At 42.2% G+C, this 144,179-nt stretch overlaps 2 protein-coding genes across 5 annotated transcripts; one reads left to right on the top strand and one right to left on the bottom strand.

Moving 5' to 3' along the window:
* The first annotated feature begins 4,052 nt into the window (after positions 1 to 4,052).
* On the top strand, positions 4,053 to 9,277 carry LOC121434978. The gene is given in 2 exon segments (XM_041633984.1): positions 4,053 to 7,761; positions 8,917 to 9,277. Coding segments are annotated over 2 exon segments (4,050 nt in total). The 3' UTR covers positions 9,258 to 9,277.
* A 17,849-nt stretch (positions 9,278 to 27,126) lies between these two features.
* On the bottom strand, positions 27,127 to 128,730 carry LOC121435128 (inversin-like). 4 transcript variants are annotated; one of them, XM_041634220.1, is made up of 26 exons: positions 128,249 to 128,730; positions 123,732 to 124,535; positions 122,558 to 122,717; positions 121,224 to 121,366; positions 115,268 to 115,476; positions 73,331 to 73,448; positions 72,442 to 72,615; positions 70,997 to 71,103; positions 69,348 to 69,437; positions 67,535 to 67,596; positions 64,970 to 65,006; positions 62,671 to 62,732; positions 57,730 to 57,763; positions 55,763 to 55,824; positions 53,370 to 53,406; positions 50,721 to 50,782; positions 48,576 to 48,609; positions 46,614 to 46,675; positions 44,221 to 44,257; positions 41,572 to 41,633; positions 39,419 to 39,452; positions 36,593 to 36,625; positions 35,793 to 35,936; positions 29,461 to 29,698; positions 29,045 to 29,276; positions 27,127 to 28,442 (listed from the first exon to the last, which is right to left on the bottom strand). In XM_041634220.1, the coding sequence occupies exons 5-23, from the start codon at positions 115,429 to 115,431 to the stop codon at positions 35,903 to 35,905; spliced, it is 1,305 nt and encodes a 434-aa protein (XP_041490154.1). In that variant the 5' UTR covers positions 115,432 to 115,476; positions 121,224 to 121,366; positions 122,558 to 122,717; positions 123,732 to 124,535; positions 128,249 to 128,730; the 3' UTR covers positions 27,127 to 28,442; positions 29,045 to 29,276; positions 29,461 to 29,698; positions 35,793 to 35,902. The 4 variants fall into 4 exon arrangements, with proteins under 4 accessions (XP_041490154.1, XP_041490152.1, XP_041490155.1 ...); XM_041634218.1 differs by having other exon boundaries at positions 121,224 to 122,717; XM_041634221.1 differs by lacking the exon at positions 121,224 to 121,366.
* Between the last annotated feature and the right edge of the window lie 15,449 nt (positions 128,731 to 144,179).

The following is a 144,179-nucleotide window of genomic DNA, read 5'->3' as shown; positions in this document are numbered from 1 at the left end:
GCCCCGGAAAGACTCAACCTCTCTGACCTGGCAGGTCCTGGTGAGGACATATGTGGAAGAGTGGGCACAGTTTCCCCAGGCTGGCAGGCCCAGAGGAGGTCAGTCATGAGAGAAGAAGGCACAGACCAGCCATGGACTAGGAGGCAGAGCTTCCCCGGCCTGACAGCCGAGGGCCTGTACTGTCCTGGGGAGACCATCTGTGGAAGAGGGAGGAATAGCTTCCCCAACATGTTTTCCTACGGATTCTCTGGCTAGCTGGTAGCCAGCTGACAAAGTGGAAACAGGTTCCCATGCCTGGATCCAGAAGAGTCTTTCTGGACCTGAGGATGCCAGCCATGGAAGGTAGGGGCACAACATCCCTGGTCTGGTTTCTTTTGGCTTGACTGGCCCAGGTAGGGTGACCTGTGGAAGAAGGGGCTCAGATTCACAGGCCTGTCTCACCAGGGTCTGTAAAGCTCTGCAGATCCCAGCATTTTTAGAGGGGGGTCACAGGTTCCCTGTCTGACTTTGCAGAGGAAAGCCATGGTAGAGAGGGGCACAGGTTCCCTGCTATGGCTCCCCAGTTCCTGTGTTTCTCGCAGAGGCCAGTCATGAGTTAGAGGTTGCAGATTCATATGTTCTGGGTCCACAGGACATGTTGGCCCTGTGGAAGCCAGTCATGGTAAATGGGGCACAGGTTCCCCTGCCTGGTTCTCAAGGGTCTGTCTGGCAATCTGGAGAACAACTGTGGAAAAGGGGTTCTAGGTCCTATGGACTGGAATCCAGGGCATGCGGGCCATGAGAGGCCAGCTTTGGAATGGGGAGCAGTTTTCACAACTTGGCTCCCCAGAGCATGGCCTGACCCATAGATACCATCCTTTGAAGTGGGGGACACATCTTACATGGCCTCACAAGCCCAGGGCAGAGACTTCAGGAGTGGAAGGTAGGGTTGCTGTATATCAGTCTGAGTCCATCATGGCCTGCTGTTGAGAAACCAGCTGGGGAAAATAAGAGGGATAGCTTCCATGGCCTGGCACCGCAGTACATTGCCAGCCCTGGAGAGACCACCATAGCATCCCTAGTCTGGCTCCCCAGAGATTGTTTTGTACTGCGGGGGCCAGCCGTCAAAGAGGAAGTACAGCTTCTCTGGCTGGCAGGAAATAGAGATGCGCTCTGAGGAAGACAGGTGACATATTCCCCAGATTCACAGACCAGGGGAGGGTAGCTGTGGAAAGGGAGGTACAGGCCATTCATGGAAGAGGGAGCACAATTACCTTGGCATGGCTCCCCATGGACTCTATGGTCCTGCATAGCCCAGCCATGGATGAAGAAGCACAGATTCCCCAGGGTGGTTCACCAGAGCATAGAGAGTCTTGGGAAGGCCTGCCAGGGAATAGGGGCTTCAGTTTCCCCAGTCTGGCTCCTGAGAGCATTGCTGGCCTTGGGGTGTCCAGACATGAAAGAGGGGGGCACAGTTTTTCTGGCCTGGTTTCTTTAAGTTTGCTGATGTTGGGAGTCCAGTCATGGAAGAGGGGATAGAGGTCAGCCATGAAAGAGAGGGCACAGATTCCATGTTCTGGTTCCCAGGACCTTACTGAACTTGTGAAGAACAGCCATCTAAGAGGAGACACAACTTCTCCGACCAGACCAGACCAGACCAGACCAGACCAGACCATTGGGAGACACTCTGTGGAAGAGATAGCACAGACCCCCAAGTATACAGCCTCTAGGCAAGCCAGTTATGAACGAGGAGGTACAGGCCAGCCACGGAGGAGGGATCAAAGCTTTCATAGCTTGGCACCAGAGAGCATGATCGACCAATTAGAGGATAGCATTGAAATCATGAGTTCCTTACCCAGCTTGGCTCCCCAAGGCATGTGCAGTCCTGCACAGACCAGCCATGAAAGATACAGGTGTAGCTTCCCCAGGAGGCTCACTTGAACTGGACATGCCCACAGGAGGTCATCAGTAGAAGAGAGAGCACACCTTGGCATGGCACACCAGGTCCTGGCATGTACGGTGGAGGATTGCTGGGGAAGAGGGTGGCAAAGCTTCCCAGCATGGCGCCACAGGTAGTATCTGGTTCTGCAGTGGGAGTCATGGACATGGGGTCACAGACTCCCCTCCAGAGTCTTTGTAAGCTGCAGTGGTCAGATGTGGAAGATGGGGGCACATATTCCCCCATCTTGCTCCACAGTGCCAGTTTGGCCATGCACAGGCAAGTCACAAATGGCAGGGGTGCAGTGTCCTTGCCTGGCTCTCCAAGGCATGTCCATCCCTGGAGAGCCCAGCCTTGGGAAAGGGGAGTTCAGTGGACCCAGCCTGCCTTTCCAGGGCATGTCTGGCCCTGAAGAGTCCATGCATGGAAGAAGGGTTGCAATGCCCATAGCCTGACTTGAGCTGACATGTCATGACCTGGTGAGGCCAGCTGAAAAAGACAGCAGGTGTATTTTCCACAGACTGGAAGTTTTGAGAAGGCTAGTCATGGAAGAGGAGTTACAGCTTCCGTGTCCTGGCTCCTCAGGCCATGGCAAAGCCCTGGGTGGTCAGCCATGGAGGAGTGTGTGTATCTTTCCTGTCCTGGCCCCTAGGACCTGTCCTGTCCTGGAGAGGCCAGCAGTGAGAGAGGAGGGCACAGCTTCCCTGGCCTGGCAGTTCTTGGAGAGCCAGTTAAGGGAAGGTATGGAAGAATGGGCACAGCTTTCCTGGGCCAACAGGCCCTGTGGAGGCCAGGTGTGAACTCGGGGCACAGGCCATACTTGGAAGAGGAGACACAGCTACCCATCCTGGCAGCCCAGTCAGATCAGTCCTCAGGAGTCCAGCCATTGAAGAAAAGCTCACATCTTTCCCAGTGAAAGACCCCCACTCACTAAGCAGCAGTAACGCCATTTTGCAAGGCTTAAACTTTGCAGCAACGCAAGTAATTAGAGCAGGGAAGTTCGACTTGAGAATGAGGGCGGAGAAGCCAGGCAAGATATCCGCGGTCAGCCGGTCAGCCATCTGGCCTCAAGCGATAAGGAACCCGCAGCTGGCCTGCTCTAATGAGAACATCCCGGTTGCTTAGGGAAACAGGATGCCTATAGTCAGTATACGTGCCCAATTTAGAATATCAGTAATTCACAGAAGAGACAACTCCCCCTATGAAAGATCCCAGCTTATCTGCTGTAACGTCATTTCACAAAGCTTTTGACGTACGACTGTAAGTGCAGAGTAAGGTCAGGGTCCCTGGCTGCAAAACAGGATCTTTATATCCATAGATTAGGACAGGACATCAATTAACAGGATGTCTGTTCCCATACATCTGTGCTGGGAAAGGAAAAACCCCCTGTGCCCCTTGCCCCATTCCAACTGACCACTAACGACGCATTTGCTTCTGTAATCTGCTTCTGCTGCCCTCTTTCCTATAAAAAGACCTTCCCCCAGTCTGCAGGCGCGCTTGTCTCCCGAAAGACTAAGCCGCCCCAGGTACCTGTGTACTCAATAAAAGCCTCTTGCTGTTTGCATCCGGAGAGTGGTCTCGCTGTTCCTTGGGAGGGTCTCCCCAGTCTGAAAGACTGCCTACCACGGGGGTCTTTCATTTGGAGGTCCCACCGAGATCTGGAGACTCCTGTCCAGGGATCACCGACCCACCACCGGGAGGTAAGCTGGCCAGCGATTGTTTCCCCTGAATATCAGTGTTTCAGTGTATCCGTGTTTCGGTGTTCTGTGTTTGCGCTTGCGACTGACTCTGTACTAGTTGGCTGACTAGATCTGTATCGGGCGGACGCGGAGGAGCCGACGGGCTCGCACTCCCGACCGCAGCCCTGGGAGACGTCTCAGAGGCATCTGGGGCTGGATGTGGTGCCTGGCCCATCGGTAACTCTGTGAATCCTTACCGAATAGGATTGTTTGGGGCGCCCCCACAGTCCGAAGGGTATGTGATTCTTCTGGGAGACGAGGAATCCGGATCCTCAGAGTCTCCGTCTGAAGTTTTGCTTTCGGTCTTACGCCGAAGCCGCGCTGCGCGATTTTGTGTTGGTCTAAGTTGTATTTTGTGTGTTTGTCTGATTGTTACTGTCACCGCGGTTGAGAGAATGGGCCAATCTGTAACCACCCCTTTAAGCCTCACTTTGCAGCACTGGCGAGATGTCCAAGACATTGCAAATAACCAGTCACTGGACATTCGGAAGAGACGTTGGGTAACTTTCTGCTCCTCAGAATGGCCCACATTCAATGTGGGCTGGCCTCGGGATGGAACTTTTGACATCAATGTTATCCTACAGGTTAAGGCTAAAGTGATGGATCCTGGCCCTCACGGGCATCCAGACCAGGTCGCATATATTGTGGTTTGGGAAGCAATGGTTTATGACCCACCGCCTTGGGTCAAGCCCTTCATCGCCCCAAATCCCCCTACCCTCACTTTCTCTGCACCCACTCTACCCCCTCCACTCCTTCCCACCCCTACGGGACCCCCGCCCCGCTCCTCCCTCTACCCAGCCCTCACCAAGTCCTCAGGATCCCCTATCCCCAAAGTTTTGCCTCCAGAGGACGACTTGCTAATGGACCTCCTCACGGAGGATCCTCCCCCGTACCAGGAGCCAGCCCCGCAGTCTCCGAATGAGGCTGACCCCACTGAGAGAGAAACGCCTGCCTCTCCTGATCCTTCGCCGATGGCCGCGCGCCTGAGGGGACGGAGGGACCAGCCGCATGCAGCAGATACAACCTCCTCACAGGCATTCCCTCTCCGCACGGGAATGAACGGCCAATTGCAGTACTGGCCATTTTCCTCCTCGGACCTTTATAACTGGAAAAATAATAACCCTCCTTTCTCTGAGGACCCCTCTAGGCTGACCGCATTGATTGAATCTATCTTGATCACCCATCAGCCTACATGGGACGACTGCCAGCAGCTGTTGCAGACCCTGCTGACTTCGGAGGAACGGCAGAGGGTCCTCCTGGAAGCCCGGAAGGAAGTCCGGGGACCTGATGGCCGCTCCACCCAATTGCCTAATGAAATAGATTCTGCCTTTCCCCTTGAACGCCCCTCTTGGGATTTCACCACGGTGGAAGGTAGGAATCACCTAGTTCTCTATCGCCAGTTGCTCATAGCGGGTCTCCACAGGGCGGCTCGACGCCCAACGAATTTGGCTCAGGTAAAGCAGGTTATACAGGGGTCAGAGGAAACTCCCTCTGCGTTCCTTGAGAGGCTTAAAGAGGCTTACCGCAGGTATACTCCTTATGACCCCGACGACCCCGGACAGGAGACCAATATCTCCATGTCTTTCATTTGGCAGTCAGCCCCAGATATCAGGCGCAAACTGGAGCGCCTAGAAAACCTCAGGGAAAGTTCACTCCGGGATCTGTTAAAGGAGGCAGAAAAGATTTTCAATAAAAGGGAGACGCAGGAGGAGAGAGAGGACCACCTCAGGAGAGAAGCAGAGGAGAGAGAGGACCGCTTCAGAAAAGAAGCTGAGGAAAAGGAAAAAGAGAGGGATCGCAAGAGACATAAAGAAATGACTAAGCTTTTGGCCACCGTAGTGTCAGGGCAAAGGCAGGATAGACAGGGAGGAGACAAGGAAAGGCAACCCCTTGACAAGGACCAATGTGCCTACTGCAAGGAAAAGGGACATTGGGCAAGAGATTGCCCCAAGAAACGGAGAGGGCCCAGGAGATTCGGGCCACCCCGGACCTCCCTCCTGACCCTGGACGACTAGGGGGGTCAGGGCCAGGAGCCCCCCCCTGAGCCCAGGATAACCTTAGATGTTGGGGGGCAACCCGTCACCTTCCTGGTCGACACAGGAGCTCAACACTCGGTGCTAACCAGGGACCCCGGACCCCTGAGTGACAAGTCTGCCTGGGTCCAAGGGGCCACTGGTGGAAAACGATACCGATGGACCACGGATCGCAAGGTTCACCTAGCAACCGGTAAGGTGACTCATTCTTTCCTCCACGTGCCCGACTGTCCATATCCGCTCCTAGGAAGGGACTTGCTCACAAAATTAAAAGCTCAAATTTTCTTCAAGGAAACCGGAGCACAGGTAGTTGGCCCTCAGGGACAACCCTTACATGTGCTGACTCTCAGCCTAGAAGATGAATATAGGCTGCATGAAAAAGATAGTACCACTGCAGCCCCCACTGAGGCTTATTGGCTGGACCGCTTTCCCCAGGCATGGGCAGAAACCGGGGGAATGGGGCTGGCCAGACAGCAGCCCCCTCTAATGGTAAGCCTCAAGACAACTGCTACTCCTGTCTCGATTAAACAGTACCCCATGTCTCACGAGGCAAGGGAAGGAATAAGGCCTCACATCAAAAGGCTTCTTGACCAGGGAATATTAGTCCCCTGCCGGTCCCCTTGGAATACCCCCTTGCTGCCCGTGAGAAAGCCAGGAACTGGGGACTATAGACCTGTACAGGATCTAAGAGAGGTCAATAAACGGGTGGAAGACATACACCCGACAGTTCCTAACCCCTACAATCTGTTAAGTGGACTGTCACCCTCATATACTTGGTATACCGTCCTGGACCTCAAGGATGCATTCTTCTGTCTGAGACTGCACCCCAAAAGTCAGCCTATATTTGCTTTTGAATGGAAGGATCCTAAATTGGGGATTTCGGGACAGCTGACCTGGACCAGGTTGCCTCAGGGTTTCAAAAATAGCCCCACCCTGTTCGATGAGGCCCTACACCAAGACTTAGCGGATTTCAGGGTGAGGCATCCTGGCCTGATGCTGTTGCAATACGTTGATGACCTCTTGCTAGCTGCTACCTCGGCTCAGGACTGTAAAAAAGGAACTGAGGCATTACTACAAGCTTTGGGGAACCTAGGGTACCGAGCTTCTGCCAAGAAGGCCCAAATATGCCAACGGCAGGTCACCTACCTAGGGTACCAAATCAAAGAAGGACAGAGGTGGCTAACGGAGGCCAGGAAAGACACAGTTATGAAAATCCCTACACCCCGGACACCCCGCCAGCTGAGAGAGTTTCTAGGGACAGCGGGATTCTGCCGGCTTTGGATCCCCGGATTCGCGGAACTGGCAGCCCCTTTGTACCCACTGACTAAGCAGGGGGTGATGTACTCATGGGGATCGGATCAGGATGAGGCTTTCCAGAAAATCAAACGGGCTCTACTCACAGCCCCAGCCTTAGGCCTCCCTGACCTGACTAAGCCTTTTGATTTGTTTGTTGACGAGAAGCAAGGATATGCAAAAGGGGTCTTGACCCAGAGGTTGGGGCCCTGGCGGCGGCCAATAGCCTACCTATCCAAGAAGTTGGACCCCGTGGCCACAGGATGGCCCCCATGCCTCAGAATGGTAGCAGCAGTGGCAGTCCTCACCAAGGACGCTGGCAAACTGACTATGGGCCAACCTTTGACCATCCTGGCCCCACACGCAATTGAGACTCTAATCAGACAACCCCCAGATCGCTGGCTCTCCAATGCCCGCATGACCCATTATCAGGCCATGCTCCTGGACTCGGACCGAATCCATTTCGGACCAGTGGTGGCGCTCAATCCTGCAACCCTGCTACCACTCCCAGAGGAGGGGGAGACGGAACAACACGACTGTCTCGAGATCCTGGCGGAAATGCACGGGACCAGACCGGACCTGACGGATCAACCCCTCCGGGATGCGGATGTCACCTGGTACACTGATGGCAGCAGCTTTCTGCGGGAAGGTGAGCGAAAGGCGGGTGCAGCGGTAACCACGGAGACCGAAGTGATCTGGGCACAGTCTCTGCCTGCAGGGACTTCTGCGCAGCGAGCAGAGCTTGTCGCCTTGACACAAGCTTTGAGGATGGCAGAAGGTAAGAAGCTCAATGTCTACACTGACAGCCGATATGCTTTTGCCACTGCTCATGTTCATGGGGAAATATACCGAAGAAGAGGGCTACTGACTTCAGAAGGAAAGGAAATTAAAAATAAAACAGAGATCTTAGCCTTGTTAAAAGCTTTATTTCTGCCTCGAAAACTGAGCATTATACATTGCCCAGGACACCAGAAAGGAGACAGCCCTGAGGCTCGAGGAAACCGGCTGGCTGATGAAGCCGCTAAACAGGTGGCCCTGCAGGCTCCGCTAGCCATACTGCCCATGCACCAGGATAGGAGAGACCCCCTCGAATATGATGAGGAGGATCTGAAGCTCCTGGCAGACATGGGAGCGGAGCAGGACCAGAGAACGGGCGAATGGACATGGAAGGGAAAAACAGTGATGCCGATGGCATACACCTATAAGATGCTTGATTACTTACATAAACTGACCCATCTAAGCCCCCGAAAGATGAAAACATTGTTAGATCGGCAGGAGACTTTTTGCTATTTACTGGGGCGAGACAGCATCATCCAAAAGGTTGTGGACAAATGTAGAGCATGTACACAGGTAAATGCAGGAAAAGCCAAGGTGGGACAGGGGGTGCGAATTCGCGGTCATCGACCAGGAGTACAATGGGAAATTGACTTTACCGAAGTAAAACCAGGCATGTATGGATACCGGTACTTATTGGTATTTGTGGACACCTTTTCGGGATGGGTGGAAGCCTTCCCGACCAAGCATGAGACCGCAAAGATTGTGACCAAAAAGCTACTGGAAGAAATCTTCCCCAGGTATGGCATGCCCCAAATGTTGGGCACTGATAATGGGCCCGCCTTCGTCTCCCAGGTAAGTCAGTTGGTGGCCAAGCTATTGGGGATTGATTGGAAATTACATTGTGCATACAGACCCCAGAGCTCAGGACAGGTAGAAAGAATGAACAGAACTATTAAGGAGACTTTGACCAAATTAACGCTTGCAACTGGCTCTAGAGACTGGGTACTCCTACTACCCTTGGCTCTATACAGGGCCAGAAACACTCCAGGATCCCATGGACTTACTCCCTTTGAAATACTATACGGGGCGCCCCCGCCCTTCATTAATTTCTTTGATTCCAATATTTCAGACTTTGCTAATAGTCCTTCTCTGCAAGCTCATTTGCAGGCACTCCAAATCGTGCAACGTGAGGTCTGGAAACCACTTGCTGCAGCCTACCAGGAGCAATTGGACAGACCAGTGGTGCCTCATAACTACCAGATTGGCGACACCGTGTGGGTCCGCAGGCATCAGGTTAAGAATCTGGAACCCCGCTGGAAGGGACCCTATACCGTGCTACTGACCACCCCGACCGCGCTGAAAGTTGACGGCATCGCAGCCTGGGTCCACGCGTCGCACGTCAAAGCAGCCAGCCCTCCTGACGAAACCACAACCGGGGCATCATGGAGGATCCACCGCACACAGAACCCTCTAAAGATAAGACTCTCCCGTACCTAGTCTTGATGATGCTCATAACCCCCCCCCCCCCCCCCCCCCCCCCCCCCCGCGCCCTGGGAGAACACTCAGTCTCGCCCCACATTGTGGGAAAGAGCACCTGGACCCTCATAGTAGCCGGTACAGATGTGATTCTCAATGTTACAACCATGAAGGGACCCAAGAATCTAGGATGCCCACCCGAAATGAAAGCCAATCTAGTCACCTTGTTCCAGGCAGTGGGAGGGCTGGTTCCCGGTAACAATGCTGATTGGTATGCCTGTCCGGGGACCCGGAGCCATAAACGATGCTCACATAGCACGGCCAACCAATATTATTGTAACGCTTGGGGCTGCGAAACCTCCTCCTGGGGATCCCTGGCTAGCTCTTGGGGAACCCCCCAGGGAAATGATCCCCTACACATAGAATACTGGGATAAGACCCCTTACCCCTCCGGCCCAAACATTCGCCTGACCTTTTCAAAATGTAAGGACCAGGCCCCTGCCCTAACAGGATCATGGGGGATCCGGAGATACGACCCCACCGGTCCAGACCATGGAGCTATAATCACTCTCACTTATGGCTTCACCCCGGATTCTCCATCCTCGTCCCTGGGCCCCAACACAGTCCTGGGCGACCAACAGGCTCCATCCCCTCCCAAACCTCCCCCAGCGCCAGCCCAACCCCCTTCAGGAAACGCCACCCCGGCACTCTCCTCAACTTCTTCAGCGGGGGGCTCGTTCCCGTCAGTGCCCGCTCCGGCGGTATCCGGAACTGGGGACAGGTTGGTCGGCCTTATACAGGGGGCATATCAAGCCTTAAACCTGACTAACCCTAACCGGACTCAAGAATGCTGGCTCTGCCTACTACCTAGGCCCCCCTATTATGAAGGGTTGGCACTCATGGGGAATTTTACCAATCAGACCTCCCCACCAGCCCAGTGCTCCGATATACCACGGCACAAGCTGACGCTATCGGAGGTGTCAGGAGAGGGCCTTTGTATAGGAAAAGTCCCACCCTCACATTCACTTCTCTGCAACACCACATTAGCCCTGCCCCAGGGCACTTATTACCTAACACCTCCCAATGGCACTTACTGGGCCTGTAGCACGGGACTGACCCCCTGTGTGTCTTCCTCAGTCTTAAACATATCCTCTGATTATTGTGTGTTAATTGAGTTATGGCCAAAAATAACTTACCATGAACCAGAATATGTGTATACTCAGTTTGAAGGAAGACCTAGATTCAGGAGAGAGCCAGTGTCCCTCACCCTAGCCCTCCTGCTTGGGGGATTGACTGTTGGAGGCATCACGGCAGGGATAGGGACCGGAGCAACAGCCCTTGCCGCCACCCAGCAGTTTAGGCAACTACAGGCAGCCATGCACACTGACATAAAAGCCTTGGAGGAATCGGTCAGTGCATTGGAAAAGTCCTTAACCTCACTGTCTGAGGTAGTCCTACAAAACAGGCGGGGACTAGACGTACTGTTCCTGCAGGAAGGAGGACTTTGTGCAGCCCTAAAGGAAGAATGCTGCTTTTATGCAGACCACACAGGATTAGTCAGAGACAACATGGCAAAGCTGAGGGAAAGACTTAAGCAGAGACAGCAGCTCTTTGAATCTGACCAAGGCTGGTTTGAGGGACTGTTCAACAGATCGCCCTGGTTCACCACCCTGATTTCCTCCATTATGGGACCCCTAATCATACTACTATTGATTCTGCTTTTCGGACCATGCATTCTCAACCGGCTAGTACAATTTATGAAGGACAGGCTGTCTGTCATCCAGGCTTTGGTCCTGACACAACAGTACCACCAACTTAGACAATTTGATCCCGAGAATAGGGATACCGCAGCTGAGTAAATAAAGGATTTTATTCAGGAAAAAAAAAAGGGGGGAATGAAAGACCCCCACTCACTAAGCAGCAGTAACGCCATTTTGCAAGGCTTAAACTTTGCAGCAACGCAAGTAATTAGAGCAGGGAAGTTCGACTTGAGAATGAGGGCGGAGAAGCCAGGCAAGATATCCGCGGTCAGCCGGTCAGCCATCTGGCCTCAAGCGATAAGGAACCCGCAGCTGGCCTGCTCTAATGAGAACATCCCGGTTGCTTAGGGAAACAGGATGCCTATAGTCAGTATACGTGCCCAATTTAGAATATCAGTAATTCACAGAAGAGACAACTCCCCCTATGAAAGATCCCAGCTTATCTGCTGTAACGTCATTTCACAAAGCTTTTGACGTACGACTGTAAGTGCAGAGTAAGGTCAGGGTCCCTGGCTGCAAAACAGGATCTTTATATCCATAGATTAGGACAGGACATCAATTAACAGGATGTCTGTTCCCATACATCTGTGCTGGGAAAGGAAAAACCCCCTGTGCCCCTTGCCCCATTCCAACTGACCACTAACGACGCATTTGCTTCTGTAATCTGCTTCTGCTGCCCTCTTTCCTATAAAAAGACCTTCCCCCAGTCTGCAGGCGCGCTTGTCTCCCGAAAGACTAAGCCGCCCCAGGTACCTGTGTACTCAATAAAAGCCTCTTGCTGTTTGCATCCGGAGAGTGGTCTCGCTGTTCCTTGGGAGGGTCTCCCCAGTCTGAAAGACTGCCTACCACGGGGGTCTTTCACCCAGTTTGTCTCCCCAGGGCCTCTCTCACCCTGTGGTAGTCAGTCATTGAAGAACAGGGTGGAGCATCTATGCCATGACCTGGCATTCCATGGTCTTATCCAGCCCTGCTGAGGCTAGCTCTCAAAGAGGGAGGCACAGCGTCCTCAACATGGATCCAAAGGGTCTGTCAAAACCTGCATTGCCTAGCTGTGGAGGAGGGGCAGCAGCTTCTCAAACTCTATTCTCCAGGACATGGAAGACCTTGGTGCTAGCTAGTCATGGAAGACTGGGGTGCAACTTCCACAACATGCCTCCCCAGAGACTGTCCTGCAGGGGCCAGCCATGGAAGAAGGGAGCACACAGGAATTTTGCTTGCTCCACAGGAATTTTGGGTACTTTGGAGGCCAGCATGGAAGAACTGGTGCAGTGTTTCTGGTCTGGCTCTCCAGGGCAATTGAAGGCATATGGATGTTAACTATGGAAATGGGGAGCACATTGCAGAAGTCCCAGTTTCCCAGAGCCTGTCTGCTCCAACATTGGCCAGTCATTGAGGACCTGGGCACAGTTCCCTAACTTGTCTAACCAGGACACAGCAGGCCCCGGAAAGACTAGCTGGGAAAGAGTTGTGTACAATTTCCCTGACCTGGCTTCCCTTTGCATGACTGGACCTGGGGAGGCCATCTCTGGAAGAAAAGAGCTCAGCATCCACAGCCTGGCTCCCCAGTGCATGACCAGCTGTGAGGAGGTCAGCTAGGAAATAATGGGGTGCAGCTTACCAAGCCTGACACCTCAGGGCATGACCAACGTTGGGGAGGCCAACCCTGGTTGAGGAGCACACATTGTACATGACATGACATCCAAGGAAAGGCATGACCAGGTGAGGCCACCCTTGATGAGGGGGGAGCAGAATTCTTGATCAGTCTCCCCAATGGTTGTTCTGCTGTGCCCTGGGGAAGCCATTCATGGAGAAAGGGGCTCAGCTTCTAGGGATTGTCCTGTTCACGAGAGGATAACTGTTGAGAGGGGCAAACTTCCTGAAAAGACTCTCCATGGAAGAGGGTGTGCAAATTCTCCAGGCTTACAGGCCCTAGAGAGGCCTTTCATAGAAGACATGGTACTGGCCAGCCATGGGGGTACAGCTCTCACATTCTGACAACCCAGGGCATGACCATCCCAGAAGATGTCGTGCATGAGAAGACTCAGTTTCCCTGCCCTGGACCCCAGGGCCTGTCCTGTCCTGTGGAAGCAGCTGTGGATGAGGTGATGCAGCTTCCCAGGCATAGATCCCTAGGAATTGTCTGGCTCTAGGGAGGCCAGCGTGGAAAGGGAATGAACAGCATTTCCAGCCTGGATTCCCAGGGCATGTATGGCTCTGTGAAGACCATCCATAGAAAAGGGTGGCACATCTGCCCTGTTGCTGGCTTCCCAGAGCCTGAGCTGTCCTAAGAAAGTCATTCAAGGAAGATGGGTGTGCATCTTCCATGCCTATTATGCAGGGAGTTGTCAGGCCAGGGGAGGCCAGCTGTGAAATAGAGGACCGAGCTTCCCAGCCTAGACCCCAGGGCATAACCAGACCCTGGGGAGTGCAGTAGGCACAGTGTAGCATCCCTGCCCTGTCCTCTCATGGCAGGGCCAATCCAGGGAAAGCCAGCTGTGGAAGAGGGTCCCAGTTTTAATGTCATGTCGCTTCAGGGCATGGCAGGTTTCGGTGAGGTCTACTGTGGAACAGGCAGGTACACTTTCTCTGAAAAGGGTCCTTAGGGTCTCTCTGGTCTTGGGAAAACAAAGCATGGAAAGGAGGGAACAATTACTAGAGCCCGGCTACCCAGGGCTTGGCCAACCCTGAGGAGCAAAGCCATGAAAGAGGAGGGCAACTTCCATGGCTTGTCAATTCCTGGGGAAGATAGATATGGAGGAGTGGGTTTAGATTCCCTGAGCTGGTAGACTCAGTGGAGGCTAGTTGTGGAAGAGGGGAAAGAGGCCAACCATTTTGAGGGGGCACAAATTCCATGGCCTGGCACCCTAGGACCTATCCTGTCCTGGGGTGACGAATCAGGGTGGATCAGAGTACACCATCCCCAGAATGGGTCCACGGGGCCTGGCCAGCCATGTAGAGGTCAGCTGAGGAAAATGTGGGCACAACAAACCATGTCTGGCTCCCAAGGACGTTTCAGATCCTGTGGATGCTTGTCTTGGAAGAGGGGGTGAAACTTCCCCAGCCTAGAAACTCAGGACCTGTTCTTTCCTGGGTGGCTTGCGTGGTAACGGGTGGTACAGTTTCCCCAGGATGACTAACCAGGGACTGTCCAGACCTGCGGTAGCTAGCCATGAAAGATTGGGGAGCATCTTCCACTGCCTGGTTCTACATTTCTGTCTGATCCTGCAGAAGCCAGCTAAGAAAAAGTGGGCACAGGTTCCCTGGCCTGTCTTCAACAGATCTGTACAGCCCTGGAAAGGGAGCCTTGGAAGAGGTGGGCATAGCTTAGATGGCCTGTCACCCAATTACTCAGATGGCCCTGGTGAGGCCGGAAATGGAGGAGGGGCAAACAGCTTGCTTGAACTGGCCTCCCAGGGACTGTCCTGACAGGAGGAGGCCAACTGCAGTGAGGGTACAAAGCTTCCATGGACTGGCTCCTGAGGGCCTGTCCAGTCCAGTGTATGGATCAGTCCAAAAGAGGGGCACAGTTTTCCCTCTCTGGATACCCAGAAAATGACAGGATTTTCACAATCCAGCCATGGAAGAGGGGGTACTGGTTTCATGACCTTGTTCTCAAGGGCATGACCAACCCTGGGAAGCCAGTTTTTTTTTTAAATTTATTTATTTATTAAGGATTTCTGCCTCGTCCCCACAACCGCTTCCCATTTCCCTCCCCCTCCCCCGATCAAGTCCCCCTCCCTCATCTGCTCGAAGAGCAATCAGGGTTCCCTGACCTGTGGGAAGCCCAAGGACTGCCCACCTCTATCCAGGTCTCGTAAGGTGAGCATCCAAACTGCCTAGGCTCCCACAAAGCCAGTACGTGCAGTAGGATCAAAAACCCACTGCAATTGTTCTTGAATTCTCAGTATTCCTCATTGTCCGCTATGTTCAGCTAGTCCGGATTTATCCCATGCTTTTTCAGACCTAGGCCAGCTGGCCTTGGTGAGATCCCAATAGAACATCCCCATTGTCTTAGTGTGTGGGTGCACCCCTCGTGGTCCTGAGTTCCTTGCTCGTGCTCTCTCTCCTTCTGCTCCTGATTTGGACCTTGAGATTTCTGTCCGGTGCTCCCGTGTGGGTCTCTGTCTCTGTCTCCTTTCATCGCCTGATGAAGGTTAATATTCCTGAGGATGCCTATGTGTTTGTCTTTGGATTCACCTTATTTAGCTTCTCTAGGAACATGAATTATAAGCTCAATGTCCTTTATTTATGGCTAGAAACCAAATATGAGTGAGTATATCGCATGTTCCTCTTTTTGGGTCTGGCTTACCTCACTCAGGATAGTGTTTTCTATTTCCATCCATTTGTATGCAAAATTCAAGAAGTCCTTGTTTTTTACTGCTGAGTAATACTCTAATATGTATATATTCCATACTTTCTTCATCCATTCTTCCGTTGAAGGGCATCTAGGTTGTTTCCAGGTTCTGGCTATTACAAACAATGCTGCCATGAACATAGTTGAGCATATACTTTTGTTGTATGATAGGGCCTCTCTTGGGTATATTCCCAAGAGTGGTATTGCTGGATCCAGGGGTAGGTTGATCCCGAATTTCCTGAGAAACCGAAACACTGCTTTCCAGAGTGGTTGCACAAGTTTGCATTCCCACCAGCAATGGGTGAGTGTACCCCTTTCTCCACAACCTCTCCAGCAAAGGCTATCGTTGGTGTTTTTTATTTTAGCCATTCTGACAGGTGTCAGGTGGTATCTTAAAATTGTCTTGATTTGCATTTCCCTGATCGCTAAGGAAGTTGAGCATGACCTTAAGTGTCTTTTGGCCATTTGAAGTTCTTCTGTTGAGAATTCTCTGTTCAGATCAGTGCCCCATTTTATAATTGGGTTGATTAGCCTTTTACGGTCTAGTTTCTTGAGTTCTTTATATATTTTGAAGATCAAACCTTTGTCAGTTGCAGGGTTGTTGAAGATCTTCTCCCAGTCAGTGGGTTGTCTTTTTGTCTTAGTGACAGTGTCCTTTGCTTTACAGAAGCTTCTCAGCCTCAGGAAGTCCCATTTATTCAATGATGCCCTTAGTGTCTGTGCTGCTGGGGTTATACATAGGAAGTGGTCTCCTGTGCCCATGTGCTGTAGAGTACTTCCCACTTTCACTTCTATCAGGTTCAGTGTGTTCGGACTGATATTGAGGTCTTTAATCCATTTGGATTTGAGGTTTGTGCATGGTGATAGATATGGATCTATTTTCATTCTTCTACAGATTGACATCCAGTTTTGCCAGCACCATTTGTTGAAGATGCTCTCTTTTTTCCATTGTATACTTTTAGCTCCTTTATCGAAGATCAGGTGTTCATAGGTTTGTGGGTTAATGTCAGGGTCTTCTATTCGATTCCATTGGTCGACTTCTCTGTTTTTATGCCAATACCAAGCTGTTTTCAATACTGTAGCTCTGTATTAGAGTTTGAAGTCAGGGATGGTAATGCCTCCAGACAATCCTTTATTGTATAAGATTGTTTTGGCTATCCTGGGTTTTTTGTTTTTCCATATAAAGTTGATTATTGTCTTCTCCAGATCTGTGAAGAATTTTGATGGGGATTGCATTGAATCTATAGATTGCTTTTGGTAGAATTGCCATTTTTACTATGTTGATCCTCCCAATCCAAGAGCAAGGGAGGTCTTTCCATTTTCTGGTGTCTTCTTCAATTTCTTTCGGGAAGCCAGTTTTGTAAGAACTTATTTGGTACTTGTTGGTCTCTCCAGGGCTGCAGAGGCCAGCTGTGGAAAAAGCAGTTTCAGCTATCCATCAAGGATCCCCAGGGACTTTCTGGCCCTGAGGATGTCAGTCCTGGCATATGGACAGAGTTTACCGGTCATGGAATCCCACTGCCTCGCCTGTAATGTGGAGCCCAGCCTTTAAGAGGGTGGAGAAGATTCACCAGCCTGGCTCCCCAAGGAGTGTCTGTCCCTGAAGTGACAAGCTGTGGAAGATAGGGTCACAGCTGCCCCAGTATGACTCTGAAGGACCTGTAAGGTCCTGTATTAGTCAGCCATGAAAGAGGGGAACACAGCACCCCTAGTCTGACTCTCTAGGGCCTGTCCGGCCTGCAAAGACCAACATTGGAAAATGAGGGTGATGCTTTCCCAACCTGGTTCCCTAGGACATTGCAGGCCCTGGTGAGGCCTGCTGGGAAAGAGGGTGTGGTGCACTTTCCCTGGTCTGGCAGGCTCTTGGGAAGCCAGTCATGAAAGAGGGGACACAGCTTCCACAGTCTGACTCCCCAGGCCATGGCTAGACACTATATGGCCAGTTGTGGATGAGTGGGCACAGATTCCTCAGTCTAGAACCTGAGGGCCAGTACTGGGGATGCAAGTCGTGGAGAGAGCGTGAAGGTTCTCAAACATGGAAGGCCCTGAGGAGGCTAGACAGAGAAGACTGGTATGCTGGCAGACTTGTGGAGGCCAGCTGTGTAAGAGGAGGCAAATACATAGCTTATCTGACCTGGACCCCAGAACATCACCTGTCATGTGGGGGCCAGCTGTGGAAGAATGGGGTGCAGCTTCTCCACACTTACTCCGCAGTAATTGGCATGCCCAGGATAGGTGAGATGGAAAATAGGGGGCGACAGCTTACCTGGTCTGTCACCCCAGGACATTTCAGGCACTAGGGAGGCCAGTCATGGAAGAGAGGTGCACAGGTTCCCCAGCCTGGATGCCCAGGTCATTGCTGGGCCTGGGAAGACCAGACTTAGAAGAGAAGACAGCAACTTCCCTGGCCTGCCTTTCCAGAACATTGCTGGCCCTTGTGAGGTCAGCCATTGCAAAGGGGTCACAGTTTCGCTGGCCTGGATGACATTCGCTGGCCATGGAAGAGGGACCACTAGTTTCCCCAGATGGCAGGCCCTGAGGAGGCCATCCATGGAAGTGAGGCACAGCTTCCATATCCTGGCACACCAGGGCATGGCCAGCCCAGAGGAGTCCAGCTGTGGAGGAGCATGTGCAGCTTCCCTGGAGTGGCTCCCCAGGGTCAGCCCAGTCCTCAGGAGATCACAGCTGAGGAAGCAGCAAGTTCAGATGTCTATCAAGTCTCCCAAGGGCCTGTCTAGCTCAGTGTAGGCCCACTATCAAACAGGGTAGCACAACATCACCTGTCTGGCTTCCCAAGGACTGTTGGGACCTACCTAGACCAGATAAGGAAGAGGAGGGTGCAGCATTCCCTGCCTTGTTCCCTAGGACATGGCAGGATCTGAGGAGGCCAGTTACAAAAGACGGGAGCACACCTTCCCCAGCTGGAAGATAAACGGGAGGTTAGTAATGGAAGAGGGTACACAGGCCAGATATGGAAATGTGTCACCAGCTTCTCTGGCCTAGCTCCCCAGGGCATAGCCAGCCCTAGGGAGTCCAGTCATGGTTTGGGGTGGTCAGTATATCCAGCCAGGTTCCCCAGAGACCATAAGGTCCAGGGGAGTCCATCCATTAAGGAGGGGGCACAGCTTCCCTGGCCTGGAAGACCCTGGAGAGGCTATCCTTGGAAGATGTGGATGGCACAGATCTCACAGCCTGGCTCGCCAGGACCTGTCTGTTCCTAAACAGGTCAGCCATGGGAGAGGGGAACAGTTCCCCTGGGCTGGATACCCAGGGCATGGCCAAGTTTGGGGATTCCTGCCATGGAAGAGGAGAAGCAGCTTGCTCATTCAGACTCCACAGGGCATGGACTGTCCTGTTGATGGCATCCTTGGAAAAGCGGGTGGCAGTTTCACCAGCCAGGCTAACCAGGACCTTTTCTGTTCTGATGAGGACAGCCATGGAAGACTGGGGCTCGTCTTTTCTGTCTTTTGGCCCGAGAACTGTCCTGTTCAAGAAAGGCCGGCCTTGAAGAGGAAACACAGCTTTCCTTACTTCTCAGACCCTGTAGAGCCTCTCCGTGGAAGAAAGGCTTCAAATTCCTTGGGCTTGAAGGTCCTAGAGAGAGCATTTATGGAAGGAGGGTACAGGCCAGCCAAGAAATGGGGGCACAGCTTGCAAATTCTGGCACTCTAGACAAAGACTGGCCAAGGGGAGGCCAGTTGTGGATGAGAGGCAGCAGCTAACCTATCCTGTCAGCTCAGGGCCTGGCCTGGTTTGTGAAGGGCTGTTGTGGAGAACAGGGACGCAGCTTCCCTGAACTCCCTAGAGCCTGTTTGTCCCTGTATAAGAGAGACACAGTATCCATGACCTTGATTTCTAGTTCCTGTCCAGCCCTGAGGAGGTCAGCCATGGAAATGGGGGTGCAACTTCCTTGGACTTCCACCCCTGTCTGAACCTGCAGAAGCCAGGAATAGGGGAGTGCCACATCCCAGGTCTGGCTCCCCAGGGCCTGTATGGCCCTCTAGAGGCCACTTGTCGAACAGGCAAACAAATCTACTTTTTCCTGGGTCATCAGGGCCTGTGTAAAAATATGAAGGCAAAATGAGGAAGAGTGGATGCAGGCTTGCAGGGACTTTCTGTGCCTTGGAAGACACACGTGGAATACAGGGATGCATCTTCCCTAGCTCTTCAGGATCTCTATAGTCCAGGTGATGCCAGCCGTGGTGAGGGGGCTTCAGCCTCACAGGTCTGTTTCCCCAGGGCCTGTCTATTCCCTCTCATCTTCTTCTCTATCCTGCTACACTCTCCTGTGACCCCCATGCTCCCAATGTACTAGGGGATCTTTTCTTTTTCTTCATCCTATTTAGATCCATGTTTGTTTGTCTTAGGGACATCTTTGTTGTTTAGATTCTCTGGGATTGCGGATTGTAGGCTGGTTTTTCTTTGCTTCATGTTTAAAAGCCACTTATGAGTACATTTTAAAACAAAAGATTTAGGTAAGTGTAGTAAAGGTATCTTTTTTTTGCTGGAAAAATTAAGGAAATATCCTCTATTTTTCAATTTGATCTATTGATCTGATGGAATTGCAGTAAATAATAACAATCATATTAACAGAACACTAACCTTTCAAAAGGGAGGGGCTGTACTACATCTCACTCTTTATGTGTCAAGTGTTTTGCCTTGCCAGTTTACAAAATAACCTTGGTCATGCTGCTTTCCAAATAAGTTCAAAAGTTTCAAAAAACAAACAGCATTAAAAATAACAAAACCCTCCAAAACCAATTTTATAAAATAAAATCAGACCCAAAAAGAAAAAGAAAATAAGCAAACAAAAACTCCACCAAACTGTAACCAAATTAAAGCATAAACACACAAAATGTGGAGTCCATTATGTGTTGGTCAGTTATTCTTGAAAGTGAGGCCTGTCCTGGATGGGTATCCAGTGTCACGCTATAAAAGAAAAGTGATTATCCTTGTCTGAGCTAGCATAACTGACAATTCTTTTGTTAACTTTTATCACAGTGTCTGAAGTGTTCATTCATTGAATAATTCATTCATTTTTCTAAAAAAATAACAAAATAAAATGTAAAATAAATCAAAAACTATCGCATCCGAGTTGGGCAAGACAAACCAACAGTAGGAAGAGAGTCCAAGAGAGGGCGTAGGAATCAGAGATCCACTCAGTTACACACTCAGCAATCCCATAAAATCATTAAACTGGAGCCATAAGGTAAACTCTGCAGACCTGGTGCAGGCAGACCCTGCAGACCATGTCCATGCTGCTTTAGTCTCTATGAGTTCATAAGAGCTTTGCTCCTGTTGACTCTGAGGGCCATCTTCTCTTGGTGTCCTCCATACTGTCAGGCTCTTACACTATTTGTCACCTCCTATTTTATGGAGTTCCCTGACCCCCAAGGACATGAATTTTATGGGTACATCCCCTTTATGGAAAAGTGGTTCAAAGTCTCTCACTGTCTGTACAATGTCTGGCTGTGGGTCAGTGTATTTGCTCTTATGTGCTTCAGAGGGAAGTTTCTCAGATAATATCAGAACAAGACACTGATCTATAAGTTCATTAAAAATATCATTAGAAATAATTTTATTAATGTATTGTTGTTAAACCTGAATTATTATAACTGTGTTATAAACTGCAATATGAAAATGTATTGTTTATACATTTTATTAATGTATTTTCAGACCACCATTATTTCATTTTTCAATAGATCTTTGGGCTATTGGTTTAGGGAGGGAAAAATGATCAAAATACATTTAAATTAAAAATTTTAAAATAATATAAAATATAAAAAGTAAAATCTGTGTCTATCTGATTTTGTATGTGTGTGTGTGTGAACATGTGTGTGTGTGTAAGCTCAACCTGCTGCTACAAGACAAAACAAGAAGTATATATTGCTACACACCACTGTTTCCTCGGGTCAGAATAACTGGAAAAGCTAGAACTAAAGCTTTTAACCTGGAAATGGTTCATTCAGGGAAGGAAACTGAGACAGGGTGGTAAAATATTCCACTTGACTGAAGAACTTGTAGTCATAGTGATCTCCCCACTGGAGGTGGAACTAAGGAAGAGCTCTAAACTGCTAAAGGCTCTTGCAGACCCCTTTCCTGCTCAGATCCACAAAATCCCTGATTAATTAATGGTTCTCCCTCCATGACAAGTGACGTGGTCTTCAAAGAACTTCTTTCTCCCGCTGTTGGTCTGAGGTGAGGCCTTAGCTGCTCCACTGCAGAAGCTATGTAGTCAGAGAACGCCATGGACAGCTGGTCCATGAGCTTCTTGCCTGATGGGGATAGGTCTGTGGGTGTGGGAAATGTGAAGGGGTGAGTGAGGGGTCAGAGGAACTTTGCACGCAGAGACAATGCTTGAGCCACATTTCTGGAGTCAGACCAGCTCTGTGGAGATGGTGTCAGAGCAGATGGGAGTCCTTTTACTGTATTTTAATGAAACAATTTTCTTAAATAATCAGACATTCCTCTCTTATATGAAGTGATCATGCAGTACAGTTTATTCTTTTCAGTTTCTTTACATAAATATAAATGCTTTATACAGTGTGGTTGTTCTGTCACCCTTTCTTTTGTGCCTATCTATGCATGTATTACTATTCAATCTCTATTCTTCCATTTTGCATAATATAATACCTTATGTGATGATAATAGTATAAATCTCCTATTGTAATGTCTATGCTTCTAATTTTCTAGTGGATTCTGCTTTTGTATTAATGACATTGGGAACATATTAGGCATTTTCTGGAAGAGAGATTGTTCAACAGTTCTAATAAGTCTGAGCAAAGTTAATGCATTCTTAGTGACAAAACAGATGGCTAGGAGATCAAGTTCTGAATCACTTGATTTGATATTGATACATTTTATATCTAATGGAGTCATATACATATGTAGTTTGGAAATTTATCTAGTGTACCTGCACCATTAGTGCTATAGGCATGAGCCCATTGCAGTGCATGCACCATGAGAGGTGGGATACATGTTTCAGCCTACCAGAGAATCTACAATATGAGTCTAGAAAACACTCATCAGCTTCTCACAGTGTTTGCACTCTGAGTGCTGGGTTACTTGTTGGTGGTCACCCAGAACCCTCCAAAGGAGGTCTGGGATATAGGTGTCAGCATCTATAGTACAATAACAATGAGTCCTGGGTTACATCAGCATGTCCTTCCCACACGAGTGCTTCTGAGATACAGTCATTAGCCTTCCACATTATATGCACAATCAAATATGTGTGACAGCCATGAGCCCACCACAGTATATGCACCATGAGAGGTGAGATACATATCTCCCACAGTATGTACCATGAGAGCTGGGTTACAGCTATGTGCCCATAGCAGTACATATACCATGAATGCTGGGTAATAAAGAATCCCATCCAAAAGTACATACACTATCAGTTCTGGGTTATAGCTGTAAGCCTACCATTGTATATGCACAATGGATGCCAGGTTATTGGCATGGTCCACCCACAGTGCATGCAGCTTGAGTTTGGAGTTCATTATGGCACAGTGCATTCACAATGAGAACATGGTTGAGGACACAAGTCCACTACACTATGTTCCATAAGAATGCTGGACTGATGGTTTGAGCCTCATACAGTAGATCACGAGTGCTGCAATACAGCTGTCCAGTTCCCATTGTAAATGCACAGTTAATGCTGAGTGTTAGCCATAAGAGCACTCCAGTACATGCTGGGATATATGTATGACCCTGTCACAGTACACCACCATGTGTGGTTGGAAACATATCAGCCCTCCATAGTACATGCACACTGAGTGTCAGGATACAACCATGAGCCCACGATAGTGCTTGCACCATGAAGGCGTGGATATAGGCATGAGACTCTTGCTGTATACACATGACTTGTGCTCAGTTACTGGTTTGAGTCTCACACATAACATTCACAATGAGTGCTGGATTTTAAGCATGTGTTTCCCTTTAATGTGCTGGGATCATGGTTGTATCTAGAACTCATGGCTCATGTCCTGCTGGAAGCTCTTACTTAAAACCAAGAATTCATTGTTCATGAATTATTGTGGGCTTATGGATGGAAACCAGCACTGAATGTGAATGTACTGTGGGAGACTTAGATGAGTCTCACAGAACTCATGGTGCATGTGCTGGGGGAGGATCATGCCTAAACTCCAGCAATAATGTGAATGTACTGAGCGAGACTGAAGAACTAATGGTTTATGTGTGGATGGAGACTCACATAGCTAACCTATCACTCATGGGGCAGGTACGTCAGAAGTTCATGTCTATATCCCACCACTCACTGTGAATGCACTGCCCCAAATGCAAACCAGTAGCCCAGCACTTCCACTGCATGCACTGCAGGAGGCCGACACAAGTGCAGCAGCACTCATGGTGCATATCCTGTGTGAGACTGACACTTGTACCAGCAAGCATGGCGCGTGCACTGCAAGGTGCGTGCAACAGTCTGAAAGAACCAGCTTCCAGGCTGCTGACAGCACTGAAGGAAAGTCCACAGTGTAGCACAAACTGACACTTCTTTATCTGAGGGCTTAGGAAATGTACACTCAGACCTATTCTGAGGGATTCCTTCTTTATTCTCTCACGGTGCTTTCATGATGCCCCTTTGTTACCCTCCCTGCTTTCTCCATCTCTCATTCTAACTCTGTCTTTACTCTTGATGTTTCCCTCCTGATTCTCTCACGCATGATGTTATTATTCTTCTAGCCCATTTTAACTCCTTCTCCCATGGTTTTCCTCTGATGCTCCAAAGTTTCTTTGTTCTTCACAGCTTAGATATCAAAAAAAAAATAATTCAAGCAATATAGCATCTTATTTGGCAAAAAAATATCTGATGTCAGGATAAGCTCTGGAGCACCCTATACATTCTTTGTATTAAGGCATGGCAATGTTGCTTGGTCATTAAAATGGGTCCTTGGCTTGCTTCATGCCATGCTGTGGTCCTAGATCCTTTGTGGTTAGGATTATCCTAGGTCAAATGAGATGAGGGTGTGGCTCAAATGCCCTTGAATTTAAGCTTGCCCCAGATGCCTTGGTAATTAGGGATCTGCCACGCTGCCAATGATGTCCCTGGTTCTTTGTATGGACTGAATGTTTCTGTGTCCCTTCCGTTTTACAACATGTGGTTCCAAGCTTTGAATTCTCAGATTAATGTTTTTAATTTAGAGTACCTGTTAAAGCCAGAAAGCATGATATGGACCCTTAGAGGAGAACAGGCCTGGAGGGAAGTGGGATGACAGAAGAAATGACTCCCAGTGGAAGTGCTTTTATTTCCTTACTGCCATGCTGATGCAGTATTGGTGACTCTGAGTTAATCACTGATGTGGTGAATCCACACAATAGGCCCTCTGTTGTTGTTTTGTTAAAATTACATGGCATCAAGCTGCCTTCTACGTACTCTCCCTGACACCTATACATTTGAGCAACTGTGATCCCTAATGAGAGAGGCTTCTTTAGGAAGTGGGCTCTGCTGACTGCACAGACTCACACCTGGCCAAAGTTTAGAGAATACATAACTGTGCAGTTCTCAGACCTCAGCAGGACATCTGAACCACAACACGCTGCAAGGCTCAGGGATCACTTTGGAAGAGAGAGGCAGAGGTTGAAGATTGTTCCTGTGAAATGGTGTCCAGGACACAATGATAATCATACACAGGAAGGGGCTCATAAGGCCCCACCCTCAGTGAGGGACTTTGCTCACTTAACATGTGCTGGTGATGGAATGTCATAAAAAGTAAAGAGGGAATGCAGGTAAGCAGCCACAGTTTAAATCTATGGATGTTAAGGCCAATAGAGTAGCTCGGGTGGTGTTTTTACTCATGTGAGAGCAGCGTGAGTATGGAAACCTCAACATGACTGGTTTGTGCCTTGTAAAATCCACTAAAATTCATTGAACTCCAGTTTCCAAAACTGGAATTGCAGGTCCAGATACCCAGAAATGGGCTTAACCTGGACATTTGGAGGATTTCTAGAGCATAGATAAATCCAACATTCCTTAAAAACTTGTGAAGCTACTTCCTCTTCTCAAAGGGGTCATTTCTCTTCTCACTGGCAGTAGGAAAAGTTGACTATCTGTGGTCATTATCTATTACTATAACAAGGTACAGACTAGCCTCCAGGTCCTTCAGTAGCACCAGTACCCACTGGACATGTCAGAGTCCATGCTCGTGTTCTAGGTCTTCTACCCTGCTCCCTACCCTAAACTCCCTCTAGTTCAGAAGCATCCCTCTCCCAGCTTCTCATTCTCTTTCTAAACCTATCTCTCTGTCTCCCCCTGTCTCTATATTCCTCTCCCTCTCTCTGTGTGTCTCCTCTTCTGTCTCTCTCCATCTGCCTCTCTGCTCTGCTTCTGCTTCTATCATAGGCAGGTGCAGTTGACTATGTTCAGCCAACATCTATTTCTGCTCTGAGTGATTTGATATGCCGCTGTCTGTTCCATCTCTGATAGCTATAATAGAAGCTTTCTCCTTAAACATGTCACCAAGAGGTCATGCCATCAGCTTGTACAATACAAGGAAACAGTTTAAAATATTTTCACAGTACATTTTAATGAAAAGCTACTAAAAACTTATATACAAAATTCAATATATACTGTATCAATTTTCAGAGAAATATTTAACATTATAATTTCTAAATTTTTTCTGAGAGTAAGTACAGATTTTATTTACTATTATTATTAAAATTTTTCACCTCCTCCCATTTTCTTCCCCCTCCTCTCATTCCCCCTCCTCCTCCCTCTCCAGTCCAAAGAGCAGTCAGGGTTCCCTGCCCTGTGGGAAGTCCAAGGTCCTCCCTCCTCCATCCAGGTCTAGGAAGGTGAGCATCCAAACTGACTAGGTTCCCACAAAGCCAGTACATGCACTAGAATCAAAACCCAGTGCCATTGTTCTTGGCTTCTCAGTCAGCCCTCCTTGTCAGTCAAGATCAGAGAGTCCGGTTTGATCACATGCTCCATCAGTCCCAGTCCAGCTGGACTTGGTGAGTTCCTATTAGATCAGTCCACTGTCACAGTAGGTGGGTGTACCCCTCGGGGTCCTGACTTCCTTGTTTATGTTCTCTCTCCTCAGCGGTAAAAAACAATGACATCTTGAATTTTGCATGCAAATGGATGGAAATAGAACACACTATCCTGAGTGAGGTAATCCAGACCCAAAAAGATGAATATGGTATGTACTCACTCATTAGTGGATTCTAGCCATAAATAAAGGACATTGAACCTATACTTCGTGATCCTAGAGAAGCTAAATAGGAAGGTGAACCCAAAGAAAAACATATAGTTATCCTCCTGGATATTGGAAGTAGACAAGATAGCCAGGCAAAAATTGGGAACTTGGGGGTTGGGTGAGGTGGAGAGGGGGAGAGAGAAGTGATAAGGGAAGGATGGGGAGAGCTTGGGGGAATGGGATGGTGGGGATGGAGGAAGAGTGGATATGGGAGCAGGGAAGTACATATCTTAATTAAGGGAGCCATTTTAGAGTTGGCAAGAGACTGGAATCTAGAGAGGTTCCCAGTTGTCCAAGGAGATGTCCCCAGCTTGTTCCTTGAGCAGTTGAAGAGAGGGCACTTGAACTGTTCCTATCTTATAGCCACACTGATAAATATCTTGCATATCACCATAGAACCTTCATCTGGCAATGGATGGAGATAGAGACAGAGACCCACATTGGAGCCTGGACTGAGTTCCCAAGGTCCAAATGAGGAAAATTTCTAAATTTTATAAAATATTTCTGACAGATTGTCACTTGAAAGCCAATGTAATAACATCATAATAACATCATTTTTAAAGGTGTCTTATATCTTTAATCTTTCAAAATAATGTACAACATGTTAATAGTTTTTTTAGAATACCAAAAAGGAGGTGGACTAAGAAGGAACTAGAATATATATATATATATATATATATATATATATATATATGTATGTGTGGGAACCAGAAATACATTATAATTTATTTTTTATATATTTTACAGTATTCTTTCATCCCCTGCAGTACATTCCACATGCTTCCTCAAAAACACAGTTTTAAAATCATGCATTCTGAAAATATTGAGCTCATTTAAAAGACCAGGTATTTTAATTATATAGACATATGCCATGTTGATTTTTATATTCTAGCCCTAGCTGGGCCTCTTAGCCTCAACAATTCTCAGTGGAATTTTTCATTCCTGAATGTTGAAGGGTGCCAAGGAACCCATACATATCTATATTTGTATTCATAAAGATGTGGCAAACTCGGCATCTAATATTTGTCATCTTTTGTTACAAATGAGCAACTCTTCTCATTTTCTGGAAATCTCATGAAATTCATTCTAGGCAGAAATTGATTTCAATATTTTATCAGATGGCAGAATAATGAATTTATTGACCTCTTGGAAATACTTTTGACCCTTTGCTCCTTTCAACTCTCTATTACAGCTCCTTAATCTTCTTAGAATTCCGCACAACTAGGAGACCTCTGATCAAGGACTAAGAGAGAAAGTCCAAGTAGCAAAATATTTTTGTTTATCTTTCAGAATTTATCAGTATGTTCCACCAGATAAAGTCAAATTCCTATTGAATTGTGTATCCCCTTAAGTTGTGTCCTCTCTCTGGGGATGCATGTACAGTACATGTTTAAATAGGTGAATGAAAGTTTAGCAAGCTTTACATGTTCTGAAAGCATAATAAGGTCTGTAGAATCAGATAAGATTTAATGTTTTAATGCCTGGCCAGTAATTCAAGGAACAAAACACTATATGTAATTTATCCACAAAAGTGGTGAAAGATGGATGTTATGTCTCCCTCCCTATATTAATAACTCACTTAGTCCAACTGATAATGTCCACATGCAGTTGGCTGTGGGGGATCCTACTGGAAGTCATACTCCTTAAGATAAATGATACAAAAATGGGATGAGGACAAGTTAGGGGATGGGATGGAGGCAGAGGACAGGGATGGGAAAGATATGAGCAACATGGGTGATCTGAATTACATACATTAAAATGTCAAAGAGTAAACTGAAAATATTCTTCAAACAATAAAATGAAAGAAAACCTCAAAAAATATTTCTGACAGATTGTCATTGTTGACAGGAGCTCCTCATATGTTGTTCAGCAGAAACTAAAAAGAAAAGCAAGAATTATCAGTAGTATCAAGAACATCATTGGCAGCATCGTCAAGATAAGAAGTAACAGAGGCATCACCCGTAGAATCCTATGTAGTGTCATGTCACAATGAGTATCATTGTATTTGAGAATGGTAAGAATGTGGAGTCTTGTTTCATTGGTTTTATTCTCAGAGGTTGTTTCTTTTGGGGTGTTTGTTTCCAAAATAATGCTGTCCACATAAGTCACAGTGTATGGACACAGAAAAATAACAACTAATATCTAACAGTTACATTTCCCTGCTTAGCCATTCAGAAAATACAAGTTTCACATTAAGAGTGAAAATCATTTCCTCATTCCAGCATGGGAGGCAACTGTGTGCTTACCAACTTTACTTGATCAGTTTGGTTGGACTAAACTGATTTTGTTAATTTTATGTGATGCATTTTCAATATGACTAGAAAAGATAAATCATTTTTCTAGTTTTAGATAATATCTAAAGAGTCCTATACAAAGTATGAAATTTATTTATCATCATGCATATTAGAGCCAAAGAGAATTGGATTTCTCGCACAGAAATATTTATCTATTTTAAGCCATTAATGTGGTCTAACTTACCTTGTTAAGCTCCTTGTCACTTTAACTGTGCAGGATTTCTAAAATAGATTCCATTCCCACATCAAAGCCACCAACTGCAGCAACCACACTGGCGATGTTAGGAGGAGCAAGGATGTGGTTGCTGCCCAAATTAAAAAAAACTTGGAGTGAGTATTTCCTGCATAGCTGGTGCACTCAGCGGGACTTGAAGCAAGAACCCGCATACAAGCATTCTGAGGGTCCAACGTGTCACCTGGGATACAAACAAGAGCAGATTCCTGGTCAGTAGTGAAGCTAAGACACCGTGTTATCTTCTATGCAGGTATCAAGAACAGGGTCAGAACGTTGCACAGGGTCCATGGTGTCACGACTGTGGCTACCAGGAGCAAGCTCAGGGACAGCATGTGTTCTCCCCCTTGCATGCCCAGTATAAGTACCTAGAGAAGGTGTGTGATCCACGCTGGTGTTGTTAACAGTAGTTTCCTCGGATGACTGACGATTGTCACCTGTTTCACTAACGCTGGTGTTGTTAACAGTAGTTTCCTCGGATGACTGACGATTGTCACCTGTTTCACTAACATGAGAAGTTGATGTGGCATCGGCATGGGCAGGAGGCTGGGGCATGATGTCATGCATATTGGATGGAGGAAGGAAACCTCCCTTCTTTGTTTCAACCTTTAAGGAAATTTTGAGATGTTAGATTTCATTGAAAACTTCACTTATTTTTGTTCATTTTAGAGCTTATCTGTTAATGTCAGGGTCTTGATTTAGAGTCCCCAAATGTTTGTTTTCTCAGGCTAATTTTATCATTATAATCGCTGGTATCCTGAAACTTTTGCTTCCATTCTGGTTTAGTCAAAGGCCCAGAGTTTGAGAATCTTAAAAGGGGACCTGCTCAGCTTTATGCCTTCTTTTCTTCTATTCTTTGCTACCTCTCTATAATGGAAAGATAAGAAAAAAAAAAGACACAATGTGTCCTCTCCTGTCTTTATGACAAGGATTTTACATTCCATCCAGATTAAGAGAATGTGACAATCGGGGGCTTTGGAAACAAAAAGAACCTCGCTCTTCTGCACCACACTACTGCTTTCCCCATGGCTTTCACAATTGCCCATTAGGTTCCCGGGATAACAGAATAGTGAGGGTGACTTTTGAAATGAAAGAATAAAGTGTGCCACTTCCCACAGCAGATGGAAACTATGGAGCTGAAGGAAGGGTTCTGGGAGATGCCATCCAAACTCTTACTCCTTAGCTATGACTGTTTTTATATACGGCTGATGAATGCGATGGCCTGTTCCAGCATCTCTGTGCTGGCTTGAATGAGAACAGACTCATGGGCTCGTATATTTGAATGTTGGTTTCCAGGCAGTGGAACTATTTGGGGGGAAGGATAGGTGGTGTGGCCTTGTTGGAGGAGTTGTGTGGTCTTGGGTTTCAGAAGACTGGTGCCATTTCTAGTGAGCTCTTGGTTCCTTGTATAGATTTAAATGTAACTCTCAGCTGCTGCTAAAGCACCATGCCTGCCGGCCTGAATCATGATGGTGATAAAATTGTATGTATCCCATTGGAACCATGTGCCACACTCTGTATAAACCCTTCCTTCTAGATGTTGCTTGGGGCATGGTGTTTTATTACAGCAATAGAAAATAATCTAACCATCATCCAATGACATGGACAGAGCCTGAAGGATGCATTTGAAGGGATGAAGGGGTATTTCGCAGTGGATTATGCCAAAAGAGTTGAGACAATTCCATAATGTTTTCTTAGATCGGTTACAAAGAACACCACCTTATTTAATCAGATACATTTTGGAAGTGCCAGTTTTGAAAATGCATTTGATGCTGTTTGTCAGAAGGGGAGCCTCCCCAACTTTTATTCCAATTACCAATAATGATGCTAGCCCTTAATCATTCATGACATCTCAGGGAGACTCCTAACTTAGCAGTCTATGTTTACCTTTCTGTACCAGGTTGGAGGAGGATTTGTGCTACTTCTGTGAAAACTCAAACGTTCCAGAGCTTACCCAACATGATCAAACAATGTAACGTGGAGATGGTAAACTAAATAGCTTGAGAAGCATTGTTTGTAAAGGAAAACAGATGAGGAAGTACACATACTACATGTGTGTCCAAACTGCTCAAGGGCATCATGTGAAAATGTTCAGTTCATTGGTTTCCTTGAGAATGATGAGCATGAACACATCAAAGTTCGAGATTTGAAAGCCTTAGACACATTTTCACACGCCATATGTTTCACTCATTGCTTCATCATTAACTAAAATGCTTAAGCCAGTTATATAAAGGAAATGAAAGGGCCACATGGTACAAGTATGGTTTTCCAGGACACATGTCACATGGAAATTAGAAACACTGAAGATGACTGAGAGACCCTGAAAATATTTTCCTTATATGTTAGTTACACAACAGGAATGCCAATGAATATATAGACACCATTTATTATCTGAATAATCAATATTGTATCATCCTGAAAAATACTGTTGGAGTGTGTGTTTGCTTGTGTGCTTGAATTAATATGCCTGTTTGTGCTATGCTAGTGCGTGTGTGTATACGTACATGCATGCATGCATGCATGCATGTGTGTGTGTGTGTGTGAAGGGCAGAGGATAACTTTCAGGAGGCGGCTCTCTGCTTTCACTGGGTGAGACAGGGTCTCTCAATGTTTCTGTGCCTCTGTGTGTTCCAGTCTGGCTGCTGTGTAGGTTTCAGAGCTGTTCTACTCTCTCAGCCTCCAATCAGGATTTAGGAGTGTTGAGATTACGTATGTGAGACACTTGTTGTTTGTTGTGTTCTCTGGGATGAACTCAGATCAATAGGATTGCAATGTAAGGGCTCTGAACTGCTGGCATATGTGTGTGTGTGTCTCTGTGTGTGTTCTAGCTTTTCAATGAAAAGAAGTGTGTGTGTGTGTGTGTGTGTGTGTGTGAGAGAGAGAGAGAGAGAGAGAGAGAGAGAGAGAGAGGAGAAAAAACAGAGATAGAGGTAGAGATTGGTTTTTATCAGTTCAGAATGAAGATGGAGAAAAACTCATTGTGATGTGAGCTTTTTCTTTCTCCTAAGCTAAGCATCATCTTTGTGCCTTTGAAGCCTGTGTCATTTATCAGCGTGTCTGACTGTAGCTCTTCATGAAGACTTCTGCTTAGTATTCTGTTAGCATGGGGAACTAACATTATCTAGATCAGGTGGTGATTTCATACTCGTTACACTGCAATCACCAGGCAATGGGTTCTGGAAAACTCGTGTGTTAATATGGTTTTATGCAAATCTAATGTCGTAAAAGTGATATCTGTTTTTATTTCAGTCACATCTTTGAAGCATAGAAACAACTGCCCTTTCACTTTATTTGACTCAAGAATATGCTAAGATCTCATTTCTGTTAGTGATATTGTGGTTTGTATATTGTGGTTTGTATTCTAATCCTTTGCATATCCAAGATGTTGGTCCCTTCATGCCAAGGGGAACACTCCATGGTTGCCACACTCATCACATTACCATTTACTTTCTGTATCAACCTAAAATTTCGACATTAGTCTAAATTAATCATGTCAATTTATATGCTAATGATTTTCACTGAAATCTTGGAAGATGTCTGGCAACTGAATGTCTGTTTATTAAAATCACTTGAGATCTGTCTCCCTGCTAAGACCTCCCTTGACCAATGACTCACTTTGAGCATACATAATAGCTAATATTAATTTAGAAACCAAGTTGGATTAGGCTTAAAAGAAAGAGCATTTGAGTTTGGTTCTGACAATGTTAAAATTACAGTTACTAATGGTTTTATTAATTAAGTGTAATAATTATGTCAAGTCTGCCCCTGTCTCTCCTAATGCTGAATTTAGATGGTTCAAGGTAACTAGCTAGTTGTTAGCCATTTGTAATGGAAACTGGCAATTGGTTAAGTAGGGGATACAAACAGAGCGAGCTCTGCTGCTTGCTTTATACCTTCTGAAGGTTTAAAACACAAAAGAAAATTGTCCATTTCCTTTACATTTTCCACTTTTTTCGAATACATATTTTTGAAATATGACCTGATAATTCTCTGGATTTCCTCAGTGTCTGATGTTATGTCCCCCTTTTCATTTCTGATTTTGTTAATTTGGATTTTGTCTCTCTTTCTTTTGATTAGTTTGAATAAGGGTTTGTCTATCTTGCTGATTTTCTCAAAAACCCATCTCTTTGTCCCATTGACTCTTTGTTTCATTTACTTTGTTTCTATTTTATTGATTTTAGTCCTCAAATTGATAATTTCCTGGTATCTACTCCTCCTGGGTGAGACTCCTTTTTGTTCTAGAGCTTTCAGGTGTGCTGTTAAGATGCTAGTGTGAGATTTCTCCAGGTTCTTTATGTAGGCACTGAGTGCTGTGAACTTTCCTGTTAGTACTGCTTTCAAAGTATCCCAAAGAATTGGGTATGTCATGCATTCATTTCCATTAAATTCTAGGAAGACTTCCTTTATTTTTCCTTGATCCAGGGGTAATTCTGTTGAAAACTGTTCAGTTTCCATCAGTATGTGGGAGTTTTGCCATTAGTGTTGCTGAATTCTAACTTTATCCCATAGGTGATCCAATAAGACACGGGGTCATTTCCACTTTCTTTATCTGTTGAGATTTGCTTGTGATCAAATATGAGGTTGATTATAGAAAAAAACCCTGCAGAAACAGCTGACCCAAGGTTGTGGGAGCTCACTGGCTCCTGACTGACAACTAGGGAACTGGCACAGGACCAAGCTAGGCCCTCTGAATATGGGTGACAGTCATATGGTTTGGTCAGTTTTGTTAGTCCACTGGCAGTGGGTCCAGGATTTATTTACCCCTAGTGTGTGAACTGGCTGTTTGGAATCCATTCCCAATGGAGGGATACTTTGCTCAGCCTAGATACAGGGAGGATGGCCTTAGTCCTGCCTCAAGGGATATGACAGACTTTGTTGACTCCCCGTGGGAGACCTCATCCTCTATGAGGAATGAATGGGGAGTGGGGGAGTGGGGAGTGGGGCGGTGGGCAGTTGGGAGAGCAGGCGGAAGGGAGGGGGAGGGAACTGGAATTGGTATGTAAAATAAAAAAAAAGATCTCTTAAAGAATAAAAGAAAAAGTAAAATAAATAAATAAAAAACAAAAAAGGCTATTACTTTTATAGTTGCTGTGACAAAATATCTGACAGAGATTATTTAATCAAGGGAGGAAGGCTCAGGGCTACAGGGAACTAGTTTGCCTTCCCTGCTCTAACTGACTGACTTTCCCTGCAGCAGTTGAAGTAGGGAAAGCAAACAGGGAAGCTTTGTCTGTGGCAATGGTCTATTGCTTCTCACATGCTGGTAGACAGGGAAGAAGACAAATCTGAACTGATTCCAGAAGTAGTGATAACCATTAAGACGCACCACAGACAGCCTTCTGCTAACCAGACCATATCCCATCCCAAAGGTTAACCAATCTCCTAAAAGGTAACAGTGTATTCAAACACATGATATCCCTTCTCTCTGTGTCACTCTTTTTCTCTTGTTTGGTGGTGGTGGTGCTGGTGGTGGTGGTGGTGTGTGTGAGTGCTACAAAATTTCAGTCCAAGTGTAAATCAGAGAGCCAGTGTGATGGCTAAATGGATGAAGGCACTTGCCAGCATGACTGATAACTTGAAAATGATACCTGAGCCTAAAATGAGAAAACTTACCCCTATATACATTATCCTTTGACCTCCACACTTCTGCTTGGTGCACTTGTTCCTTGCCTCCCCCATCCTTCAAATAAATAGAGACCAGGGTGTCCTTGGACTGACAGAGAACAGCCAGCCTCTGCTTCGTGATTACAGGGATTAAAGGTCTGCACCAACATGCCCAGCCTCCTATTGCTCTTTGTGCTGCCTCTGTGTTCTCTGGACTTCAATGTGTCAAAGTGGCCTAGGGCTAGGAAGTTAGCAAACATCCTGAGACTGACTACTCATTTCCACTGATCATCTACTCTATTTGTGTATCAAACGTATTCATTCTGGGGACTGGAAAGATGGCTAGGTAGTTTATGACACTTGTTCCTCTTGCAGAGACCTGGACTAGATTCCAGCACCCACACATATGCTGACAACCATCTGGAACACCAATTCCAGGAGATCGAATGCTGTCTTGGGTGTCTGTGGGCAGCACACACACAAGGTGAATGGAGAGAATGCATGCAAAATATTTATACACATAAAATAAATCAGTTTAAAACATTGTATGTATGTTATGTGCACTCATGTTGACAGTTATGACTCCAGGAGTCTTTATTTTTTATTCTCTATATTTCATGAATCCTCCACAACTGTGATAAAAGTTACTCACTTTCTGATTTTTGTTTCCATAGTCTAATTTGCTATCACTTAAACCTTAGAACAGGGATTCTCAACCTGTGAACCCATTTGGGGATTATAGGACCTTTTTACAGAGATCATCTAAGGCCTTCTGGAAACATAGATATCGACATTATGATTCATCACATTAGCAAAATTACAGTTATGAAGGAGCAGCAAAAATCATTTTACTGTTAGGATCACCACATGAGAAAATGTGTTAAATGTTCACAGTATAAGGAATATTGAGAACTACTGTCTTAGAAGGGGACAGACTAGCATGGGTATTCATAGGAATGAGAGTATGATGGAGGTGAAAGATATGTTCAAGGCTTTGTCTTCTCTGACATGATTTGCAACTATACAGACATAGAAACATAAAGTCAACATTCTTCTCACATGCAAATATGTTACTTATTAAATTAATAGGAATTACCATCAAGCATGATTTCTTTCTAGAGAATTCAGGCAGTGCCTCTCCCAGACTATTTAGGTCCATTACTAATTTGCTAAGACCTTCTTGGTCCCGCTTCTTCATTGCAGCGATCATCTTGGAATACAAAATTTGTTTCTGTATGATCTGCAATGAAAAGACAGAGGATCAATTTTCCTAGTTTGATTAGGAAATGAACTCTTGATTTGGGGTGCACAATATCAAAGCTACTTTATTCCTTACTAGCTAGATTGAGAAAATCATGAACTAAGAAATTTGGCCTTTCCCTGTGATTCAGACTAAACTGAACTCACTATATTTTAAAATTTCTGAATGTTATATGAGATGATTATTAATTTTAATAGCCCCCCTTTCATCAGTGTTTCTCTTCTATGTTTGGGAGGCAAAATTCATATTATTTTTCACTTATAAATAAACTCTCACTAGTGTCCTCCATATCATAGGATCTGTGAAACTGCTTTATAGAAACCCATTTTTCTGCTGAGTCTCATTCAAAAGTCATTAATATTCAACTTCTGAGTCACACAACCCTTACTCTAAGGCTCCAGGTTACAAACAGGATTCCTAACCTCCAGCAGCTCACAGTGATGAGGTCATTTTACTATGAACACATAAATGCTAAGCATAACACTAAAATATTTTAAATAGGTTAACATGATACAAAGAATCAGAGTGTATATTATTGTCAAATACAGAGCAAATATCCAGAAACCAAAGTGCTACTATATGGTAATTGAATCTTCACATCTACAACTGCTGGTTAATTGGGGAAAAATACTTACTCTGTACCTGGAGGAAGAGTTGTCAATATCCTCCTAGTGGAATCAAATAGAAAACACACTGTAATCTCTTCATAATGAAAACTCGGTTGAACAGATTACAAATAGCTAAATTTCTTGCTAATGTAAATACAGAAGAAAAGAGACAAACAGAGGAGATGCTCTTATCTGTGATCCTGAAATAGGAATATCCAAAGGAAGAGAAAACCTACCTGCCATTATGCTGAGAGAAAAGGCATTTGGGTGATGCCTGGACCACTACAATAACTGGACCCTTTAAAATGTATTCAGATGTATTACCAGAGTTGTTTTTATAATCAGTCTAATGTGTATCTATTTCTGCAAACCATCCTTGATCAAGCACCAGGCACCATTGATGTGGGAGTGTCATATATCAATTTGTTGATTTCATTGGTTAAGCAATAAAGAAACTGCTTGGCCCTGATAGGTTAAAACATAGGTGGGAGGAGTAAACAGAACAGAATGCTGGGAGGAAGAGGAAGTGAGCTCAGAGACGCCATGCTCCTCTCGCCCGGCCAGTCGCATGCGATGAAGCTCCTACCCAGGATGGACGTAGGCTAGAATCTCCCTGGTAACCCTCCTTGTGGGCTACACAGATTATAAGAAGTGGGCTAGTCCAGGTGCGAGAGTTAGCCGAGAAGAAGCTAGATATAATGGGTCAAGCAGTGTTTAAAAGAATACAATTGTGTGTTGTTATTTCGGGGCATAAGCTAGCCAGGTGGCTAGGGTGCAGGGGATGCAGCCCTGCCGCTCGTATTACTACACACCTTCTAATATATGAGAACTGCACTCAATCTTCCACTCCCTGTGGTTCCAGTTCATTCTCTTATTGGGCCACAGCTATCTGCAAGGACTTACTGCTCACTGGAATTTATAGAAAGGATGGTTCACTGATACCAAACACTTTTCTCTGACCAAATTTCCATATAAAACTGTGATAGGTAGACTAAAGCTGCATTTTAACAAAATTCATAAGGAAACAAATTTCACAAAGGAGAATTTTATCTTAGTAGTGTTGGTGGCCTTGTCCTCTGTTGTAACATGAGGGTTTTCAGAGAGCCTTTAGAATAAAAACATGCAGTGAGGGGTGAGTTTGGTCCTTAGAGCATCTCTCTTGAGAAATTTGTTATCTGTGCACTAAGTGACATTTTTGCATTTATGTAATTCAATGTTGACCCCCGTTTTAAAAAGTTTTTGCTTTGGCAGTTTCAACTTGTCTCAATCTATGTAACATTCACTAAAGACTCACTCATAGTTCTATTTAAAAATGAAAATTGAAAAAGCCAGTGGTTTGGGAGATGGCTCAGTCAATAAGAATGTTTGCTGCCAACACAGATCAACCTGAGTTTGAATCCTCAGCATCCACATAAAAAACTGGGCATGGACACATGCACATGTAACCCAGTACTGTGGGTGGAAGAGAGGCTACCATTTGGGCTTGTTGGCTGCCAGACCAGCTCCAGGGTCAGTCAGAGATCTTATGTCAAGTGGATAAGTTAGTGAATGATGCAAGACACCAATATCCTCCTCTTTCCTTCATGTCTGCACAGAGAAATATGCAAAGCATGCAACAGGCACAGGCACATGCACACATGCAACACACACACACACACACACACACACACACACACACACACACACATCCAATCACATAAGAAGGGGAAATGGCGAGTTTTGCACATACTTGTTATGATGCTTGCAGTAACTGATTGTTTTGCGCACTTAATGCTCCTATTTCATTTGTTCCCCTAAACCTAAAACACCATAGCCTATTTTTTTGTTAAAAAAAATTAGGCATTTCATGTCATAGCACTCTCTCCCAAGGAGTTGCTGTGGAAAAACATGAAATGTACTCTATGTCTAAGCATTAAGTTGCCATCAGTCTCAAGAGTCACCATATTTTGGGGCCTTGAAGCAATGTTTTGATAGTATGTCCACATGCATATGTTGGAACTCTTTATACTCAAGGGTATTTCTGAGTCATTTTATAGGACACTGGAGAGCAACATTGTCCCCTCAGCTTTGCTTCATCTGAACTACAGCTAAAAGTTCCAAATTTCAGGGTTTCTGATTGGCAAACTCTGGAACAAACACTTTCTTTTTCTAACTTCCTTGGGATTCACCACAGAGGTGGAACTCATTAAGACGGAAATAAACCTGCTGAACAGAAGCATGTCTATAAGGCCATTCTGAGGTGATTTTCTCAGCAAAGTCTGGGAGAGTTTTGCCCACACTCTTCCCAGCAGACAACTTGCCCCAAACATACTAGTAAACAGGATTAATAGCCTGAAAACTAATATTTTTACATATATGTACATGGCATGTTATGTAAGTATGTGTGATTTCACATACATACGTGCCAGTGTGTAGGTGTGGTGATTGGAGTACAGACTTGGGTGTTGACCCTCACCCTCAGTTATATGGGTGAATCTCATTCATGAATGCAAGCCCCAGGTTAGCAATCCAGGCAAGACATCCAGAAAATGTGAGGGGATGCTCTGTCTCCACCTGCAGTCTCACCAAAGCTTGCCAGGATTTTAGAAGTGCACAAGACCAACAGGCCTCATGTGGACCCTAAGCATCCATCTCCCATTCTCCCATTTACACAGCCAGCACTTTATCTGCTGAATCACCACCACAGACAGGGAGTCCTAACAGCATTGCACGCTGTATCTAAGGCATAATTCAGCTTTCATTAGCAAATAATCAAGAAGCTAAAATTGTCTTACACAGAGGAAAACATGGTGCCAGCTTCTAAACTTTATATTCTCTACATACTCATTGTATTTAAAAGCTAGACATTCTTACCCGAGTGAGATCTGGTCTTGATTTCTTCCATTATCTACAGAGTAGAAAGGCAAAATATGTTATAAGCAACTGTAGAAAAAAGAGCATTGAATGCCAAGGCCAATGCTTCGTTACTACATATACTTTGAATATGTGTAGCCTTTAAGGTGGATACTGATATATAGACAATAAATACAAGGATAACTCAATTTACATTTCTTTGTATGTTTAAAATACAGAAACAATTTTACCAAAAGTCAATACTAACAATAAATTGGTGTACAAAACACCTATGATCATGAGCATTATCAAACAGAGAAACTGACATCTTAACCAGAATCAATATCACAAGCTGAAGTGTTACAGTAGTAGCACAGTGTTGCTGCTGCTGGATTTGTCTCTGGACTAGTGGTGTTAGGAGAATTGCAAGTGAGCATACTCATCTTGCATGGAAGTGAAAAGAGCCTCTCTGAAGATTAAGTTGAATTTATTTCGTTGAAGATGAAAATTCCAGACACAAGGAAGCTAAGTCTACGAGGACTGCTCCTTGCAGCATAGCAAAACTTAAGACACACAGGTAGACCAAGGGCAAAGAATTTCCAGATGCCAGGGTGGCAAAGCTACACAGAGAGAGAGGGCATTGTGTGTACTCTCCTCAAGTGCTTCTGAGGAGGCTGCAGAAGCCCCTCAGTTCCAGCTTCTGGTCCCTTGCTAATGGGCAGTGCAAAGAAGCTCAGCACTAGCTGCTATCACCTCCCATGGTAAGAGCTATGGGAAAGCCCCCTGCAGTAGCTATGCACCCTGAACTGTATTTCTAGGGTGAGAAGGATGGAAGAAACGTGGGGACCAAGCAGCAATTCCATGGGAGTAGTACCTCACAGGAAACGTTTGTGTCTACACATACACAGCTTCAGTGAGCAGCTTTTACTGCATGCTAACAGCCCGCCCTCTACAAAGGAATAAAGCAAATATTTGCTTATTTCATTCACAGTATGGGAACTGCAGTATAACCTCCTTGGCATTGCCTATGGCTCAGGCAGAGCATTAGTCCCACAACAAATGAACTGCCAGTGAGGCTTGGCATGTGGGAGACCTCCATCAACCATCGTCACCACAAAGGAAATTTAGTGTGGAAATAATGTAAACAACAGTCACCCACATTACAATAATGCTGACTCTTTTCAATAAAGTCTTTCAGATTCCTCTACACTCCACGGACTCCTATTCACTTGATGCTGTGCTCTCAATAGGCAAGGTAGGTGTGAAAGACACTGTGGTGACGGCTGAGAGCCCAAATTCTGTAGTGTTCCTCCCACTCTTAGAATCTTATCCAGACTCAGTGGACCAGTCAGTGCTGTCCCCTGCAGAATGATACTCTTTTCTCAGCCTTCCTCCTACTGTGGCAAATTGTTCTGGAAATTATGTCTATCAGCATATAAACCAAGTATCACCATATCTTACACTAATAAAACCAAAGAAAAAGGTGCTGGCGGTATAGCCATTAGGGCGAGCGCTAGTCTAGAGTGCTTAGAATGGCAATGTTCAATCCGCAGCACTGCCTACAGGACTCAAAGTCCATATTTTAAAAAGTTGACCAAGCCTATTATTTCTTATGCCAAGACATAGTCAGATTAAATAGCAGATAATTAAAGATAAACATAAAACCATATGTGAATTTCCTAATATGTCTAAGTAGAGAAATTACAGAAAGGAACAAAACCCATAAAAATGTAGTTAATTTAGTTCTCAAAATCCTTAATGAAAGTAATTGAATACTGTATTTCTGTTTTTTACATGATCACCTTTTATTGACACTAATATATGCAGCATAAATATATTTATTATAAAAATGAAAGAAAAATTCAAAATTGCTGTCACATAACTCTAGAGGACACATACTGTGGACTAGTTAGAGGTCCTTATATTTATACAAAGATACTGTGTGCATCAGAGGCTCATGTTAAATAAACAAACATGGTTCAGATAATATAGTTTGATACTGAATTTTCTCAGAAAATCATTTCTTAAGTAATTTTGAATGTGAAGAACATTAGGAGGCAAATTTTAAAAAATGAAATTACGTTTATATCTTATTTACTTTGTTCCTTTTTTGAATGAATTAAGTTGCTATTGAAACTAGAGAAGTAGCAGCAAGTATTCATGATTACTCTTACCTCCACTGATCTGAAGAGACTTCTTAAGTATTGATTTCAGCTCTCCAGATGGTCGTACGCCGCTGTGGCATATTTTAAAAAGTAATATTTTAATATTCATACAAGAACATTTACCGAATGCTTTGATTATTTGTTGTTTGATTTCCTAACATACATTAGAGATTTACAGTCAAGCAAAAACTTGTCCTTCAGTTGATTAGGTTTGGTGACACTTTTTAAAGCTTTTCCCATGTGAAAGAAAGGAAAGAATTTAGTTCACAGAAATTAGTCCACCAAAAGCATAGAAACACACAAGGGAGAGAGAGGGAGAGAGACAGAGATAGATAGAGAGATAGAGAGAGAAAGAGAGACAGAGAGACAGAGAGAGAGATAAAGAGAGAGAGAGAACACCAAAGACACTAGTTTTGGGGGTGGAGTGGAATGGGGATAAGGGGAGATGGGGAGAGAACAGTGAGAAGGGGAGGATTGGGAAAACTTGGGGAAACGGGATGATTGGGATAACGGAAGGCTGGATAGGGGAGCAGGGAAGCACATATCTTAGTTAAGGGAGCCACCTTAGAACTGGCAAGAGACTTGAATCTAGAGTGGCTCCCAGGTGCCCAAGGCGATGTCCCCAGTTAGTTCCTTGGGCAGCTGAGGATAGAGAATCTGAAATGACCCTATCCTATAGCCATACTGATGAATATCTTGCATATCACCATAGAACCTTCATCTGGCGATGGATGGAAATAGAGACAGAGATCCACACTGGAGCACCGGACTGAGCTCCCAAGGTCCCAATGAGGAGCAGAAGGAGGGAGAACATGAGCAAGGAAGTCAGGACCACGAGGGGTGCTCCCACCCACTGAGACAGGGGCTGATCTATTAAGAGCTCACCAAGGCCAGCTGGACTGTGACTGAAAAAGCATGGGATAAAACCGGACTCTCTGAACATGGCGAACAATGAGGGCTGATGAGAAGCCAAGGACAATGGCATGGGGTTTTGATCCTACTTCATGTTCTGGCTTTGTGGGAGCCTAGCCAGTTTGGATGTTGACCTTCCTAGACCTGGACGGAGGGGGGGGAGGACCTTGGACTTCCCACAGGGCAGGGAACCCTGACTGCTCTTTGGACTGGAGAGGGAGGGGGAGAAGAGTGGGGGAAGGAGGAGAGGAGTGGGAGGAGGGGGAGGGAAATGGGAGGCTGGGAGGAGGCAGAAACTTTTTTTTTCTCAAAAAAAATTTAAAAAAAAAGACACTAGTTTTTCTCCAGCACATTTTTTAATGCTGTAGTAACTGATAGTCACTCTTGTGCTCAATGTAATTAGTACCCCGATTCCACTTGTCATGTCATCATCTGCTCCTAGAGCATCACAGAACCCCTCTCTCTCAGGTTACTTTGTGGGCTCTCAATGCACGTGATGCTATCTCTCACAAGGTTCTTTGTGGACCATAGAATAGATTCCTGCTTCTGCTTGCACTCTGACGAGATACCATGGCCTAGGATATGCTCAAGCTGCCCCTTAGTAGTCCATTCATGAGTGAATCTTGAAACCACAATCTATGCCAAATGAGCATTGCTATTAATTTAACGAGATAAAAATATGAACAAACAGCAATATAAACTCAGTGGATAATTTCAGGTTATTAGCTTGAGACAGTTTAGAATTCCTAGTAGAAAGGAACATGGTTTTTAAGAGGTGTGTCTTTGAACAGTTGTAGCTACTGTAAATTATGAATCTGCGCTTTGGACATTAACTGTGATGCATTTTGGACCTTTTAACTTGGAGTGATTTATTAATAAATCATTAGTAATAAGCAATTTACTAATGTGTATCGAATGTTTTATGATACATGTTCCCACAAATGATAACACAATTGTCCTCTATTATGAAAGTAATCAATTAAGATGAGCACAGAACTAGCTCGACATACCACCTTTAATTTTCTGCCAAATCAGTGTCTGAGATAGCAGATCACTGACAGAAAGGGCCTCTAGTCTATGTTCATGTCCTACTGATGGGGAAGACAAAGCCCCTTTTATAGACACATAAAGAGTAACCATGTCACAGTTTGGCTCTCTACATCCAGATAATCTACTGAGATCCAGAGACTTCATTACTGTAGAAAACAGCTCACAGGAACGGACAAGTGATGGATGGAGCACTGTGGTAGGAGGAAGGCATGGGATCTTCCACCATCTATAAAAGGGTCCTACGCAGAACAAAAGGGCCTCTGCACGTGGAGATGGTGTCAAAGGAAGAAAATAATTTGTTGGCTTCTTGTAATACTGTGTGATAATGCAGAGAGATCCCAAATCCTGTCAGCTCTCAGAAAGACAAATGCGATGAAGATCTAGTTCACTAGCTGAGTTCAGAAAAAAATTGAAAAGGCAAGGAGTGTCAGATGGACATAGTGAGTGTGGTTATCATCAGTAGGCTCATTTTCCAAAACGCAGAATTGGTACAGGGGAAATGATGGTTGAGTATACACTTCATGTCCATGATCTAAAAACAACAGTATTTCTGGCTAAAATACATTGATAATACTATGGGGATTGTAAGACAAAGCAAAAATTGAGTGTAAAAATCAGTATCTATCTGAGAATACAACTAATAATTGGCTTGTTATCTTGGAATTTCCTTAGGATTACTTTATTCTTAGACCTTACCTGCAAAAAGGCTTCTTATCAGTATTGTAATGTATTTCTAAAAAAAAAAAATCAAAATGAATTTGTTACAATGCTAGAGAAATAGAACATATAAAATGATTAGATACATAGTATCCATTTTTGAGACTAATCTAGACTATTCTAGAGTAAATACTCTTTTGTAGGAAATTTTTTCATGTAGAATTAATCTATTTTGTTTATTTCAAATCAAACAAGACTTAAACTTATCAAGCATAATACCTAAAAACAAACACTCACCCTGTGATTCCCAAGACAGCCAGAACTACATAACAATAAAACTGTGTCTCACAAACATAAAAATAAAACTGTGTCTTCTGCTAGCACTCTGACAAAATTGAAAATGGAAAAAAAATCCATAGGCCTATACACATTTTTGTTCTTCACGGAAACGAAGAACCTTGTTGAACCTTTTAGTAAAAATTGTTCATTTTGTCAGGCAAATTCCTAACACTGGGACTATATGTATGGCTTCTGTCTTTTGTATCAGGATGAAACCTGGCAGAAAGAAAGAGAAGAGGGACAAAGACTTTTACATAACAGCTCAAGGGAGGGCAGGCATGAAGCTTCCTCTCCTCATCCCCTTTGGGGAAAGAATATCCTTAGTTCCATCTGTGTTCCCAGACTTATATGCAGCTTAAAGGATGCTCATGATAGCAGGCATCATCTCCCCTGAAATGAATTACTGGAAAGATCTCTCCCTTGGGAGTAATAACCCCAAGCTCGACCTCAAGTGCAAGAGCATCAGAGAAGCAGCTGTGAGACTGGAGCAGCAAATTCCATGGGCTTCCTTCTGACATAGGATCATTGTACAAGTTCACATGTGTAAACAATAAACTCACTCAATCCTTCACTGTTCACTTGCAGTTTGCTTTTAGAAATGAAACATTGGAGGCTGGCAGTGGTGGCTCACACCTTTAATCCCAGTGCTTGGAAACAGAGGCAGGAGGCTCTATGGGAGTTCAAGGCAAGCTTGCGTAGAGAATACATTAAAGGGCAGGCTCTAATCTACACACAGAAAAACCTTATCTCTAAAAAACTAAAATAAACATTAACTAACCAAAAAAGAAATGAAATGTTTATTTATTTTTTGTGTTGTTTAAAGTCAAGGAAACTTAGTGTGTCTTTTTAGCATTCCCACATGTCGCAGGACAGCCATTTGAGCCACCAACTAGTGGACTGGGATTGCGGCTCAGTAGGAAAGCCTATGCTTATTATGCAGGAGGCGTCAGTCAGTTCTCACCACCACAAATGCCATGAACAGCAAACTTCATAATACAGTGACACAAAGCTGTGTCCATTACAATAATATTGACTCTCTTCATCTTACCTCTTGAGGAAAGAGAGTTTTGGATGCACTACCTAGTGTGGTTGCCGCTGGCAACTTAGGTATAAAAGACACTGTGATGATGACAGTTACTGAGAGTAAATACTACGTGGTGTTCCTGCCACTGCCACAAAGTCTCTCCAGACTCAATGGAGAAGCAGATAATTCTTTGAAATACAGAATGATGTCATTTTCTTCACTTTGCTTTTTCTTTCAGTTTTTATTCTTGAATCATGCTATGCAGCATGGAAATGATATACACCCTTACCATGTTCTATTTAACTAAAACAGAAGGCAGAGATTATGGGTAGGGTGCTTGCCTAGAATGCTCCCAAAGCCTTATGTTCAACCTCTAGCACTTCAGAGAAAAGAAAGAGAAAGAAAGAAAGGAAGAAAGAAAGAAGAGAGGGAGGGAGGGATTTAGGGATGGGTGGAGGAAACAAGGGGAGGCAGGGACCAAGAAAAAGGAAGAAGGAAAAGAAAGAAAAGGAAAACATATAAGGATTGGTAAGTCTCCCTAAAATCAATGCATTCACTATAAAAGAAACACTTCCACCCTAAAGTAGGAGATTTCTAAAGAAAACAATTATACAGTATGCCAAAACTTTCCAAACTGAGAACTTTCACAGACATTTAAGAACTCAGATGATTTAATTACATCATAAGGTAGGAAATTAGTTAATGAAAATAATTGATTAAGGTTTTTTGTGACATAATTTCATTTTAGTGGCAGTGAGATGTGTTAGCGATATGCAGTACAAAATACAAGGCATTTGTCATAAACTCAAGGAGAATCTGTATTTCTGACAATCCTATTTGCTGCAATGTGACTATGGAGGACATGTGCTGTGTAAAGATGTTTTCTCATTTATTCAATGGCTGTACAGATATCAGCATTAAGGTGAAATAAGCAATGTTTTGACAAAAATACTTCACAATTGAAAGTGCTTGATTTATACTTGTTATCCTTAACTCTTTTTTGGGATCTAAAATCTTTACTCTTCCTTATTTTCTTCAGGGAAGGTAGGACAGATGGAGTAATTCTTACCATCGTTGAAGGTGACACACTTTTCCTTTCTCTGCTCCGGCTCTCTTGTTATTGTTCCTTCACTGTGACATATGTTGAAAGTGATCATCATTTAACTATCCATATAAAAACACTTAGCATGTTTCTCAATTCTTTATTTTTGAGTCCCTAACACATCTTACATTACATATTTACAAAAACATTTTTTGAAACAGGATCTCATTATGTATTTCAGCTAACTTTTAATACACTATATGTTTCATGTTTGTCTTGAAATCAAAGAGATCTATGCCTCCTGCCTCCCACATTCTGGGATTAAAGGCATGGGATAGAAGCCCAGCCAAATAATTCTGAATTCATTCTTCAACAGTTGGTGATGATTAATGACTGCTCTCCTTTCCACCTTTCCTCATGGAGAAAAACACAGAAAATTTAGCTTTTGATTGAAACACACACACGCACGCACACACACACACACACACACACACACACGCACACACACACATCCAAGCACACAAGACAGGGGAATGGCGGTTTTGCCACATACTTTGTTCTGATGGTAGCAGTAACTGATTGTTTTGTGCTCTAAGTACTTAATGCTCCTATTTCATTTCTTCCCCTAAACCTACAGCACCTTGTCCTGTTTTCTGTCAAGAAACTCTTTAGGCATTACATTTAGTCACTCACTCTCTCCCAAGAAATTGCTTTGGGAGCAACATCTTGATCTAAACATCAAACATCTAAAAATCTAAACATCTAAACATCAAGCTGCCAACAATATCAGAATTCACCATATTTTGGTGATTTGAAGCTGCTTTATTGGAAGTCTGTGCACAAGTACATGATGAAATTCTTTTTTTTTTCTTCCTTTTAATCCTTTTTTTTTTTTTTTTGGTTTATTGAGACAGAGTTTCTCTGTAGTTTTGAAGCCTGTCCTGGAACTGCTTCTTGTAAACCAGGCTTGCCTTGAACTCACAGATCCGCCTGCCTCTACTTTCCTGAGTGCTAGGATTAAAAGCATGCACCCAAACCACCTGGATCTATGATGATCCTCTTTATATTCAACGGCCATTACTTCCTGCACAAGTCTTGAGTATTTACAGGGCACTGCAGAGCAATACAGTACCCTCAGCTCTACTCCATCTGAACTACAGCTAAGAGCTCCAAATTTCAGGGCTTCTGGTTGGTAAGCTCTGGACCAACCAGTTTGTTTTTCTAACTTCATCTACCTTGTGATTCACCATAGTTGGGGAACTCATTAAGGGAGCTATTAACCTGTAGGACAGAAGCATGTCTATAAGGCCATTCTGAGGTGATCTTTAGCAAAGCCTTGGAGAGTTTTGAACCTTGCCATATTTTTCACACTCTTCCCACAGACAACTCAGCCAAACAAATTAGTGAAAAAGATTAATGACTTGAAAATGGATCCTTTTACATATATGTGCAAAATATGGTATATACTGTGTATTTCTATGTATGTGTGATTTAAGGTACATACATGCCAGTGTGTAGGTGCGGTGATTGGAATATAGACTTGGGAGTTGACCCTAACCTTAAACATTAGTTTACTAGCTGGGTCTCTCACTCATGAATGCAAACCTCAGGCAAGCAATCCAGAAAATGTCAGGGATGCTCTGTCTCCACCTGCAATCTAACCATAAGCTCACCAGAATTTTAAAAGTGCACAAGACCAACAGGCCTCATACAGACCCTGGGAATCTATCTCCCATTTTCCCATATACACAGCCAGCACTTTATCCGCTGAATCACCTCCACAGACAGGGAGTCCTATAGCATTTCATGCTGTATCAGAGGAATAATCAGTTATTTAAAACTATATGCTTCTCCATAGATAAATATTCAGCTTTGATTAGCACTAATCAAGAAGCTGAAACTGGCTTACACAGAAAAAAACATGATGACAGCTTCTGAACTTTATATTCTCTACATACTCAATGTATTTTAAAATCCAGACATTCTTACCTGAGTGAGATCTGATCGTTTGGTCTTCGACTAGCTATAAAGTAGAAAAACAAAATATGTTATAATCAATTGTAAAATATAAGAGCATTAAATGCCAAGGCCAATATTTTTTACTACATTTATTTGTCCCCAAATGAGGCTAAAATTTAAAGTGAATATTGATTTATAGACAACAAATATATGGATAACAATTAATTGAGACTTCTTTGTATGTTTCAAATGAGACAAATTTATCAAAAGTTACTACTTATAATAAATTGGTGTACAAAACACCTATGATCTTAAGCACTATAAGACATCTTAACTAGAATCAGTATCACAAGCTGAAGTGTTACAGTAGTAGCACAGTGTTGCTGCTGATGATTTTGTCTCTGGACTAGTGGTGGTAGGAGAATTGTAAGTGAGCATACTCATCTTGCATGGAAGTGAAAAGAGCCTCTCTGAAGATTAAGTTGAATTTATTTCGTTGAAGATGAAAATTCCAGACACAAGGAAGCTAAGTCTACGAGGACTGCTCCTTGCAGCATAGCAAAACTTAAGACACACAGGTAGACCAAGGGCAAAGAATTTCCAGATGCCAGGGTGGCAAAGCTACACAGAGAGAGAGGGCATTGTGTGTACTCTCCTCAAGTGCTTCTGAGGAGGCTGCAGAAGCCCCTCAGTTCCAGCTTCTGGTCCCTTGCTAATGGGCAGTGCAAAGAAGCTCAGCACTAGCTGCTATCACCTCCCATGGTAAGAGCTATGGGAAAGCCCCCTGCAGTAGCTATGCACCCTGAACTGTATTTCTAGGGTGAGAAGGATGGAAGAAACGTGGGGACCAAGCAGCAATTCCATGGGAGTAGTACCTCACAGGAAACGTTTGTGTCTACACATACACAGCTTCAGTGAGCAGCTTTTACTGCATGCTAACAGCCCGCCCTCTACAAAGGAATAAAGCAAATATTTGCTTATTTCATTCACAGTATGGGAACTGCAGTATAACCTCCTTGGCATTGCCTATGGCTCAGGCAGAGCATTAGTCCCACAACAAATGAACTGCCAGTGAGGCTTGGCATGTGGGAGACCTCCATCAACCATCGTCACCACAAAGGAAATTTAGTGTGGAAATAATGTAAACAACAGTCACCCACATTACAATAATGCTGACTCTTTTCAATAAAGTCTTTCAGATTCCTCTACACTCCACGGACTCCTATTCACTTGATGCTGTGCTCTCAATAGGCAAGGTAGGTGTGAAAGACACTGTGGTGACGGCTGAGAGCCCAAATTCTGTAGTGTTCCTCCCACTCTTAGAATCTTATCCAGACTCAGTGGACCAGTCAGTGCTGTCCCCTGCAGAATGATGCTCTTTTCTCAGCCTTCCTCCTACTGTGGCAAATTGTTCTGGAAATTATGTCTATCAGCATATAAACCAAGTATCACCATATCTTACACTAATAAAACCAAAGAAAAAGGTGCTGGCGGTATAGCCATTAGGGCGAGCGCTAGTCTAGAGTGCTTAGAATGGCAATGTTCAATCCGCAGCACTGCCTACAGGACTCAAAGTCCATATTTTAAAAAGTTGACCAAGCCTATTATTTCTTATGCCAAGAAATAGTCAGATTAAATAGCAGATAATTAAAGATAAACATAAAACCATATGTGAATTTCCTAATATGTCTAAGTAGAGAAATTACAGGAAGGAACAAAACCCATAAAAATGTAGTTAATTTAGTTCTCAAAATCCTTAATGAAAGTAATTGAATACTGTATTTCTGTTTTTTACATGATCACCTTTTATTGACACTAATATATGCAGCATAAATATATTTATTATAAAAATGAAAGAAAAATTCAAAATTGCTGTCACATAACTCTAGAGGACACATACTGTGGACTAGTTAGAGGTCCTTATATTTATACAAAGATACTGTGTGCATCAGAGGCTCATGTTAAATAAACAAACATGGTTCAGATAATATAGTTTGATACTGAATTTTCTCAGAAAATCATTTCTTAAGTAATTTTGAATGTGAAGAACATTAGGAGGCAAATTTTAAAAAATGAAATTACGTTTATATCTTATTTACTTTGTTCCTTTTTTGAATGAATTAAGTTGCTATTGAAACTAGAGAAGTAGCAGCAAGTATTCATGATTACTCTTACCTCCACTGATCTGAAGAGACTTCTTAAGTATTGATTTCAGCTCTCCAGATGGTCGTACGCCGCTGTGGCATATTTTAAAAAGTAATATTTTAATATTCATACAAGAACATTTACCGAATGCTTTGATTATTTGTTGTTTGATTTCCTAACATACATTAGAGATTTACAGTCAAGCAAAAACTTGTCCTTCAGTTGATTAGGTTTGGTGACACTTTTTAAAGCTTTTCCCATGTGAAAGAAAGGAAAGAATTTAGTTCACAGAAATTAGTCCACCAAAAGCATAGAAACACACAAGGGAGAGAGAGGGAGAGAGACAGAGATAGATAGAGAGATAGAGAGAGAAAGAGAGACAGAGAGACAGAGAGAGAGATAAAGAGAGAGAGAGAACACCAAAGACACTAGTTTTGGGGGTGGAGTGGAATGGGGATAAGGGGAGATGGGGAGAGAACAGTGAGAAGGGGAGGATTGGGAAAACTTGGGGAAACGGGATGATTGGGATAACGGAAGGCTGGATAGGGGAGCAGGGAAGCACATATCTTAGTTAAGGGAGCCACCTTAGAACTGGCAAGAGACTTGAATCTAGAGTGGCTCCCAGGTGCCCAAGGCGATGTCCCCAGTTAGTTCCTTGGGCAGCTGAGGATAGAGAATCTGAAATGACCCTATCCTATAGCCATACTGATGAATATCTTGCATATCACCATAGAACCTTCATCTGGCGATGGATGGAAATAGAGACAGAGATCCACACTGGAGCACCGGACTGAGCTCCCAAGGTCCCAATGAGGAGCAGAAGGAGGGAGAACATGAGCAAGGAAGTCAGGACCACGAGGGGTGCTCCCACCCACTGAGACAGGGGCTGATCTATTAAGAGCTCACCAAGGCCAGCTGGACTGTGACTGAAAAAGCATGGGATAAAACCGGACTCTCTGAACATGGCGAACAATGAGGGCTGATGAGAAGCCAAGGACAATGGCATGGGGTTTTGATCCTACTTCATGTTCTGGCTTTGTGGGAGCCTAGCCAGTTTGGATGTTGACCTTCCTAGACCTGGACGGAGGGGGGGGAGGACCTTGGACTTCCCACAGGGCAGGGAACCCTGACTGCTCTTTGGACTGGAGAGGGAGGGGGAGAAGAGTGGGGGAAGGAGGAGAGGAGTGGGAGGAGGGGGAGGGAAATGGGAGGCTGGGAGGAGGCAGAAACTTTTTTTTTCTCAAAAAAAATTTAAAAAAAAAGACACTAGTTTTTCTCCAGCACATTTTTTAATGCTGTAGTAACTGATAGTCACTCTTGTGCTCAATGTAATTAGTACCCCGATTCCACTTGTCATGTCATCATCTGCTCCTAGAGCATCACAGAACCCCTCTCTCTCAGGTTACTTTGTGGGCTCTCAATGCACGTGATGCTATCTCTCACAAGGTTCTTTGTGGACCATAGAATAGATTCCTGCTTCTGCTTGCACTCTGACGAGATACCATGGCCTAGGATATGCTCAAGCTGCCCCTTAGTAGTCCATTCATGAGTGAATCTTGAAACCACAATCTATGCCAAATGAGCATTGCTATTAATTTAACGAGATAAAAATATGAACAAACAGCAATATAAACTCAGTGGATAATTTCAGGTTATTAGCTTGAGACAGTTTAGAATTCCTAGTAGAAAGGAACATGGTTTTTAAGAGGTGTGTCTTTGAACAGTTGTAGCTACTGTAAATTATGAATCTGCGCTTTGGACATTAACTGTGATGCATTTTGGACCTTTTAACTTGGAGTGATTTATTAATAAATCATTAGTAATAAGCAATTTACTAATGTGTATCGAATGTTTTATGATACATGTTCCCACAAATGATAACACAATTGTCCTCTATTATGAAAGTAATCAATTAAGATGAGCACAGAACTAGCTCGACATACCACCTTTAATTTTCTGCCAAATCAGTGTCTGAGATAGCAGATCACTGACAGAAAGGGCCTCTAGTCTATGTTCATGTCCTACTGATGGGGAAGACAAAGCCCCTTTTATAGACACATAAAGAGTAACCATGTCACAGTTTGGCTCTCTACATCCAGATAATCTACTGAGATCCAGAGACTTCATTACTGTAGAAAACAGCTCACAGGAACGGACAAGTGATGGATGGAGCACTGTGGTAGGAGGAAGGCATGGGATCTTCCACCATCTATAAAAGGGTCCTACGCAGAACAAAAGGGCCTCTGCACGTGGAGATGGTGTCAAAGGAAGAAAATAATTTGTTGGCTTCTTGTAATACTGTGTGATAATGCAGAGAGATCCCAAATCCTGTCAGCTCTCAGAAAGACAAATGCGATGAAGATCTAGTTCACTAGCTGAGTTCAGAAAAAAATTGAAAAGGCAAGGAGTGTCAGATGGACATAGTGAGTGTGGTTATCATCAGTAGGCTCATTTTCCAAAACGCAGAATTGGTACAGGGGAAATGATGGTTGAGTATACACTTCATGTCCATGATCTAAAAACAACAGTATTTCTGGCTAAAATACATTGATAATACTATGGGGATTGTAAGACAAAGCAAAAATTGAGTGTAAAAATCAGTATCTATCTGAGAATACAACTAATAATTGGCTTGTTATCTTGGAATTTCCTTAGGATTACTTTATTCTTAGACCTTACCTGCAAAAAGGCTTCTTATCAGTATTGTAATGTATTTCTAAAAAAAAAAAATCAAAATGAATTTGTTACAATGCTAGAGAAATAGAACATATAAAATGATTAGATACATAGTATCCATTTTTGAGACTAATCTAGACTATTCTAGAGTAAATACTCTTTTGTAGGAAATTTTTTCATGTAGAATTAATCTATTTTGTTTATTTCAAATCAAACAAGACTTAAACTTATCAAGCATAATACCTAAAAACAAACACTCACCCTGTGATTCCCAAGACAGCCAGAACTACATAACAATAAAACTGTGTCTCACAAACATAAAAATAAAACTGTGTCTTCTGCTAGCACTCTGACAAAATTGAAAATGGAAAAAAAATCCATAGGCCTATACACATTTTTGTTCTTCACGGAAACGAAGAACCTTGTTGAACCTTTTAGTAAAAATTGTTCATTTTGTCAGGCAAATTCCTAACACTGGGACTATATGTATGGCTTCTGTCTTTTGTATCAGGATGAAACCTGGCAGAAAGAAAGAGAAGAGGGACAAAGACTTTTACATAACAGCTCAAGGGAGGGCAGGCATGAAGCTTCCTCTCCTCATCCCCTTTGGGGAAAGAATATCCTTAGTTCCATCTGTGTTCCCAGACTTATATGCAGCTTAAAGGATGCTCATGATAGCAGGCATCATCTCCCCTGAAATGAATTACTGGAAAGATCTCTCCCTTGGGAGTAATAACCCCAAGCTCGACCTCAAGTGCAAGAGCATCAGAGAAGCAGCTGTGAGACTGGAGCAGCAAATTCCATGGGCTTCCTTCTGACATAGGATCATTGTACAAGTTCACATGTGTAAACAATAAACTCACTCAATCCTTCACTGTTCACTTGCAGTTTGCTTTTAGAAATGAAACATTGGAGGCTGGCAGTGGTGGCTCACACCTTTAATCCCAGTGCTTGGAAACAGAGGCAGGAGGCTCTATGGGAGTTCAAGGCAAGCTTGCGTAGAGAATACATTAAAGGGCAGGCTCTAATCTACACACAGAAAAACCTTATCTCTAAAAAACTAAAATAAACATTAACCAACCAAAAAAGAAATGAAATGTTTATTTATTTTTTGTGTTGTTTAAAGTCAAGGAAACTTAGTGTGTCTTTTTAGCATTCCCACATGTCGCAGGACAGCCATTTGAGCCACCAACTAGTGGACTGGGATTGCGGCTCAGTAGGAAAGCCTATGCTTATTATGCAGGAGGCGTCAGTCAGTTCTCACCACCACAAATGCCATGAACAGCAAACTTCATAATACAGTGACACAAAGCTGTGTCCATTACAATAATATTGACTCTCTTCATCTTACCTCTTGAGGAAAGAGAGTTTTGGATGCACTACCTAGTGTGGTTGCCGCTGGCAACTTAGGTATAAAAGACACTGTGATGATGACAGTTACTGAGAGTAAATACTACGTGGTGTTCCTGCCACTGCCACAAAGTCTCTCCAGACTCAATGGAGAAGCAGATAATTCTTTGAAATACAGAATGATGTCATTTTCTTCACTTTGCTTTTTCTTTCAGTTTTTATTCTTGAATCATGCTATGCAGCATGGAAATGATATACACCCTTACCATGTTCTATTTAACTAAAACAGAAGGCAGAGATTATGGGTAGGGTGCTTGCCTAGAATGCTCCCAAAGCCTTATGTTCAACCTCTAGCACTTCAGAGAAAAGAAAGAGAAAGAAAGAAAGGAAGAAAGAAAGAAGAGAGGGAGGGAGGGATTTAGGGATGGGTGGAGGAAACAAGGGGAGGCAGGGACCAAGAAAAAGGAAGAAGGAAAAGAAAGAAAAGGAAAACATATAAGGATTGGTAAGTCTCCCTAAAATCAATGCATTCACTATAAAAGAAACACTTCCACCCTAAAGTAGGAGATTTCTAAAGAAAACAATTATACAGTATGCCAAAACTTTCCAAACTGAGAACTTTCACAGACATTTAAGAACTCAGATGATTTAATTACATCATAAGGTAGGAAATTAGTTAATGAAAATAATTGATTAAGGTTTTTTGTGACATAATTTCATTTTAGTGGCAGTGAGATGTGTTAGCGATATGCAGTACAAAATACAAGGCATTTGTCATAAACTCAAGGAGAATCTGTATTTCTGACAATCCTATTTGCTGCAATGTGACTATGGAGGACATGTGCTGTGTAAAGATGTTTTCTCATTTATTCAATGGCTGTACAGATATCAGCATTAAGGTGAAATAAGCAATGTTTTGACAAAAATACTTCACAATTGAAAGTGCTTGATTTATACTTGTTATCCTTAACTCTTTTTTGGGATCTAAAATCTTTACTCTTCCTTATTTTCTTCAGGGAAGGTAGGACAGATGGAGTAATTCTTACCATCGTTGAAGGTGACACACTTTTCCTTTCTCTGCTCCGGCTCTCTTGTTATTGTTCCTTCACTGTGACATATGTTGAAAGTGATCATCATTTAACTATCCATATAAAAACACTTAGCATGTTTCTCAATTCTTTATTTTTGAGTCCCTAACACATCTTACATTACATATTTACAAAAACATTTTTTGAAACAGGATCTCATTATGTATTTCAGCTAACTTTTAATACACTATATGTTTCATGTTTGTCTTGAAATCAAAGAGATCTATGCCTCCTGCCTCCCACATTCTGGGATTAAAGGCATGGGATAGAAGCCCAGCCAAATAATTCTGAATTCATTCTTCAACAGTTGGTGATGATTAATGACTGCTCTCCTTTCCACCTTTCCTCATGGAGAAAAACACAGAAAATTTAGCTTTTGATTGAAACACACACACGCACGCACACACACACACACACACACACACACACACACGCACACACACACATCCAAGCACACAAGACAGGGGAATGGCGGTTTTGCCACATACTTTGTTCTGATGGTAGCAGTAACTGATTGTTTTGTGCTCTAAGTACTTAATGCTCCTATTTCATTTCTTCCCCTAAACCTACAGCACCTTGTCCTGTTTTCTGTCAAGAAACTCTTTAGGCATTACATTTAGTCACTCACTCTCTCCCAAGAAATTGCTTTGGGAGCAACATCTTGATCTAAACATCAAACATCTAAAAATCTAAACATCTAAACATCAAGCTGCCAACAATATCAGAATTCACCATATTTTGGTGATTTGAAGCTGCTTTATTGGAAGTCTGTGCACAAGTACATGATGAAATTCTTTTTTTTTTCTTCCTTTTAATCCTTTTTTTTTTTTTTTTTGGTTTATTGAGACAGAGTTTCTCTGTAGTTTTGAAGCCTGTCCTGGAACTGCTTCTTGTAAACCAGGCTTGCCTTGAACTCACAGATCCGCCTGCCTCTACTTTCCTGAGTGCTAGGATTAAAAGCATGCACCCAAACCACCTGGATCTATGATGATCCTCTTTATATTCAACGGCCATTACTTCCTGCACAAGTCTTGAGTATTTACAGGGCACTGCAGAGCAATACAGTACCCTCAGCTCTACTCCATCTGAACTACAGCTAAGAGCTCCAAATTTCAGGGCTTCTGGTTGGTAAGCTCTGGACCAACCAGTTTGTTTTTCTAACTTCATCTACCTTGTGATTCACCATAGTTGGGGAACTCATTAAGGGAGCTATTAACCTGTAGGACAGAAGCATGTCTATAAGGCCATTCTGAGGTGATCTTTAGCAAAGCCTTGGAGAGTTTTGAACCTTGCCATATTTTTCACACTCTTCCCACAGACAACTCAGCCAAACAAATTAGTGAAAAAGATTAATGACTTGAAAATGGATCCTTTTACATATATGTGCAAAATATGGTATATACTGTGTATTTCTATGTATGTGTGATTTAAGGTACATACATGCCAGTGTGTAGGTGCGGTGATTGGAATATAGACTTGGGAGTTGACCCTAACCTTAAACATTAGTTTACTAGCTGGGTCTCTCACTCATGAATGCAAACCTCAGGCAAGCAATCCAGAAAATGTCAGGGATGCTCTGTCTCCACCTGCAATCTAACCATAAGCTCACCAGAATTTTAAAAGTGCACAAGACCAACAGGCCTCATACAGACCCTGGGAATCTATCTCCCATTTTCCCATATACACAGCCAGCACTTTATCCGCTGAATCACCTCCACAGACAGGGAGTCCTATAGCATTTCATGCTGTATCAGAGGAATAATCAGTTATTTAAAACTATATGCTTCTCCATAGATAAATATTCAGCTTTGATTAGCACTAATCAAGAAGCTGAAACTGGCTTACACAGAAAAAAACATGATGACAGCTTCTGAACTTTATATTCTCTACATACTCAATGTATTTTAAAATCCAGACATTCTTACCTGAGTGAGATCTGATCGTTTGGTCTTCGACTAGCTATAAAGTAGAAAAACAAAATATGTTATAATCAATTGTAAAATATAAGAGCATTAAATGCCAAGGCCAATATTTTTTACTACATTTATTTGTCCCCAAATGAGGCTAAAATTTAAAGTGAATATTGATTTATAGACAACAAATATATGGATAACAATTAATTGAGACTTCTTTGTATGTTTCAAATGAGACAAATTTATCAAAAGTTACTACTTATAATAAATTGGTGTACAAAACACCTACGATCTTAAGCACTATAAGACATCTTAACTAGAATCAGTATCACAAGCTGAAGTGTTACAGTAGTAGCACAGTGTTGCTGCTGTTGATTTTGTCTCTGGACTAGTGGTGGTAGGAGAATTGTAAGTGAGCATACTCATCTTGTATGGAAGTGAAAAGAGTTTCTCTAAAGTTTAAGTTGACCTTATTCCATTGAAGATGAAAATTCCAGACACAAGGAAGCAAAGTCTACGGTGACTGCCCTTTGCAGTATAGAAAAATGAAAAACAAACAAACAAACAAACCCCACAAGCATTCCAAGGACAAAGGACCCTGCAAAGAATTTCAAACTGATAGGTTGGCAAAGCTCCAGAGAGGGGTCAAGGTGTGTACTCTCCTCAAGTGCTTCTGAGGAAGATGCAGAAGCCTCTCAGTTCTAGCTTCTGGTTCCTCACGAATGGGCAGTGCAAAGAAATTCAGCATCAGTAGCTATCACCTCCATGGTAAGAGCTATTGCAAAGCACCCTGCAGTAGTTATGCACCCTGAACTGTATCTCTTGGGCAAGAAGCATGAAAGAAACGTGGGGACCAAGCAGCAATTCCATGGTAGTAGTACCTTACAAGAAACATCAGAGTTCCCACAGACAATGCCTCAAGCTCCCAATACATGCTAAAAGCCCGCTCTCTGAAAAGGAATGAAGCAAATTCTTGTTTATTTTATTCACAGTATATAAACTGTAATATAACTTCCTTAGCATTGCCTATGGCTGAAGCGGAGAGTTGGTCCCACCAACAAATGGGTTGCCAATGAGGCCTAGCAGGTGGGAGACCTCCAACAACCCCCTTTCACCACAATGAAAATCCAAGGTGGTGCCTGTTAACCTGCAAGCTCCGTGGAACCCAAAAACACAGATTGTTCCAATACTGAGGGCCCCCAAGTGCCTGCAAGCACCGTTGAATTCTGAAATACAGCTTGCTCCAAATCTGAGGAGACCAAAGAGACAGCCACAGCAATGATTGGACCAAGATGCCAAGACACTGCTGGCCTCATTTGAAGGAAGAGATGGGTAGGTGCCTATGCAAGAATTCCTCCAACATCCCAAAAAAATAGCATGGTAACACGAGAATCCAGTAGACACACAAAAGGAAGACTTGACCATTCTAACCCAGAAGTAGAAGAAAACGACTTTGAATGTAACTTTATGAAAATGATGAATACCTTTAAAGAGGAAGTGAAAAACCCTCTTAACGAAATTTAAGAGAAGACAAACAAAGTTGGAAGAAATTAATAAATCCTTCAAAGAAACCCAAAAATATCCATGATAAAACAATCAAACAAGTGAAAGAAACAGTTGAAGACTTGAAGACTGAAATACATGTAATAAAGAAAACACAAACCAAGGGAATTGTGGACATGGAAAATCTGGGTAAATGAACAGGAACTACAGAGACAAGTATAACCAACGGAATATAAGAGATAGAAGAAAGAATCTCAGGTGCTGAACATACTATAAAGAAAATTTTCATACGTCAAAGATAACATTAAATCCAACAAATTCTTAACACAAAACATTCAGGAAATCTGAGCCACCATGAAAAGGCCAAAACTAAGAATAATAGGAGTAGAAGAAGGAAAAGAACTCCAGCTCAAAGGCACAGAAAGCATATTCAACAAAATTATAGAAGAAAACTTTCCCAACCTAAAGAAGGATATCCCTATGAAGATACAAGAAGCTTACAGAACACCAAATAGACTGGATCAAAAGAATAGCATCCCCTAGCCATATAATAATCAAAACAAAGAACATACAGAATAATGAAAGAATATTTAAAAGGTGCAAAGGAAAATGGTCAAGTAACTTATAAAGGTAAGCCTATCAGAATTATGCCTGACTTCTCAATGGAAACCATGAAAGCCAGAAGGTCCTGGATAGATGTGTTGCAGACACTAAGAAACCATGGACGCAAGCCCAGGCTACTATACTCAGCAAAGCTTTCACTCACCATCTATGGAGAAAGCAAGATACTCCATGACAAAAACAGATTTAAACAGTACATATACAAAAACTCAGTCTTACAGAAAGTACTAGTAGGAAAACTTCAACCCAATGAAGCTAACTACACACACAATATCACAGAAATCAGGAAAACCCCTACCAGCATAACCCAAAGAAGGGAAAAACACAAACACCACTACTCAAAGAGAACCAGAGTTAACAACCACTGGTCATTAATATCACTTAAATCAATCTACTCTTAGACACAGGCTAAGAGAATGGATATGAAAACAGAATGCTGAGAATTCAAGAACAATTGCAGTGGGTTTTTGATCCTACTGCACGTACTGGCTTTGTGGGAGCCTAGGCAGTTTGAATGCTCACCTTACGAGACCTGGATAGAGGTGGGCAGTCCTTGGGCTTCCCACAGGTCAGGGAACCCTGATTGCTCTTTGAGCAGATGAGGGGGGGGACTTGATCGGGGGAGGGGGAGGGAAATGGGAAGCGGTTGTGGGGACGAGGCAGAAATCCTTAATAAATAAATAAATTTAAAAAATAAAAAAAAATTACATCACATGCTTTGTGCTGAGAACAACTGAAAAAAAACAGAATGCAGTCTTGTGCTATTTACAAGAAACACACTTCAACATCAAAGACAGACTCTACCTCAGAGTAAAGGGGTTGGGAAAAGGCCTTCCAATCAAATGGACCTAAGAAACAAGCAGGTGTGGCTACCCTAATAAATAACAAAAATGATTTCAAACTAAAATCAATCAGAAGAGATAGAGAAGGACACTTTATACTCATGACAGGAACAATTCATCAAGATGAAGTATCAATCTGAATATCTATGCACCAAATATAAGAGTACCCATATACTAAAAGAAATAATACTAAAACTTAAATCATACATCAAGCCCCACACACTAATAGGAGATTTCAACACTCCTCTCTCTCCAATGGATAGAACAACTAGACAGAAACTTAAGAGAGAAATAAGAGAACTAACAGATGTAATGAATCACATGGACTTAACAGATATCTATAGAACCTCCCCCCCCCAAAGAAGAATATAACTTCTTCTTAGAACCTTGTGGAACCTTCTCTAAAATTGATCACATAATCAGTAACAAAGCAATCCCACACAGTTACAAAAATTTGGAGTAAACCCCTGTGTCTTATCAGCTCACCATGGAGTAAAGTTAGAACTCAACAACAATACTACTCCCAGAAAGCCTACAAACTCATGGAAACTGAACAGTCAACTACTGAACCACCCCTGTGTTGAAAAAGAAATAAAGAAAGAAAAGTCTTACTTGAATTCAACAAAAATGAAGGCACAACATATCCAAACCTATGGGACACTATGAAAGCAGTGCTAAGAGGAAAATTCATAGCAGTAAGTGCCCACATGAAGAAAATGGAGAAAGTTCACATTAGCGACATAACAGCACACCTGAAAGCTCTAGAAAAAAAGAAGCAGACTCACCCAGAAGTAGTAGAAGACAGGAAATAATCAAACAGAGGGCTGAAATCAACAAAACAGAAACACAGAAAAGAATACAAAGAATCAATGACACAAAGAGCTCTTTCTTTGAAAAAAAAAATCAACAAGATTGACAAACCGTTATATAAACTAATCAAAAGATGGAGAGAGATCACCCAAATTAACAGAATCAGAAATGAAAAGAAGGACTTAACAATAGACATTGAGGAAATTCAGAGAATCATTAGGTCATACTACAAAACCTGTACTACACAATATTGGAAAATGTAAAAGAAATGAACAATTTTTTAGATAGATACCATATACTCAATGGACCAATCAGTGCTGTCGACTGTAGAATGATGCACTTTCTCAGCCTTCCTCCTATTGTGGCAAATTGCTCTGAAAATTATGCCTATCAGCATATAAACCAAGTATCATCATATCTTAAACTAACTAATAAAACCAAAGGAAAAAGGTGCTGGTGGTACAGTCAATAGGGCGTGTCCTACCAGAGAATGTTTATAACAGCAGTGTTCTATCCCCTGAACTGCCTACCGGACTCAAAGTCCATTCATTTCTTTAAAATGTTGAGCAAGTCTATTATTTCTTAGGCCAAGATTTTTGTCAAGATTATTCAGATTAAATAACAGATAATTAAAGATAAACATAATACCATGTGTGAATTGTCTAATATGTCTAAATTGGGAAATTATATAAAGGAGCAAAATCCAGAAAAATTTATTAGCATTTAGTCCTCAAAAAACAAAGTAATTGAATACTGTATTTTTGGTTTTTTAACATGATCATCTTATTGACATTGACATTGATGTATATAATAATATGTAGCATAAACACAATGTGGTTTTAATAAAAAGTTCATTTATAACAAGACAACTTGCTGTTACATGACCATTGAGGACACATAGTGTGGACTAGTTAGAGATCTTTTTATTTATACAAAGATACCGTGTACATCAGAGGCTGACATTAAATGAACAAACGTTTCAGATGATATAGTTTGAGACTGACAATTTATCAGAAACTACTTCTTAAATAATTTTGAATCCAAAGGACATTTGAAGGCAAATCAAAAGAAGATAGAATTACATTGCTATATTATTTCCTCTGTTCATATTTTTGAAAAAACCAAGCTGTTCTTGAAATTAGGGAGGGGGTAGTCAAGTATTCACCTTCACTCTTACCTCTCTTAATCAGGAAAGACTTCTTCAATAGGGATTTTAGCTGTCTTGCTGGTCTTACTGCACTGTGGTATATTTTAAAAAGTAATATTTTAATATTCGTATAAAAACATTTACCAAATGTTTTCCTATAATACATTAGAGATTTACCATCAGCCATTAAATTGTCCTTCAATCAGTTGATTAGGTTTGTTGACAATTTCCTTAAAACTTTTTCTCATGTGAAAAAAAGAATTTAGTCCACTAAAAACATAGAAACACACACGAAGAAAGAGACTAGTTTCTCCACAGCACTTTTTTAATGCTGTAGTAACTAATGGTCACTCTTGTGCTCAATGTAATTAGTACCCCAAGTCCACTTGTCATGTCATCATCTGCTCCTAGAGCATCACAGAACCCCTCTCTCTCAGGTTACTTTGTGGGCTCTCAATGCACGTAATGCTATCTCTCACAAGGTTTGTTTGTGGACCATAGAATAGATTCCTGCTTCTGCTAGCACTCTGACGAGATACCATGGCCTAGGATATGCTCAAGCTGCCCCTTAGTAGTCCATTCATGAGTGGATCTTGAAACCACAATCGGCCTGTTTCTATGCCAAATGAGCATTGCTATTAATTTAACGAGATAAAAATATGAACAAACAGCAATATAAACTCAGTGGATAATTTCAGGTTATTAGCTTGAGATAGTTTAGAATTCCTAGAAGAAAAGAACATGGTTTTTACAAGGTGTGCCTTTGAACAGTTGTAGCTACTGTAAATTATGAATCTGCACTTTGGACATTAACTGTGATGCATTTTGGACCTTTTAACTTGGAGTAATTTATTAATAAATCATTAGTAATAAGCAATTTACTAATGTGTATCAAATGTTTTATGATACATGTTCCCACAAATGATAACACAATTGTCCTCTATTATGGAAGTAATCAATTAAGATGAGCACAGAACTAGCTTGATATACCACCTTTAATTTTTTGCCAAATCTGTCTGAGATAGCAGATCACTGACAGAAGGGGCCTTCTACTCTATGTTCATGTCCTACTGATGGGGAAGACAAAGCCCCTTTTATAGACACATAAAGAGTAACCATGCCACAGTTTGGCTCTCTACATCCAGATAATCTACTGAGATCCAGAGACTTCATTACTGTAGAAAACAGCTCACAGGAATGGACAAGTGATGGATGGAGCACTGTGGTAGGAGGAAGGCATGGGATCTTCTACCAACTATGAAAGGGTCCTACACAGAACAAAAGGGCCTCTGCATGTGGAGATGGTGTCAAAGGAGGCAAACAATTTGTTGATTTCTTTTTTAATTCATTTATTTATTTCTGCCTCCTCCCCGCCACTGCCTCCCATTTCCCTCCCCCTCCCCCATTCAAGTTCCCCTCCCTTTTCAGCCCAAAGAGCAATTAGGGTTCCCTGCCCTGTGGGAAGTCCAAGGACCACCCATCTCCATCCAGGTTTAGTAAGGTGAGCATCCAAACTGCCTAGGCTCCCACAAAGACAGAACGTGCAGTAGGATCAAAAACCCATTGCCACTGTTCTTGAGTCCTCATTGTCCGCTATATTCAGCGAGTCCAGTTTTATCCCATGCTTTTTCAGACCCAGGCCAGCTGGCCTTGGTGAGTTCCCAATAGAACATTCTAGCCATAAATAAAGGACATTGAGCCTATAATTTGTGATCCTAGAGAAGCTAAATAAGAAGGTGAACTCAAATAAAAACATATAGGCATCCTCCTGAATATTAACCTTCATCAGGTGATGAAAGGAGACAGAGAGAGAGACCCACACTGGAGCACCGAACAGAAATCTCAAGGTCCAAATCAGGAGCAGAAGGAGAGAGAGCATGAGCAAGGAACTAAGGACCGCAAGGGGTGCACCCACACACTGAGACAATGGGGATGTTGATTTCTTGTAACACTCTGTGATAATGCAGAATGATCCCAAATTCTGTCAGCCATCAGAAAGACAAATGCGATGAAGATCTAGTTCACTAGCTGATTTCAGCAATTTTTGAAAGGCAAGGAGTGTCAGATGGACATAGTGTGTGTGGTAAACATTAGGAAGCTCATTTTCCAAAACACAGAATTGGTACAGGGGAAATGATGGTTGAGTATAAACTTCATGCCCATGATCTAAAAACAATAAATTTTCAGTCTAAAAATACAGATAATACTGTGGGGATTGTAAGACAACACAAAAATTGAGTGTATAAATCGGCATCTATCTGAGAATACAACCAATAGTTAGCTTGTTATCTTTGAATTTCCTTAGTCTTTATATATCATTAGACCTTACCTGCAAGAAGGCATTATGTCAGTGCTGAAATTTTCTTCTGAAAAAAATCAAAATTAATTCATTACAATGCTAGAAAAATATAACATATAAAATTATTAGACACATAGTATAATTTTTTAGATGAATCTAGATTATTCTAGAATAAGTACTTCCTTGTAAGAAATGTCTTCAGGTGGAATTCATTCATTTTCTTTATATTTCAAATCAAAGAAGACTTAAATTTAACAAGCATAATACTTAAAGGTAAACACCCACCCATAAACAATTGAGATGATCCTAAATGATCTCTCTCAGACAGATGGAGAACAGCATCCTTACCAGTATAAGCATCAATTGACTGTGTCACAAAATAGCTTCTGTGGTTCTTGTTTGATTTTGGGATAATGACACTTGAGAAAAATTCTAGAGTCTAGATGGTGGCACACAACTTTAATCCCAGCACATGGGTGGCAAAGAGAGGTCGATCCCTGTGATTCCCAAGACATCCAGAACTATGTAAAAATGAGACTGTGTCTCACAAACAAAACAATAGATTCAAAATGGAAAAAAAATCCATGAGCCTATACACATTCTTGTTCTTCAGGGAAACAAAGAATCTTGCTCAGCTTTTTAGTTAAAATTGTTCATTTTATGGTGCAAATTGCTACCACTGGGACTAGATGTATGGCTTCTGTCTTTTGTATCAGGGTATAACCTAACAGAAAGAAAGAGAAGAGGGGCAAAGACTTTTACGTAACAGCTCAAGGGTGTGCAACAGGCTTCCTCTCCTCATCCCTGTTGAGAAAAGAAATTCCTTAGTTCCATCTGTGTTCCCAGCCTTATATGCAGCTTAAAGGATGCTCAAGAAAGCAGGCATCATCTCCCCTGAAAAGAATTATTGGAAAGATCCCTCCCTTGGTAGTAATAACCCCGAGCTCTACCTCAGAGAAGAAGCCGTGAGACTGCAGCAGCAAATTCCATGGACTTCCTTCTGACATAGGATCATTGTACATGCTTACAAATGTAAACAATAAACTCACTCAATCCTTCCCTAGACACTTGCAGCTTGCTTTTAGAAATAAACATTTGAGTTGGGCAGTGATGGTACACTCCTTTAATCCCAGCCTTGGTAACAGGGACATGCAGATCTCTGTAATTTCAAGCCTAGCCTGGTCTACAGAATGAGTTTCAGGTTAGGCTCAAAGTCAACACACAGGAAAACCCTGTCTCACAAAACGAAAATAAACATAAGAAAACAAAAATGAAATGAAACCTTTATTCATTGTTTTTGTCTTGATTAAAGTCAGAGAAACTTAATGTGCTTTTAAGCATTCCTCATGACTCAGGAAGGTCATTTGAGCCATCAACTAGTGGACTGGGATTGCGGCACAGTAGGAAAGCCTATGCTTATTATGCAGGAGGCCTCAGTCAGTTCTCACCACCACAAATGCCAGGAACAGCAAACTTCATAATAAAGTGACACAAAGCTGTCTCCATTACAATAATATTGACTCTCTTCATCTTACTTCTTGAGGGAGAGGGTTTTGGATTCTCTACCTAGTGTGGTTGCCACTGGCAACTTAGGTATAAAAGACACTGTGGTGACAGTTACTGAAAGTAAATACTACGTGGTGTTCCTGCCACTGCCACAAAGTCTCTCCAGACTCAATGGAGAAGCAGACAATTCTTTGAAATACAGAATGATGTCATTTTCTACACTCTGTTTTTTGTTCCAATGTTTATTCCTGAATCATGCTTTGCAGCATGGAAATGATATTCACCCTTACCATGTTCTATTTCAGAAAAACTAAAGAGAAAAGTACTGAAGGTAGGGATAATGGGTAGGGTGCTTGCCTAGAATGCTCCCAAAGCCTTGTGCTCCATGTCTAGCACTTTAGAAAACCAAAACAAAACAAAAAAAGAAGGAAAAAAGAGAAGAAAGGAAGGAAGGAAGAAAGAAAGAAAAAGAAAACATGTCAGGATTGATAAGTCTTCATAAACTCAATACATTCATTACAGAACGAAGCTTTCACCCTAAAATGGGAGATTTCTAAAGAAAACAATTATACAGTAGGACAAAACTGTCCAAACTGAGAAATTGCTCAGACATTAAAGAGGTCAGAAGATTTTAATTATATCATAAGGTAGGAAATTATTTAATGAAAGTTATTGATTACTGAGGTTGGTTTGTGACATAATTACATTCTAGTGACACCTACCTGTGGACTGTTATGCAGTACAAAATACAAAGTTTGTCATAAAACTCAAGGAGAATATGTATCTCTAATAATCCTATTTGCTGCAATGTGACTATGGAGGACACGTGTGCGTAAAGTTGATTTCTTCTTTATTCAACGGCAGTACAGATATTAGCATTAATATAAAATAAGCAATGTTTTGACAATATATTTTCACAGTTGAAAATTCTTTGAAATAATTTCTTAATTAATTCTGACTTTTCAGAATATTTGAAAACCACAGAACGGCATTTATCTTTGATTGCCTTAACTCCTTTTTGGGGATCTAAAATCTTCACTCTTCCTTATTTTCTTTAGGGAAGGTAGGAGCAGTTGGAGTCATTCTTACCTTTTTTGGAGTTGGCACATGTTTTCATTGATTGTTCTGATTCTACTGCAGCTGCTCCTCCACTGTGACATATGTTTAAAAGTGAACATCATTTAACTATTCATATAAAAACACTTAGCATGTTTTCTAAATTCTTTATTTTTGAGTCCCTAATATATCTTACATTAGATATTTACAAATAATTTTTTGAAACAGGATCTCATTATGCTGTCCAGCTGACTTTAATCCCACTATATGTATCATGTTGGTCTTGAAATCAAAGAGATCTCTGTGCCTCCTGTTTTCCAAGTTTCTGGATTAAAGGCATGGGCAACAAGGCCCAGCCTAAGAACTCTAAATTCATTCAACAGTTGGTGATGATTAAAGACTGCTGTCCTTCCCACCTTCCCTCATAGAGAAGAAACAGAGAAAATTTAGCTCTTGATTAAAACTCTCTCTCTCTCTCTCTCTCTCTCTCTCTCGCACACACACACGAATGATAGCAGTGCTTTTTCCATAGATTTGCTTGGAATGCTCCAGTAACCTTGTATTTATATGCTCGTGGTGTCAGTGTTCCTGTTCCACTCATCTGCCTGCTTGTCCCTAAGGCCCCACAGTCCTATCTGTCAGAACTCTTTGGAGGTATTTTGTTGAGTACTATGCTCTCAATGGTCAGTATATGAAAAAGTATTTTTATTTTTTTGCTTCTAAGCATCCTTCTGCCTGCATTCTCAGAAGCTGTGACAGTTGTGGCACCTTCAAATTGTTTTAACAGTTCTTCCATGTGTGAATGCTGAAACCACCGCCTGGCTGTTTCTTTGTTCATAAGCCTTTTTGTGTAATCCTGAGTCTTTGTAACTCACAACCAGCTTCAAAACTCAAGGAAAGCAACACTCTTTTGTCAGCTTTATTCTTCCCAGGTTACAGCTACAGCTAAGACTGCTGTACTTCAGCGCCTATTGCCAGGATACTCTGGACCAGCAGCTTTATTTTCCTAGTTTCTGCTTTGGCTGTCATCATGGTCTTGGAGCTCGTCAGGGGACTTTTCACCTGCGGTGTGAACCTTGTCCGAAATAGCACTGCTGCTGAAGTGATCTCCAGAAAACTAAGAAAACCTTCGACCTCGACCACTATTTCCAATGTCTTTTTAGCAGATAATGATCCCCAGTCTTATTAGATCAACAACCTAAACTTACTTTTTCATCTTCATATTTGATATGCGTTCTTGTTCACATCTGTGTATGCATTTGTGTCTGTTGATCCTAGTGCATGTTTTTTAGGTCAGAGGACATCCTTGACTGGCAGTCCTTGCCTCCTAACTTAGTTTTGAGGCAGAGTTTCTTGTTAACAGCTGTAAAAAGCAAGACTGTCTAAAGTATAACTTTCCAGACAGTCTCCTGTCTCCATCTCCCATGTCCCTCAAGGTTCCCTGAGGCTAAGATGCACACATGCACATGAGGCCCTTTCTGTGTTCTGAGGAGTTGAACTCTGAAATCTTGGGTTTGTGTGATAAGTACTTTATTCCTGAGACATGTTCCTAGTCATGAATTCCTAAAACTGTGCTATTCCATGTCAAAGTCATAAGCATACTTTATTTTCATCAAAAGTACCAGCTTTACAAATTTCTGTAAGAATAAATGACCTCAAATGGTTCTTCTTAGAGGGAAACACAGACCCTCCAACTGGATTAGAGGTTTAATTGAAAGTGCTCTGCACTCAGAAGCCTTAGTTCCATAATTATAACCACCTCTTTAATTTAGGCTCAAACTCTTCTTTTAAAAATTGACTGTTCACGTACTGGCTTTGGGGGAGCCTAGGCAGTTTGGATGCTCACCTTACTAGACCTGGCTGGAGGTGGGTGGTCCTTGGACGTCTCACAGGGCAGGGAACCCTGGTTGCTCTTCGGGCTGACGAGTGAGGGGGACTTGATTGGGGAAGGGGAGGGAAATGGCAGATGGTGGCGGGGAGGAGGCAGAAATCCTTAATTAATAAATAAATAAATAAATTTTAAAAAATAAAAATTGAGTGTTTTAGAGCCAGATAGATGGCTCAGTGGGTATACTTAATTGTCACATTAGCCCAGAATTTGAATACCTGGAATTCAACAAAAAGTCAGTCACTGTGTAATGTATCTATAATCCCAGCACTTTTATAGTACAAAGGAAGTGGAGGTAGTAAGATACCAAAGAGGCTTCCCAGCCTGCTTACCTGGAGTAAGTGGCCAACTGCCAAATAAAAATTTAAAAAATGCCTCAAATAAGATGGAAGACAAAGCCATCACACAGTGTTGTACTGTGTCTTGGTTGGGAATATCAGTGCATGCATGTCCTCTGACACAAAAACAAGTACATGAAGATGAAGGATGCTAAACCATTTTTAGAATATATGGTATGTCCAAAGTGTATTTTCAATAAAAACATACACAACACACAGGCTTTACTTTTTAATTCATCGGACTTTAAGCTTGTATGTATGAACAAAAAAGGTAATCATTTGATTTTTAATGCTGAACTCATCTTAAATACCAAGTATTTAGAGCTGCTATTTCTGTGATAAAACACCATGACCAAAATGAACTTGGGGACCAAAGGATTCATTTGGTTTATATGTCTGCACCATAGTCCATCATTAAAGAAAGACAGGGCAGGAACTCAAATGGGGAAGGAAGCTGGAGGCAGGAGCTTACAGAGGCCATGGAAGGGAGTTGCTTACTGGCTTGCTCATTCTTCTTTCTTATAGAACTCACGGCCATGAGCCCTGGAACAGCACCTCCCATGATGTGTTGGGCCCTTATCCATCAATCACTAATTAAGAAAATGCCTTACAACCAGATCTTATGGAGGCATTTTCTCAATGGAGTCTTAGTTCTTTGTACTCATTTTGGACAAGTGTCCTTATCCAGATTAGCTGTTTCAGAAATTTGGGTGTACATATTCACATCTGACTAACACAGTGTCAAGATATTTCAGACAGTAGAGGGGAAAAAATAATAGCATCTGGTAATATCATCTAATTGATGGATACCCTAATCTATTTGCTGATTCAAAATTCACTTAAAGTAGAGTGAGTGATCAAAGAGACAACATGATTTGAAAAAAAAATTAAGTTGAACATATATAAGAAGAAAATATATAAGGAACAGGCTAAGAATAATAAAACTATACATTTCAGTGTTGAAAATAAAGTTGAAACTTTTCAAAGTAAACAACATTAATGTGAAGTTGCCTTAACAAGTAGAAAATTGCCAATCAAATCAGATTAGAAATGACAACTTGTTTTTAAATGGGAAGCTGAGCCCTGGTACACACTGTTCCTTTGTTTATGTTGGAACAGTCTCTTTTCCAGCTCACACTCCCTGTGAGATAGTCTTTCTCAATATGTGCTTATGAGTTGAAGCCATATTCCCTCTAGCATTTTAGTGTTCATTACTTAAGCAATGACACCCTCAAGAACAGCACTAAGATTATAAAAAAGAAACAGTACCTATATGGTGTAAGCTCAGAATGTGCATCCGCACCGTTATCAATTAAAAACTGCGCCATTTCAAGTTGATTTTCAAACAAAGCGAGTTTATAGGGTGTCAACCCACACTGTAAAGGAAAAATTTCACTTTATAAATTGACATGCTTCTCAAATGAAAAATGTATCACACATTTTTGTAAACAAAATGAGTCACAAAGGGATAGATTTTCCTTCAGTCCTTGCTGCAGATTCACACACACAGGGCTTCCCTTTCCTTTGAAACATCTTCCCCTGTCCAACAATGCCCGTGAACACCACTATTTCCAGAACTTCCCACAAACACTTGCTGGTTCCAAGTTTCTTAGCTCCATGGAGATGTGCCTCCATTGCCCCAATCCTAAAACGTGGAGATAGATTTGGTATGCCTCTCTTGAATGAGTGAACTCAAGTGGCATCTCTGGAGCAGTTTCTCAACCTGTTTTTCAAAACTATTTTCCCTAACCTAAAAATTTTCTCCCAAACCAAACATCGTTTCCTGTTGTAGTGGTCCAAATGATGCTGGAGGAAGACCTCAGACTCAAGTGTTATGTAAACACAAAGAATGCTTATTCTTCAGAAATAGCCAGCATGCAACAGTCCATCACCCATATAAAGTGATAATGAGGACCACGGACAAAGACATACAGGCCCTTCTAAAGTGGACATGGGAAATTTTTAATCTTTTAAACATCTTTTCAATAATTGAGCAGTCAGGGAGCAGTTACATGGGGAGCATGTTGATTGGACAGAATTAGTAACAGTTTCATCCATTGTGGGATTTTTCTGTCACATGTGGTCAGTAGCAGCCAGATCCTGCAACTCTGGTCCCGGCCCTATACGGCCAGGTTTGGAACTGTTTACCCAATTGGCTAAACTTGACTGGGGAACGTTCTGGATTCAGTCTTAGGTCATTAATTACAATGGAATTGCTCCTTGTCTAAGACAGAGTCCCATTTTGGCCCCTTTGTTATGTACATATAAAATCTGAAAAAGTTAAGTGAAAATGTCTTCTCAGTATGTTTTCTTCAATGATCAAATTTCCACATTTACCTGTGTGCCTGTGACCTTCCCACTCTAGCCTCATCTCTGAGGGACAAGTCACATCAGTAACTTCTTAATTGCAACAGATTTCTGTTTTTTCTACAGACATTTAGCTTAAAATTATTTTTTTCTATTGTTTGTGTGTATGTGAAGTATGTGTGGGCCCAAGTCCTTTACTTCTTGAATTTTACAGAAAAGCCCAAGTCTGAAACAAAATGTGCTGTGCTGAGTTCCTTTAAGTTACCTACAAAACTATGAAAAACAGATTTGGAAAAAATGCTTTACTCTGAACAGATTCAGTGAGACTGCTTGTGCTTCAGAATGTGGAAAGTGATCTGAGTGTCATTGCTGGAAGTACATTGTGAATGAAGTTGAATGATTCTTACCTTTGTTTTGGCTTTCATATCTACATTATACTCCAGCAGTTTGCTGACAACTCTTAAGTTCCCTCTGCAAATGGCGTGGTGGAGGGCAGCATAGCCACTGTCATCTACAATGTTGGGATTAGCGCCGTGCATGAGTAGAATAGAGATGCATTCTACATTGTCCCATTGGGCGGCCTGTGGGTATTGGATAAAGAAAGAGACACTGAAATCAAGAACTTTAATACGCATTCCAACAATTCCATTGACTAGTTACCCTTGGATCAGACCAATTGTTTAGGTCATGCATATTATCCCTCTCAAGTACCCAGACTTTCCTAAATTCATAACCTCTCCACCAAAGTTTTCCAAGTGGTAGAGTTTCAGAGGTGTGCCACCACACCTAGATATTAAAGGATTTCACTAGCACTGTTTGGCCATTGTTGTAGTGGGGGAGGCAGCTTGTTCATTTGCTTGTTTTGATAACTTGACACAGGTTGAAGACACCTGGAAAGAAGGAACCTCACTTGAAGAATTGCCTCCACCAGACTAGACTCTGGGAAGCCTGTATAGTATTTTCTTGATTGAGGTTGATCTGGGAGGGCACAGCTTCCTAGGGGTGATGGCATGACTGGGAAGGTTGTCCTGAGTAGTATAGGAAATCTGAGCAAGCCTTGGAAAAAGCCACGGAAAAGCATCGTTCCCCCATGACCTCTGCTTCATTTCCTGACTCAGGTCCTGATTGAACTCCTGACCTGGTTTCCCTTCATGGCTGACTGTGATGTGGAATTGTAAGCCAAATAAACCTTTCCTTTCCTGGGATGGTTTTGGCTAGTGTTTCATCACAGCAACAAAAACCAAACAAGGATAATTTCTAATTCATTTTATACCAAAAGTGTTTCCCGATAGCTACCTTTATTAGGGGCGTGCAGCCTTCATCATCCTTCATATTAATATCGGTACAGTCGTTGGATGATAGCAATCTTACTACATTTGGATGATTATGGGCAGAGGCGTAGTGAAGTGGACTCCTACAAATTGAGAGGACATTTTAGGAAATTACAGATTATTATGTAAAGGTACACTCAAGTAGACACCAATGTGCATTTCCTTCTGATGTAAGAGAAGAAACTAAAATTTTCTTATTTACTTATTTCTCTCCTCAGGTGTTCATTTTCTGTGCTAGGCATATAGCGCATGGCTGTCCCATTCAAGGCGAGTGCTTTATCACAAGCTTCACCCTTCCTCAGAGCAGCCTCTCTGGATAACAGGAGAATGCCCAGTAGATTGAACTCAGATTGGATTTGAATCCTACTCTAATCACGGAGTGTTACTAGTTACAACACAGACTTCCTATGAGCTCCACAAATCAATCTCTCCATCTGTAGAATGGGGATTCAACACTGCAGCTCTCTTACACAGTGCTGCTGTGACGCTTCAACTCACATCTTCAAGAGCATGTACAAATGCTTCCAGTACCTGACAGCTCAGTGTTTGCTGGATACAATTACAATTTGTTCCTAATGGTAACAAACACAATATTTCAATGAAGAGAAATAGCAGAATTATACCTACTGCAGATGTGAAAGTTTTTACTCAAGTATCTTTACAATATTTTAAAACTATATTCCCTAAGCTGGCCTTGAACTTGGTAGGTAATCCTCCCAGTAGGTAGGAATGCAGGCAGTACCACCGCACCCACCTTACTTTTTATTTCACACTTTAGCATCGTTGATGTCTGCCACTTATAATTCATATTTTATGAATATAATAGGCAATGTTTTTTACTTTGCTACCATACAAAATAAAAGGTCACCATGCAGTCCATTGTGCCTTACATCCAACGAAATATGACACAATCCACAGGCCCATGACACTTCTAAAGGTCACATATATCTATGTAGCTCTTAAGACTATGAAACGTAAACATATTTAGAATAGCAATAACAAACTAAAATCTAAGTTTTCATTCATCAATACTTTAATTTTTTTCATTTCTCAATGCCCAGAATTAATGTTTCTATATTTGCTGCCAATAGGGACACAGCATAGTCCTCAGTCAATAGACAGAATGTCCATGTTAATATAGACACCAGGTGGTAGCAAATGGCTTTGCCTTATACCTCCATGAATTAGCACCAAAACTGAGCAAATATATCCAGAAGGAGATAACCCTTGGTATCATAGCTCCCTTGCTTTGATTTTCAAAAAGCTTAAAGACAAAAAAATACTAGGGATTCAGTTGAGCATCATTCCTTGTTTTCACTATTTAAATTTATAGAACGTCAGGAAAACACACTGGACAGAGAAATGTAATATTTTAAGAATGAGAAGGTCTTGAAAGCTAGTAGATTTGTATGCTGTACAATAGATATCTAAGTTACGTGCAGGGAATAAGTGGATTGGCATAACGGATAAATACAGCTGGAAAATTCACTGTTTTTAAAGAATACACTTATTAAGCAAAAATACTTTGAACAATAATTTACTGTCCTATTATTTGTATGAAACTCTAATTTGGAAGACTGAATAACTATAGACTAAATAACCTCACAACTACAGACATGATCAAGAAGCATGTGAGCTATGGAGAACCTACTGTTGAGGGTCATTGTTTCCTGCCTATAATCTAGTGAGAAACAGGAAACAAGGACTAGGAAAGAGGACCGCAGTGATTGTTACAACTCAGTTGGGAAATCACTCACCCTGCAAGCCTGAGACCCAACTTCAGAACCCCCAGCACCTTGAGAAACTGGTGCTGGAGATGTGGATACAGGAGGATCCCCAAATCTATCTTGCCAGCAAGTCTAGGTCAATCAGTATACTCCAAGACAATCAGTCAAACACAGCGGGGATTTGGGTGAGAGAATCTGTCTAAAAAGCTGAGGTGGAGGAACCACAGGGTGGTTCATGAGGTAGGGCACCTACTGGCAGAGCCAATGGCCTATGTTCAACCCCAGAATCCACAATGTGGCAGAATACAGCTGTCGATAGTTCTCTTCGGACCTTCACACACTTACTTGGCATGTGTGAGGCACAGGTGCAAACACACATATGATATTTTAATGAGATGAAAAGAAATTTTCAAAGAGAATGCCAACTGTTAGCCTTCATGTATGTACCAAAACACACACATGTATATAAGGGGCCGGGGGACAGAGTTATAGTTCAAGTTGAAAATTTCCTTATGAAATCCCTCAGCAAGCATAAAACAGACATAAGAACATAAGATTTCTTGATAATTCTTTGTTTTGTTTTTTTTTTTGGCTTTGAGTTGGCTTTTTATGTGAAAATTTATCTTATGATACAATTTTCTGTGTTGCATATAACATAGCATTAAAAACATATACATTAAAGGGCTGGAGAGATGGCTTGGCATTTACAAGCTCTAGTTTTTCCTGCAGAGGGCCTGGGTAGGATTCCTAGCACCCACACAGCAATCACAACTGTCCATGACTCCAGTTCCAGGAGATCCAACACCTTCTTCCTATGCTTGTGTGGTACACTGAAAATACACTCAAACCTAAAAAATTTTAAGTGTACACATAAAAAGATGTATGTGGTTTTTTTTAGCTAACTTCCTGTAAAGCCCTCAATAAAGTGCTCTAAAAGAGACAATGTAAAGGGATTTGTAAACTAACTGAATTCTTTGTTTTGCTTCTCTTAAAGAAAGTCTCAGAGATGCCCTTCCAAGGTGTGCAGGTTTCAGGTGCCTAGGAGCCTAAAGCAGGTACAAACCCAGAGGTCTCCATGAAAGAAGAGCCTTAAGCATGACATCTGCTCTCCCACAGGCTGCAGCTCTGGAAGGTATGTTTCTCCCTGGTAGACCCTGACTGTCCCCAACAGTTTCTGCCCCTCCTGCCCCTCGCCCCTCCTCAGACCCCATTACCTGCCCCTCCGGTCGCACTCGTTAACCTGGTGTTCACTGGCATTGATCAATCTCTCCACTAAAGCGACATCGCCCACAGCGGCTGCCCTCTGGAACCGTCCCACAGGATCGTACCCAATAAGGTACAAGGGAAATCGCCGCTTTTTTCGACACAAGCACCCACAACCCCGGCATGCAGACCACAGGCGGGTATACCAGCGAGTTCGCTGAGGGGCCCGAATGGTAAGGGCATCATAACTGAAATCTTCCTGCATGTTGAGGCTCAAGGCTCCACAGGCCGTCCCAGACCTCCTGGCCCTCCTGGCCTTCCTGACAACCCCGTACCCCCCTCCGGCCCTCCCGGCCCTCCTGGCCCTCCCAGCCCTCCCGGTCCTCCCGGCCCTACTGCCCCTCCCTGCCTTCCCCTTTAGCCACCCGCACCCTCCCAAATCCAACAAGTAAACGTTCAAAATCTAGTTAAAACTCCCCACTGAACCAAATAAGCGTCCTGCTTGGGCAGATCCTTGGTTCAGTGTGAGCTGAATTCTGCTTCCTCCTTAGCAACACAGTTACAGGGGCATAGTGATGCGCTATGAGCTCACAGTGGTACTCAGCAGCTGTGCACCATGTGTGTGTCCTGTGCATGCCCATGTCAGACTCAAGCGACAAAAGCATACAGTGCTCAGTACATGTAGACAAATATTGTATGTTTTCTCTTTTAAGGGTGTTAAGGTTCTGATGATACGGGAACTTCAATCTGAATACCCACAGAGGTATGGAACCTAGTAAGGGACCAGGAGAAAGAAGCGTATCTCTCAAGGAAAGGAAAAAGTCTATAGTGTTATGTAGCTATTAAGGAAAACTAGAATTGGATGGTTTAATGAAAGGGGGATGGGCAGAAAGGTAAAGGAAGGAAAATGGAGAGAGACAACCAATACTAAAGGCCCTTTGAAAAACTATATGAACACTGACTATCCCGGAACCTTCCTATACATATGTGAAAGGAATCCACAGGGAGAAAAAAAAAAACAACAGGGGAGAGAAGACTTCAACTAGATATCTAGTGCCACCAAATGACACCTCCGGTGCCAGGAACAGGTTACAGCCTGTTGAGTCATTCACCAAAGGGACCCATGGAAACCACCAAATAGCACAGGCTATTGCCATGGCTCTTGGTTGCTCACACAACCTGATGTTAAGGTCTTGTTTCTGGAGGGAACACTTCTGTCACTGAATATGGAGAAGTTGAGCTGGTGTCTAACTACATTATTCACCTACTAACCACAGTTCACTGTACTGGAAGGTACTCTACATGCCCCTGGAGGAGAAAAGTAGTCCTCAAAACCTCTCAGCACAAACCCTTCAACCTACAACCACACCCATATGGAAGGAAGCTCACAGATATTTATATCTAGGGGATCCAACACCCTCTTGTCTCTTTGCAGGCACCAGACATGCACACAGTGAACATACATAGATGCAGACAAAACATACATAGACATGAAATGAATATGATCTGTAGATATTGAGAAGTAATACATTTATGTAGTAAGTTCACTCTTTTTTTTTTTTTTTGGTTTTTCGAGACAGGGTTTCTCTGTGGTTTTGGAGCCTGTCCTGAAACTAGCTCTTGTAGACCAGGCTGGTCTCGAACTCACAGAGATCCGCCTGCCTCTGCCTCGCGAGTGCTGGGATTAAAGGCGTGCGCCACCACCGCCCGGCTAAGTTCACTCTTTTAAAGTATATAAGCCAGTAGGTATTTTTACTATGTTCTTAAAATTATGCAACCATCATTTTTTTACTTTTAAAATAATTTTGTCATTTGAGAAAAACCACTTTATTCATTAGTAGTTACTCTCCATTTCTCCAGACCCCCATCATCTATTAGTTACCACTCTAACTTTCTGTTTCAAGTGTCTCATTCTGGGTATTAAAGAGAAATCAAATCATCTAATAAAGAAGTGTCCCACTCTTCAGTCCTTTGGCTACATTCAGCTGAACTTAATGTTTGTGATATTTATTCATGTTATAGGATGTATCTTTTCTCTACCCCTTTCCATGACTATAAACTAGACCACTGTATTAACACACCACCCTTTGTTTTCCTACTCATCAAGCAGTAGGTAATTGGGGTATCTCCCTTTTTTCTTATATAAATGCTCAGGTGCTGGTGGCCGCACCATTTTAATCTACATTCCAGCAGTAATGTAGCAGGTTCCTGTTCTCTGGTATGTTTACACTCTCACATATGTCCCAGCACCTGTGCATGCTAGACAAGTGCTTTCCCTGTGATTTATATCCTCATCATGCAACATGTACTTTTCAGTTTTTAGACCATATTTTGCTGTCCAGCTTCAAACTCATATGTGATACACACACACACACACACACACACACACACACACACACACTCCTCTACCAAGTGCTGGAATTGTAGAACTGTGCCATCAGGATTGACTTATCTTTTGTATTTTCACTATCTTAATGATATCAAGTATCATCTCATTGAATTTTGATTTGCAACACTTGACGGCTGATGGTGTTGAACATCTTCCAGTGTGCCAGTGGGACATTTAGAAATCTTTCCAGGTCCCACGGCATGTGGGTGAGGTTCAACCCGCGGCTGGTAAGGGACAGACAAATATGCCATGTAGATGGAGATTGGGTGCGAAGTTTTATTAAAAGGGGAGGTGTAGTGGGGAGGAAGGGATGGGAGGAAGGGACAGAGAGAAAGAGAAACAGAGAGAGAGGGAGGAGGGAGAAGGAAAAGAGGCTGAGACCTGCTTTCCTCAGTGGGGGAAAAGAGAAGAAGAGAGAGAGGGAAGGGAGGGAGAGAGGAAGGGAGGGAGAGCACTAGAGAGACTGAGAGTGAACGGAGGGTCTCTTAAAGGGACAGGATACCATTTGCTATACAGCCAGGCAGATGGTGTGAGGTGCTGTGTGAGGGTGTGCCTGAATACTAACAAAATTTCTCTTCAGATCCATTTATTTCCCTCTGTGTCACTGGGCTGTCATTCTAGTGTTGAGTTATAAGAAATCTTAAATTCTGAAGAAAATTTCCTATAGGCCTATATATGGTTATATACAACACATGAGAATAAATCAAAGATCAGGGGATATATAATGATTTCTTCTGGACCCATGTATGAGGCAAGCTCACACTACCCCCAAGCTCATGCACAGCCCTATGTTTTCCTTACTAGCTAGCATTTTACAAGCATTTGCTTATTTAGGGAGGGAGAGAAATATAAAAAAAACACTTCTGTTTTTATTTTTTAATGGAAAGAAAACATGGGAAAAGGGCCATTGAAATGGCTCTGCACCTAAGGACATATTCCATACAAGTCTGATAATCTGAATTCCATTTCTGGAATCCATGATAGGAGAATTAAACCAACTCCCAGATGGTGTCTCTGACCTCTACATATCTTTCTTGTCTTTCACAAACACAAACACAAACACACACACACACACACACACACACACACACACACAGAGAGAGAGAGAGAGAAAGAGAGAGAGAGAGAGAGAGAGAGAGAGAGAGAGAGGCAGGCCAAGGAGCATCACTTCTTATTGGCCTGTTCCCTATGGCTTTCTCAGCCTGTTTTCTTATGGGAATGAGGACCATCTGTACAGATTGCTGCTACCCACAGTATGCTGGACCTTCCTACATCAATCATTAATCATGAAAATGACTCCAATGACTTGCCTACAGGAAAATGTGATGGAGAATTTCCCTCCCTTGTCCCACATTATGTCTAGGTTTCTGTCAAACTGGTAAAAATTAACCACCACAGCAGCACCCAAGGCTCTGGTGTTACTGTAGAAGAGGGAACAAGAAAGGGTATAAAAGTCAGAGTTGGGGGAGAATTGCTGGAAACTGGGTCTTCAGGAGAGGACACATGACTGCACTCAGGAATTCCATGCAGCTGTGTTTTCCTGAAGCAGAGCTATATAATACTGGGGCTTCACCACTCCATCATTCATTGAGAAAGGCTCATAAGGTCCCATCCCTCTATGAGGAACTATGAGAAGTTAATGGAGGGTAGGTGAGGGATCAGCATAAAATTTTTACAGAGGAGAAACATGTATGTAAACCATTAATATACTGCTTTTTCTCTCTACCAAAATATTTGGTAATATGAATAATATTTAAGGCGGTAACATTTGGGCAGAAGGACTGGTTGCCACGTTAAAAATCCACCAAAAAGCTATTGATGCCATAAAGAGTTTTAAATGAATGATTTCTAATTAGTGCATTTTAATAGAAAACTCTTAAATATGCAAACACTTCAGTAAATTTTTGTCATCATTCAGAAAATGCTTTTCTTTAAAATTTTCATATGTTTTTAATTCTTCCTGACATAGATTGTGAATGTCAGCATACTGATCCTGAAGGAGGAGCTTACAAGGAACAAGGATGTATTTGAGCAGAACCTAGACAGAAAAGCAAGAGTGATATGCTCAATCTCAAAGGCTTAGAAATAGGTTAGCATAAGCCAGTAAGGCATATTGAGAGAACCACTCATAGCTGAGAATAAAATTATGTAAGTACCCCTACATTACAAAATGAGAAGAATGCAATATGCTTATGTTTACACCCAGATTTTGTTATCATCTAGCTAAATGCTGGATTGATTTCCTTTGTTATCTAGTCAACAACCATGTACTAAAACAAGCAGTAGACTCATGACAAGATCCACTATTCAGCAACCATACGATATAACTCTCCCAAATCAGATGGTCAGCATGTCCACACTGGCCATATTGCATGTACGTGTAGTACAGGAAACTACTGGAGCACACAGAAGGCTTATGTGTCAGACTTGGGCCAGCACTATAGGCTCTAAGGTGGAGAACAGTGAAGACAAAGTAAGCCAGAAAGACAGGCAGTACCTGCAAAAAGCCAGAGGTGAGAAAGCACACATCTGGTGGGAAGCTACAGAGAAAGGAGTGGATGGGGCAGTTGGTGAGAGGTGAGGATGAATAACTGGACAACTTAATTGATAAGGATGGGTCACTTTATTCATAGGCCACGGTGTCTGATTTAGGACTGGATACAGAACCCCAGACATGCTGACCATGGGTAGGAGAACTAAGTTTCTCTCTCTCTCTCTCTCTCTCTCTCTCTCTCTCTCTCTCTCTCTCGCACACACACACAAACACACACACACACAGACACACACACACACGTACATACACGTGCATGTACACATAGTTTGATAAACACATATACACATGCACCCACAGATATCTTGGCCCTGTCGTTCCTCACGCCCTGGGTAAGTGGGGTGAGATGATGGAAGGAGATCTGTCTGTTGGTGGAGGCTGGTTGTTTATTTCCTTGCCACCCAGAACCAAAATAATCACACAGAAACTGCATTATTTGCAATACTGTTTGGCCGATAGCTTAAGTGTATTTCTAACTTACATGTTAAATTAACCCAATTCTATTATTTGATATTTAATCACGAGGCTCATGGTTTGCCAGTAAAGTTCTGGGCATTTTCTCCTCTGGTAGCTACATGGCTTCTTCTTGTCTCTGCCTATTTTCTCTTTATATCTCAGTTTGGAGTTGTCACCTGGCATTACTCTCTTAGGTAAAGTTGTTACCTAATCAGCTTCCTTTTTAATCAATGACAATAAAACATATTCACAGCATACAGAGCAGAATCCCACACCATCTGTTTCTTATGGTGAATAGAGTTTTAGAGTAAGGAGCTGTAGCTGGGTTTTGTTATCTTCGTCCAAAAAAAGTACAAAAAATCTACTTCCACCTTACCCCTCAATACTAGTAATTCTTTGTATATTTGGTGTGTTTTTTGAGACAGGGTCTCTCTATCAAGCTGGGTCTAAACTTCTACTTGAGATTCTCTTGCCTTAATCTCCCAAATGCAAACATTACCGGCACCCCATAATAGCTAAATTAATTTGAGTGAGGAGGTGTACTATTTAAAATTTATTCTCCACTGAGTCTAGGCCCACTTAGGGGTGAATAACACAACAGTTGGATTGTCTTTGTTTCTCGGGTTGTTTTCAATGAAGAAACAGTCTCAGAGACGTTAACGTCTTGTCACAAGTCATGTCCTTGAATTTGGCAGGGTGGTGATTGTACATACCTTACTCCCAGAACTAGGGAGGCAGAGGCAGGCAGAGCTCTGTGTTTTATCCCAACCTGATCTATGAGCAAGTTCTAAGACAGCCATGGACACATGGAGAAATCCTGATTAAAAACACAACTGAAAAAACAAAAGCAACTTGAACTTGAACTGTCAGACTCCAAAGTTTCTACCCTTGAGGCTTTTCTCTGAACCTCACAAGATTGTTTCCACCCATCAGATGCTCAATCCTCACTAGTAGCAGCTTTTCCCTCCTACTTAGAATCATCCCTTTACCTAGCTTCATTCCGTTTCCCACAAAGCAAACAAATTGTAAGAATGAGGCCAGTTTGAATGTAAACCCAAAGATCCCGTACATCCTAGCCTGACAGAGATGCTCTGGGGGCCAGGTTCAGAACAGGGACTTGTCCAGCTCTTCCCTCACTCCCCTTGTGATCAGCTATGGAATAATTCTTTTAGGTCAGCTTGCAAACTGAGTCTCCCAGTCCCCTGCCTCTGGAAAGTTTTTCCTGGATGCCTGCAGTTCACTGCTGGGCAAAGTCTCTTCTTTACTTTAACTCTCTTCAAATACATTTCCTTTCTCCCCTACATAAATTGGCACCATCTGGGTGTGGAATGTCTGGAGAAGCACAGGCCAGTCAACTGAGCTGTCTGCTCAGGTTTTACACTCAGCATTTGATGCAGAGGCAAAAGTAAAGTCGGGTTTGCTTTGCTGACTCTAGAGCTCTCATATTAATTCCCTCATCAGGTTGTCTCTCTGTGCATGGGAATCCACCTCAAGGCTTTAAAACAAGAGTAGGTACTGTATAACAGGGCCTGGTAGAGGATGGAGTAGAGTATAGAAACAAAGTGGATGAGTGATGTGGGATTCCCCTTTATATGCTGTGAATATTTAATGTGCTATTAAAGAAACTGTCTTGAGACTGTGACAGAGTAGAATAGAGCAAGGTGGGGAAAATTAAACTGAATGCTGGGAGAAAGGAGGCAGTGTCAGAAGTCACGTAGTCTGCTAGAGCCAGACATAACTTGACCCAGTAAGGCACAGCCACATGGCAATACACAGATTACTAGAAATGGGTTAAATTAAGATGTAAGAGTTAGCCAATAAGAAGTTAGAGCTAATGGGCCAAGAAGTGATTTAATTAATACAGTTTTGTGTGATTATTTCAGATCTGAGCAGCCAGAAACAAAAAAAGCAGATTCCTTACAACAAATTGGTGCTCCAATGTGGTTGACTATATCCATGTAAAACCTAATTAAGCTTGAAAAGGAACTCTAGATACACATAAAACCCCAAAGTTTAGTCCTTGGGCAGCTGAGGAGAGGGCACCTGAAATGGCCCTATCCTATAGCCATACTGATGAATATCTTGCATAGCAAGATAGAAACTTCATCTGGCGATGGATGGATGGATGGAGATAGAGACCGAGACCCACATTGGAGCACCAGACTGAAGTTTCTGTGTGGTTATTTTGTGTGTAAGCTAGCTGAATGGCCAGGACGAAAAGCAGACTCTCCCTCATCCCCTACAACACTTGGCGCTCCTACGTGATCAACTAATTCCACGTAAAACCCAAGAGGGCTTAAAAATTAATTCCTTCTAGACAAAAAACAACAACCCAGTTTTGCACAGCTTTTGCTGTTTGCTGGTGGAGTGCCACAGAGAGATTTTCCTGACTCAGCCACGCCATTTTAAAACAAATCTTCCTGGGCACTGCCGCTGATACAAACTCTGGCTATGGGGCATTTGTGAGCTCAGGTGTTTGTGTGCCCACTCGGGGTCAGGAGGAAAGTAGCTGAGACCATGCTCATGGCTTGGTTCATCCTGCCTGAGCAGGCAGTGGGATCAGGTCTACTAGGCTTAGGCAGGCAGAAGAGCATGGCCAATTCCTATTGCTATACAGAGAGAAGCTTCCAGGTTGTGCAGTGCTCTGCATGGCAGATTTGGTTGTAACTCAGAAAAAAGGGTTAATGTCCTCCACACTCATTCTCAGGGTTAAACTGCTGAGCATGACTCCTGCCTGACAGCCCCAGAGCTAACAGTAGTGGTGCTTCCACCTTTTTAAAATTGGAGAAAGGCAGAGCCAACATCCAGAGCAGCTGAAACCAAGCTATCAAGCTGCTTAGCATTTTAAAAGCTCTTCTAGACAGTAAAAAATTACAGACAACGCAGTAAGGACAGATTCAGACATAAAAGACCTAAAAATGGGTTACAGTGTTGGATAAATGTATGTAAGCTTGAGAGAAAAAAAGAAAAAAAGAGTATGAAGAGTCATAAATTTAATGCTTTAAAAAAAGGGTAAAGTCTTTAAAGAGACAGAGTATATATAGTCATAGATGAAAAGAAGTAATGAAAAACAAGCCACATAAAACTGGAAAATTCCCAGAGAGTCTGGATTATGTATTTCATTGTGTTTTCTTTGCTTTTTTTGACTGTGAAGGAGCTAAATACAGAGAGACATTTCATTGGCTGCTAAGCTAAACCAACATGTATATCATAAAGGTATATGACTTCCAAAATTGAGTCTAAGTTACTTTGGAAAAGAGGTTCTTCTTTTGTTTTCACAGAGCATGAGAACCTGTGGATTGCCTCCAGGCAAATATGGTTTCATGGACCAAGACCTCCTGACAGGTTGTCACGTACACCCTCAAAAACTTACTTTACTCAACTGCTGACTGAGATAAACCTAGCACACAAGATAAACCATAAAACACCTGAATAACAGTTAGCACAAAACAGTTTGGAGAGAAAAAAACTATACCCATAGTCCCAAATATCATTTTAAAAGTTCTTTTACATTTAAATGGGGATATGATATAGATATGAACAATTTGCATTTGGTATGGATCTTTGTTTTATTTATACAATTTAAGGTCAATCTTGTTATAAGAATATTTCTTTTCTTGATTGAGGTGTTGTGATTGTGTAGTTCATTTAAAACTCTAATGTATAATTAAGAAATTTAGGTTAATAGATAATCCTCTATAATAGTCAAGTTTGGGATTCCCTGTCCTTATGTTGAGAACAATCCAGACCGGTGACTGGGGAGGGCATTCCAGGAAAGGAGCACAGGGGCCCTCCAACTCCTGCTGCAGGGGCTTCTTTGTCCACATGAACCTGCCTACCCCAAGCCTGCCCTATTGTCTGTGATGTCCTTGGCCCAGGAACAGTTCTTGCTTCTGCACTGAGAAGATCCACCCAGAGTGTTAGTACAGGAAGGATTGGACCAAGACGCCAAGACTCTCCTGGCTGCATTTGAAGGAAGAGATGGGCAGGCACCAATGCAAGAATTCCTCCAACAACCTGAAAGGCAACATGACATCACCAAAGTCCATGGATCCCACAACAAGAAGATTTGAATATCCTATTCCAGAAGAAGTAGAAGAAATCGACTTTCAACATAACATTATGAAAATAATAGAGGACCTTAAACAGGATGTGAAAAGCTGCTTTAAAGAAACAGAGAAGAGGTCATCCTACAGGGGCTATACTGCCCGATACCTCCTCTCTCTTCCTATCCCATCCAGCTTACATCCAGATCCCCCCACCCTCTGTCTCCCTCCCTCCCTCCCTTCTTTGGCGGCATAGCACCTCCCAGCTCAGCCTGCTTGGGCACTGGGACCGAACCCGAATCGGGAGGGCAAAGGGGAGGGCGGTAGCTCCTTTGTCTTCCATAGTCTGCCTGCAGCAAACAGGGTGGGCCCTTTGTATGCGAGCTAACCAAGCAGCACGGAGATCTGATCTGGACACCAGGAGAAACATCACTGGAGAGTGACATCACTGGGAAGGTACATCAGTGGGCAAGAAGACCTGATCCTGTAAAAGAAGATCCATAGGGGAGTATTGGGAGGAAGAGATGGGCAGACACCAATGCAAGAATTCAAACAACAATCTGAAAAACAACACGAAACCACCAGAAGCCAGCGACCTCACAACAGGAGGACATGAACACCTTAATCAAGAAGAAGTAGAAAAAATTGACTTCATGAAACTGATTGACACCCTTAAACAGCATATAAAAAACGCCCTTATAGAAATGGATGAGAAATATAACAGAAAGTTCGAGGAATTGAGTAAAACAGTGAAAGATACCCTAGGAAACCAAGGAAAAACAATCAAGCAGAAAATGGAAACAGTTCATGACTTGAAAACTGAAATGGAGGCAAAGAAGAAAACACAAACAGAGGGCCGGCTAAACATGGAAAATCTAGGTAAATGAATAGAGACTACAGAAACAAGCATAACCCGCAGAATACAAGAGCTAGAAGAAAGAATCTCAGATTCTGGGGATAACATAGAGAAAATAAACGCACTGATCAAAGAAAACAGCAAGTCCAACAAACTCGCAGCACAAAACATTCAGGAAATATGGGACACAATAAAAAGACCAAACCTAAGAATAATTGGAGTAGAAGAAGGAGAAGAAGTGCAGCTCAACGGTCCAGAAAATATATTTAATAAAATTATAGAAGAAAACTTTCCCAACCTGAAGAAAGATGTACCTATGAAGGTTCAAGAAGCATACAGAACACCAAATAGACTGGATCAAAAAAAAAAAAAAACATCCCCTCGCCATATAATAATCAAAACACAAAATATACTGAATAAAGAAAGAATATTAAGAGCCGCAAAGGAAAAAGGCCAAGTTACTTATAAAGGTAAACCTATCAGATGTACACCTGACTTCTCTATGGAAACCATGAAAGCCAGAAGGTCCTGATTATATGTACTGCAAAAACTAAGAGACCATGGATACAAGCCCAGACTATGATATCCAGCCAAGCTCTCGTTCATTATAAATGGAGAAAATAAAATTTTCCAGGATAAAAACAAATTTAAACAATACATAGCCACAAATCCAGCCTTACAGAAAATAATAGAAGGAAAATTACTAACCAATGAGTCCAACAATGACCACAATAACTCAGACACCTAGAAAACCTTCACCAGCGCAACTCAAAGAAGGGAAACACACAAACCCTACTACTAAAAAAGTGACCGGAGTTAATAACCAATGGTCATTAATATCACTTAATGTCAATGGGCTCAACTCACCTATAAAAAGGCACAGACTAAGAGAATGGATACGAAAACAGGATCCAACATTCTGCTGTCTACAAGAAACACACCTCAACCACAAAGACAGGCACCTACTCAGAGTAAAGGGCTGGGAAAAGGCTTTTCAAGCAAATGGACCTAAGAAACAAGCAGGTGTGGCCATACTAATTTCTAACAAAGTTGACATCAAACTTAAATCAATCAGAAGAGATGGAGAGGGACATTTTATACTCATAACAGAAACAATTCATCAGGAAGAAGTCTCAATCCTGAATATCTATGCCCCTAATATAAAAGCACCCACGTACGTAAAAGAAACATTACTAAAACTCAAGGCAGCCATCAAACCACACACACTAATAGTAGGAGACTTCAACACTCCTCTCTCACCAATGGACAGGTCAATCAGACAGAAACCTAGCAGAGAAATTAGAGAATTAATGGAGGTAATGAAGCAAATGGACTTAACAGACATCTATAGATTATTCCACCCAAAGAGGAAAGAATATACCTTCTTCTCTGCAGCTCATGGAACCTTCTCGAAAATTGACCACATACTTGGTAAAAAAGCTAACTTACACAGTTACAAAAAAAAAAATAGTAACCACCTGTGTCTTATCAGATCACCATGGATTAAAGTTAGAATTCAACAACAATGCTACCCCCAGAAAGCCTACAAATTCATGGAAACTGAACAGTCAACTACTGAACCATAACTGGATTAAGGAAGAAATAAAGAAAGAAATTAAAGTCTTCCTTGAATTCAATGAAAATAAAGAAACAACCTACTCGAACTTATGGGACACTATGAAAGCAGTCCTAAGAGGAAAGTTCATAGCACTAAGTGCCCACTTAAAGAAAACAGAGAAAGCACATATTGGAGACTTAACAGCCCACCTGAAAGCTCTAGAAAAAAAAGAAGCAGACTCACCTAGGAAGAGTAGAAGAATGGAAATAATCAAACTGAGGGCGGAAATCAACAAAATAGAAACACAGAAAGCAATCCAAAGAATCAATGAAACAAAAAGCTGGTTCCTGGAGAAAATCAACAAGATTGATAAACCCCTATCCAAACTAATCAAACGGCAGAGAGAGAATTTGCAAATTAATAAGATCAGAAATGAAAAGGGGGACATAACCACAGACACAGAGGAAATTCAGAGAATCATTAGATCTTATTACAAAAGCCTGTATAACACAAAACTGGAAAATGTAAAAGAAATGGACGCTTTTTTAGATAAATACCATATACCAAAGTTACACCAGGACCAGGTGAACAATCTAAACAGACCTGTTGGTCGCGAAGAATTAGAAGCTGTTATCCAAAACCTCCCTACAAAAAAAAGCCCAGGACCAGATGGTTTCAATGCGGAATTCTACCAGAACTTCCAAGAAGAGCTAATACCTATACTCCTTAATGTATTCCACAATATAGAAACAGAAGGGTCATTACCTAATTCCTTTTATGAAGCTACAGTTACTCTGATACCAAAACCACACAAAGACTCAACCAGGAAAGAGAATTACAGGCCAATCTCAAAGTTGTTTTGATTTGCATTTCCCTGATCACTAAGGGGGTTGAGCATGACCTTAAGTGTCTTTTGGCTTTTTGAACTTCTTCTGTTGAGAATTCTGTGTTCAGTTCAGTGCCCCATTTTTAATTGGGTTAATTAGAGTTTTAAAGTCTAGTTTCTTGAGTTCTTTGTATATTTAGGAGATCAGACCTTTGTCAGTTGCGGGGTTGGTGAAGATATTCTCCCAGTTAGTAGGTTGCCTTTTGTCTTAGTGACAGTGTCCTTTGCTTTACAGAAGCTTCTCAGTTTCAGGAGGTCCCATTCATTCAATGCTGCTGGGGTTAAACGTAGGAAGTGGTCTCCTGTGCCCATGTGTTGTAGAGTACTTCCCACTTTCTCTGAACTGAACAGAGAATTCTCAACAGAAGAAGTTCAAATGGCCAAAAGACACTTAAGGTCGTGCTCAACTTCCTTAGCAATCAGGGAAATGCAAATCAAAACAACTTTGAGATATCATCTTACACCTGTCAGAATGGCTAAAGTCAAAAACACCAAGGATAACCTTTGCTGGAGAGGCTGTGGAAGAACGGGTACCCTCATCCATTGCTGGTGGGAATGCAATCTTGTGCAACCACTGTGGAAGTCAGTGTTTCGGTTTCTCAGGAAATTCGGGATCAACTTACCCCTGGACCCAGCAATACCACTCTTGGGAATATACCCAAGAGATGCTCTATCAAATGACAAAAGCATTTGTTCAACTATGTTCATAGCAGTATTATTTGTAATAGCCAGAACCTGGAAACAACCTAGATGCCCTTCAATGGAAGAATGGATGAAGAAAGTATGGAATATATACACGCTAGAGTACTACGCTGCGGTAAAAAACAATGACTTCTCGAATTTTGCATGCAAATGGATGGAAATAGAAAACACTATCCTGAGTGAGGTGTCCCAGACCCAAAAAGATGAATATGGGATGTACTCACTCATAATTGGTTTCTAGCCATAAATAAGGACCACGGAGTCTACAATAGGTGAACCTAAAGAAGCTAAGGAAGAAGGTGAACCGAAGGAAAAACATATAGTTGTCCTCTTCGCTAAGGGAAGTAGACCAAATTTCCGGGGAGAAAATGGGATCTTGGGGGGGGGGGGGTGGGATGGGGGTAAGGGGAGATGGGGAGAGAAAAGGTAGAAGGGAAGGAGGGGGGACCTGGGAAACAGGAGAATTGGGATAAAGGAAAGGTGGATAGGGGAGCACGGAACCACAATTCTTAGTTAAGGGAGCCAGTTTAGGGTGGGCAAGAGACTTGACCCTAGAGGGGCTCCCTAGTGCCCAAGATGAGGTTCCCAGTTAGTTCCTTGGGCAGCTGAGGATTGGGAACCTGAAATGACCCTATCCTAGAGCAATACTGACGAATATCTTGCATATCATCATAGAATCTTCATCTGGTGATGGATAGAGATCGAGACAGTGACCCACACAGGAGCACTGGACTGAGCTCCCAAGGTCCCAAGGAGGAGCAGAAGGAGGGAGAACATGAACAAAGAATTCGGGACCACGAGGCGTGCATCCACCCACTGAGACAGAGGAGCTGATCTATGGGGAGCTCACCAAGGCCAGCTGGACTGTGACCGAAAAAGCATGGGATAAAACCGGACTCTCTGAACATGGCGAACAATGAGGGCTGATGAGACACCAAGGACAATGGCAGGGGGTTTTGATCCTACTTAATGTGCTGGCTTTGTGGGAGCCTGGCCAGTTTGGATGTTCACCTTCCTTGATATGGACGGAGATGACCTAGGACTCAACACAGGGCAGGGAACCCGGACTGCTCTGTGGACTGGAGAGGGAGGAAGAGAGGAGTGGGGGGAGGGGGAGAAGGGTGGGAGGAGGGGGAGAAGGGTGGGAGGAGGGGAAGGGAAATGGGAGGCTGGGAGGAGGTGGAAATTTGTTTTTTTGTTTATGTTTTTTTTTTCTTCTTTTCGCAATAAAAAAAGAAAAAAAAAAAAAAAGAAAACAGAGAAAGCACATATTGGAGACTTAACAGCCCACCTGAAAGCTCTAGAAAAAAAAGAAGCAGACTCACCTAGGAGTAGTAGAAGACTGGAAATAATCAAACTGAGGGCTGAAATCAACAAAATAGAAACACAGAAAACAATCCAAATAATCAATGAAACAAAAAGCTGGTTCCTGGAGAAAATCAACAAGATTGATAAACCCCTATCTAAACTAATCAAACGAGAGAGAGAGAATACGCAAATTAATAAAATCAGAAATGAAAGGGGGGGAAATAACCACAGACACAGAGGAAATTCAGAGAGTCATTAGATCTTATTACAAAAGCCTGTATGCCACAAAACTGGAAAATGTAAAAAAAAAAAATGGACACTTTTTTAGATAAATACCATATACCAAAATTAAACCAGAACCAGGTGAACAATCTAAACAGACCTGTCAGTCGCAAAGAATTAGAAGCTGTTATCAAAAATCTCCCTACCAAAAAAGCCCAGGACCAGATGGATTCAATGCAGAATTCTACCAGAACTTCCAAGAAGACCTGATACCTATACTCCTTAATGTATTCCACAATAAAGAAACAGAAGGGTCATTGCAAAATTCCTTTTATGAAGCTACAGTTACTCTGATTCCAAAACCACACAAAGACTCAACCAGGAAAGAGAATACAGGCCAATCTCACTCATGAACATCAACGCAAAAATCCTCAACAAAATACTGGCAAACCGAATCCAAGAACACATCCGAAAAATTATCCATTATGATCAAGTAGGCTTCATTCCTGTGATGCAGGGCTGGTTCAACATACGAAAATCTATCAATGTAATCCAGCATATGAATAAACTGAAAGAAAAAACCATATGATCATTTCATTAGATGCTGAAAAAGCATTTGACAAAATTCAACATCCATTTATGTTAAAAGTCTTGGAGAGATTAGGGATACAAGGGTCATACCTAAATATAATAAAAGCTATATACACCAAGCCGACAGCTAACATCAAATTAAATGGAGAGAAACTCAAAGCCATCCTGCTTAACTCAGGAACACTACAAGGCTGTACACTCTCGCTATACCTCTTCAATATAGTGCTTGAAGTTCTAGCAATAGCAATAAGACAACATAATGGGATCAAGGGATTCGAATTGGAAAGGAAGAAGTTAAACTTTCGTTATTTGCAGATGATATGAAAGTGTACATAAGCGACCCCAAAAACTCCACCAAAGAACTTTTACAGCTGATAAACACCTTTAGTAATGTGGCAGGATACAAGATCAACTCCAAAGAATCAGTTGCCCTCTTATACACAAAGGATATGGAAGCAGAGAGGGTAATCAGAGAAGCTTCAACCATTCACGATAGCCACAAACAGCATAAAATATCTTGGGGGTAAATCCAACCAAGGAAGTGAAAGATCTATTTGACGAGAACTTTAAGGCATTGAAGAAAGAAATTGAAGAGGATACCAAAAAATGGATGGACCTCCCTTGCTCTTGAATTGGGAGGATCAACATAGTAAAAAAGGCAATTCTACCAAAGGCAATTTATAGATTCAATGCAATCCCCACCAAGATCCCATCAAAATTCTTCACAGATCTGGAGAGGACAATAATCAACTTTATATGGAAAAACAAAAAACCCAGGATAGCCAAAACAATCCTATGCAATAAAGAATCTTCTGGAGGCATTACCATCCCTGACTTCAAACTCTATTACAGAGCTACAGTAATGAAAACAGTGTGGTACTGGCATAAAAACACAGAAGTCGACCAATGGAATCGTATAGAAGACCCGGATTTTATCCCACAAACCTATGAACACCTCATTTTCGATAAAGGAGCTAAAAGTATACAATGGAAGAAAGAGAGCATCTTCAACAAATGTTGCTGGCACAACTGGATGTCAACCTGTAGAAGAATGAAAATAGACCCATATCTATCACCGTGAACAAAACTCAAGTCCAAATAAATTAAAGACCTCAATACAAGCCTGAACACACTGAACCTGATAGAAGAGAAAGTGGGAAATACCCTACAACAGATGGGCACAGGAGATCGCTTCCTATGTATAACCCCAGAAGCACAGACATTAAGGGCAACATTGAATAAATGGGACCTACTAAAACTGAAAAGCTTCTGTAAAGCAAAGGACACTGTCACTAAGATACAAAGGCAACCTACTGACTGGGAGAAGATCTTCACCAACCCCGCAACTGACAAAGGTCTGATCTCCAAAATATATAGAGAATTCAAGAAACTAGACTTTCAAATGCTAATGAACCCAATTAAAAAATGGGGCACTGAACTGAACAGAGAATTCTCAACAGAAGAAGTTCAAATGGCCAAAAGACACTTAAGGTCGTGCTCAACTTCCTTAGCAATCAGGGAAATGCAAATCAAAACAACTTTGAGATATCATCTTACACCTGTTAGAAGGGTTAAAGTCAAAAACACCAAGGATAGCCTTTGCTGGAGAGGCTGTGGAGGAAGGGGTACCCTCATCCATTGCTGGTGGGAATGCAATCTTTGCAACCACTGTGGAAGTCAGTGTTTCGGTTTCTCAGAAAATACGGGATAAACCTACCCCTGGACCCAGCAATACCACTCTTGGGAATATACCCAAGAGATGCTCTATCATATGACAAAAGCTATGTTCAACTATGTTCAGAGCAGTATTATTTGTAATAGCCAGAACCTGGAAACAACCTAGATGCCCTTCAGTGGAAGAATGGATGAAGAAAGTATGGAATATATACACACTAGAGTACTATGCTGCGGTAAAAAACAATGACTTCTCGCATTTTGCATGCAAATGGAAGGAAATAGAAAACACTATCCTGAGTGAGGTGTCCCAGACCCAAAAAAATGAACATGGGATGTACTCACTCATAATTGATTTCTAGCCATAAATAAGGGTCACGGAGTCTACAATAGGTGAACTTAAAGAAGCTAAGTAAGAAGTTGTACCAAGGAAAAACATATAGTTATCCTCTTGGCTAAGGAAAGTAGACAAAATTGCCGGGGAGAAAATTGGGATCTTGGGGGTGGGGTGGGATGGGGGTAAGGGGAGATGGGGAGAGAAAAGGTAGAAGGGAAGGAGCGGGGGGACTTGGGGAAACAGGAGGATTGGGATAAAGGAAGGTTGGATAGGGGAGCACGGAACCACAATTCTTAGTTAAGGGAGCCACTTTAGGGTGGGCAAGAGACTTGACCTTAGAGGGGCTTCCAGGTGCCCAAGCTGAGGTCCCCAATTAGTTCCTTGGGCAGCTGCGGATAGGGAACCTGGAATGACCCTATCCTATAGCAATACTGACGAATATCTTGCATATCATCATAGAACCTTCATCTGGTGATGGATGGAGATAGAGACAGAGACCCACACTGGAGCACTGGACTGAGCTCCCAAGGTCCTAATGAGGAGCAAAAAGAGGGAGAATATGAGCAAAGAAGTTGGGACCACGAGGGGTGCACCCACCCACTGAGACAGTGGAGCTGATCTACTGGGAGCTCACCAAGGCCAGCTGGACTGTGACTGAAAAAACATGGGATAAAACTGGACTCTCTGAACATGGCGAACAATGAGGGCTGATGAGACACCAAGGACAATGGCACGGGGTTTTGATCCTACTTAATGTGCTGGCTTGGTGGGAGCCTAGCCAGTTTGGATGTTCACCTTCCTAGATATGGACGGAGGGGGGAGGACCTAGGACTTACCATGGGGCAGGGAACCCTGACTGCTCTTTGGACTGGAGAGGGAGGGGGAGAAGGGTAGGAGGAGGGGGGAGAAGGGTGGGAGCAGGGGGAGGGAAATGGGAGGCTGGGTGGAGGTGGAAACTTGATTTTTTCCCTCCTTTTCTCAATAAAAATAAATGAATAAATAAATAAAAAAAAGAAACGGAGAAGACAAACAAAAAGTAGAAGAAATGACAAAATCTCTCAAAGATACCCAACAAAACCAAGAAAAAGCAATCAAACAGTGGGGCTGATCTATTGGGAGCTCACCAAGGCCAGCTGGACTGGGACAGAGAAAGCATGGAATAAAACCGGACTCTCTGAATATCGCTGACAATGAGGGCTGACTGAAAAGCCTAGGATAAGGGCCCATATTTTGATTCTACTGCATGTACTAACATTTTGGGAGCCTAGTCTGTTTGTATAAAAACATTCCTAGACCTGGATGGAGCGGGGGGGGGGGGGGCTTGAACTTCCCACAGGACAGGGCACCGTGACTTTCCTGAGTATTGAAGAGCGAAGGGGAGGGAGACTGGGGGAAGTGGGAGGTAAATGGGAGGATGGGAGGAGTTGGATATTTTTAATAAATAAATAAAAATAAAAAAGAAACAGAGAAGACAAACAATAATGTAGAAGAAATGAATAAATCTCTCAAAGATACCCAACAAAACCAAGAAAAAGCAATCAAACAGGTAATGCATACAGCTTAAGACTTGAAAAATGAAATGGTGGTAATGAAGAAAACACAAACCGAGGGAAGGCTCGATATAGAAAATCTGGGTAAATGAACAGGAAATACAGAGAAAAGTATAACCAACAGAATACAAGAGATAGAAGAAAGAATCTCAGACACTGAACATACTATAAAGGAAATAAACTCAGTGATTAAAGACAATAACAAATCCAACAAATACTTAACACAAAATATCCAGGTAATATGGGACATCCTGATAAGACCAAACCTGAGAATAATAGGGGTAGAAGAAGGAGAAGAATTACAGCACAAAGGCCCAGAAAATATGTTCAAGAAAATTATAGAAGAAAACTTTTCCGACCTAAAGAAGGATATTCCTATGAAGGTACAAGAAGCATACAGAACACTGAATAGACTGGATCAAAAAAACCCATTCCTTCGCCATGTAATAATAAAAACACAAAACATACAGAATAAAGAAAGAATATTAAAAGCTGCAAAGGAAAAGAGTCAAGTAACATATAAGTGGAAACCTATCAGAATTATACCTGACTTCCCCATGGAAACCATGAAAGCCAGAAGGTCTTGGATAGATAGATGTGCTACAGACATTAAGAGACCAGACTATTATACCCAGCAAAGCTTGCATTCACCATCAATGGAGAAAACAAGATATTCCAGGACAAAAACAGATTTAAACAATATGTAGCCACAAACCCAGACTTACAGAAAATATTAGAAGGAAGACCACAAACCAAGGAAGCTAACAACACCCATAACAACCCAGCATCTGACAACCCTCTACCACCACAACTCAAAGAAGGGAAACATACAGACAATACCACAAAAAAACCCCAGATTTAACAACCACTGGTCATTAACATCACTTAATAACAATGGACTCAATTTACCTATAAAAGGGTACAGGTAAAGAGAATGGATACGAAAACAGGATTCAACATTCTGCTGTTTACAAGAAACACATCTCAACCTCAAAGACCTACACTACCTCAGAGTAAAGGGTTGCGAAAAGTTTTTTTTTTAATCAAATGGACCAAAGAAACAAGTGGGTGTGGCTATACTAATATCTAACAAAATTGATTTCAAACTAAAATCAATTAGAAGAGATATAGGACATTTATACTAATAACACAAACAATTGATCAGGAAGAAGTCTCAATTCTGAATATCTAAGCCCCTAATATAAAAGCACTTGCACATGTAAAAGAAATATTACTAGAACTCAAAGCATACATCAAACTGAACGTGGTAGACGGATGAGAAGCTAAGGACAATGGTACTGGGTTTTGATCCTACTGCATGTACTGGCTTTGTGGGAGCCTAGCCTGTTTGGATGCTCACCTTCCTAGATCTGGATGAAGGGGGGAGGACCTTGGACTTCCCACAAGGCAGGGAACCCTGATTGCTCTTCGGACTGGAGAGGGAGAGGGAGAGCAGTGGGGGGAGGGGGAGGAAAATGGGAGGCAGGGAGGAGGCAGAAATTTTTAATAAAAAAAACCCAACTTATTAGGAGGAAGTCCCAATCCTGGATATCTAAGCCCCTAATATAAAAGAACCCACATAAGTAAAAGAAGCATTACTAGACTCAAAGCATACATCAAAATCCACACTCTAATAGTAGGAGATTTCAACAATCCTCTCTCACCAATGAACAGGTCAACCAGACACAAACTTAACAAAGAAAAAAGAGAATTAACAGATGTAATGAACCAAATGGGCTTAACAGACATCTATAGAACATTCCATCCAAACAGAAAAAATATACCTGCTTCTCAGCATCTCATGGAACATTCTCAAAAATTGATCACATAATTGGTAACAAAGCAAACATCCACAGATACAAAAAATTGTAGTAACCACCTTTGTACTATCGGATCAGCATGGAATAAAGTTATAATTCAACAACAATTCTAACCCCAGAAAGCCTACAATCTCATGGAAACTGAACAGTCAACTATTGAACCACCCCTGGGTCAAGTAAGAAAAAAAGAAAGAAATTAAAGTCTTCCTTGAATACAATAAAAATAAAGATATAACATATCCAAACCTATGGGACACTATGAAAGCAGTGCTAAGAGGAAAGTACATAGCACTAAGTGCCCACATTAAGAAAAGGGAGAAAGCTCACATTATACTTAACAGCACACCTGATATCTCTAGAAAAAAAGAAGCACATTCACCTAGGAGGAGTATAAGACTGGAAATAATCAAACTGAGGGCTGAAATCAACAAAATAAAACAGAGAAAACTAACCAAAGAATCAATGAAACAAAAAGCTGGTTCTTGGAGAAAATCAACAAGATTGACAAACCCCTATGAAAATTAATCAAAGAGCAGAGGGAAAACATGCAAATTAACAAGATCAGAAATGAAAAGGGGGACACATCTGCAGACACAGAGAAAATTCCGAGAATCATCAGATCTTACTACAAAAGCTTGTATGCCACAAATTTGGGAATTTTGAAGGAAATGGACATTTTTTTTTTAGATAAGTACCCTCTACCAAAATTAAATCAAGACCAGGTTAACAATTTAAATAGACCTATAAGTCAAGGAATTAGAAGCTGTCATCAGAAACCTCCCTACCAAAAAAAGCCCTGGACAAGATGGTTTCAATGCAGAATTATACCATAATAGGGGGAGAGTCTTCTGTTTTAATTTCATTGGTTAAATAAAGAGACTGCCATGGCCCTTTAATAGGACATAAAATTAGGTAGGCGGAGTAGACAGAACCGAATGCTGGGAGAAAGAAGCTGAGTCAAGAGGGTCGCCATGATTCTCCCACTCCAGACAGACACAGGTTAAGATCTTTCCTGGTAAGCCATCTCGTGGGCTACACAGATTATTAGAAATGGGTTAGCTCAATATGTAATAGCTAGCCAATAAGAGGCTGGAACTAATGGGCCAGGCAGTGTTTAAAAGAATACAGTTTCCATGTAATTATTTCGGGGCATAAGCTAGCCATGTGGGCGGCCGGGTGCCGGAGACGCAGCCCTGCCACTCCATATCACAACAGAGTGGCGCCTAGACGTGATGGATTAAATACACTTAAAAACCTGAGAAGGCTTAAAAATAAGGGATAGAGAGTTTAACACAGATTTTTGCTGTTTGTTGGTGGCGTGCTGTAGAGAGATTTCCTGATTCGGCAACAGCAGCAGAAAAAAATGCTGTGTCATTTTAAAGCGCGGCTTCTTGGGGGCTGTGCTGCCAGCGTGAACTCTGGCTTTAAAGCATTTCAATGGCTTTCATGGGACTGGATGTTTGTGTTCCCACTTGGGATCGGAAGGCGAGTGCTCTGAGACCGTGCTGATGGCTCAGCGCTCCTCTCCTGCACCTGGGCAGATGGCAGAATCAGGCTTAGGCAGGCGGAAGAGCATGGCAGATTCCTGCAGCTATACAGAGACGTGTTTTCAGACTGCGCAGTGCTCTGCCTGTCAGATTTGGCTGTAACTTGGATGAAAAGAATTTCTGTGCTGCACGCTCTGTCTTAGAATCAAAGTGCTGAGTGCCACTCCTACCTGGTGGCCCCAGAGCTAGCACAAAATGGTACATCCTCCATTTTGAAATTTTCCTGACTCAGCAGCAGGAAAAAACTGGCTGCTTTAAAATGCCGGCTTTCTGGGCTGTGCCGCCATTGCGATCTCTGTCTGGCTCCTGCGGGAGACAGAGCTTTTGAACGGAGCATTTGGAGTAAAGTGCTACGATTTGTTTGATGGCAACTAGACTCACTGTGTGCCTAAAAGGAAGTCATTGTGTGCTGTGGCTCAGAGGCACAAGCAGCTCCACCACACTACTGGTGCAATGTGCAAGGATCAGAGGCACGAGAGGCTCCGCCATGTTGGACTGGGTGGGGCAAGCAGGCAGTACCTGTTTTTGACCTAGGAATTGTCACAGCTTAGATTCTTAAGCGCTTAGTGATTTAAAGGTGCAAAACAAAGTGCTCCTGGATAGTAAAAAAAATTGCAGCCGGGCGTTGGTGGCGCACGCCTTTAATCCCAGCACTCGGGAGGCAGAGGCAGGCGGATCTCTGTGAGTTCGAGACCAGCCTGGTCTACAGAGCTAGTTCCAGGACAGGCTCCAAAGCCACAGAGAAAACCCTGTCTCGAAAAACCAAAAAAAAAAAAAAATGCAGATTAACAATAGAACAGATTTCAGACATAAAAGACCTTTATGGATCACAGTGTTGGATGAATGTACGTAGGCTTGGGAGAGAGAAGAAAACGAATATAAAGAATAAAGTTAATGTTAAAAAAAAAGGTAAAGTCTTTAAAGAGACAGAATAAAGTAAAGTGATAGAGTAAAAATAAGCCAGGTAAACATGGAAAATTCAAAGAGAGTCTGGATTCTTTGTATTATTGTGTTTTCTTTAAAATTTTTGACTGTGAAGGAGCTAAGTACAGAGAGACATTTCATTATATGGGTTGCTAAGCTGAACCTGCACATATGTTCTAAAGGTAGCTTGACTTCAGAATTTGGATCTAAGGTTATGATGCTTTGGAAAAGTCCTTCTTTTGTTTTCACAGAGGATGAGACTCTATGGATTTCTTCTATTCCAATATGGTATGAGAGACTTCGCCCTCCTGAAAGGTTGCTGTGAACACCCTCAAAAAATTACTTTGCTCAACTGCCGACTAAGATGAACCTAGCTGACAGGTTATCCCATAAAAGACCTGAATAACAGCACCCCCATTCAGCAGGAAGCAGTTTGGAGAGAAAAAACTGCACCAATGTTCCCAAATATTGTTTATAAATGTTCTTTTACATTTAAAGGGGGAAATGATATAGGTATGAATAATTTGCATTGGTATGGATTTTAAGGTCAATTTTGTTATATGTATTTCTGATATTGACTAAGGTATCATGATTGTGTAGTTCATTTTTAAAATGTAATGTATAATTAGGAAATATAGGTTAATGGATAAAGAGACTGCCTTGGCCCTTTAATAGGACATAAAATTAGGTAGGCGGAGTAGACAGAACAGAATGCTGGGAGAAAGAAGCTGAGTCAAGGCAGTCGCCATGGTTCTCCCATTCCAGACAGATGCAGGTTAAGATCTTTCCTGGTAAGCGCACCTCATGATGCTACATAGATTATTAAAAATGGGTTAAGAGGCTAAAACTAATGGGCCAGGCAATGTTTAAAAGAATATAGTTTCCATGTAATTATTTCGGGCATAAGCTAGCCATGTGGGCGGCTGGATGCTGGGGACGCAGCCCCGCCGCTCCTATTTCAACAATACCAGACCTTCCAAGAAGAGCTAATACCTATACTCCTTAATGTGTTTCACATAATAGAAACAGAAGAGTCATTGCCAACCCCTTTTATGAAGCTACAGTTACCCTAATTCCAAAACCACACAAAGATACAACCAAGAAAGAGAATTACAGACCAATCACACTAATGAACATCAATGCAAAAATTCTCAATAAAATACTGGCAAACCGAATCCAAGAACACATCCACAAAATTATCCATTATGATCACGTAGGCTTCATCCCAGAGATGCAGGGCTGGTTCAACATACGAAAATCTATCAATGCAATCTATAACATAAATAAACTGAAGGAAAAAAACATATGAATATTTCATTAGACACTGAAAAAGCATTTGAAAAAAATCAACACCCCTTTATGATAAATGTCTTGGAGATACTAGGATACAAGGTTCATACCTAAATATAATAAAAGCAATATAGAGCAAACCGACAACTAACATCAAATTACATGGAGAGAAACTTAAAGCCATTCCACTAAAATCAGAAACAAGACAAGGCTGTCCACTCTCTCCATATCTTTTCAATATAGTGCTTGAAGTTCTAGCAATAGCAACAAGACAACATAAAGATATCAAGAAAATTCGAATCAGAAAGGAAGAAGTCAAACTTTCATTATTTGCAGATGATATGATACTGTACAAAAGTGACCCGAAAAACTCTACCAAAGAACTCCTACAGCTGATAAACACTTTTAGTAATGTGGCTGGATACAAGATCAACTCCAAAAAATCAGTAGCCTTCCTATACACAAAGAACAAAGAAGCAGAGAGTGAAATCAGAGAAACATCACCTTTCACAATAGCCACAAATAGCATAAAGTGTCTTGGGGTAACTCTAACCAAGGATGTGCAAGATCTATTTGACAAGAACTTTGAGTCTTTGAAGAAAGAAATTGAAGAGGATACCAAAAAAAATGGAAGCATCTCCCATGCTCTTGGATTGGTAGTATCAACACAGTAAAAATGGCAATATACCAAAAGCAATCTATAGATTCAATGCAATCCCCATCAAAATCCCAACAAAATTCTTCACAGACCTAGAGAGAACAATAATAAACTTTATATGGAGAAACAAAAAACCCAGGATAGCAAAACCAATCCTATACAATAAAAATACTCCCAGAGGAAATACCATCCCTGACTTCAAAGTCTATTACAGAGCTACAGTAATGAAAACAGCTTGGCATTTGCATAAAAACAGAGATATTGACCAACGGAATCAAATCGAAGACCCCACCATGGGCCACAATTTCCCCTGCTTCTGAGAGTCGAATGGAGTGGCAAATTCACAGTCAGAGTCAGTAGGGAAGCATGATTGCTTCAGCCAAGAACTTTGTGGTCAATTCCCATTGCAGAGCAGGGAAGTCCTGTTGTGGTTGCAGGGACTCTTACCATCCTGAGAACTGAAAGCTCAGTAGTAGGTTCCCCAGAAGCTTTGCTGAGGGGTGCCAAGGGTGCCAGAACCCAGTTTGGGCACACAGGACAGAAGGAAGGCCTTGCTTCTGTCAGTATTAGCATTTTCTGAGTTCCCACTAGAGTTTGCATGGGATTTCCTGGGTCCCTGTGTAGGTCTCACAGGGCTATGCCATGGAGGTGGCTTCTTCCAGGCAAAAAGTAAAAGGGTGGTTCCAGGACATATAATGCTGCTGTTTTGGTGATCGTCCAGGAATGTCACAGATGTAGAAGCTGAGGCTCAGACAGGCCCATATCCTCTTTAAGAACCCAACTCAAGAGACAGAGAACTGGGATGTCACCTCTGGAAGCAAGAACAGAGACCTCTGACGTGATTTGGACTGTACACAGGTCCATCTGCCTTGGATCCCTTTCTGTGGTTTTGAAGGGTAACACAATGGGAAGGACTTTGTTTTCCTCCTGGTGGTGGATGTGTTTATAATTGCCTAAAGTTCCTCAGACTTCTGTCTCGATCTCCCAGTACTGGGGGTCTAGGTTTATGTCTTGTCTAGCTATGGCCCTATACCCTATGGTTGGCACCTCTGACTGATGGGTATATTTTGTGCTGATTCACTCCCTGCACTGGCTTTTGGACTATAACCAAGAGACTCAGAGCATGGTTTAGAAAGTTGTGTTAGACCTGGAAGAACAGAAGATGCTCAGATGGAATAATGGGAGTACCCCTGACACAAAAGCTGGGATACATGAGCATGCGGCTGACTATCTGAGACCAAAATGGATGTGTGGAATGAGGCCTTTGGTCAGAGATTGGGGCTGCAAGATGACAGTTTGCACTGGTTCCTGAGTCTCTCCCAAACCCACTTGCTACTGAAATCTACCAGTCTGTGGCTTCATCTCTTGGTGGCTCAGATTCCTTAAGATTTGGCTTTGTCCCCATCTCCTCTAGATCTCATTTACTATCATCATGACTCCTGTCTCTAGATCCAGCTGGTCCCCACTTTCACTAGCATCCCAATTAGAGGTTGAAGCCATTGGGAGTCATTATGATAGTAACACAAACACTTGTCTTAGCTGGGTGCATTAGTATCTGTCTCTAATCTCATTACTAGGGAGGGCGAAGCAAAAGAATTGCCAGGAGTTTCAGTATTGCCTTTACTGAGACCCCGTTTTTCCCTTGCTTTAATTTCTAAAGCTCCTGCATGTGGATTCAAAGTCTGTGGCCACAGAGCCTTTGCCTTAGCTGTCTTGGGGCTGCTGTGGATACCCTTCCCTCCCATTGTCTGTCTACCTGGTCACCTTTCTGGAGGAAATTCCTGTTTCTTTTTGTTCCAGCTAGTAAGAAAGCTGCAGAAAGTCCTTCAGCACTAGGCACTTAGTCATCTCTCACTAGCACTGGCAAGGAGGGACATCATGATACCAGCCTCTGTGCTGAGCACTGCCTTGTCCATGTACTGATCATAACAGCTTTCAGAAGGAGGCACTAATAGAATTACCATTTGCTAGGTGGATAACTGGACGCTCAGACAGGTGAAGTCACTTGCCTGGAGCCACACTGTGACTATTCTACCACTGGGTTACATCCCAGGTCTAAACTCATCTTCTACAACAATTACAGGGCAGGCTGGATAAGGGTAGTCAGCTGTCAATTTGTTCATCCCAACACTGGTTGAGAGAATGCTTTCAAGACAGGAAGTATTTAGTTATCTGGGAGATAAAAAAGAAGTCCACAGTCTACTCTATGAAATAAGGGTAGTTTAGACTGAGGAAGGCTGACAAGAAATTGCCATCTACCTACACAAATGCCAGTAGAAGAAGCCAGGATAATACCCATCTGGCAGCATTTACCAAAGCAGCCACTCTGCTGAGGACACACAAGTGAGTAAGCTATAGCTGTCCCAAGATCCAACAAGGTATTAAAACAGACAAAGAGACCCAATAAATATAGTAATAACTTAGCAGTGTGGCCTAACCCAAGTCTTGCATAGTTATCAGTGTATCTATAGATGATGGCTCTTTCTGTGTCAGGGTCATCTCAGAAATAGGAGTTGACCTATGGCAGAGAGTAGCCAAAGCCTCTACTATAATTCTTTGCCTGCTGAGTTTGTAAATGCCTGAGGTTGTCAGTTCCTGTCTGGGGACCCACAGGCTTGCTTCCTTCCACATTTGAACTCTCTGATTGACTTCCAGTCTCAGAAATTGGATCTGCTCCCAGGAGTTCTACAATCATGAAACAGTCACCTAGAAGAAACCTCTCCTCAATATACTCTGACATCTCCAATGGCAAGGGGCAGAATCAACTGTTCATCACATGCGCACAAATGTACAATAAGAAAAACATCCATTCACATAAAATAAAAAATAAATAAATCTAAAAATAAAAAAAGTACATCAAATGCATGGGCAAGGACAACAGCATCTAGACAAACGCTGCTGCCCTAAGTGACTTGGAAGGTCATTATCTACGTTGTGTGCTTATCATTGGTGATGGATACATATGAATACTGATTTCCTCATAAAGTGTGTATCCAGGGAGCAAGCCAGGCTATCCACAACCAAGACACCAATAACCTGTGTAGCTCTGACTGACTGGGAAGTCTCTATGCAGCTGATGCTGCCTGGAACATGTAGGGATCCATGTCTGTTTGTGAGTTCTGGGGTTACAGCAGAGTAGCACAATTCCAGAAAAAACAAACTGCTCTTAAGTGTGAAAAAATTTGAAATCACTTTATATTTTATTAATAAACACCACATTTTTCTCAAATGAAGCTTTTAATGGGCAATCAGTGAATGATACCCTTAGCAAATTATGAAAAACAAGAGCAAATAAAATCAAAATAACAAAAGTAAAACCTAAACAACCAAAATAAAAACCTAAACAAAATGACAAACAAAAATTGAGCTGGCAGGATTCTCTCACTGCAGATTGAGCAGCACAGACCTAGAGCCTGCGGCTGACCTTGGACAGGTGGAAGCAACACAGTCACTGATTGTTACAACCTTTTCAAGATGAGAAGAGCCATGCCTCTTTGGGGTTTTATACTATATGTCATGTTCTCGCCAAGATCAACGATTAACATGTTACAGGCTTTGTCTCAAAGACTGTTGAATTCACCTGAGTCATGTCCACTAAAGTGGCCTAGATGGTCCATCAGGACAAGCATTGGTTACACTCGTGGACTCCTTCTGGAGGTCCACAAGCTCTGGATTTGCTTCAGTTCTTTTCTGAAGCCCTCCCCTGTGCATCCTTAGCTAGAGTGGTGTCCCAAACTCCTTCATTTGCAGAAACATCTTAAGTATACCTGGGCCAAGGCTTTTCCTCATCTGCAATCATTTCATTCCTAAGGATATAAACATTCTGAAACTTCATCTTCCTAATGCACACTGATACTGTTGTACCATACAGATTCTAGCAGTCTGAGTCTCCCTGGTGCTTTGTCCTGAACCTCACAGCTCTTTCATTTTCCTTAGGCATCCTGCACATAGCCATGCATGTTTATATCCAGTGTAACTTCCTCAGCTCTGAACTGGCTGAATCTTGTGTAGCTGCATCTGTGCCCGTGAGTTCGGGGTTCTAGGAGTTTGACACCACACCTGACTAAAGAAGCTGGACTTAAGTGTGAAAAGCTGTAATTGCTTTTTTATTCATGGACATAGATTTTTTTTTCTCAAAAGGGGCTTTAAATGGGCAGTCAATATAAACAGTGAAAAACCTTAGCAAATTGGGAAAAGCAAGAAAAAGAACAAATTAAATCAATATAACAACAAAACAAAACCCTAAACCAAAAACCAAAGAAAATGAACATAAGTCGCATTCTCTCTCTGCAGATTGAACAGCACAGAGCAACAACATATGCTTTGCCTTGGAGACCTAAGAGGAAGACAGTCACCAATTGTAACAGAATTTTCAAAATGAAAACAGCCACTCATCTTTGGGGCTTTATATGTCATGTTCTCCCCAAGGGTGAGAAGGCATTTTCCTCCTTGTGAGTTCCCAGTCACGAAGGGGTGCCTGTTTATGAAGAGGCCTAGATCCTAGGGTAAAAATAAGATGTTTTCAAGATGTCTATGGGTTCCTTTGGCTTCCTCAGTTCCTACAACAGTGTTGTCAAGGGGGAAAAGGAGTCAAGACCCAGAAGCAGCCATGCTGGATCACTGGCTAGACATAATCAAGGCCTATTACACAAAGGAAACCAAATTTGAAGAACAAAATGCATTCCCAAAATTGAGTAGCTTCTGGAAATGGGGATAAACTGGTGGTTATTACACTAGCAGCTCCTTCTGAAAGTGGCCCTCAGTCTGGGCTGTAGCCTGATCAAGCCCAACCTGAAGATTCTTGGACCTGGGAGTGATGTGTAGGAGGTTCTACTGTCTATATGTTGCTTTCATTGGTTGAATAAAGAAACTGCCTTGGCCTTTAGATAGGGCAGCACTTAGATTTCATGCAAAAGAAAACTGTATGCTGGGAGAAAGATGGAAGGCAGGGAGACCTGCCATGGAGCCTCCAGGTCAGACATGCTGAATCTTTCCTAGTAAGCCACAACCTCGTTGAGAACACAGATGATTAGAAATGGGTTGCATCAAGATGTGAGAGGTAGCCAATAAGAGGCTAGAATTAATGTGCTAGGCAGTAATTTAATTAATACAATTTTGGCATGGTTACTTCAGGGGTTAAGCTAGCTGGGCGGTGGCTCACGACCCACTCCTCCTTCAACACAGTGGCTGCCCAATGTGGCCAATGAACATCACGTAAAACCTGAGAGGTCTTTAAAAAAATTCTAGACACACAGAAAAAAAACAGACTTACACATAGCTTTTTGCTCTTTGCTGGCAACATGCCAAAGAGTGATTTTCTGGATTCAGATGTAGGAAAAAAAAGCTACACAGTTTTAATACGCTGGCTTTCTGGGCTATGCTCCTAGCGCAACCTCTGTCTCTTGCGAAAGACAGAGATTTTGGATGGGGTTTTGTGAGTAAAGTGCTATGGCTTGCTTGATGGCAATGTGGACTGCTATGTGCCTGGAACTGTGTGTGACTCAGAGGCGGCTCCACTATGCTGAACTGGGCTGATCTCAGGCAGGAACTATCATAATTATCATAATAACAGCATGGTTCAAGTTAAGACTGGGCAGGAAACAGGTGGTACCTTATTACCCCTATATGGCACAACTGAGTTTTTAAGTAGTGCTTCGCATTTTAGTAAGTACTCCTGGATAGTTAAGAATTACAGATTCACAGTAGGACAGATTCAGACATAAGAGACCTCTAAATGGGTCACACCGTTGAATAAAGGTACGTATTAGGCTTAAAAAAGAAAAGAAATAAATAGTATATAGTCATAAAATAATGCTTTTAGAAAAAGGGTAAAGTCTTTGAAGAGACAGAGTAAAGACATAAAGAAAAACAAGCCACATAAAAATGTAAAATTCACAGAGAGTCTAGATTATCTATATTATTTTGCTTTCTTTAAATGTTTTGACTGTGAAGGAGCTAAATACAGAGAGACATTTCATTGTGTGGTCTGCTAAGCTAAACCAGCATATATGTTTTAAAGATATTATGACTTCCAAAATTTTGGTCTAGGGATATGATGCTTTGGAAAAACGGTTCTTTTGTTTTCACAGTGGATGAGACCTGTGGATTGCTTCTAGACCAATATGGTATGATAGACCACACCCTCCTGAAAGGTTGCTGTGAACACCCTCAAAAAATTACTTCAGTCAACTTCAGACTGAGATAAACCTAGCGCACAGGATATACCATAGAAGACCAGATTAACAGTTCCCCCATACAGCACAAAGCAGTTTGGAGAGAAATAGCTGTACCCATATACCCAGATATTGTTTAGAACAGTTTGTTTACATTTAAAGGAAGATATGATATAGATATGAATAATTTGCTTTGGTACAGATCTTGGTTTAATGAGAGAAATTTAAGGTCAATTTTGTTGTATGTATATGTATTTTTGATCTTGATTAGGGTATTGTGATTGTGTAGTTCATTTAAAAATGTAATGTACAATTAGGAAGTATAGGTTGTTAATGGATAATCTTCAATAATAGTCAAGCTTGTAGTCATGTTAGATTTTCTGGATATAGAGATGTATTTCAGTTAGATATGCATTCTTCATATCTTTCAAAGATTACAGAATATGGCATTAAAATGTTTTAAAAAAACTTAGGGCTTTTCATGAAAATAAGACACATCTGCTCCTGGCAGCACCAAGCTACTTTCTGAGGAAGACGGGCATCAAAAAGGCTCCTTATGGAGTTTGCTTGCAATGTGGGCAAGAAACTGCTTGTGCCTGGACTGTTGCATAAACTGGACATGAAGAACCGATATAGAGAGAGGACTGTTAAACTTGCCTAAAGTTGAGATGGTCCTTCGGGGTTTCTGCTTCATGATAGTCTGCAAGACATTCTGCAGGATACAAAAGAAAGTGACTGAACTGTCTTTGAAATTTCCTGCTTCATGGAAAAGTCTGATGGATATTATGCACCTAAAGACCGAAGATGGATGTTCCAATGACACAGAAAATCAACAATCTGCTATTTACAAGAAACACACCTCAACCACAAAGACAGACATCTACTCAGAGTAAAGGGCTGGGAAGAGGTTTATCAAGCAAATGGACTTAAGAAACAAGCAGGTGTGGCCATACTAATTTCTAACAAAGTTGACTTCAAACTTAAATCAATCAGAAGAGATGGAGAGGGACATTTTATACTCATAACAGGAACAATTCATCAGGATGAAGTCTCAATGCTGAATATCTATGCCCCTAATATAAAAGCACCCACGTACGTAAAAGAAACATTACTAAAACTCAAGGCAGCCATCAAACCGCACACACTAATAGTAGGAGACTTCAACACTCCTCTCTCACCAATGGACAGGTCAATCAGACAGAAACCTAACAGAGAAATTAGAGAATTAATGGAGGTAATGAATCAATTGGACTTAACATACATTTATAGAGTATTCCACCCAAATAGGAAAGAATATACCTTCTTCTCTGCAGCTCATGGAACCTTCTTGAAAATTGACCACATACTCGGTAACAAAGCAAACTTCCACAGTTACAAAAAATATTAGTAACCACCTGTGTCTTATCAGATCACCATGGATTAAAGTTAGAATTCAACAACATTGCTACCCCAAGAAAGCCTACAAACTCATGGAAACTGAACAGTAAAGTACTGAACCATACCTGGATTAAGGAAGAAATAAAGAAAGAAATTAAAGTCTTCCTGGAATTCAAAGAAAATAAAGATACAACCTACTCAAACTTATGGGACACTATGAAAGCAGTCCTAAGAGGAAAGTGCCCACTTAAAGAAAACAGAGAAAGCACACATTGGAGACTTAACAGCCCACCTGAAAGCTCTAGAAAAAAAAGAAGCAGACTCACCTAGGAGTAGTAGAAGACTGGAAATAATCAAACTGAGGGCTGAAATCAACAAAATAGAAACACAGAAAACAATCCAAAGAATCAATGAAACAAAAAGCTGGTTCCTGGAAAAAATCAACAAGATTGATAAACTCCTATAGAAACTAATCAAACGGCAGAGAGAGAATATGCAAATAAATAAGATCAGAAATGAAAAGGGGGACATAACCACAGACACAGAGGAAATTCAGAGAATCATTAGATCTTACTACAAAAGCCTGTATGCCACAAAATTGGAAAATGTAAAAGAAATGGACACTTTTTAAGATAAATACCATATACCAAAGTTAAATCAGGACCAGGTGAACAATCTAAATAGACCTGTTAGTCACGTAGAATTAGAAGCTGTTATCAAAAACCTCCCTACCAATAAAAGCCCAGGACCAGATGGTTTCAATGCAGAATTTACCGGAACTCCAAGAAGACCTGATACCTATACTCCTTAATGTATTTCACAATATAGAAACAGAAGAGTCATTGCCAAATTCCTTTGATGAAGCTACAGTCACTCTGATAACAAAACCACACAAAGACTCAACCAAGAAAGAGAATTACGGTCCAATCTCACTCATGAACATCTACGCAAAAGTCCTCAACAAAATACTGGCAAACCGAATCCAAGAACACATTAGAAAAATTATCCATTATGATCAAGTAGGCTTCATCCCAGAGAGGTAGGGCTGGTTCAATATACAAAAATCTATCAATGTAATGCATCATATAAATAAACTGAAAGAAAAAAAACCATATGATCCTTTCATTAGATGCTGAAAAAGCATTCGACAAAATTCAACACCCCTTTATGATAAAGGTCTTGGAGAGATTAGGGATACAAAGGTCATACCTAAAAATAATAAAAGCTATTTACAGCAAGCCGACAGCTAACATCAAATTAAACGGAGAGAAACTCAAAGCCATCCCGCTTAACTCAGGAACACGACAAGGCTGTTCACTCTCTCCATACCTCTTCAATATAGTTCTTGAAGTTCTAGCAATAGCAATAAGACAACAAAAGGGAATTAAGGAGATTTGAATTGGAAAGGAAGAAGTTAAACTTTGATTATTTGCAGATGATATGATAGTGTACATAAGCGACCCCAAAAACTCCACCAAAGAACTCTTACAGCTGATAAACACCTTTAGTAATGTGGCAGGATACAAGATCAACTCCAAAAAATCAGTTGCCCTCTTATACACAAAGGATATGGAAGCAGAGAGGGAAATCAGAGAAACTTCACCATTCACGATAGCCACAAACAGCATAAAATATCTTGGGGTAAATCTAACCAAGGAAGTGAAAGATCTATTTGACAAGAACTTTAAGGCATTGGAGAAAGAAATTGAAGAGGATACCAGAAAATGGAAGGATCTCCCTTGCTCTTGGATTGGGAGGATCAACATAGTAAAAATGGCAATTCTACCAAAGGCAATTTATAGATTGAATACAATGCCCATCAAGGTCCCATCAAAGTTCTTCACTGATCTTGAGAGGACAATAATCAACTTTATATGGAAAAACAAACAACCCAGGATAGCCAAAACAATCTTATACAATAAAGGAACTTCTGGAGGCATTACCATCCCTGACTTCAAACTCTATTACAGAGTTACAGTAATGAAAACACCTTGGTATTGGCATAAAAACAGAGAAGTCGACCAATGGAATCGTATAGAAGACCCTGATTTTAACCCACAAACCTATGAACACCTCATATTCGATAAAGGAGCTAAAAGTATACAATGGAAGAAAGAAAGCATCTTCAACAAATCGTGCTGGCACACCTGGATGTCAACCTGTAGAAGAATGAAAATATACCCATCATACACAAAACTCAAGTCAAAATGGATCAAAGACCTCAATATCAGTCCGAATACACTGAGCCTGATAGAAGAGAAAGTGGGAAGGACCCTACAACAGATGGGCACAGTAGATCGCTTCCTATGTATAAGTCCAGCGGCACAGACATTAAGGGCAACATTGAATAAATGGGACCTACTAAAACTGAGAAGCTTCTGTAAAGCAAAGGGCACTGTCACTATGACAAAAAGGCAACCTACTGACTGAAAGAAGATCTTCACCAACCCTGCAACAGACAAAGGTCTGATCTCCAAAATATATAAAGAACTCAAGAAACTAGACTTTAAAACTCTAATTAACCCAATTAAAAATGGGGCACTGAACTGAACAGAGAATTCTCAACAGAAGAAGTTCAAATCGCCAAAAGACACTTAAGGTCATGCTCAACCTCCTTAGCAATCAGGGAAATGCAAATAAAAGCAACATTGAGATATCATCTTACACCTGTCAGAATGGCTAAAATAAAAAACACCAATGATAGCCTTTGCTGGAGAGGTTGTGGAGGAAGAGTTACACTCATCCATTGCTGGTGGGAATGCAAACTTGTGTAACCACTTTGGAAATCAGTGTGGCAGTTTCTCAGGAAAATCGGGATCAACCTATCCCTTACCCAGCAATACCACTCTTGGGAATATACCCAAGAGATGCCCTATCATATGACAAAAGCATTTGTTCAACTATGGTCATAGCAGTATTATTTGTAATAGCCATAACCTGGATACAACCTAGATGCCCTTCAATGGAAGAATGGATGAAGAAAGTGTGGAATATATACACATTAGAGTACTACGCTGCGGTAAAAAACAATGACTTCTCGAATTTTGCATGCAAATGGATGGAAATAGAAAACACTATCCTGAGTGAGGTAACCCAGACCCAAAAAGATGAACATGGGATGTACTCAGTCATAATTGGTTTCTAGCCATAAATAAAGGTCACGGAGTCTATAATTGGTGATACTAAAGAAGGTAAATAAGATGGTGAACCCAAAGAAAAACATATAGTTATCCTCCTGGCTATGGGAAGTAGAGAAAATTGCCTGGGAAAAAATTGGGATCTTGGGGGTGGGGGGGATGGGGGTAAGGGGAGATGGGGAGAGAAAAGTGAGAAGGGGAGGATGGGGGAAACTTGGGGAAACAGGATGATTGTGATAAAGGAAGGTTGGATAGGGGAGCAGGGAAGCACAAATCTTAGTTAAGGGAGCCACGTTAGGGTTGGCAAGAGACTTAAACCTAGAGTGGCTCTCAGGAGCCCAAGGCGATGTCCCCAGTTAGTTCCTTGGGCAGCTGAGGATAGGGAACCTGAAATGACCTTATCCTATAGCAATACTGACGAATATCTTGCATATCACCATAGCACCTTCATCTGGCGATGGATGGAGATAGAGACAGAGACCCACACTGGAGCACCGGACTGAGCTCCCAAGGTCCCAATGAGGAGCAGAAGGAGGGAGAACATGAGCAAGGAAGTCAGGACCACGAGGGGTGCACCCACCCACTGAGACAGTGGGGCTGAGCTATTGGGAGTTCACCAAGGCCAGCTGGACTGGGACTGAAAAAGCATGGGATAAAACCGGACTCTCTGAACATGGCGAACAATGAGGGATGATAGAAGCCAAGGACAATGGCACTGGGTTTTGATCCTACTTCATGGTCTGGCTGTGGGAGCCTAGCCAGTTTGGATGTTCACCTTCCTAGACATGGACGGAGCCGGGAGGACCTTGGACTTTCCACAGGGCAGGGAACCCTGACTGCTCTTTGGACTGGAGAGGGAGGGGGAGAGGAGGCGGGTAGGGGGAGAAGGTTGGGAGGAGGGGGAGGGCAATGGGAGGCTGGGAGGAGGCAGAAAGGTTTTTTTTCTCTTTTTCTCAATAAAAAATTAAGAACCAATAGAGAGAGAGAGGACTGTTAAACTTGCCTAAAGTTGAGATGGTCCTTCGGGGTTTCTGCTTCATGAAAGAGTCTATAAGATATTCTGCAGATATAAAAGAAAGTGACTGAACTGTCTTTGAAATTTCCCGCTTCATAGAAAAGTCTGATGGATACTATACACCTCAAGGCCAAAGATGGATGTTCCAATGATACAGAAAAACTTTGGGTGACATTCCACGAAGCGAGATGTTTCTGTCATTTCCAGAGTTTTAGAAGTTGCTTACTTCTTGTTTACTTAAGTAATATTATATCCTTCTGGAGTCTTTGATGGAGTTGAAGAATAGATAGTTATAGTTATCGTTTTTCTTTGTTTTATAAAAGATAAAATAGATCTAAATATTGTAATTGTAATTCATGCTTGATAACTGTTTTGTCATATGTAATTTTACTATGTTAAAAAGAAAGCCTTTCTTTTTTGTTTAAACAGAGAAAGGGGAAATGGTATAGGAGGTTCTTCTGTCTATGTTTTGCTTTCATTGGTTGAATAAAGAAGCTGCTTTGGCCTGTGGATAGGGCAGCCTTAGATAGGCAGGCCAAAGAGAACTGAATGCTGGGAAAAAAAAGGCAGGGAGGGAGAGCTGCCATGGAGCCTCCAGGTCAGACATGCTAAATCTTTCCAGGTAAGCCATGACCTCGTGGTGAACGCAGATTAATAGAAATGGGTTAGATCAAGATGTTAGAGTTAGCCAATAAGAGGCTAAAAATAATGGGCCAGGCAGTAATTTAATTAATACATATATGTGTGGTTATTTTGGGGGTTAAGCTAGCTAGGTGGTGGGAGATGAAAGCAATTAGAACACACGTGAGAAGACATGGCATTTCAACTGTCTAGCTATCACCTTCCACCACCGTACGTGGCCTGAACAATCAACATTGGTCTTTGAAGTGATATCATTCTTTTTATCCTCAAAGGAAAAGGATCACATAGTAGCTAGGCCTAGCATTTTTTCAGTCCTAAATATGTCATATTTTAAACACTGTATAGTGGTCTTTCTACTTGAATGAATAGGACATTCTCCTAAAGTTCAGAAAAATCATTTTGTAAATAGCAACAGGTTATTAATACCACGTCCAAGAGTATATGAGCAATACAATTGTTATTGATGATGAGTTACTGATCAACTATATCATTTTATTGATAGCCATAATAAAGCCTTGCCATCTAGGAAGCTAAACAAGGTCATGAGGCTAGCTGAGTTCTCATGTCCAGGAAACAACTGAACATGAACATCATGCAGGATAGAGACTCTCATGCTAGAGCAGCATTTCCTGAGATGTGTGCCTGATAACCCTGGTCCTGCCAGGGATCTGGAACCAAGCAGAAATTTACGATTTCCTTAGGACTAGAGCTGGTAACCTCCATCCTGGCTCTCTTTCGGAATCTGTAACAGCATACTCTGAGAAGGTTCTGGTCTTACCTGCAGCTGAGGCATCTGCCTGTGTCATCCTGGAAAGTTCTTAACCTATTCTATTCAGAGAACACTTTGCACAGGAAATGGGTAATATTGCAGAAAACAAAGTTCAAAGGTAGAATTCTCGTCTCCACAAGGGATGTTCCTAAATAAAAGTGTTATTTCAGCCAGGTGTGGTGGTACATACATTTCAATTCCATTACTTTGGAGCTGAAGCAGGCAGATCACTGCCAGTTCAAGAAACTTCTGCTCAGAACATAGAGAGTTCAGAAGGGAGGAAGGGAGACTCAATTCTGGAGACACACTGAGTATCAAATATATTGTTTTCTGGACAGAATTTCTTGTTGATTGGACCAGGACAATTCTCATAGGTATTTTTTCCCTGTTTCTAGTTGGAAACCATACATGTGAGCAGAAGACTATAAAAGACAGAGATCCCAGGTAAAAGGGACCCTCTGGGCTCTACTTCCTCCCCAATTCTGGGTTCCTACCTCAGCTGGGAGAATTCAAAGTGATGCTGTAGCTTTTCTGCCAAGTCCTTTTCCTGCATGGGCATTTCCTTCTGCCTCCACAGCAACTGAAGACTTTCCTCCAATCTCTTGAGCTCCAGTTCATTAGAAGACTGTGTTGTTAGTGGAGGGTCACAGACCATCATACATCTCTAGGCACATACGAAAGATCCAAATAGCTTGCTGGCCAGCTAGGTAGACAAAACAGTAAAAGCACCCAGGAGAGTTAGAAACCCAGATTCAATTTAGAGACTGATCAGAAACAGAGTAGTCTCCTTTAGCCAATCGCACACATGCATGACACACAAGATCACCTAAATACTTATACTACTACTACTATCACCATGCAACACACAATCACACACACACATACACACAAAGGGAGAGAGAGAGAGAGAGAGAGAGAGAGAGAGAGAGAGATATGGAGGTAGGAAAGGAGGAAAAAAGAAAGATAATAGAAAGAAATATCATGGCAGAAGAGGACATCTAATGTGGGATTCCCCTCTGTATGCTTTTAATATATTTTATTGCCATTGGTTAATAAAGAAGATGTTTTCTGTCAATAGCTTAACAGTGCAAAGCCAGGCTTGATGAGCTATATACAGAAAGGAGGTGGGTGGAGTCAAGGAAAAGATATTTAGATGTCCCCAGAACAGACATACCAGAACCTTACTTACCAGAAAGCTACATCACCATGGCAATTCTGAGATTAATAGAAATAGGTTAATTTAAGATTTAACCAAAAATACACTTATGCTATTGGCCAAATAGTATTGCAAATAATATAGTTTCTGTGTGATTAATTCAAGTCTGGGCAGTCTGAAAATGAACAAGCAGCCTCCAACAACAGACTGCTGTGCCAATGTGGGGCTGATTACATCCTTGTAAAACCTGAGAAGCTTGAAAATGAATTCTAGACACAAAGGAAAAGAGATAAGAATGGCTTCTTGGTAGCTGGCATTTTTTGGATGGGCTGTGTTTGTTGGAGGGGAGTGAGAGCACTGTGATTCCTTTATAAGAGGTTTTCTTTATTTGGTAGTAGCAAAAATACTGGGGTTTCTGAAAGGAGGCTTCCTGGTGTGTGTTGTCAGCATGATCTCTGGCCCTTTCAGGAGGCCAAGCACTTGAACAGGGTTTGTGAGCAGTGTGCTGCAAGTTATTTGGTGGCTACATGGGCCAACAGGTTACTAGAGTTGAGGCTGTGAGCATGGCTCCCACCCGGTAGTCTCGGATGCACTGAATGGATCTCTGCCATTTGGATTAGGTGGAGCCAAAAGGCAAAGCAGCCTTAGGGCTAGACACACCACTTTGCATTTTAAGAAAAGGATTACATATACACAATAAAGACAAATTCAGATGAAAATGAACTCTAAATGGGTCACAGTGTTGGAATAAAAAATATATTCAGTTACAAAAGGAAATAAATGGTTATAAAAAGCTTTTAAGGAGATAGACTACAGAGAGTCATAGATAAAAGGAGTAATAAAAATAAGCCACATAAAGATAGAATATACACAGAGATTTTGGATTATGTATATTACTGTGTTTTCTCTGAATTTTTGACTGTGAATGAGCTAACTACACAGAGCTATTTCATTGTACAGACTGCTAAGGTAAACCAACATATATATTTTAAAGGTATCTTGACTTCAAACTTGGGTCTCAAGATTTGTTGTCTTGGAAAAGAGATTCTTTTGTTTCCACAGAGGATGAGAACTTGTGGATTCTTTCCAGACTAATGTGGTTTGGTGGACCAAGATCCCCCAAAAAGTTACTGTGAACACCCTTCAAAATTACTTCACCCAACAAAAAGCAGGAAGTAGTGGAGAGAACTACATCCAAATTCCCTAAATGATTGTTTATAAAGGTGTTTACATTTATAGGGGGATACTCTACAGAGACGGGTACTTTGCATTGGTATAGATCTTTGTTCAATGATACAAATTTTAGGTCAGTTTTGTTATTTGTACATTTATGCTCTTGATTAAAGTGTTGTGTTTGTGCAGCTCATTTAAAAATGTAGTGTATAATTAAGAAATATAGGCGAATAATAGTCATCTTCAATGATCAAGAATGTCATCATGTTAGTTAGGCTATCTAGATATATAGAGATATATTTCAGTTAGATAGATAATCTTCAAACCTTTCAAAGACTAACAGAATATGGCATTTAAAATGTTTTAAAAACTTAAAACTTTTCATGACACATCTGCTCTTGGCAGCACCAATCTACTTTAAGAGGATGATGGACATCAAAGAGTCTCCTCATGGAGTTTGTTAATCATGAGGGCAAGAAACTGCTCTTGCCTGAATTGCCTGACTGGACTTGCAGAACCCAAAGAAAAATGACTACTGAAGTTGTCTGAAGAATGTAAGATGGTCTTTCTGGGTGCCTGTGTCATGAACAAGTCTGCCAGACATTCTGCAGGATACAGAAGACCGTGACTGACAAACTACCAATATACGTGGAACTGTCTTGGAAATTTCCTGCTTCATGGAAAAGTCTACCAGATACTATGTGCCTGTGGTCTGAAAATGGTATGCCTCAAAGTTACAGAAGAAATTTTCATGACTGTCCAGGCAACGAGATGTCTCTGTCAATTCTGGAATTTCAGAAGTTGCTTACAATGCACTTCCTGCTTACTTATGTAATATATCCTTCTGAACTCTTTGATGTCTTTGAAGGAATTGAAGAATAAGTAGTTACAATTATAGTGTTCATTAGTTATAATAAAAGAGAAAGTAGATATAAATATTGTAACTATAAGTCTTGAAAACTGTTTTGTTGTATGCAATCTTGCTATGTTAAAGTTAAAACCTTCCTTTTTAATTGAACAGAAATGGGGAGGTAATGTGGGATTCCCTTCTGTATGCTGTTAATCTGTTTTATTGCCATTGGTTAACAAAGAAGCTATTTTCGCTGAATGGCTTAACAGAGTAAAGCCCAGCAGAAAGAGAGAAAGAGAGAGAATAGGCAGAGGCAGAGAAAAATCATGTATCCCCCCACAGGAGTCAAATGCACTGGCAACTTGCTGGTAAGCCAAAGCCATGTGGTGATACACAGATTAATAGAAATGGGATAATTAAGATATAAAAGTTAGTCAGAAATATACTTAAGCTATTGGCCAAACAGTATTGCAAATAATATAGATTCTGTGTGGCTGTTTTGAGTCAGGGCAGTTGGGAAATGAACAAGCAGCCTCCAACAACACACATTTTCAGTTCAGACTAACCACACCCAACCTTTCAAAAGAATCTCACAACTCACACATAATTCCCTGGGGAGAAATACTATTGTTAAAAATATGATATTCCTTGCAATCTTGTGCAACCACTGTGGAAGTCAGTGTTTCGGTTTCTCAGGAAATTCGGGATCAACTTACCCCTGGAATATACCCAAGAGATGCTCTATCAAATGACAAAAGCATTTGTTCAACTATGTTCATAGCAGTATTATTTGTAATAGCCAGAACCTGGAAACAACCTAGATGCCCTTCAGTGGAAGAATGGATGAAGAAAGTATGGAATATATACACGCTAGAGTACTACGCTGCGGTAAAAAACAATGACTTCTCGAATTTTGCATGCAAATGGATGGAAATAGAAAACACTATCCTGAGTGAGGTGTCCCAGACCCAAAAAGATGAATATGGGATGTACTCACTCATAATTGGTTTCTAGCCATAAATAAGGACCACGGAGTCTACAATAGGTGAACCTAAAGAAGCTAAGTAAGAAGGTGAACACAAGGAAAAACATATAGTTGTCCTCTTGGCTAAGGGAAGTAGACCAAATTTCCGGGGAGAAAATGGGATCTTGGGGGGGGGTGGGATGGGGGTAAGGGGAGATGGGGAGAGAAAAGGTAGAAGGGAAGGAGGGGGGACCTGGGAAACAGGAGAATTGGGATAAAGGAAAGGTGGATAGGGGAGCACGGAACCACAATTCTTAGTTAAGGGAGCCACTTTAGGGTGGGCAAGAGACTTGACCCTAGAGGGGCTCCCTAGTGCCCAAGATGAGGTTCCCAGTTAGTTCCTTGGGCAGCTGAGGATTGGGAACCTGAAATGACCCTATCCTAGAGCAATACTGACGAATATCTTGCATATCATCATAGAATCTTCATCTGGTGATGGATAGAGATAGAGACAGAGACCTACACAGGAGCACTGGACTGAGCTCCCAAGGTCCCAAGGAGGAGCAGAAGGAGGGAGAACATGAGCAAAGAATTCGGGACCACGAGGCGTGCATCCACCCACTGAGACAGTGGAGCTGATCTACAGGGAGCTCACCAAGGCCAGCTGGACTGTGACCGAAAAAGCATGGGATAAAACCGGACTCTCTGAACATGGCGAACAATGAGGGCTGATGAGACACCAAGGACAATGGCAGGGGGTTTTGATCCTACTTAATGTGCTGGCGTTGTGGGAGCCTAGCCAGTTTGGATGTTCACCTTCCTAGATATGGACGGAGGGGGGTGGACCTAGGACTTAACACAGGGCAGGGAACCCGGACTGCTCTGTGGACTGGAGAGGGAGGGGGAGAGGAGTGGGGGGAGGGGGAGAAGGGTAGGAGGAGAGGGAGAAGGGTGCGAGGAGGGGGAGAAGGGTGGGAGGAGGGGATGGGAAATGGGAGGCTGGGAGGAGGTGGAAACTTATTTTTTGTTTATGTTTTTTTTCTTCTTTTCGCAATTAAAAAAAAAGAATTAATAAAAGTCAGTGTAATACAATTGGGAAAATAGTAAAAAAAAAAAATATGATAATCTTGACCAGACTGTGTTGAACTAGTTAGAAAATTCTCCTCCTAAAGCCCAAGTCTCACCCCATCCACCACCAGCTTGTCAAAAGCCCACAGCAGATCATCCAATAACCCCAGACTATATACAGCTGGATGGCAGAACTGTCCAGCACCACTCACAGAAAAGAGGCTGACAAACTGCTATTCAATTTCTATTACTGTAAACCAAGAGCTGGGCAATGGGAAGAGAAAATATTGGGATGCAGGAAGAAAGGAGAGGGCCGCATGTCAACCACATCCATGACTGCGAGAAGCACTCATTTGGCATGTGCATGGGGATTTCCTCCTTGCAAACTGCTGCCCATGTGTGATCTCACAAGAGCCCTGCTGAGTGAATGAGCCCCAGGACCAGGAACTCACTTACTCAAAGCTCTGTGCACAGAATGCTACCTATCATAATGACATGTGGGTGTATTATATGTTATTGACCCATCTCCTTCACTGGACTGCAACTCCAAACAGAGACTCAGGGATGGCTTGCCAATAATTCAGTTTCTCAAGAGAGGCTAACGCCCCAGAAGTACTTGTGCATGAACACTGAAATGAACACCCCAGGTAGCATGAGGTGGGTGGCTGGATGGGAACATGGATAAGTAAGGTGATGGGTGAAAGCACAGGTGGTTAAATAAGTAGAGAGGCAGTCAAATGGGCAAAAGGTGCCCAACTTTACCCTGATTTATTTGTCTGCACCTACATCTTGTTGCTGGGTCTTGAGGCCACTAGTCTCTTCCTCTCGGTCCTCACAGATCACATTCAAGTCCTCCAAGTGGTGCTTCAGTAGGAGGCCAGTCACCTAGTTATCCAGCAGTTTCTTTTTCTCCTGCCTCAGCATGTGCAACTTCTCCAGTTGAGTCAGCTCCCCTAGGAGCCAGCTGTGCAGACTGCTAGAGATGCTCTGCATAGTAAGATCCTGCCAGCATTCTACTGCCACCCCTGCCTCCAGGAACCCCTGCCTCCAGTTAAGAATCTCTTTCACATGTAGGAATATTAGGTCCAAGAGACAAAAGTTCAAGAGATGCATGCTAGAGCTGCTTGCTAAGAAGCGGAAAGGCTAGACCCGGAGTTGCGGACGCTGAATCCAGAGAAAAATGAAGGCAATGATGGCCATTTCACAACTTTTGGGGTCCATGCCAAGATGGGCACTTACTGATAGAAAACTGTCTCCTTGGTCAGCTCACTGAACTTCTCTGAGGTCTCAGTGTAATCAACTTCCAAGGTCCTTAGTTCTGACATGACCTGTACATGCTCCAATTCAGCTTTTCATAGAAAGGATATGGCTTGTGGTAGGGCCTAGAAACAGGAGGAAAGAACCTTGTGAACGGAGGCTTCAAGGATCATGAGAACTCATTTTGTATCCAGGTCTACCACAGTCCAGTGAATGCCACATTCTGCATCCTATGTACAGGGACCTCCTGGTGCTTTTAAACTTGTTATCTTGGCACTAGATCAGCTGGCTTCACAGATGGAGGATGCCATGGTTGCATGTGTTCTCTGAGTATGCTTAGAGACTCAGTGTAGCTCTCTATGTTACCGGGATTTATGCTACACGTCTTGCCACACCAATATTACAATGACATTTTTCCCACTTCGGAACAGCGATTCTAGGTCCCCTGTGACTATTACACAGGATAGTGATATGAACTCCCACAAGGGATGCCTAGGGGTCATGAAGGGGAGTATGTAGGACAAGAGCTATGCTGCTTAAAGTGGGGTTTTCTGATCTCAGCACTAGCAACACCAGGAAATCGGTGCAGGCAAATCATCATGTCCCTTACAGATCCCTGAATCCCAGAGTCTCTATAGACACAAAAACCTGAAAATGCATGTGCGTGCGCGTGCACACAAACAAACAAATAAAATCACAAACACATTAGGGAGAGGAAGCAGAGAGGGGAAAAAAGGAAGACAGACAGAGAGAGTGAGAGAGAGAGAAAGAGAGAGAGAGAGAGAGAGAGAGAGAGAACCATGTTTGCATGCTAAAGAAATTATTCACGGAGCATTATTGTCTAAGAGTATGAGACACAAAGCCAGAAAGAAACTGTGATGAGCCCCAGGACTTATAGTTATGCACACAGATGGACAAAGTGGGAACGGGTCTCTCCAGCCTCTACCAGGAGCTTCCAGTACACAATCAGCTTTCAGGCAAGTTCAAAGACTCACACAAACTCACAGCAGCTAGTATCCACCCAAGCCACCACCTGTCAGGTCCTTCCCAAATGCACTCAGGGATCGAGGAAGTGCATAGTACTATATCAATCCCTTAGTTGTGTGACTCAGACCACAGGCTCTGGTTTTCATTTAGAGAAAGAAGACTAGCTAGAGTCACCATCTCCCTCCCCTCAAGCTTCAGGTCTGCCTCTCTTGAGAAGAATTTAAGACATGGGTCACACTGGAGGTCCGGTACTGAGAACCCAAAACCTTAAAGGAAAAAGGTTAGGGTGACATTGCTGAAGGTCCCATGAAGACTGAAACAATGAACACCTATTTTCCATGGTATCTTCACTGATGAAGGTTGGGCGATCTAGCAGCTCATTTCTTTGGCTGGTGATCAGCTGCAGTTCTGTGGTCAGCCTCTCCACTTCCTGCTTCATCTGCTTCTTGGTGAGGAGCACTGGGTGGGATTTTGGCACCATAGCAGCATCTGTGGTTAGACAGAACACAAGTGAAACTGCACAGGACAAGGCATAGAGGACAGACAGACCACCCTGAGGCCCAAACAGAAAGATCAAGTTTGGAACCAAGTGACAAACCAAATTTTTTGGCCCGGTTGAGTTGGACCCTCTGTGAATGTAATCTTTCCCATTACTATGTAGAGATGTGGCTACATAAGAAGCCAGGGATTTTCTCTGCTTCCCTACACATGTTTCAGGTGAAAACAGAGACCACCTCTTCAAGCTTATTCATAGCAGGACAGGATGCAACATGGCCCAGGGCCCTGACTGTGGTTTCAGAAAAAAAAAAAATGGAATAACAGAGTGCACAACCTCACAGGTACTGTGAGGAGCCCAGATCTCCTGCCTGGAAGGGTTGTGAAATGAAAAGTCATGCAGGAGCAGAACATGATCAGTAGACTCACTAAGTCACCCCACTGACAGTCCAGAACACGGAAGTTGGCATCAAAGAGTCGATCTCTGCCGTAGTCCCATGCCTCTGAGAGTTGTTTGGCTACGCTAGAGAATTTGCTGCCCCCCTCAACTGCTGATCAGAACCCTAAGTGGGCCACTCTCAGGGAGAGGTGGTCAGAGGAATTCTGCTGTACAGTCTGAGGACACAATGCCTTAGCCAGAAGCACTTTTCTCTCCATGTGACTAGTGTCAGAGAGCCACTGAACCTAAAGGAAGCTGCTGAGTGTGAGGTGCAGTAAGGCATGTCCTAAGGTGGGGACACATTAGTGCCTCCCTGCCTCCTGCTGTTTGTTCTCCTTCTGTCCCCAAACCCCAGTAAATGTAGAAGCTAGATACTCCCACATAACAGTTTTGGCATGGTCAGCTCCTAGATTAGGGAATGGACAAACTAATGTTCTGGAATCCTTGACTTTTAGTAGTTATGATAAACAGGAGAGCCCATTTGCATCTCAGAGTCTCTAGCTCCTCTGCCCCATTACTGGAAGGCCCACCTCCTCCAGGAAACTCAACATCTCCTGCCCAGGACTCACTGTTTCTATCCAGAGCCATTCGTTTGATCTTGTTTACTCTTCTGCAACTCTCTTCTTTCTGGATGATGATCACCATTCTCTCTCCAAAGTAGACTCCTCAGTCTTGACAACATCTCTAATTGTGTACCCTACAGGCACTGAAGGAATGGCCTAAGGGCAGCTGGTATTGCAACATCACTGGTGGCATCATGGGATTCCAGGAGCTTTCCAGGATACAATAGATTGTGCAGAGAAGAAACTGCTGATGTCATGGGGAACAGCCTTTGCCACCGTGTAAATTAGCTTTCCTGAAATGACCAGAAGCCCAGGTTCCCTTTCCAGGAGCCTCTCATGGAACACAGGAGAAGATATTCAGTAATTCTTCATTCTAAAGATAGCATTCCCTTAGCTTGATTGGAAAGCCCATAGTACTTTCTTTTTGAGAAATGAGCTATGCTTTTCAAATAGTGCCCAGAAACTTATTGTTCCTTCCCTAAAATCACTCTATTCATCAATATGAGCAATTAAATATTCCTGAGAAGTCATGTTAGGATAAATGTAAATGAGAAAACATCATGTTCCCAAAGTACAAGTGTTTGAAAACACACACAGATGAACCTTCAGGGCAGGCTACAGTGTAGGATTTGGTATAAGAGTACAGTCATAGAAGCCATAGGCTTAGATGTAGAAAACTGTCCCAGGTGCACTTAGAGAATGCACTCATCAGGCTACTGGCAAAAGTTTGATGATCCATTGGCAGAGGAAAGCTGAAATAGTGGATCCACCATGATGAAAGGCCTCAGGCTGAGTGTGATGCTCTCCACACTGCACGAAAGACACCAAAGCAGGATTAGTAACAGTGCTCTGCCCACCCTAAAGTGGCTCCCTTAACTAAGAATTGTGGTTCCGTGCTCCCCTATCCACCCCTCCTTTATCCCAATTCTCCTGTTTCCCCAAGTCCCCCCTGCTTCACTTCTACCTTTTCTCTCCCCATCTCCCCTTACCCCCATCCCACCCCACCCCCAAGATCCCAATTTTCTCCCCCGCAATTTGGTCTACTTCCCTTAGCCAAGAGGATAACTATATGTTTTTCCTTGGGTTCACCTTCTTACTTAGCTTCTTTAGGTTCACTTATTGTAGACTCCGTGGCCCTTATTTATGGCTAGAAACCAATTATGAGCGAGTACATCCCATGTTCATCTTTTTGGGTCTGGGTTACCTCACTCAGGGTAGTGTTTTCTATGTACATCCATTTGCATGCAAAATTCACGAAGTCATTGTTTTTTACCGCAGCGTAGTACTCTAGTGTGTATATATTCCATACTTTCTTCATCCATTCTTCCATTGAAGGGCATCTAGGTTGTTTCCAGGTTCTGGCTATTACAAATAATACTGCTATGAACATAGTTGAACAAATGCTTTTGTCATATGATAGAGCATCTCTTGGGTATATTCCCAGGAGTGGTATTGCTGGATCCAGGGGTAGGTTGATCCCGAATTTCTTGAGGAACCAAAACACTGACTTCCACAGTGGTTGCAAAGATTGCATTCCCACCAGCAATGGATGAGGGTACCCCTTCCTCCACAGCCTCTCCAGCAAAGGTTATCCTTGGTGTTTTTGACTTTAGCCATTCTGACAGGTGTAAGATGATATCTCAAAGTTGTTTTGATTTGCATTTCCCTGATTGCTAAGGAAGTTGAGCACGACCTTAAGTGTCTTTTGGCCATTTGAACTTCTTCTGTTGAGAATTCTCTGTTCAGTTCAGAGAAAGTGGGAAGTACTCTACAACACATGGGCACAGGAGACCACTTCCTACGTTTAACCCCAGCAGCATTGAATGAATGGGACCTCCTGAAACTGAGAAGCTTCTGTAAAGCAAAGGACACTGTCACTAAGACAAAAGGCAACCTACTAACTGGGAGAATATCTTCACCAACCCCGCAACTGACAAAGGTCTGATCTCCTAAATATACAAAGAACTCAAGAAACTAGACTTTAAAACTCTAATTAACCCAATTAAAAATGGGGCACTGAACTGAACACAGAATTCTCAACAGAAGAAGTTCAAAAAGCCAAAAGACACTTAAGGTCATGCTCAACCCCCTTAGTGATCAGGGAAATGCAAATCAAAACAACTTTGAGATACCATCTTACACCTGTCAGAATGTATAAAATAAAAAAACACCAATGATAGCCTTTGCTGGAGAGGTTGTGGAGAAAGGGGTACACTCATCCATTGCTGGTCAGAATGCAAACTTGTGCAACCACTTTGGAAAGCAGTGTGGGGGTTTCTCACCAAATTCGGGATCAACCTACCCAAAGACCCAGTAATACTACACTTAGGAATATACCCAAGAGATACCCTATCATATGACAAAAGCATTTGTTCAACTATGTTCATAGCAGCTTTATTTGTTAAAGCCAGAACCTGGAAACAACCTAGATGCCCTTCAATGGAAGAATAGATGAAGAGAGTGTGGAATATATACATATTAGAGTACTACGCTGTGGTAAAAAACAATGACTTCGTGAATTTTGCATGCAAATGGATGTACATAGAAAACACTACCCTGAGTGAGGTAACCAAGACCCAAAAGGATGAACATGGGATATTCTCACTCATAATTGGTTTCTAGCCATAAATAAAGGACATTGAGCCTATAATTCATGAGCCTAGAGAAGCTAAGTAAGAAGGTGAACCCAAAGAAAAACATATAGTCATCCACCTGGATATGGGAAGTAGACAAGATTGCCGGGCAAAAACTGAGAACTTGGGTGTGGGGTGGGATGGGGGTAAGGGGAAATGGGGTGATAAAAGTGAGAAGGGGAGGATGGGGGAATGTTGGGGGAATGGGATGTTTGCGATAAAGGAAAGGTGGATATGGGAGCAGGGAAGTATATATCTTAATTAAGGGAGCCATCTTAGGGTTGGCACGAGACTTTACTCTAGAGGGGCTTGCAGGTGTCCAGGGTGATGTCCCCAGCTAGTACCTTGGGCAACTGAGGAGAGGGAACTTGAAATGACCCTATCCTATAGCCATACTAATGAATATCTTGCATATCACCATAGAACCTTCATATGGCGATGGATGAAGGTAGAGACAGAGACCCACATTGGAGCACCGGACTGAGCTCCCAATGTCCAAATGAGGAGCAGAAGGAGGGAGAACATGAGCAAAGAAGTCAGGACTGCGAGGGTTGCACCCACCCACTGTGCCAGTGGGGCTGATCTATTGGGAGCTCACCAAGGCTAGCTGGACTGGGACTGAATAAGCATGGGATAAAACCAGGCTCTCTGAGCATGGAGGACAAGGAGGGCTGATGAGAAGCCATGGACAATGGCACTAGGTTTCGATCCTACTGCATGAACTGTCTTTGTGGGAGCCTAGCCTGTTTGGATGCTCACCTTCCTGGACCTGGATGGAGGGGGAAGAACCTGGGACTTCCCACAGGGCAGGGAATCCAGACTGCTCTTCAGACTCGAGAGGGAGGGGGAATGGAGTGGGGGAAGGGGAAGAGGAGTTGGAGGAGGGGGAGCAAAATGGGAGGCGGGGAGGAGGCAGAAATTTTTTTCAAAAAAATAAAAGACTGGAGGGGAAGGGAGGAGAGTGAGTGGAGGAGCATGAGGGGAATGAGAGGAGGGGAGGAAGTGGAAATTTTTGAATGGAAAAATAAAAAAAAAGAAACCAAAATATCATTTGCAGTATTTTTCAAAGAAAACTTTAACTTTAACAGATGCCAAAGAGATGCAACTGAAATGAACATGAAATGACATGACTATTTTGTTTCAATATGAATGACAGGATACTTTAGCTAGATCCTCTTCGGAAATTAAAACAATCAATATCACAGCATAACTCCAGTCAACGGGTGCAGGGGAATGAATGCAACCCAAATTTAAGAAGGCACGTGCTTAATGCAGTCTGTAAATCCCCAAGAAATGAAGGTGTACAAAATGACACCAATTTATATCAGAGTCATCCCAGCTCATGGGGACGCTTGTACAGACAATGACCTTTCAAAAGCTGGAGCACTTCACCAGACCCGGAAAATGGAATGGTTTAAAAACATGAATGAGCGACTTCTGGAAATAAATAGGGAGGATAAGGGAGTGACAGTGGTAAGCAAAAAAAAAAAAAAAAAAAAAAAACAAAAAAAAAAAACATGACTTTGGCAATGAACTCTCAAAACAGCTTCATTATGAAGTAGAAAAGCAAAGACCGAACACTAAAATCCAATTTTCCTTGTGAATTCCTGAATTCACAGTAGGGTCTGAAAACTTAGCGTGACCCAATCTTTCAGAGGCAAGATGGGGTGGGAATGGGGGTAGATAGTTTCTCAACTAGAAGAAAACAGGGTTTTCTACATCGTTTCATGCATCCCGCCAGTTCTATTTACCAAAAGCAGCTACTAGCTGGGTATTCACTAGGGCCCCAGCTGAGGATCTTAATGCAGTTTTCTGAGCATTGGTCACGCCCCCTCCCACAGAGAAAGCGTGGGAAAATGCCCTAAGACTGCCAGTGCAGGCAGTGCTTACCTGACTGATCCACTGTACCAGGGAGCTCTTTCCTGCGATGTCCACGCCGAGCAGCTGTCCTTCAGAGGAAAATCCCAGCAGGAACCACTGAAGATGGTCGCAGGAGAATGCGCATCCATGGAGGCTGGGATCAGTGGCCGCGCCACCCACCCCGGGCCACGGATGCTAGGGAAAAGGGTCCACCACACGCGTTGCTCTCGCCTGACCCGGGTCCTGTATCTCGCGCATGGCCGCGGACAACCGAGGCAGAGACGCCATTGCACGCGACCGCTCCTCACGTTCAGACTTCCCTCAACTCCCTTGAGCCCTCACCGGTCGGCTCCCCGGGCTCACCGGTGGCCAAGTCCGAGCAGCTCCGCGCCTAGGCGGTGACCGACAATAGGCGGCAGCTCCTTGGAGGCGGCTGGGGAGAGGTTGAGGCTCCCTGATGTTGAAGGAGCCCAGAAGCTTAACAGGGGTCTCCTTGACTCCCCCTGCATACAGCCCCGCCCACCCGCGCATGCGCTGCCTGTGGACCTTGAGTAGACAGCTGCCCCCCCCCCAGGAACGCCCCTTCTGGGGGCGGGGCTTCTGAGGAGCTGTTGACAGTTGATCTCTTCAGGGAAAGAGAGTCAGTTTGAGAATTGGAACCCATTTGGTCAACCATGTCTCAGTGGATGCCCAACTCCAGTCCCTATACTGGCAGCAGAAATTGAACCCAGTGAATTATATATATATATATATATATATATATATATATATATATATATATATAAAGTTGAGAGGGTTGGTGTGGGTGGATATGTCCAAAATATGTTATATGCATATATGAAAGTTTCAAAGAATTATATCAACACTTTCCCCTCGCAGTCCTAGGACTACAGGATTGAACCTGTGCAAATCTTGTATTTGCTGCCACAGTCTACATGAGTTCATATGTACATCAGTCCTTCTGTGCCTGGAAGTCACTCTTTCCTTGGAGTCATGCATCACCTCTGGCTCCTACAGGTTTTCTGCCTTCTCTCCTCATACCTCCCTGAGCCTTGTGGGGAGGGGTTCAATCAAAACATCCCATTTAGGACTCAATGCCCCAATGTCTGTCACTTTCTACACATTGTGCACTTGGGGGTTTCCCATCTACTAGCAGAAGAAGCTTCTCTGATGTGGATTGGGCAAGGTGCTATTAAGAGACATTTTATTGCTATGTCCCTTTATCAGAATAATAATAGCAGGCATCCCCCAAGACCGTGACATATCAGTTTGGGGTTCTAAGCCACTTTGTCAGTGTAGGTCTGAGCTTTATCTCATGGAATCACAAAGTGGCTGGTTGCTCCCATAACATTTGTGCCTCTATTAAACTAGAATGTCTTGCTGTTGTAAGTCACAGGTTTAGTTTGGTAATATTGCTGATTACCTTTATCTTTTGGTATCAAGCAGAATAGCTTCTACTACCATGACGGCTAATCAATAAAGGCAAAATTTCTAATTAGGCACTAACTCAGCTATTCCATATTGAATGATAAAAGTGAATGTTATTTTCAGCAATAGAGCCTTCCTATCAGTTTATGGAAAGTAATCACTGGCATTGGAAATTACCTAATATATTTGGGGGTTTCCGTGGGGCCTCTTTGGCCAAAATCTCAGTAAAGTATCACCCATTTCTGGCACTGGAGGTTTTACTTGGTGGCATAAGATGTCCAGTTGTCAACGCAGTTATTTGGTAACTCCATTTAGATCCCTTTCAAACAAGCATGTGTTTTAGGAATCTTCTACAGTAGTAGGTTTCCACGTTAATTTCTCAAACGTCCTTTAGTGTTAGTTGTCCTCCCCATAGTCCCTCCTTTACCCTTTTCTCCCATCTCCTCCCATTTTAATTCTCCTAGTATCCCTGTCTCTCCACAACAACATATTCTATCTTTTATTCCTTCGGGGAGTCTCTCCTTCCCCCAGTCCTTTACTTGGTATTCAACCTCTGTGCAAATAACACATATATTGAAAGCTTAAAAGCTTACATCTACATATGAGAGAAATCATACGATGTCTTTTAGGATCTATGTTACCTCAGTTGAGACGATGTTTTCTAGCTCTATGCATTTACCTGAAAAATTTATGATTTTTAATAGTTGAATAATATTCCATTGTCTAAATGTATCACATTTTCACTATCCATTCATCAGTTGGTGGACATCTAGGCTGTTACCTGTTTCTAGCTACCATGAATAGAGCAGCATTAAACATAAATCAGCAAATATTTTCATATATGGGATATATACACAAGAATGGCTCAGCTAGATCTTGAAGTAGATTGGTTTCTAGCTTCCTTGGGAACCACAGTGGCTAGAGAAGGTTTACTCCCACCAGCAATAAATAAGTGTCACCTTTTCTCTACATCATTGACAGCACATGCTCTATTTTATTGATATTGGCCATTCTGGCTGGTATAAGATGCAATCTCAAAGTACTTTTAGTTTGCCTTTCCCTGGTGGCTAAAGATGTTGATCATGTCTTTAAAGGTTTCTCAGCCATTTCTGTTTCATTTTCTTGAGGGTTCTGTGCTTAGTTCTCTATCCCAAGTTTGAATTGAATTATTTGTTTATTTGATATTCAGCTTTTAATTTATATATTTTAGATATTAATCATCCATCAGATGTCTAATTGATAGAGAAATTTCCCACTCTATAGGCTGCTGCTTTGTCCAAATGATAATGTCCTTTACCATATAGAAATCTCTCAGCTTCATGAGGTCCCATTTATTAATCATTGGTCTTAATGCCTCTGCTATCAGTGTTCTGTTCAGAAAGTCTTCCTCCGTGCCAATGACTTCAAAACTATTTCTCCACTTTCTCTTCTGTCAGATTCAGAATTTCAGATCTTGTATTTATGTCCTTGATCCATGCAAGCATTCAGTTATATTGGCACCATTTGTTGAAGATTCTGTCTTTTCTCCAGTGTATATTATATATTCAACACAATCGCCATCAAAATTCTAACACAATTCTTCACAGAAATTGAAATAAAAATCTCCAACTTTGTATGGAAACAAAAAAATTCAGAATATATACAACATTGTTGATTTATTATTTTTATTAATAATTGCTATTGGTGGAATAGCCATTTTACAACATTAATCCTACTGATCAATGAGCATGGGAGATTACTGCATCTTCTGATTTCCTCTTTAATTTTCCATTAATTGCCAGTTTTTATTATACAAGTCTTTCACTTTCTTGGTTAGAGTTATCCCAAATTTTCTATCTTTGTCTTTTATGATTTTGTTTTTTGTGTTTTTTTTTTGTTTGTTTTTTTGAGACAGGGTTTCTCTGTAGCTTTGGAGCCTGTCCTGGAACTCCCTTTGTAGACCAGGCTGGCCTCGAACTCACAGAGATCCGCCTGCCTCTGCCTCCCGAGTGCTGGGATGAAAGGCGTGCGCCACCACCGCCCGGCCGTCTTAGATGATTTTGAAAAGGCTTTGTAATTCTTCAATCTTGTTGATTTTCTTCAGGCTTCAAGAACCAACTCTGTTTATTGTTTATTTTTGTAATTATTTTTGTTGTTTCCAGTTCAGTGATTTAAGTCCTCAGTTTACTTCTTTCCATTTATTCTTTTGGGGTATTAATTAACCTTTTTCTAGAGATTTCATATTGTTCTTCTAAGTTCAAATATGAGAACTCTTTTTTTTTTATGTAGGCACTTAGTGCTGTGATCTTGTCCCTTCAAATTCCCTAAATTGTGTCCCATAGTTTTGGATATGGTGTGTTTTCATTTTCATTCAATTCAAAAATATTTTAGTGTTAAGTTGATTTTGGTTTTGACCCATCTTTCATTCTGTACTGAGTTTTTCAGTTTTCATGATTTTGTATTTATGCTGTTGTTGATAGCCAGTTAAAGCCATGGTGGTCAAATATAATACAGGATTTTATTTCAATTTTCTAATATTTTTTGAGACTTTTCCTATGGCCTAGTATGCTATCAATTTTGGAGAATGATCCCTGAGATTCTAGCAGAAAATATGTTCTTTAGTGTTTGGATGAAATAATCTGTAGACATCTGCTAGTTCCATTTGATTTATGGCATTGTTATTATTATTATTATTATTATTATTATTATTATTTGGTTCAGCTGCTGTTTATTGACACTCAGGTGGGCTCTATAGCAACAGCCTGGAGATGCTGCACAGTAGAATGGAATTGGCGAGTGCAGGGTGTGACTGCAGTGACAGCTGAGAAGTGCACAAGGAGCAGTGGGGGAGGCCAAAGCTGTTGGGGAAGAAAAGTCCGGCCTGGGGGCCAGAGGTAATTATCTACACAGGAACCTGGGCCCCATGCCTTAAGCCCCTACTCTTGCTGTCTCCTGACTCCAGGCCATGGCTGGGAGTTCTCTGGGCAACTTTCTACAGGAGCAAAGTACACAGAGATGTTGCTGCCCCTTTGTGATAAAGCTAGAGGGTTTCCAATTCTGCATTCCTCTGTTACCCCTGGCTTGGGTAGACAGCTGGGCTCTATTCCATGTTTCGGTGACAGTAATTTTCCCAGGTGTCCCAGCTCACCAGCGCCACACTCTGGCCCAGAGTGAGCACTACAAGCGTTGCTGGCCTAATGGATGGGATGGGGGAGGGGATGGGACAGGGGCTAGAAGATGGGCTCCAGAGGGCCATCAAGACACAGGCACTACATACATGGTGTTGGTGAAGCCAGAGCCAGGACCCCACCCAATCAGCACAATGACCACATCTCCCTTCTTGAAGAAGCCTCGGGCCTTGCCAACATTCATGGCCAAATTCACACGGAGGTCTACATCCTCAGCCCAGGCGTCTGCACTGCATCCTTAAACAGCACAGGGAAGATGGATTTATGGCATTATTTAACTCCAGCATTCCCCAGTTTAGTTTTTCTCCATGCCGTTTGGATCTAGCAGAGATTTATCTCTGTCCGTGAGTAGGATGGGCTACATAGTGAGTTCTCAGTCAGTCAGAGCTACAGAGGTTATTGGTGTCCTGGGTATGGATAGCACGGCCTTCTGCATGGATGCACACTTTATGATGGAATCAGAATCCATAATTTACACGTGCTATCATAAAGGATACTTCCCCTCAAGGTGTCCTTTTCGTTTACTTTGATGTAATACCTGAGATTCCCTCTTCTATGTTTTGTGCTTTCTTGAAGCTTATCTTTGAGATTTTGGCTTGACTTTTTAAGTTCTACATTTCCAGTTTTATTTCAGTTTGTGTTTTCCTTAGTAATTTTCTTTCTTCTTGCATGTCTTGAAGTTTTTCTTCATGTTATTCCACTGCTTGTTATCATTTCAAATACTTCATGAGATGAGTTTTTCATATCCTCTTTAGGATCCTTCATCAAGTTCATATTATCTATTTCTGATGCTATTGTCCATGGTTCAGTTGTATTGCATTTTCAGGATCTGTTGTAGCATGGTTACTGGGTTCTGGTGAAGACATATTGTCTTGGCTATTCATGATTATATTTTTGTGCTGGTGTCTGTGGTTGGGATAACTGTGTTTCTATGTCTATCATCTTTGTTCTGTCCCTGGATTTGTTTTCTTCCCTGGATATGAACTCTCTGGGTCTTAGCGAAGTATTGTTATTATGGTATGGTAGGGAGTGCTTTTATGGCCAATGCGTGGCAGAAAAAAAACAGATGTGGGCTGGGAGAAAAGGCTGGGAGAGGCTTCAGTAACAAGCTAATTGGATCCTCTTCATACCTAGAGATGGGATCCACAGAGTGTTGGGGTGTGGTGGGAAGAGGGGATTCTACATGAAGGTTGTAAGACTTATATAAAGAGATGGGGATGGAAAGGCTAGGGACTGGGACTGAACCAAGAGTTGTAGAGTCCAGTGAATAAAATTGAGAAAGGGGACATGCAAGCAGGTTGTTACCAGGCTGAGCGTGAGAACAGCGAGATTGTAGTGGAGGACAGGAAGGATAGTGTGAATAACCTGCTTGAGTCCCTGCCAGTGTGGCCACGGGGGTAGAAAGTGCTTTTATTTATTGGAGGGTGACACTAAGGGAAGGGGATTAACTGCAGGGGATGCTGAGAGGATCCACAGGAAGGAGGGAAGCTGGGTCCTCTGCAAGGTTTGTCAGAGTTCCTAGGTAATAGAAGCCAAGAGGAAGGACATGCCTGTGGTACAGGGTTGGGGAGTAACTGGGGAAACTGAAATGGAGGACAGGATGGAGAGTAAGGATGGACTACCTGCCTCCCGGGATTGTGAGACAACCACATTCCCATCTGGAGAGTATCTACTGGCTTTCACCACAAAAGAATACCGGTGAGGGAGGAAAGGAAATGCAGCAAGGTTCTGCTGAGTCTTCAGTGAATGGACTAAGAGTGATAGGACAGGTAGGTAGTTTGCTACAGGACAGGGGATGGTACCAGAAGAACTGAAATGGAGGAAAGGAAGGAAAGTTAATCTGACCTAACTCCTTTCCAAGTCTATTGGTTTCCAGGGAGACAGTGTTTGTATGTGTTCATAGTTGAGACAAAGAGAAGGCCATTGGCTAGAAGTGGGGGAGGGAATGTCCAGAGGAAGAAATAAAGATGAGTTTGCTGCAAGGCTTTGAATATTCTCCAGGGAATCCACCACTGCTCTTCTATCAGTAATTCAGTCTAGATGCTGTGGGAGTGGGCAAAATGGATGATGCCATCCTGAAGATCAAATGACTTCTGAGAACTTTCTTAAGAGTAGGGGGTGTGTGCTTGTGACACCAGGTCAACTCTCAGGAAGATATGATGCATGTATAAAAACATCATATTGGTTTTGTCTCAGTGTAATGGAAAGAATATCATCATTTTGCAACTGAAAGCCCAAAGGGATCCAAAAATGCATGTTCTTGGGTGCTATGGCTCTCAAGGACAAATATTGACCTAAGTATCTGTCACCAAGCAAAGGAGGAGTGGCAAGATGAATGACCTGGAAATTCTATGATACGGGAGTATATCAATAAACACAGTTCTAGACATAAGGAATGTCACAGACAAACACACACATGAATACATCATATATATATATTTATATATGAAAGTGTCATGCATATACATTTATATATAAAATATTTTACATAATCTATGGTATGTTTATATAGGATAAATAGAAGACTCACTAGTGTCTACAAATACCATTCTTGATATCTCAGCACTAGTACCCACTTGATATGACATATTGCTATTTTTTGTGTCTGAGTTCCTCATAGGTCAGAGAACCCTTAAGCAGAGAACTCACTGGTTAAAGATGCAACCACCAGGTGGTAGTCGACCTCAGCTCCTGGTGGGTACGGAGAGAACCCACTTTTGTTTTTTTTTTTAATTTGTTTATTTATTTAAGATTTCTGTCTCTTCCCTGCCGCCGCCTCCCATTTCCCTCCTTCTCCCCCAATCAAGTCCTCCTCCCTCTCAGCTCAAAGAGCAATCAGGGTTCCCTGCCCTGTGGGAAGTCCAAGGACCACCCACCTCCATCCAGGTCTAGTAAGGTGAGCATCCAAACTGCCTAGGCTCCCACAAAGCCAGTGCGTGCAGTAGGATCAGAAACCCATTGCCATTGTTCTTGACTTCTCAGTAGTCCTCGTTGTCCTCTATGTTCAGCGAGTCCGGTTTTATCCCAGGCTTTTTCAGACCCAGGCCAGCTGGCCTTGGTGAGTTCCCGATAGAACATCCCCATTGTCTCAGTGTGTGGGTGCACCCCTCGTGGTCCTGAGTTCCTTGCTCTTGCTCTCTCTCCATCTGCTCCTGATTTGGACCTTGAGATTTCTGTCAGGTGCTCCAATAGAGAACTCACTTTCTTGTATGCTGGTTGTGCAGCCTTAGGGCAAAAGCACAGCCTTTTGTCCCAGTAGCTGAGTAGATTACTGAAGAGGTAGACTCGTGCTACGTTACTGAAAGTGTTTATGAGTTGAAGGAATTCCTTGGTAGAATTTTTGGGGTTGATTGTGTAAACTATCATATCATCAGCAAATAGAGAGAGTTTGACTTCTTTCTGATTTATCCACTTGATCTCCTTTTGTTGTCTTATTGCTCTATCTAGCACCTGGAGAACTATATTGAATAGATATGGAGAGTCCAGGAGGGAGCCAGCACTGTCATCAACTGCACATATGTAGACAGTGGATCCTTCTACTTCCCTTGGCATAATTAAGGACCTGGAAAACATTCTAAGTTCATTATACACAGTGGTTCAAATATGGAAAGAAAGCAGGATGAAAGACTGGTAGTTTTACTTGATAAGAAAGGCAAACACTTCTCCAAGGACAGCACACACACTCAAGTTGGAGACTCCGCCATAAACTTCTATGTTGCAAGGGCACACCACTCCCAGGCACTTGAAACCTCTCTTCAAATTTATTACAGGTCCTGGAGCCCCATCAACATCCTGTGTCAAAGGCCTTCCAGTGCAGCATATGCCAGTTGTTGGGAAGTGAAAACTATAGTGGAGACATTAAAAAGACAAAATAATAGTTAGCTTCAAGTCACTCAAAACAGTTTAGGAAAGTTTTATGTTTTTTTTGTTTTGTTTTGTTTTTATTTATTTATTAATTAATTAAAAATTTCCGCCGCCTCCCACCTCCCATTTCCCTCCCCCTCCCCCCACTCCTCTCCCCTCCCTCTTCAGTCCAAAGAGCTGTCAGGATTCCCTGACCTGAGAGAAGTCCAAGGTCCCCCACCCCTTCCAGTCTAGGAAGGTGAGCATCCAGACTGGTTAGGCTCCCACAAAGCCAGTACATGAAGTAGGATCAAAACCCAGTGCCATTGTCCTTGGCTTCTATCAGCCCTCATTGTGTGCCAAATTCAGAGAGTCCAGTCTTATCCCATGCTTTTTCAGAACCAATCCAGCTGGCCTTGGTGAGCTCCCAATAGATCAGCCCCTCTGTCTCAGTCTGTGGGTACTCACCAGTAATGAGTGAGTACATCCCAAGTTCATCTTTTTGGGTCTGGGTTAACTCACTCAGAATAGTGTTTTCTATTTCCATCCATTTGCATGCAAAATTCACGATGTCATCGTTTTTACCCCTGAGTATTACTCTACTAAGTATATATTCCACACTTTCTTCATCCATTCTTCCATTGAAGGGCATCTAGGTTGTTTCCAGGTTCTGGCTATTACAAACAATGCTGCTATGAACATAGTTTAACAAATGATTTTGTAATATGATAGAGCATCTCTTGGGTATATTCCCAAGAGTGGTATTGCTGGGTCCAGGGGTAAGTTGATCCCTAATTTGGTGAGAAATCACCACACTGATTTCCAAAGTAGTTGCACAAGTTTGCATTCTGACCAGCAATGGATGAGTGTACCCCTTACTCCACACCCTCTCCAGCAGAGGCTCTCATTGCTGTTTTTGATTTTAGCCATTCTGACAGGTGTAAGATGGTATCTCAAAGTTGTTTTGATTTGCATTTCCCTGATCACTAAGGAGGTTGAGCATGACCTTAAGTGTCTTTTGGCCATTTGAACTTCTTCTGTTGAGAATTCCTTTGTTCAGATCAGTGCCCCAATTTTTATTGGGGTAATTAGAGATTTAAAGTCTATTTTCTTGAGTTCTTTATATATTTGGAGATCAGACCTTTGTCAGTTGCGGGGTTGGTGAAGATCATCTCCCAGTCACTGGGTGGCCTTTTAGTCTTAGTGACAGTGTCCTTTGCTTTGCAGAAGCTTCTCAGTTTCAGGAGGTCACATTTGTTCAATGTCGCCCTTAAAGTCTGTGCTGCTGGGGTTATACATAGAAAGTGATTTCCTGTGCCCATGTGTTGTAGAGTACTTCCCACTTTCTCTTCTATCAGGTTCAGTGTGTTCAGACTGACATTGATGTTTTTAATCCATTTGGACTTGACTTTTGTGCATGGTGATAGATATGGATCTATTTTCATTCTTCTACAGATTGACATCCAGTTATGCCAACACAATTTGTTGAAGATGCTCTCTTTTTTCCATTGTATACTTTTAGCTCCTTTATGGAAAATCAGGTGTTCATAGGTTTGTGGGTTAAAGTCCGGGTCTTCTATTTGATTCCATTGGTCGACTTCTCTGTTTTTATGCCAGTACCAAGCTGTTTTCAATACTGTAGCTCTGTAATAGAGTTTGAAGTCAGGGATGGTAATGCCTCCAGAAGTTCCTTTAATGTATAAGATTTTTTGGCTATCCTGGGTTTTTTGTTTTTCCATATAAAGTTGAATATTATCCTCTCAAGATCTGTGAAGAATTTTGATGGGACATTGATAGGGATTGCATTGAATCTATAGATTTCCTTTGGTAGAATTGCCATTTTTACTATTTTGATCCTCCCAATCCAAGAGCAAGGGAGATCCTTCCATTTTCTGGTACCCTCTTCAATTTTGTTTTTCAAAGACTTAAAGTTCTTGTCAAATGGATCTTGAACATCCTTGGTTAGGGTTACCCCAAGATACTTTATGCTATTTGTGGCTATCATGAAAGGTAATGCTTCTCTGATTTCCCTCTCTGCTTCTTTATCCTATGTGTTTAGGAAGGCAACTGATTTTTTGGAGTTGATCTTGTATTCTACCATATTACTAAAGGTGTTTATCAGCTGTAGGCATTGTTTTCTGGAGTTTTTGGGGTCGCTTATGTACACTATCATATCATCTGCAAATAACAAAAGTTTAACTTCTTCCTTTCCAATTGGAATCCCCTTCATCCCCTTATGTTGTCTTATTGCTATTGCTAGAACTTCAAGCACTATATTGAAGAGATGTGGAGAGAGTGGAAAACCTTGTCGTGTTCCTGATTTTAGTGGGTTGTCTTTGACTTTCTCTCCAATTGATTTGATGTTAGCTGTCGGCTTGCTGTAAATAGCTTTAATCATATTTAGGTATGACCCTTGTATCCCTAATCTCTCCAAGACCTTTATCATACAGGGGTGTTTAATTTTGTCAAGTGCTTTTTCAGCATCTAATGAAATGATCATATGGTTTTTTTCTTTCAGTTTATTTATATGATGGATTACATTGATAGATTTTTGTATGTTGAACCAACCCTGCATCCCTGGGATGAACCCTACTTGATCATAATGGATAATTTTTCTAATGTGTTCTTGGATTCGGTTTGCCAGTCTTTTATTGAGAATTTTTGCATTGATGTTCATGAGTGAGATTGGCCTGTAATTCTCTTTCCTGGTTGAGTCTTTGAGTGGCTTTGGAATTGGGGTAACTCTAGCTTCATAAAAGGAATTAGGTAATGACTCTTCTGTTTTTATATTGTGAAATACATTAAGGAATATAGGTATTTGGTCTTCTTGGAAGTTCTGGTAGAATTCTGCATTGAAACCTTCTGGACCTGGGCTTTTTTTGGTAGGGAGGTTTTTGATAACAGCTTCTAATTCTTTGCGACTAACAAGTCTATTTAGATTGCTCACCTGGTCCTCGTTTAACTTTGCTATATGGTACTTATGTAAAAAAAAAAAGGTCCATTTCTTTTACATTTTCCAATTTTTTGCATACAGGCTTTTTTAGTAAAATCTAATAATTCTCTGAATTTCCTCTGTATCTCTGGATATCTCCCACTTTTCATTTCTTTTTTTTATTGAGAAAAGGAGAAAAGAAAAAAAAAACAAGTTTCCACCTCCTCCCAGCCTCCCATTTCCCTCCCCCTCCTCCCACCCTACACCCCCTCCTCCCCCCCTCCCCCCCTCCCCCCACTCCTTTCCCCCTCCCTCTCCAGTCCAAAGAGCAGTCAGGGTTTTCTGCCCTGTGGTAAGACCTAGGACCTCCCCCCTCCGTCCATATCTAGGAAGGTGAACATCCAAACTGGCTAGGCTCCCACAAAGCCATCACATTACGTTGGATCAAACCCCCGTGCCATTGTCCTTTGCGTCTCATCAGCCCTCATTGTTCGCCATGTTCAGAGAGTCCAGTTTTATCCCATGCTTTTTCAGTCACAGTCCAGCTGGCCTTGGTGAGCTCCCAATAGATCAGCTCCACTGTCTCAGTGGGTGGGTGCATCCCTCGTGGTCCCGACTTCTTTGCTCATGTTCTCCCTCCTTCTGCTCCTCATTGGGACCTTGGGAGCTCAGTCCAGTGCTCCAGTGTGGGTCTCTGTCTCTGTCTCCATCCATCACCAGATATTCATCAGTACTGCTATAGGATAGGGTCATTTCAGGTTCCCTATCCTCAACTGCCCAAGGAACTAACTGGGGACCTCGGCTTGGGCACCTGGGAGCCCCTCTAGGGACAGGTCTCTTGCCAACCCTAAAGTGGTTCCGTGCTCCCCTGTCTAACCTTCCTTTATCCCAATCCTTCTGTTTTCCCAAGGCCCGACATCCTTCCCTTCTAACTTTTCTCTCCCCATCTTCCCTTACCCCCATCCCACCCCACCCCCAAGATCCCAATTTTCTCCCCGGCAATTTTGTCTACTTCCCTTAGCCAAGAGGATAACTGTATGTTTTTCCTTGTGTTCACCTTCTTACTTAGCTTCTTTAGGTTCACCTATCGTAGACTCCGTGGCCCTTATTTATGCCTAGAAACCAATTATGAGCGAGTACATCCCATGTTCATCTTTTTGGGTCTGGGTTACCTCACTCAGGATAGTGTTTTCTATTTCCATCCATTTGCATGCAAAATTCGAGAAGTCATTGTTTTTTATCGCAGCGTAGTACTCTAATGTGTAGATATTCCATACTTTCTTCATCCATTCTTCCATTGAAGGGCATCTAGGTTGTTTCCAGGTTCTGGCTATTACAAATAATACTGCAATGACCATAGTTGAACAAATGCTTTTGTCATATGATAGAGCATCTCTTGGGTATATTCCCAAGAGTGGTATTGCTGGGTCCAGGGGTAGGTTGATCCCGAATTTCCTGAGAAACCGAAACACTGACTTCCATAGTGGTTGCACAAGATTGCATTCCCACCAGCAATGGATGAGGGTACCCCTTCCTCCACAGCCTCTCCGGCAAGATTATCCTTGGTGTTTTTGACTTTAGCCATTCTGACAGGTGTAAGATGATATCTCAAAGTTGTTTTGATTTGCATTTCCCTGATTGCTAAGGAAGTTGAGCATGACCTTAAGTGTCTTTTGGCCATTTGAACTTCTGTTGAGAATTCTCTGTTCAGATCAGTGCCCCATTTTTTAATTGGGTTAATTAGCATTTTAAATTCTAGTTTCTTGTGTTCTCTATATCTTTTGGAGATCAGAACTTTGTCAGTTGCGGGGTTGGTGAAGATCTTCTCCCAGTCAGTAGGTTGTCTTTGCGTCTTAGTGACAGTGTCCTTTGCTTTACAGAAGCTTCTCAGTTTTAGTAGGTCCCATTTATTCAATGTTGCCCTTAATGTCTGTGCTGCTGGGGTTATACATAGGAAGCGATCTCCTGTGCCCATCTGTTGTAGGGAATTTCCCACTTTCTCTTCAATCCTTTTCAGTGTGTTCAGGCTTGTATTGAGGTCTTTAATCCATTTGGACTTGAGTTTTGTGCACGGTGAAAGATATGGGTCTATTTTCATTCTTCTACAGGTTGACATCCAGTTGTGCCAGCACAATTTGTTGAAGATGCTTTCTTTCTTCCATTGTATACTTTTAGCTCCTTTATCAAAAATGAGTTGTTCATAGGTTTGTGGGTTAAAATCCGGGTCTTCTATTCGATTCCATTGGTCGACTTCTCTGTTTTTATGACAGTACCATACTGTTTTCATTACTGTAGCTCTGTAATAGAGTTTGAAGTCAGGGATGGTAATGCCTCCAGAAGATCCTTTATTATATAGGATTGTTTTGGTTGTCCTGGGTTTTTTGTTTTTCCATATAATGTTGATTGTTATCCTCTCAAGATCTGTGAAGAATTTTGATGGGATCTTGATGGGGATTGCATTGAATCTATAAATTGCCTTAGGTAGAATTGCCATTTTTACTATGTTGATCCTCCCAATCCAAGAGCAAGGGAGGTCCATCCATTTTTTGGTATCCTCTTCAATTTCTTTCTCCAATGCCTTAAAGTTCTTGTCAAATAGATCTTTCACTTCCTTGATTAGATTTACCCCAAGATATTTTATGCTGTTTGTGGCTATCGTGAATGGTGAAGCTTCTCTGATTTCCCTCTCTGCTTCCATATCCTTTGTGTATAAGAGGTCGACTGATTTTTTGGAGTTGATCTTGTATCCTGCCACATTACTAAAGGTGTTTATCAGCTGTAAAAGTTCTTTGGTGGAGTTTTGGGGGCCGCTTAAGTACACTTTCATATCATCTGCGAATAACGAAAGTTGAACTTCTTCCTTTCCAATTCGAATCCCCTTGATCCCACTATGTTGTCTTATTGTTATTGCTAGAACTTCAAGCACTATATTGAAGAGGTATGGAGAGAGTGGACATCCTTGTCGTGTTCCTGAGTTAAGCGGGATGGCTTTGAGTTTCTCTCTGTTTAATTTGATGTTAGCTGTCGGCTTGGTGTATATAGCTTTTATTATATTTAGGTATGACCCTTGTATCCCTAATCTCTCCACGACTTTTAACATAAATGGATGTTGAATTTTGTCAAATACTTTTTCAGCATCTAATGAGATGATCATATGGTTATTTTCTTTCAGTTTATTTATATGATGGATTACATTGATAGATTTTCATATGTTGAACCAGCCCTGCATCTCAGGAATGAAGCCTACTTGATCATAATGGATAATTTTTCTAATGTGTTCTTGGATTCGGTTTGCCAGTATTTTGCTGAGGATTTTTGCGTCGATGTTCATGAGTGAGATTGGCCTGTAATTCTCTTTCCTGGTTGAGTCTTTGTGTGGTTTTGGTATCAGAGTAACTGTAGCTTCATAAAAGGAATTAGGTAATGACCCTTCTGTTTCTATATTGTGGAATACATTAAGGAGTATAGGTATTAGGTCTTCTTGGAAGTTCTGGAAGAATTCTGCATTGAAACCATCTGGTCCTGGGCTTTTTTTGGTAGGGAGGTTTTTGATAACAGCTTCTAATTCTTCGCGACCAACAGGTCTGTTTAGATTGTTCACCTGGTCCTGGTGTAACTTTGGTATATGGTATTTATCTAAAAAAGTGTCCATTTCCTTTACATTTTCCAGTTTTGTGTTATACAGGCTTTTGTAATAAGATCTGATGATTCTCTGAATTTCCTCTATGTCTGTGGTTATGTCCCCCTTTTCATTTCTGATCTTATTTATCTGCGTATTCTCTTTCTGCTGTTTGATTAATTTGGATAGGGGTTTATCAATCTTGTTGATTTTCTCCAGGAACCAGCTTTTTGTTTCATTGATTCTTTGGATTGTTTTCTGTGTGTCTATTTTGTTCCTTTCAGCCCTCAGTTTGATTATTTCCAGTCTTCTACTCCTCCTAGGTGAGTCTCCTTCTTTTTTTCTAGAGCTTTCAGGTGGGCTGTTAAGTCTCCAATATGTGCTTTCTCTGTTTTCTTTAAGTGGGCACTTAGTGATATGAACTTTCCTCTTAGCACTGCTTTCATAGTGTCCCATAAGTTCGAGTATGTTGTTTCTTTATTTTCATTGAATTCCCGGAAGACTTTAATTTCTTTCTTTATTTCTTCCTTAATGCAGATATGGTTCAGTAGTTGACTGTTCAGTTTCCATGAGTTTGTAGGCTTTCTGGGGGTAGCATTGTTGTTGAATTCTAACTTTAATCCATGGTGATCTGATAAAACGCAGGTGGTTACTAATATTTTTTTGTAACTGTGTAAGTTAGCTTTGCTACCGAGTATATGGTCAATTTTCGAGAAGGTTCCATGAGCTGCAGAGAAGAAGGTATATTCTTTCCTCTTTGGTTGGAATAATCTATAGATGTCTGTTAAGTCCATTTGCTTCATTACCTCCATTAATTCTCTAATTTCTCTGTTAGGTTTCTGTTTGATTGACCTGTCCATTGGTGAGAGAGGATGTTGAAGTCTCCTACTATTAGTGTGTGTGGTTTGATGGCTGCCTTGAATTTTAGTAATGTTTCTTTTACGTACGTGGGCGCTTTTATATTAGGGGCGT

The sequence above is a fragment of the Microtus oregoni genome, unplaced genomic scaffold (assembly GCF_018167655.1).
Source record: "Microtus oregoni isolate MIOR12 unplaced genomic scaffold, Mior012 000045F_ref0000178, whole genome shotgun sequence".
NCBI classification, from domain to species: Eukaryota; Metazoa; Chordata; class Mammalia; order Rodentia; family Cricetidae; genus Microtus; species Microtus oregoni.
Note: the sequence above shows the minus strand (reverse complement) of the source record. Positions and strands in the feature narration are given on the sequence as shown.

Bases quoted from the DNA above. Each gene is read 5' to 3' on its own strand.
- LOC121435128 (XM_041634218.1), bottom strand. From the start codon at position 115,431: ATGATGGTCTGTGACCCTCCACTAACAACACAGTCTTCTAATGAACTG. The intron at 71,104-72,441 runs GTAAGAATCATT...TTTCCTTTACAG, and splicing joins ATATGAAAGCCAAAACAAAG to TGTGGGTTGACACCCTATAA. The intron at 57,764-62,670 runs GTAAGAGTGAAG...TCTACTTTATAG, and splicing joins GTCTTTCCTGATTAAGAGAG to CTAGTCGAAGACCAAACGAT.